The 129,587-nt window shown below is 45.5% G+C and overlaps 2 protein-coding genes across 4 annotated transcripts in view; both read right to left on the bottom strand.

Annotated features, from left to right (window-relative positions):
- Window positions 1-21,003: 21,003 nt before the first annotated feature.
- Window positions 21,004-78,467, bottom strand: LAYN (layilin). Of its 3 annotated transcripts, none has more exons than XM_073657140.1 (7): window positions 76,204-78,467; window positions 69,216-69,513; window positions 50,783-50,925; window positions 49,591-49,635; window positions 24,267-24,341; window positions 23,177-23,273; window positions 21,004-21,796 (listed from the first exon to the last, which is right to left on the bottom strand). In XM_073657140.1, the coding sequence occupies exons 1-7, from the start codon at window positions 76,280-76,282 to the stop codon at window positions 21,433-21,435; spliced, it is 1,101 nt and encodes a 366-aa protein (XP_073513241.1). In that variant the 5' UTR covers window positions 76,283-78,467; the 3' UTR covers window positions 21,004-21,432. The 3 variants fall into 3 exon arrangements, with proteins under 3 accessions (XP_073513241.1, XP_073513240.1, XP_073513239.1); XM_073657139.1 differs by having other exon boundaries at window positions 21,005-21,796; window positions 49,591-49,632; window positions 50,768-50,925; XM_073657138.1 differs by having other exon boundaries at window positions 21,008-21,796; window positions 50,768-50,925; window positions 76,204-78,465.
- A 20,789-nt stretch (window positions 78,468-99,256) lies between these two features.
- HOATZ (HOATZ cilia and flagella associated protein) overlaps window positions 99,257-129,587 on the bottom strand; it is a 41,901-nt gene continuing 11,570 nt past the window's right edge. Inside the window, exons 4-6 of the mRNA XM_073655292.1 lie at window positions 111,322-111,381; window positions 105,922-105,974; window positions 99,257-99,954 (exon numbers count right to left, since the gene is read on the bottom strand). Of these exons, the coding sequence (XP_073511393.1) occupies window positions 99,894-99,954; window positions 105,922-105,974; window positions 111,322-111,381 (174 nt within the window). The 3' untranslated portion in view covers window positions 99,257-99,893. The remainder of the gene's footprint in view (window positions 99,955-105,921; window positions 105,975-111,321; window positions 111,382-129,587) is intronic.

Raw genomic sequence — 129,587 nt, forward strand, 5'->3', positions numbered from 1 at the left:
CTGTTCCAGCTCTGCACAATGTGTACTTTAGTCTGCAGCTGATCAGTGAGGGTGCCGATTGTCGGACATTGTTCAATAACTACACAGTGTGCGGAGCTGCGCTGTTCCTGCTGTTCCAGCTCTGCACAATTTGTTCTTTAGTCTGCAGCTGATCAGTGGGGGTGCCGATTGTCGGACATTGGTCAATCACTACACAGTGTGCGGAGCTGCGCTGTTCCTGCTGTTCCAGCTCCATAGACTGTCAGCATCTAGCGGCCACAGAACTTGTTGATTGTGTGTGTGGGGGGGGGGGGTTTGCAGGGTCCTACGGATTACATTTGCATAGAATTTTTCACATATTATTTTTATTTTGTCACTGGTGAAATTGATGATGATCCAAACATTTTGCACGTTAATGAAATTTCATTAGAGGAGAATTCAGCATCAGATTTAGAGCTGACAAGGCAGAGTGAAATTCCTGAAGCCAAAGGCAATGACGATTTCATTTTGACAGATGGTCAAAGAAATGTTTTTCAAAATATTTAGAAGGCAAATTCGTTTTTTTACGCCCATTGGTGCAGTTTTTCATGCAGTGTTTAGAGCTTATACTAGAAGCAGATCCAGCAAGAAGGAGGAATGGAAGTCTTTCCTTTATGTTTCTCTTTCCTTTATGTTTCTTGTTCCTTGTGAATCCACTTTTGGCTTTGACTAAAAAAAAACTGGATTAAAATTGCCAGGAAATCTGCAAGAGTAATTCCAGCCTTATAGATTCCTGATGGAATATTTTTACCCCTTTCAATGCTGTTGGTGTGTCACTAAGAGGTTTATTAAAGGGGTTGTTCCATCATAGCAAGCTGTCTCATCTATCCACTGCATAGGTGATAACTTTTGCCTCCTGAACCCATCATTCACTTTGAAGAACAGCCAAGCCAGGCTGTCAGCTCAATGAGGGATCAGATTACAGCTGCCTTGATGTCTAAAGAGAAGGAAGGGTAGAGCATAGTAAAGGCCTCGTCACACTTAAGCCCCCGTCTCACATAGCGAGATCACTAGCGAGATCGCTGCTGTGTCACGGTTTTGGTGACGCAACAGCGACCTCACCAGCGATGTCGCTATGTGTGACACTTTGCAACGATCAGGCCCCTGCTGTGAGGTCGCTGATCGCTGAAAAGTGTCCTGGACCATTTTTTGGTCGTTGCTCTCCCACTGGTCAGCACACATCGCTGTGTGTGACCAGCGGGAGCAGCGATCAGGCTGGTAACCATGATAAACATCGGGTTACTAGGGGCACACGCGCACCTAGTAACCCGTTGTTTATCATGGTTATGAGCCTGCTAAAGTTAGTGGTAACCTCCCGTTCACTGTAGCAGAGTGGTAACCATGATAAACAACGGGTTACTAGGGGCACGTGTGCCCCTAGTAACCCGCTGTTTATCATGGTTACCAGCCTGATCGCTGGTCCCGCTGGTCACACACAGCGATGTGTGCTGACCAGCGGGAGGGCAAAGACCAAAAAATGGTCCAGGACATTTTGCAGCGATCAGCGACCTCACAGCAGGGGCCTGATCACTGCAAAGTGTCACACATAGCGACATCGCTGGTGAGGTCGCTGTTGCGTCACCAAAACCGTGACTCAGCAGCGATCTCGCTAGTGATCTCGCTATGTGAGACGGGGGCTTTAGAGAAGAAGCAGAAGGACACATACATAGGTTGTGATGTTGCTTTCTTGTGTTTACCTTATTGCAAAGCTGAATTCACAGCTACACTGCTCAATACTGTTATGTTATGTTCTCCATGTTGCTGTTTTCTAGTAAGGGGTTTATCTCTCCCCAGAGCTGGATTCACAGCTACACTGTTCCACACTTTTTCATTATGTTTGCCATGCTGCTGCTTTTTAGAAAGGGTTTATCTCACCCAGTGTTGGATTCACAGCTACACTGTTCAGTATTGCTGTATTATGTTCTCCATGTTGCTGTTGCTTCTGAACATGGAGCCAGGATTCCCTCATTTCTGTGTGTGCTGTGTAAGGGAAACATAATTGCAGCTAACCTCCACCCACAGGCTATAGTGATGATTTCTAGCAAGAGTTTATCTTACCACAGAGCTGAATTCACAGCTACACTGCTGAGTACTGCTATGTAATGTTCTCCATGCTGTTGCTTTCTAGTAAGGGTTTTATGTTACCCAGAGTTGGATTCAAAGCTACACTGTTCAGTATTGCTGTATAATGTTCTCCATGTTGCTGCTGCTTCTAAACATGGAGACAGGAATTCCTAATTTCTGTGTAAGGGAGACATCTTTGCAGCTAGGCTTCACCCCCAGGCTGTACTGCTACTTTCTGGTAAGAGTTTATCTTACAACAAAGCTGAATTCACAGTTACACTGCTCAATATTGCCGAAAAATGATCTCCATGCAGCTTCTTTCTTGTAAGTGGTTTATCTCACCGCAAAGCTGGATTCACAGTTAAACTGCTCAGTACTGTTTTATTATGTTCCCCATGCTGCTGCTTTCTAGTAAGGGTTTCATTTCACCCAGAGTTGGATTCACTGCTACACTGGTTAGCACTGCTGAATTATATCCCCCATGCTGCTGTTGCTTCTGAATATGTGCTACATAAGAGACAGAAGAGCAGGAATCCCTCTTGTCTGTGTATGCTGTATATGGAAGACATCATAGCAGGTAGTCTCCACCCACTAGCTGAGAGACAACTGAAAATTATAGATAGAGCCTGCAATGGGGAAAACTGGTGAGAAATACAAGATACGAGTCATATAATGGCAAGGAATTATGTTATTTCTCATGTCCATATATGACAACTTACGACAGGTACGATTTATCACCAAAGATGTGCAAATCGCTAGCAGAAAAAGTAACGGGCAATTATATACATTGCAGCTACAATGAGTAAGAATTAGAAGCCTATACCAGATACATGCAGTTATATAGCGAAGCCACACGCATGGCAGGAAACAATACATATTATATGGTAAATATCACAGGAAATAACAAGAGCTTTACTTTGGGCTGTGCAAGAAGTGAAGCAGAAGTGGCAAAACACCAACACATGAGAACATGGTGTGAAATCAGCCAAATGCAGGAAATGATATAGTAATGGCACACGCTCGTCATAGTAACAACGACACAGACACAAACAAAGCTAAAAATGAAGACAATTGTCCTCAATATCATAGTGAAGAAGAATATACCGAACATCTGCTTCCACCACAAACGCCATTATGGAAAAATCAAACTCTGAGGACAAACTAGTCATCACCAATTACAGAATTCAAAGAGGCGTAATCAGCAGAGGAAAGAAGGTTAACAAGCTAATGGCGAGGAGAGGCCGGCGCTTTATTATTTCACAATGATAACTGCGAGACAAGCTGGATATCAGAGATGCCAGGATATCGAAATCATTTCCAGGGATGCTTGTTTGCTAAGCCGGCGCGTTTCTGCCCATTGAGGGCCATTCTCTTATTTTTGTTGAGAGGCTGGGTGTGCAATAACGTTTTAGATACTTATCTTCAAGAAGTAAATGAAATGTGTAAGCCGGTGATTTTTCTATCTCGGATGTGAATTTTACTTATCTTCTCATCTGATAGAATTTGTCTTGCGGGATTCCACTTCTATTAAACATAATTTGATAGGATATTAAAGGGATCCTACAGCCTTTATAAAACGATGGCCTATTCTTAGGATGGCCTATTCTTAGGATTGGTCATCAAGATTGGATAGGTGGTCGTGTGACCCTCGGCACCCCTGCTCATCAGCGGTCTGCACACTCAGCTGTGCTGTTCCACATCCATGGTGCCTTCCTGCACACTCAGATCTGCCATCGCACATTCTGGAGCCCTCTGTCATCTCCGGCTCAGCTGCTCCTTGCTGCATCAACACCTCCAGTCCATGCCGAGCATCTTGGATTCTCTATAGGAAGTGGGGGCGTGTCTTTATCTCTCTACAGGAAGTGGAGGCGTGTTTTTATCTCTCTACAGGAAGTGGGGGCGGGTCTTTATATCTCTGCAGAAAGTGGAGGTGTGTCTTTATCTCTCTATAGGAAGTGGGGGCGTGTCTTTGTCTCTCTACATGAAGTGCGGGCGGGTCTTTTTCTCTCTACAGGAAGTGGGGGGGTCTTTGTCTCTCTACAGGAAGTGGGGGCGGGTCTTTTTCTCTCTACAGGAAGTGGAGGCACGTCTTTATCTACAGGAAATGGGGCGAGTCCATGTCTCTCAACAAGTGGGGGTGTGTCTTTGTCTCTCTACAGGAAGTGGGGGCGGGTCTTTGTCTCTACAAGAAGTGGGGGTGTGTCTTAGTCTCTCTACAGGAAGTGGGGGCGGGTCTTTGTCTTTACAGGAAGTGGGGTGGGTTTTTGTTTCTCTGCAAGAAGTGGGGGCAGGTTTTTTTTCTCTACAGGAAGTGGGGGCGTGTCTTTATCTCTCTACAGGAAGTGGGGGCGTGTCTTTGTCTCTCAACAAGAAGTGAGGATGTGTCTTTCTCTCTCTACATTAAGTGGGGGTGGGTATTCTCTCTACAGGAACTGGAGGCGTGTCCTTATCTACAGGAAGTGGGTCGTGTCCTTATCTCTCAACAAGAAGTGGGGGCGTGTCTTTGTCTCTCTACAGGAAGTGGGGGCGGGTCTTTGTCTCTACAGGAAGTGGGGGCGGGTCTTTGTCTCTACAGGAAGTGGATGCGGGTCTTTGTCTCTCTTTCCAGGAAGCGGGGGCGTGTGTTTGTCACTAGAGGAAGTGGGGGCGTGTCCTTGTCTCTCAACAGGAAGTGAGGGCGGATCTTTTTCTTTCTACAGGAAGTGGAGGCATGTCTTTATCTACAGGAAGTGGGGCGTGTCGTTGTCTCTCAACAAGAAGTGGAGGCGTGTCTTTATCTACAAGAAGTGGGGGCGGGTCTTTATCTACAGGAAGTGGGGGTGTCCTTGTCTCTCAACAAGAAGTGGGGGCGGGTCTTTGTCTCTCTACAGGAAGTGGGGCGGGTTTTTGTCTCTACAGGAAGTGGGGGCATGTTTTTTTCTCACTACAGGGAGTGGGGCGTGTCTTTGTCTCTCTACAGGAAGTGAGGGCAGATCTTTTTCTCTCTACAGGAAGTGGGGGCATGTCTTTGTCTCTCTACAGGAAGTGGGGGTGGGTCTTTTTCTTTCTACAGGAAGTGGAGGAAGTGTCTTTATTGCTCTACAGGAAGTGGAGGCGTGTATTTGTCTCTACAGGAAGTAGAGGCGTGTCCTTGTCTCTCAACAGGAAGTGAGGGGGGATCTTTTTCTATCTACAGGAAGTGGAGGCGTGTCTTTATCTCCAGGAAGTGGAGGCATGTCTTTATCTACAGGAAGTGGGGCGTGTCCTTGTCTCTCAACAGGAAGTGAGGGCGGATCTTTTTCTATCTACAGGAAGTGGAGGCGTGTCTTTATCTCCAGGAAGTGGAGGCATGTCTTTATCTACAGGAAGTGGGGCGTGTCCTTGTCTCTCAACAATAAATGGAGGCGTTTCTTTATCTACAGGAAGTGGGGGCAGGTCTTTATCTACAGGAAGTGGGGCGTGTCCTTGTCTCTCTACAGGAAGTGAGGGCGGATCTTTTTCTCTCTACAGGAAGTGGGGGCATGTCTTTGTCTCTCTACAGGAAGTGGGGCGGGTCTTTGTCTCTACAGGAAGTGGGGGCGTGTCTTTTTCTCGCTACAGGAAGTGGGGGCGTATCTGTCTCTCTACAGGAAGTGAGGGCGGATCTTTTTCTCTCTACAGGAAGTGGGGGCATGTCTTTGTCTCTCTACAGGAAGTGGGGGTGGGTCTTTTTATTTCTACAGGAAGTGGAGGAAGTGTCTTTATCACTCTACAGGAAGTGGAGGCGTGTATTTGTCTCTACAGGAAGTGGAGGCGTGTCTTTGTCTCAACAGGAAGTGAGGGCAGATCTTTTTCTATCTGCAGGAAGTGGAGGCGTGTCTTTATCTCCAGGAAGTGGAGGCATGTCTTTATCTACAGGAAGTGGGGCGTGTCCTTGTCTCTCAACAAGAAGTGGAGGCGTGTCTTTATCTACAGGAAGTGGGGCGTGTCCTTGTCTCTCAACAAGAAGTGGGGGCGGGTCCTTGTCTCTTTACAGGAAGTGGGGCGGGTCTTTGTCTCTACAGGAAGTGGGGGCGTGTCTTTTTCTCTCTACAGGAAGTGTGGGCGTGTCTTTTTCTCTCTACAGGAAGTGGGGGTGGGTCTTTTTTTCTACAGGAAGTGGAGGAAGTGTCTTTATCTCTCTACAGGAAGTGGAGGCGTGTATTTGTCTCTGCAGGGAGTGGAGGCGTGTCTTTATCTACAGGAAGTGGGGCGTGTCCTTGTCTCGCAACAAGAAGTGAGGGCGTGTCTTTGTCTCTCTACAGGAAGTGGGGTGTGTGGCTTTGTCTCTCTACTCCTGTTCTCCTGTCTGTCAAAATGCATACAGGCATAACAAAAAAGACCAACTTTAAGTTCAGGAAAGGAAAACCATTTAACAGTTATAAGAACAATGCATGCTGGAACATGAGTGCAAATTGTTAGCACCTATAGTGCTGGCAGAATGCTGATCAAAAAAAGTGGATGGCAAGTTACAGAGCCTGAAAATCAGGACATTTTAGACTGGTATGTGAGCCAAAAGCAGTTTTTACTCATGGGTGATGAGGGCAGTAAGACCAGGCTTTTCTTCAGACCATGTATGAAACGACAGGTACACATCACAGCACAAAAATGTACAGTAACTGCAGATCAGGTTCTCCTTTTTCCACCCCACCTTGCTTTGACTCAGAGGGACTGTCAATTTATGAAATTGCATAGCAAGTTACATACACCGTGTACTGCACCTTGTCTAGTCATGCGGTATTAATTGAGCTTGGCTGAATCGCCCTATTCATTTCAGTAGATGACAGATATCTATCCTGTTATCTTTTGATTCCGACTGATCAAGAATGGAACAGGAAACATCGTGAGGACTGTCATGGTAAATTCCTAAACTCATAATCTGGCGCCTGATCCATCGATGAGGTCAGATACCTGCCCAAACTTTGTTATGGAGAACTTCTATACTCTGTCCTGAAGAACGAGCTCAGCGACGGCGGCTGCACTGGTCCCTTGATATGTGCATGATTTGGTACCATTGTATATACTGGTGTCAGTTATACCGTCCTTGTAATGCTTATAGCTATAGTGTCCCTATCATTTCAGCCAAAGTAGCAATAAAATAGCAGGCTCCAGGCTGCCATGGCCACCCATCGGCTGCCCGCAATCTCGTTGCTGGGTCAATGAGCGATGGAAAGATTGCGCCATGGAAATGAACTAGCTCTGGTCATTGATGTATAGACAGAGAAGGAGGCTGGTTTAGCTTTTGGGGAAAAAAACAGTCAGCCAGCCTCATTGAAAAACATTCTTCACTAAGCCAGACCCTTTCTCTCTCAGTAGATCAGCAAAGGTTGCTAGTTTGGGATTGAGAATGCAATAATCTATATGTCACTGATTTAAAGACCGAGAAGGGGGCTGGCTTGGGATTGAGAATGCAATAATCTATATGTCGCTGATTTAGAGACAGAGAAGGGGGCTAGCTTGGGAATGAGAATACTACAACCTACATAAAACATGCTATTTAGGACTTTAGGACAATAAATAGATGTTACAGTGTGATTTCGCTCACTGGGTATGATTTTTTCGGTGTCGGCCCCAGACTGGTTTTGAGGGTGCCATAGATTGATTGCTTCCAGGTTTCATCTATGAATTTCCAGTTCGTATTTTTTTCCCTTTTGCTCCCATTGCCGTCACTGTGATTTTGATTTAAGTGCATTTGTGTCCTGAAACAAACCTCTCTGTGTCCAGATGACCAAATATTTCTATATATTTGCTTTTTCACACACGCGATAAACCAAATATTTATCTCTATTTACTTTTTAACAGTTTCCACGTAGATGACTTTTGCCTAGGACGTGTGTAAATGGTTCCTGCGCTGACGTTTCATGCGGATCAGAGATATATATCGCTGTTGTGCCTAATGGCCCAGGTCAAAAATAAGCGCTGCGAACGACTCATGAAACACACAAGAAAGTTACAAAAGTGCTGCTTTCGGGATGATTTTGGGAGACTTTTGCACCTTCTGGGAGATCTGCCATCCCATCTGGAGTCTGTGAAGTTTCTAATTTTCCCCAAAGTCTCCCAAATGTTCTAGGAGAGTTGGCAATTATTGTCATGGGCATCTCTGCATGGATGATGTGGACACCTCTCTTCTATTAATAGTTGGTGGTCTTAGAAGTTTGACATGCTCCCCTCACACCAAAATATTTTGGACAATAGAGAGTTAATCTAGTGCACTTTTCTGACAAACGTGTCGCTGTTCTTAGAATTTTATGATCAGGAAGCTCATTCAGATACTTCCCTAATCCAATGTTCTCTGAATCAGATTATCTATCATCCATTATTAATATATTGCTGAAATATTTCCCAGCGCTGTACAATGAGCGTATTCACTGAGATTTGCCTACATTCCAGTAGAGCTGACACTCTAAAATTTCCCCCATATCTCAAACACTGTAGTCTTTTGAAGCCACTAAATATCACTTATAATGCAATTTATAGCATTGGTTTTCTTAAGTGGCGGAGGAACCACTGGGACACCACAAAAGCAAGTTCCCATAAGTAACTTCTGCCTTTAGACCTTAAACCCCTAACATGGAACATGGTGTTGTGTCCCTGCACATAAATCATTCTTACAGACCCTTTATAATGCGTACAATAATATCCCACCATAGGGGATACTACAGAAAGTGAACTGGGATAATGTACAGTGATAACCGTATAACAGGGATAATATTGGTAGTGACATCACAACATACAAATAAAGTACGAGTACCGCAGTAATAGTAAAAGTAATGTCACAATCAAGGGCAGCTAGAGATATCAAAGTCAGGGGTGTAACTATTGTGTTTGCAGGGGTTGCTGTTGCACCCATTGCAGTCCCTTTGAACATATGGAAAAACTAATATAGACCCCCTAATAGCTCTTGGAGATCTTGCATTGGGGCCTACATGCTTCAAGTTATGTCACTGATCTGAGGGACACCGTGCAAGAACAGTATGTGTCTCCCTTGCTCTCAGGTAATAAGCTATGAAATGAATTAGTTCAGTTACTTACAAGCAACCTAATACAAAGTAGGGTGGCAGTGGCCCAATTCATTTTCTGGTCCCTTAGGTTGTGAATATGGTTTATCCACCATTGGTCACAATGTGCCAACTTTTCATGTTTGTCATCCAGGAAAGGAATAGTATGTAGTGCAAGAAGCGCGGGTAGAAATTTTTAGCCATAGCAATGGCCTCTTTTTGCGGCCACCCTCATTCCACATCCCTTTTGAATAAAGATGTTCTGTGAAAACCCGACTATGGAGCTTCCTCTTCCATGATCTATGAATAATAGATTATATTGTTACAAAATCCAGCTTGCCATAGTGTCGAGAGTCTGAACTACCTTTACTCTTTGCCTGAAGCTAAACATTAGGGCCACCATCAAGGCACTGAAAGTGGGACTGCTGTTGGGGGCTTAAAAATGAATATAAGGCTCTCTCTACATCTTTTTTTAACCCCTTTCCTGTTGCAGCCAATTTTCTTTTTTGCGCTTTTGTTTTTACCTCCCCTTCTCCCGAGACCCATAACTTGAACTTTTCTGTCCACATAACTGTACAAGGGCTTGTTTTCTGCAGGACAAGTTATAGTTTAGCTTCACAACTTTCATTATTACAATATAATGTGAAAAAATTCCAAGTTCAATAAAGTATTGAAAAAAAACCCTCAATTACGATATTTTTAAAAGGTGTTCGGTGTACTTTAAAAATGCTTTGGCAGCATGATTCTCCTGGTGAAAAAGCAAATTTTTAATTTTTTTTTTCTGCTTTTCGACATTTATCATATGGGATAATTTTATATTTATAATTTTTTTTTTATAATTTATTTGATATTTTTTTAATTTAGAATTTTTATAATTTATTTTAAGAATTTATTTTTTTTTACTATTGGGAAAAGGGAGATTATGCAAACTTTTATTTTCAGTTTTTATTTTTACAATTTTTTTTCAAAACTTTCCTTTTTTTTTTGTCCTTTTAGGGGACTTGAACCAGCAATCATTTGCTAGCTCGTACTGTATACTTCAGATGTTGGGAAGGGGTTAATCATTGTTATGCTATACTGAGTAAGTCTCAGTGGCTCTAATCATTGGATTGTCTTGGACCCCTTTATTCCAAATAGTAGTCCTGCTAAGAAAACGCAAGAAGGGAAACATCTGTAAAGTGTAAAGAATACCTACTAACCCCCTCCTAGAAGGAAAAAATACTGCTTTGCTATGAGTAGCCGCCCTGAAAGTCAAAGTCTATCCCTTTAATGAGTCTTGCAATATAGGAATATTAGCCAATAAAAGATGTTTTCTTTCCTACCAAGGAGAGCGCTAATTTAAATTTTTTTCCCATGGTGCATTGCCAGAAACGACTGCTTAATCAGCTGCTCTCCTCAACCAAAGACGACCCTTTCCCCTCTCAACCCTCAAAGTATGGAAAAATAGAGAATAGACTAGATTTGTTCTGTTCCGGACACATTTAGAAGAGTAATGATCATGTTTCTTTCAATTCTAAAGTATAAAAAAAAAAATAATAATAATTTATTATATTCAATATTATTATTAATTTTTATTTATTTTTATATAAGAAAAAAAATGATAATAGTGGAATTTTTAGGATATGAATTCAATAAATCTCTATACATTTCAGTATCAACTTCAAGTCACTTTTTTCACGGAATTCCGAATTGTTTCCATAGAAACCGGAATTAGGCCGACATGTTTACTCATTTTCACTGCACAGTAAGAAAGAAAAAAAAGAAAACGATAAAATCGAAAAAAAAAAAACAGTTCCTGGTATGAAATAGAAGCGGCCATTATTACATGTACAGAAATACTGGATGGAATACTTGTACGTGCCTTATCTATTGTCATCTGCTCCACTGAAACACAAGTGCTCCCTCTGCTGGTCCTATATTTTATAACAGTGAAGAACGGAGTGTAAGGACGGGGTCAGATCATTGTCATGTAAGCTCGGTGTGCAAGCTGAACAGGTCCATCAGGTTACAGCAGCCAGGAGAGGTCAAAAGATTATCATTGTGGCCTACGTGTACGATTGCATCGGTACTTTTTTTTCTCACCATGGGAACCCATGAGTGATGGACACTACATCCCTCCATATATATTAAAGAGGACCTTTTTTTCGCTCTTATATTATCCCCTCTGTTTCCCTGAGTATTCTAGTTATTATTTTTTTTTTTTATCCACCACTTTTTTATTTACTGTAAATTTTTATGGTCTTTACCAAGGGGGCGATGCTAACATCTAACTTATGCAGAGAAGCCTAAATACACTCCTCCAATGAATCCTATGAACCACACCTCCTTGGTTATTATTATTAACGGCCTTCAGCTTGATCTCCAGCCATGGAGACTTGATGGATGAATGCTCTGTAGGAAGATGGATCTTGTGTAAGCCTAGATAGGTCCACCAGGGTCTTCTCCACCATTATCTTGATAGTATCAAGCCATCAAGTTGCTGGTCTTCCTCTTCGTCTTGTTCCTTCTATTCTTCTGACCATGATGTCCTTCTCCAGTGATTGCTCTCTTCGTATGATGTGTCCAAAGTAGGCAAGTCGTAGCTTGGTGATCCTTGCTTCCAGTGACTTGATTTGTTCCAAAATTGTTTTGTTGGTTCTTCTTGCCATCCATGATATTGATAACATCCTTCTCCAGCTCCACATTTTGAAGGCTTTGATTCTTCTTCTGTCTTGTTTCTTTATCGTCTAGGTTTCTCATCCGTATGTTACTACAGAAAAGACCGGACTATGTACGAGTCGTGTCTTCATGGCCAGTGAAATGTTCCTCCTTGTCCAGTGACTTTATTGTTGATTTGCCCATAACTATTCTCCTTTGGACTTCTGGTGTCATCGCTGATCTGGAGAGACGCCAGAGCATAATAAACATAAGGATTAAAGAAAAAAAAAGAAAAAACAATGAATACCTCACCTCTCGCAGTCCTCAGCGCCTATTCTTACCAAAACTGTGTGCTGAAACCCCAAACATCTTTACACCAGGCTGGGACTTCCGGTTGTGACTTGGTCTGGGACGTTCCTGCGCATGCCTACCCAATAATTGTGGGGCGGGGGGCAGGTGTCAGACCCCCATTAATCTGATAATGATGACCTATCCCAGGTATAATTTATTTTAAGGGTCTCGGGTATTTTTGAGGAGTTTTGCAGTCACTCAGATAGAATAATTTGATATTGACAAAACGGTATCTAGATCACATCAGAGATCATTTATCAAGCATTGTGCTGACAGATAAAAGACGGTACAAAGGAATAAAAAAGACATGGCATCAATATGTCTGGGGTTAGTGGTAAAAACCATCCACCACCAGCCGGGAATCGATCGGTATGTACCTTGAAGGGGATGAAATATGATTGGAATTCTGAGTCGCTTCTTGTGCAACACGGCTGACGCCAGCAGAGGAGGACTATGGCCGGGGAGATTCCTCTGCGGGGACCACACAAAGACCGGTATTCGGTGTGAGAGCAGACTGACTGAGCTGTGACACTGCGTTACAGACATTGTGTGAGCTGCATGATGGCGATGAGCTCAGAGTCCGCTGCTAACATGGAGAGACACCTACAGTGGCACCATGGAGGCTGGTGGTGGTGGAGCAATCAGTAAAGCGTACCTGTCATTCCTGGTGACTTTTCAACAGAAGCTGCTATGTGTGCGTACATGAGGAATAACACTATTTCTGGTCATCATTTGGCTTTTATCATTCATTTTTCACCATTTTATCTTATTTCCAGTTGTCTCTGAGCTGGTGGGTGCAGAATAGCTGATATGATGTCTCCCATACACAGCACACATAGGCATGAGGGATTCCTGCTCTCCTGTCTCTATGTAGAACATGTTCAGAAGCAGCAGGAGCAGCATGGGAGATAATATACAGCAGTACTGAGCAGTGTAGCTGTGAATCCAGAGGTGAGATAAACAATTACTAGAAAGCAATAACAGCATGGAGTAACAGCCATACTGAGCAGTGTATGACTCACAATCTCCTTGTTGGATGGGGTTGAAGTCAGGGCTCTGTGCAGCCAGTAAAGCTCTTTTGCACCAAGCCCACCCAACCATGCCCTTATGGACCTTGCTGGAACAGAATAGAGCCGTCCCGTGAAAAAGAAGCCCGTAGTATTATCCCTCCTCCACCATCTGTACAATGCAGTCGCGGGGTAACATCCTCCTGGAATCACCAAATCAGATGCAGATAGAGAAGTGCAATCCATCACTGCACAGAACACGTCTCCTCCAGAGTCCAGAGGTGGCAGCTTTACACCACTCCGTCCGACCCATGGCATTGTGCTTAGTGATGTACGGCTGCATGCAGCTGCTCGGCCATGAAGCTACCGGCGGGGGCGCAGTGTTTGTGCTGATACCAGAGGTCTGGACTCTGCAGTTATGGGGTCAGCAGAACGGTAGTGACTTTTCTGCCCTTTACTCCTCAGCACTCAGCCCCCCCCCCACTCTGTAATGTTACGGGGTCTCCACTTCGTGGCTGAGTTGCTGCGGTTACTTCCACTTCTCTACAATATCACTCACAGGTGATGGGGGAAGATTCTGGAGGGAAGAAATTTCATGGACGGACTTGTTACCCCGGTGGCTCCTATTACAGGACCGCGCCGATATCAGGGAGCTCTGCACCACCGGATGTTCTGTCACATGTTAATAAAGGCAGCCGGAGGGGGGGGGGGGTATACCCAAGGGAGACAATGGGGCCTGATGTTATACACCAGGGACAATGGGGCTGGAGGTTATACACCGGGGGTGACAGGCCGGATGTTATACACTCGGGGGACAATGGGGCTAGAAGTTATACACCGGGTAAATGGGGCCAGATGTTATACACTGGGAGGGGGCAACAGGGTTGGATGTTATACACCGGTGGAAACATGTTGTTGTGCTTCACCTTGGTCACTTCGCCCGGACGGCTCAGTACGCACACTGCAGACATGTTGACTTTCCGCCCGTTGTCATCATCCACCTCTCTGAAGTGCAGTAATATCCCGGGCGGACGCTGATGATGTGCAGAGACTCATTACTATGATGGGTCCAGACCTGCCCTGCTACTTTCTGCTCTGGAGTCTTGGCCAGACAGTAATGGACGATGTGTCTGTACTCCGGGTAGGGGATTAGGAAGTCGTTCTTTGAAGTGTTCATGGAAAATCCATACAGGTGTATCCTCTGCTGGAAGAAAATATTCCCAGGATTTCGCCCAGACTCCAAAACTAACTGCAGATAAACAGCCGACTGCCATCATCAGCCTGGCAGCCTGGAGAAGTCATCCACTGCCCTAAATCTAGGGTACATTCACACAGGCATCCACATCCCCTGCGTGAAAGAGATTTGCAACTGCGGCCCCCGACAACCAACTGCGTCTCCCTCGTATGGTCTGATTGTAAGGGTCAATGGCGACATGGAGCCATGTTCTCCCAACCGGAGGGACCATCAGTTCAATAGTTGCAATTGATGGGAATGCGGCTTCGGGCAGGACATTGTGAAACAATGATTGATCAATAATCATACATACATACATAATCTGCCATCTAATCATTTTTGATAGGACTAAAGTTCCCGATTTATTAAAACGTATCAGTTCTACATGCAATACCACCACCAGCCATGTGGAGTGCTGTGTAGGGAGCACTTTGATTGAGATCACAGTATTAGAGCGCTCTCTTGCGCCATATAGTGGCAGAAATAGGTTCTGCGCTGGAAAACAAACAAAAGATGACGCCAATTGAGGTTTTGGTCCATTGTACATGCATATATTTATTTGGGAATAGTAGAGCAAGGTCTATCTAGAATGTTTTATCTTGAAAGATATATTTTTATGTTATGGAATAGTCATTAAGATTTAGCGTGTGTCTGAAGCGGGCTGAGTTAATGTGTTCAGGCAGAGATGTCAGGAGGAATACATCAGGAATGTGCGCTCGCAGCAGAATGTTTGTGCACTTGGTGATCGCACGGAACATTCCATTGTTCGTAGATTATCTTTGTACGAGAGGTTTCCTTTGAGTCACATGCCAATAAAGAGGAGAAGGCTGAACTAATAAGCCATTGAAGTGCGCGCACAATGGAACGCTTCTCATGGAATAATATTCTGTATGACATCTAGTACTTTTCAGTATTGATTACATATCCTTCAATCACTGATCAGCTGATGACGCACAAGAACTGGCACAGCGCCATACATAGTGTAGTGGTCAGGGATGGTACTGCAAGATCTCTCCCATACAAATGGGCTTGTAGTACTATTCATGACCACTACACAATGTATGGCGCTGTGCCACATTTATTTAATTGATTGTTGGGGGTCTCTAGAGACGGACTCTCACCGATCTCATATTAATAACCTGATTTGCACTATAGTCATGGGATTCTTAATGGAAACGTGTTTTAAACCATTTTGTATCAGATCCAAGTGTATTGACTTATAATTGTTATTCAGGCTCCTGTTGCCATCTGTAATCCTTCAGCTTTCACTATGTCTCCTGTTGTATTTATTAGGGGAGAGGTTTCTAAATCTGTATGCAGTGAGCTCCCCCTGGTGGCAGCTAAAGACACTCAGAATTTTTTCAATTATTTAACATTTGATGAGGGTCTCTGCAGTAAGACCCCCACCAAATGGAATTAATATGCCAGGGAAGTCTAGTAATGACCATGTTCCCTTAATTAATGGTGTGTGGTCCAGAGCTGGGGTTAAAGGGAATCTGTACGCAAGTTTTTGCTATTTAATCTGAGAGCAGCGTCATGTAGGGGCAGAGGGCTTGATTTCAGTGATGTGTCACTTACTGGACTGTGTGCTGTAGTTTCAATACAATCAGTATTTTATCAGAAGGAAATTATCACTGCAGGACTAGGTGTCACATGCCAGGCAGTCAAGATAAGCTGTGTAACTCCGCCCCCACTTCTGATTGGCAGTTTGCTGACAGTGTACACAGGAAGCTGCCAATCAGTGGTGTGGGCGGGATTCTGATACTGCTACATCTACAGCAGAGAAAACAGGGATTCTATCAAAACTGCACCAAGCAGCCCAGTAAGTGACGCATCGCTGGAATCAGGGTCTCTGCACCTACATTATGCTGCTCTCAAATTTCATGGCAAAAAATGCTGACAGATTCCCTTTAAGGCTCCTGCTTCCATCTTATGAATATCCCGAAAAAGAAAAAAAGGATAATAGTAAAAGAAAAAAAAACATTTTAAGCCAAAAGTTCAAGATTGCCCCCCTTCTCTGAGCATTGTGCAACTCAAATGACAAGATCCAATTTGGAAACCCAATTTAATACTTTTTTTGTAGTGTAAATTTGCAAATGTATATATATATATATATATATATATATATATATATACAGTACAGACCAAAAGTTTGGACACACCTTCCCATTTAAAGATTTTTCTGTATTTTCATGACTATGAAAATTGTACATTTACACTGAAGGCATCAAAACTATGAATTAACACATGTGGAATTATATACTTAACAAAAAAGTGTGAAACAACTGAAAATATGTCTTATATTCTAGGTTCTTCAAAGTAGCCACCTTTTGCTTTGATGACTGCTTTGCACACTCTTGGCATTCTCTTGATGAGCTTTAAGAGGTAGTCACCGGAAATGGTCTTCCAACAATCTTAAAGGAGTTCCCACAGATGCTTAGCACTTGTTGGCCCTTTTGCCTTCACTCTGCGGTCCAGCTCACCCCAAACCATCTCGATTGGGTTTAGGTCTGGTGACTGTGGAGGCCAGGTCATCTGGCGTAGCACCCCATCACTCTCTTTCTTGGTCAAATAGCCCTTACACAGCCTGAAGGTGTGTTTGGGGTCATTGTCCTGTTCAAAAATAAATGATGGTCCAACTAAACACAAACCGCATGGAATAGCATGCCGCTGCAAGATGCTGTGGTAGCCATGCTGGTTCAGTATGCCTTCAATTTTGAATAAATCCCCAACAGTGTCACCAGCAAAGCACCCCCACACCATCACACCTCCTCCTCCATGCTTCACGGTGGGAACCAGGCATGTAGAGTCCATCCGTTCACCTTTTCTGCGTCGCACAAAGACACGGTGGTTGGAACCAAAGATCTCAAATTTGGACTTATCAGACCAAAGCACAGATTTCCACTGGTCTAATGTCGATTCCTTGTATTCTTTAGCCCAAACAAGTCTCTTCTGCTCGTTGCCTGTCCTTAGTGGTTTCCTAGCAGCTATTTTACCATGAAGGCCTGCTGCACAAAGTCTCCTCTTAACAGTTGTTGAAGAGATGTGTCTGCTGCTAGAACTCTGTGTGGCATTGACCTGGTCTCTAATCTGAGCTGCTGTTAACCTGCGATTTCTGAGGCTGGTGACTCGGATAAACTGATCCTCAGAAGCAGAGGTGACTCTTGGTCTTCCTTTCCTGTGGCGGTCCTCATGTGAGCCAGTTTCTTTGTAGCGCTTGATGGTTTTTGCAACTGCACTTGGGGATACTTTCAAAGTTTGCCCAATTTTTCGCACTGACTGACCTTCATTTCTTAAAGTAATGATGGCCACTCGTTTTTCTTTACTTAGCTGCTTTTTTCTTGCCATAATACAAATTATAACAGTCTATTCAGTAGGACTATCAGCTGTGTATCCACCTGACTTCTGCACAACAAAACTGATGGTCCCAACCCCATTTATAAGGCAAGAAATTCCACAGGGCACACCTGTGAAGTGAAAACCATTTCCGGTGACTACCTCTTGAAGCTCATCAAGAAAATGCCAAGAGTGTGCAAAGCAGTCATCAAAGCAAAAGGTGGCTACTTTGAAGAACCTAGAATATAAGACATATTTTCAGTTGTTTCACACTTTTTTGTTAAGTATATAATTCCACATGTGTTAATTCATAGTTTTGATGCCTTCAGTGTGAATGTACAATTTTCAAAGTCATGAAAATACAGAAAAATCTTTAAATGAGAAGGTGTGTCCAAACTTTTGGTCTGTACTGTATATATATATTATATGAACTATAAAGATATATATTTATTTTAATTTGTGTACAATTTACACCTAAAAAAAAGAAAATTTCTATAATGGGTCCTCAAACCATCTAGGACTGAGCAGCGTCTGGTCATTAAGGTCCCAAACACTTATTATATTCATTCCATAATCACATCTCCCCCTTTTTTTAGCTTGAGTACACTTTATGAGGCGCACCGGGTTCCTAATAAAGGGGTTTTCCATTAAAAAATAACTTTAAAAAAAAAAGGACTCAGATCAAAAAAACAAATCAGCTACTGGACCCTGGCCGCTTCTTCGTACTGCCGACAGTGTCCCCCGCCGGTCTCTTGGTTTCCGGTGATCACTGCAGCCAATCAGTCTCCTTGGACAAAGCAGCTGATTGGCTGCAGTGGTCAGCTAACACAACTGTCGGAAGAGGATGTGAGCAGACCAACAGGAGCACTGCCCCACCAGCACTGTATAGAAGTACTGGAGTTAGCAGAGCCGGGCTTCCGTCTGATATTTTCCATCAGATCCAGACAGGAGGCATCTGTCTCATCGTTGCAGACGCTGCCTTTTGAGAGCTTTCCGTACATTCTGCTTTAGGCATTTGAAAAGTTCTGTAGAAATGAGTGTTAGAAACTTGTAAAGCGTCACGTTGTTGTAGATGATCAGGGTAATAGTCTCCTGACATCTACAGCTATGCCGGAGGACATGTTTTCTTGCTAGAATACCAGATGAATCTGCCGCCGTTCTGTACTGAACATATCAGCTGAGAATGGGGATTTGAACAATTGGTCATATCATAGAATATTATCGCCCCCCCCCCCCCCGAAAAGTATCTGTGTCTCTGAATCATTAGGTGATGCCCCCATAGTTCAGAAGTAATTATTTTTCATTTCCATTGTCTTGCCAGAGTCTGTGCTGCACCTTTGTTTTGATGCCACCACAACGTGCTACAAGTGGGATTACTAATATTATAGATGACCGTCCCCCATGATTACTCTTATTTCTCACAGATATTACCTCTTTTCCTAGCTTTCTGCATTGCCCTTTATTACAATTTGTAATGCTCTGATTACTCCTTATCTGCTCTGCTTTTCTTTTGCTTACTGTCTCTGCATTATTTGCTGCCCAGCATGTGAAACAGGATCCCTCCAAAAACAGGAAAGGAAGGCGAAAGCTACAAGTGGATGTAAGAGACAGGTAATGTGTTATGTTCTGTATTACAGTGACGGTGAGAGGTGAAATAACCAAGTGTTCAGTGTACGGGACATCACACATGTAGGAGATAAACACCAGGGGAACGGCACAAAACACGGACATATGTAGGTATGGAAACTACATTAGGAAGTGACAAATTTCACAGTTTTTAAACTATTCATTATTAATTCTCAAAGACTCTGAACCTTTTAATATCTTTGAGCAAAGTTGGACTTTGTATATCAGATCATGATAAGGATTTATCTGCAGTTAGACAGGTCCTAACATTTCGCTGACCAGTTTTGGGAGGTTTCCGCTGCTGTCAGTTGTCTTACATAGAACACAAGTGTTAATTTCCTTCACTTCACTGGTTTTCATTTTTGGTTGGAGGGCACATACACTTAGTTAAAAGCGATGGACTTTCACTTTATTTTCCTCCTTGGACTGAATTTTAGAAAGTGGGAGAGGTGTCACGGGTGTGTCCGGTGTGACATACAGTCGCTCTGGATCCGGCTGTAGACGGTCACTGTGCTTGGCACTGCAGACGCCTTCTCGATTCCCTAATCTCTGTAGTATAGTTTTATCTTTCTTTCTTTAGAACCCAGCAGCGACCTCCACCTTCTGCTGCTGATTGACATACCCTTGCTGGGTAGTTAAATAGTCACAGTTTCTCCAGAGAGGCGCCGGTGATAGTTCTATGTACCTCTGTGTTGGCTTGGAGCACTAGCAGTCAGCTAGTGTCTTCTTGAACTTCCCTTGGAGGACAGTTGGCGTTCTCTCTCTGGTGTCTGCTCAAGGTAAGTGTATCCCCTTTGTTTGTCTACCTTGTTGTCTTTAGTTTGTAGTGGGGCCTGACTAGTGCTCACCCAGTCCCCTCCCTATCCAGGGCCAAGCTCTAGGGACATTTAGGGCTTAGGTTCCTGCTCGGCGATAGAGGTGGAACCTATATAGGGACAATAGGTTAGACAGGGTGATATTAGATCTGCTTAGGGGTCTCCATTCCCCCTTTCCCTCGTGTTTGGGCTTCCTCCCCGTCTTCCCTTCGTATTGCACTTAGTCTTTCCCTCACCTTGCGTGACAAGAGGCTTCTGCTGTAGCACCAAGCCTTACAACCAGACATAAGATTGTAAGAAGGAGGAAGTAGGGTGGCCGGGGAATTGATGATCTCCTGAGACACAATAGGAACTTTTAGGCAGCGTATATGCTCTCATCTGGCCGATTATGATAATCACTCTCTAATCAGAGCGTGATTATAGTGCAATCTGATTTTCTTGGATGAGAAGATGGAGAAAAAAAAATGTCTACATCTTCTCCGTTCTGAAATTCGGACCACACTAAATAGATGCAGCTGACATTCACATTGTGAAGGGGTTCAAATCAATTAAAAATGAAAAGAGGGTTATGCAAAAAGAATCTGTATGTGTGGAGTCCCACCCTTATTTCTCCTAGAGGGCGGGAGCAAGAGTCACGCCCCCGAGGAACTGCATTCTTGACAAGTCCATCACTCGTAGAAAGGCCATGGATAGGGAAACATACATAAAGACCCTATTATCCTGGATTGCAAAACCTGGCACCAAAAAGAGGGGCCCGTTCCAAAATCAATAAATGGTAAAGATCTACTCCTGGAGGCAATCGGAGAGGTGAATGATTACCAGGATGAAGCTGCATACATACATGATAACCAGGCACAAAGAAAACATTATGATCAACCTTATTGGCAGATAGGAAAATGCATATTTATATTTCCATCATACAGAAGGATACATACACTTGTGTTAGCAAATTGCTATATTAACCAGAAAAACAAAAATATGTCAGGGCTTGCGCAATTTTGCCATGTCTGGGGATTTCATTTGAGGTAGTTTGGATCAGCTCTCCGAGGGGAAAACGTGCAAAAAAAAAGAGAATAAAAACAATTTGCTAGAAAAAAAAAGTTGATTTTTTTTCCTGTGTCAACGCCGCCATCTAGTGGTGAGATGAGTAATTGCATAGAAATTCGCAAATCGAGAAAATAAATCAAAATCGCATCATCATAATTTTTTTAAGGGTTTGAAAGTCCATTGTATAATGTAAATTTTATCTGCATCATGTACTTATTCCACCACAGGCAATCTTCCGAATTGTATTTATATGTAAACCTTCCTTACAAATACGATTTCCTCAGTCCAGTTGAGTATTTGATTTAATAGCCGTAGATTTCATTCTCTACCCAGCCGGACTCTGTGCTTCTGCCATATCTGTCATGGCTGAGCTCGTAGAGTTCATTGGTGACAAAGCCGCTTTCGGTGCTGGCCAGAGTTACGAATCCGCTCTCCGAATGATGTCCTGCGATATTATCGTAATCGCCCGAGAGGTTGTCCGGAGGAGACGTTTCCCCGGAGGGTCCTCGGAAGGACGTGTTTTGGATATCTGGTCTCGTGCCTGCTAAGTCGGCGTCCGTCTGCTTCTTAATGACGTTGTAGATTTCCAGGTTTGGACTGTTCCGCCTGTTTGGAGATAACCAGAAAGTCGGCTCTTTCACTGACGCTTCACTTCTGTGTTGTTTCCTTCAAGAAAATCAAATAATTGGTAATTAATCCTACTGCAAATAAATCTGTACAAAAACCTGTCCATGTACAAATGTCTCCCAACAAGCAGATGAGGTTAGCTAAAATTGAGCTGGTCGTGTACTATGTTGTGTATTTCCTTTCATGTAAATCTCAATCAAATTCAGCAGGGAGAGAACATGTACTAAAATAAAATATAACTTTTAATGATATCACTTAAAAAAGCCTAGAATAAAAAGCCATATGATGACCAAAAAATACCATAACAATGTGATAAACAGCTAGTGCTCAAGACGATAAAGTGCTAGTGCTCAGGATAAACCAGTCCTCAAGTAGAAAATGGTTTGATATCACCAATCTTCATGATCACTCTACCATCAGCAGACTTGTAAAGCAGGAGAAGGAGGAGGAAATGCTTAGTGAGGCAATACATTCACTTGTGGGTACTACCTAAAACAGATTTACACTTGGGGACTGCCCTTATTAGGGCAGGAGCAATGCAGGTGCACAGCAGGGGATTGTAGAACTGCTCCCTCTCTACGTTTTTTCTCTGCTCCTGCTTTACAAGTCTGCAGATGGTAGAGTGATCATGAAGATTGGTGATGTCAAACCATTTTCTACTTGAGCACTGGTTTATCCTGAGCACTAGCACTTTACCATCTTAAGCACTAGCACTTTATCACATTGTTATGGTATTTTTTGGTCGTCATATGGCTTTTTATTCTAGGCTTTTTTAAGTGATATCATTAAAAGTTATATTTTACTTTAGTACATGTTCTCTCCCTGCTGAATTTGACTGTTGTCACTGAGAGGTTTTGTATAGGTCGGTTACATTTACCGGACCACTGCTGATCTTCTGAAGTAAATATCTGTGAGCATAGCCCCAGATTGCCTTCAGATGAGAGCATGAAAAATCATCCAATTTTCATCCAAAAATGTGTCTGTATTATCATTCGTCTTCCAGCCGTGTGTCCCTTTTCCTACATCCGTGTGTCCCCTTTCTTTTATGTCTGTGTGCCATTCTTATTTATGCATCAACAGTTTAAAATGGACACGATCAAATACAATTTCCAAGGTGAATAATTGCAATGTATCAGTAAAAACCAGCTGCAAGGAGGAGGCGCATGCTCAGATTAACCTTGAGGTCTCCAGGAAAATGGCGCCACTGGTGGAGCATGTGCAAATCAAGATCTCGTCTTTGAGCCGAGACCCCAATCTGCACATGCGCAGACACCGATGCCACAAAATCAGCAGCTCCAAATCCTGCAGATCTTACTACTGAAAAAGGTGCCCGTTTGATGGAGGTTTTTCTTGGCATTGCAAATATTCTTAGAATCTATATTCACATGAACATAAATGTGAAAAATCAGTACATGTCACCTTCTCTCTATGATGCAGCAGCACAAAACCCCGAGGAATATCATCAGCAGCGTCAGCACCGGGATAGTTGCAATTAGGACGAAATGCAGATTGGTCTCTAAAATAAAAAAACAAGTTATTCTATATGAGTGCCCCCTGAATTCATCACTGGCAACAAGTTCAACTTGAAGCATTGTGGCCCCTATCACCCAGAGACCCCCCCCTTCTGGGAACTGTAAACAGCTATTTTTCCCGACCTTCTTCCCCGTAAACGCTCGGCTCGTGCCTTAATGCTGACAGACCCTTGTCGGCGATTTATCTTCAGAGAGAGCAGAGGATCAGGCATGTTGACGTCTAACATGTCCAACCCTTCCAAAATTGAAGATGTCATGCGGTTTTATTATGTATAACACACTTCGACAGGTTTCTTCCTGAAGAAGAAGTGCGTTATTCTTCGAAATGTGTCGAACAAAACCTCATGACAAATATCTTCAATTTTCAGCAGCGAGGAAAAACTTCACTAAACCTTTTTTTAATATATATTTGAGACCCTTAGATGTCCAGATCCTAAGACCCCTGCTGATCCCTCAAACCACCAGGACAAAGGGCCCAATTCCTGCACTCGCACAGTGGTGCCCTGTGACTTTCTCTTAAGCCTGTACATTGCTGTGAGCGAGCTCGTGCAGGAGATGGGCGCATCAGCCCAGTGGTTTCAGCGATTGGGGGGGTCTAATGACCCGGACCCCCTGCTGATCTACATTTAAGGGGCTGCATTATAACTCCCAACCATCCTGGATTTGGGAAGCTATCCCGCTGTCCAGGGAAGTTGGTAGCATGTCCCAATATCAGCTGCGAAGCAGAAAGCCTGAGCCGCCTGAATTCTGGCGCAGCAGGTGCGGTGATGATGGGGGGCACGGTGGCGACATCATGCAGTAAGGAGGGTCTTGAAAAGGGTATCGTACTGTTTGAGAACTTTCAATGTCTTCACTAGGGGCACTATATCTGTGTGGGTGCACAGAAAAGGACTGGACGGGAGTGGGGCTGCGTTATATTAAAAAAGTTATAAAAGTTTAGTTACACTTTGTCCTATTTATTGACGATCTTTGCTCACCTTCAGCATCTTTGGCCGTCTGATTGACATTCTTAATGGAAACATCCGGCGGTCGGCTGGCCACTGCTTCTACATCTTAAAAATAATGGAATAAAAATAATAAAAATGTAATAATAATCTAGCAGCGATCAGTTCTCAGAGATGTCTACAGTAAGAGCAGCGAGGAGAGGATCCCGGAGTGCGGCATTGCCCAGTCACACCCGACACAAGCGGAACACCGTTTATTAGTTGTCCTTTAATTAGACAAACCCTAAGTTTTCTAGTAATGAACTCTGGCCCACGACACCAGAACCGCCACCCCAATGTGGGCCCATTATTCTGTATGGAGGACTATGTGGGCCCATTATTCTGTATGGAGGACTATATGGGGCCATTATTCTGTATGGAGGACTATGTGGGCCCAATATTCTGCATGGAGGACTTTGTGGGACCCATTATACTGTATGGAGAACTATGTGGGGCCCATTATACTGTATGGAGGACTATGTGGGGCCCATTATTCTGTATGGAGGACTATGTGGGCCCATTATTCTGTATGGAGGACTATGTGGGGCCCATTATACTGTATGGAGGACTATGTGGGGCCCATTATTCTGTATGGAGGACTATGTGGTGCCCATTATACTATATGGAGGACTATGTGGGGCCCATTATACTGTATGGAGGACTATGTGGGGCCCATTATACTGTATGGAGGACTATGTGGGCCCATTATTCTGTATGGAGGACTATGTGGGCCCATTATTCTGTATGGAGGACTATGTGGGGCCCATTATACTGTATGGAGGACTATGTGGGGCCCATTATTCTGTATGGAGGACTATGTGGGGCCCATTATACTGTATGGAGGACTATGTGGGGCCCATTATACTGTATGGAGGACTATGTGGGGCCCATTATACTGTATGGAGGACTATGTGGGCCCATTATGCTGTATGGAGGACTATGTGGGCCCATTATTCTGTATGGAGGACTATGTGGGGCCCATTATACTGTATGGAGGACTATGTGGGGCCCATTATACTGTATGGAGGACTATGTGGGGCCCATTATACTGTATGGAGGACTATGTGGGGCCCATTATTCTGTATGGAGGACTATGTGGGCCCATTATACTGTATGGAGGACTATGTGGGGCCCATTATACTGTATGGAGGACTATGTGGGGCCCATTATACTGTATGGAGGACTATGTGGGGCCCATTATTCTGTATGGAGGACTATGTGGGCCCATTATACTGTATGGAGGACTATGTGGGGCCCATTATACTGTATGGAGGACTATGTGGGGCCCATTATACTGTATGGAGGACTATGTGGGGCCCATTATTCTGTATGGAGGACTATGTGGGCCCATTATACTGTATGGAGGACTATGTGGGGCACATTATACTGTATGGGGGACTATGTGGTGCCCATTATACTGTATGGAGGACTATGTGGGGCCCATTATACAGTATGGAAGACTGTGAGGGGCCCATTGTACTGTATGGAGCACTATGTGGGGCCATTATACTGTATGGAGGACTATGTGGGGCCCATTATTCTGTATGGGGGACTATGTGGGGCCCATTATTCTGTATGGAAGACTATGTGGGGCCCATCATACTGTATGGAGGACTATGTGGGGCCCATTATACTGTATGGAAGACTATGAGGGGCCCATTATTCTGTATGGAGTACTATGTGGGGCCCATTATACTGTATGGAGGACAATGTGCGCCCATTATTCTGTATGGAGGACTATGTGGGGCCCATTATTCTGTATGGAGGACTATGTGGGGCCCATTATTCTGTATGGAGGACTATGTGGGGCCCATTATACTGTATGGAGGACTATGTGGGGCCCATTATTCTGTATGGAGGACTATGTGGGGCCCATTATACAGTATGGAGTACTATGTGGGGCCCATTATACTGTATGGAAGACTATGAGGGGCCCATTGTACTGTATGGAGCATTATGTGGGGCCATTATACTGTATGGAGCACTATGTGGGGCCAATTATTCTGTATGGAGGACTATGTGGGACCCATTATTCTGTATGGAGGACCATGTTGGGCCCATTATACTGTATGGAGGACTATGTGGGGCCCATTATTCTGTATAGAGGACTATGTGGGGCCCATTATACAGTATGGAGGACTAAGTGGGGTCCATTATACTGTATGGAGGACAGGGCCGGCTCCAGGTTTTTCTGGGCCCCGGGCGAAAGAGTCTCAGTGGGCCCCTTTAACACATACCACGATTCATGATGCAGAGATACGGCGGAGAATATATATATATATATATATATATATATATATATATATATATATATATATATATATATATATATATATATATATATAGTACAATGCAAAGATTTCACTTCTTACATTACATGAGTGATATCTATTGTAAATTCCACAATAGCTCAGAAACCGGTGAATCGCTCCACACAGAATACTGGCCCCCATATAAGGCTTCATACGGAATACTGGCCCCCATATAACGCTTCATACGGAATACTGGCCCCCATATAAGGCCCCATACGGAATACTGGCCCCCATATAAGGCCCCATAAGGAATACTGGCCCCCATATAAGGCCCCATACGGAATACTGGCCCCCATATAAGGCTTCATGCGGAATACTGACCCCCATATAAGGCTCCATGCAGAATACTGGCCCCCATATAAGGCTCCATACAGAATACTGGCCCCCATATAAGGCTCCATACGGAATACTGGCCCCCATATAAGGCTCCATACGGAATACTGGCCCCCATATAAGGCTCCATACGGAATACTGGCCCCCATATAAGGCTCCATACGGAATACTGGCCCCCATATAAGGCCCCATACGGAATACTGGCCCCCATATAAGGCTCCATACGGAATACTGGCCTCCATATAAGGCTCCATACGGAATACTGGCCCCCATATAAGGCTCCATACAGGATACTGGTCCCCTTATAAAGCTCCATACAGGATACTGGCCCCCATATAACGCTCCATACAGGATACTGGTCCCCTTATAAAACTCCATACAGGATACTGGCCCCCATATAACGCTCCATACAGGATACCGGTCCCCTTATAACGCTCCATACAGGATACCGGTCCCCTTATAACGCTCCATACAGGATACTGGCCCCCATATAATGCTGCATGCAGGCTGTTACCCCCCACATAATGCCCCATACAGGCTGTCCCCCCCTTATAATGCTCCATGCAGGCTGTTACCCCCCACATAATGCCCCATACAGGCCCCCCCCCCTTTTAATGCTCCATGCAGGCTGTTACCCCCCACATAATGCCCCATACAGGCTGCCCCCCCCCTTATAATGCTCCATGCAGGCTGTTCCCCCCCACATAATGCACTATGCAGGCTGCCCCCCCCCCCTTTATAATGCCCCATGCAGGCTGTTCCCCACCTTATAATGCCCCATGCAGGATATCACCCCCCCTCTTTATAATGCCCCATGCAGGATGTCCCCCCCTCTCTTTATAATGCCCCATGCAGGATGCCCCACCCCCCTCTCTTTATAATGCTCCATGGAGGATGCCACCCCCCTCTCTTTATAATGCTCCATGGAGGATGCCACCCCCCCTTCTCTTTATACTGCCCCATGCAGGATGCCCCCCCCCTTCTCTTTATACTGCCCCATGCCTCCATACATTAAAAAAAAAAAAAAATCAAATACTCACCTCCCTTCTTCTCACCTGCTACCTGCTGCCCGCTGCCCGCGGCTCGGGTCCGAACTCCAGCGTTGTCGGCGTCTTCCAGTTCAGCGCTCCCTGTGACGGCTCAGGGGAGGGCGCGGTGTAAAGACGTCACCGCGCCCTCTGACCTGAGACGTCACAGGGAGCGCAGAGCAGGAAGACAGCTGATCTGCGGAAGCACGGGGAGAGGTAATTATCCGGCTGCCGGGGCCCTGAGCAAGCGGCGGAGAAGGGCGGGCGCTGACACCGCTCTCCTCTGCCCATAGCCCAGCGGGGTGCGCGACCGCGAGTGGGCCCCTCTGCCTGCTCAGGGCCCCTGCATTTGCCCGGGTGCGCCGGGTGCTGACGCCGGCCCTGATGGAGGACAATGTGAGGGCCATTATACAGTATGGGGGACTATGTGGGGCTATTATTCTGTATGGAGGACTATGTGGGGCCCATTATTCTGTACGGAGGACTATGAGGGCCCATTATTCTGTATGGAAGACTATGTGGGGCCCATTATTCTGTATGGAGGACTATGTTCGCCCATTATTCTGTATGGAGGACTTTGTGGGACCCATTATACTGTATGGAGAACTATGTGGGGCCCATTATACTGTATGGAGGACTATGTGGGGCCCATTATTCTGTATGGAGGACTATGTGGGCCCATTATACTGTATGGAGTACTATGTGGGGCCCATTATACTGTATGGAGGACTATGTGGGGCTATTATTCTGTATGGAGGACTATGTGGGGCCCATTATTCTGTATGGAGGACTATGAGGGCCCATTATTCTGTATGGAAGACTATATGGGACCCATTATTCTGTATGGAGGACTATGTGGGCCCATTATACTGTATGGAGAACTATGTGGGGCCCATTATACTGTATGGAGGACTATGTGGGGCCCATTATTCTGTATGGAGGACTATGTGGGCCCATTATACTGTATGGAGGACTATGTGGGGCCCATTATACTGTATGGAGGACTATGTGGGCCCATTATACTGTATGGAGGACTATGTGGGCCCATTATTCTGTATGGAGGACTATGTGGGGCCCATTATTCTGTATGGAGGACTATGTGGGACCCATCATTCTGTATGGAGGACTATGTGGGGCCCATTATACTGTATGGAGGACTACGTGGGGCCCATTATACTGTATGGAGGACTGTGTGGTGCCCATTGGACTGTATGGAGGACTATGTGGGGCCCATTATACTGTATGGAAGACTGTGAGGGGCCCATTGTACTGTATGGAGGGCTATGTGGGGCCATTATACTGTATGGAGGACTATGTGGGGCCCATTATTCTGTATGGAGTACTATGTGGGGCCCATTATACTGTATGGAGGACTATGTGTGCCCATCATTCTGTATGGAGGACTATGTGGGGCCCATTATTCTGTATGGAGGACTATGTGGGGCCCATTATTCTGTATGGAGGACTATGTGGGACCCATCATTCTGTATGGAGGACTATGTGGGGCCCATTATTCTGTATGGAGGACTATGTGGGGCCCATTATACTATATGGAAGACTGTGAGGGGCCCATTGTACTGAATGGAGGGCTATGTGGGGCCATTATACTGTATGGAGGACTATGTGGTGCCCATTATACTGTATGGAGGACAATGTGGGGCCCATTATACTGTATGGAAGACTGTGAGGGGACCATTGTACTGTATGGAGCACTATGTGGGGCCATTATACCGTATGGAGGACTATGTGGGGCCCATTATTCTGTATGGAGCACTATGTGGGGCCCATTATTCTGTATGGAGGACTATGTGGGGCCCATTATTCTGTATGGAGGACTATGTGGGGCCCATTATTCTGTGTGGAAGACTATGTGGGGCCCATTATACTGTATGGAGGACTATGTGGGGCCCATTATACTGTATGGAAGACTACGAGGGGTCCATTATTCTGTATGGAGTACTATGTGGGGCCCATTATACTGTATGGAGGACTATGTGCGCCCATCATTCTGTATGGAGGACTATGTGGGGCCCATTATTCTGTATGGAGGACTATGTGGGGCCCATTATTCTGTATGGAGGACTATGTGGGGCCCATTATACTGTATGGAGGACTATGTGGGGCCCATTATTCTGTATGGAGGACTATGTGGGGCCCATTATACAGTATGGAGGACTATGTGGGGCCCATTATACAGTATGGAAGACTATGAGGGGCCCCATTGTACTGTATGGAGCATTATGTGGGGCCATTATACTGTATGGAGCACTATATGGGGCCAATTATTCTGTATGGAGGACTATGTGGGGCCCATTATTCTGTATGGAGGACCATGTTGGGCCCATTATATTGTATGGACGACTATGTAGGGCCCATTATTCTGTATAGAGGACTATGTGGGGCCCATTATACAGTATGGAGGACTAAGTGGGGCCCATTATACTGTATGGAGGACTATGTGAGGCCCATTATACTGTATGGAAGACTATGAGGGGCCCATTATTCTGTATGGAGGACTATGTGGGGCCCATTATACTGTATGGAGGACTATGTGGGACCATTGTACTGTATGGAGGACTATGTGGGGCTATTATTCTGTATGGAGGACTATGTGGGGCCCATTATTCTGTATGGAGGACTATGAGGGCCCATTATTCTGTATGGAGGACTATGGGGGCCCATTATACTGTATGGAGAACTATGTGGGGCCCATTATACTGTATGGAGGACTATGTGGGGCCCATTATTCTGTATGGAGGACTATGTGGGCCCATTATACTGTATGGAGGACTATGTGGGGCCCATTATACTGTATGGAGGACTATGTGGGCCCATTATACTGTATGGAGGACTATGTGGGCCCATTATTCTGTATGGAGGACTATGTGGGGCCCATTATTCTGTATGGAGGACTATGTGGGACCCATCATTCTGTATGGAGGACTATGTGGGGCCCATTATACTGTATGGAGGACTATGTGGGGCCCATTATACTGTATGGAGGACTGTGTGGTGCCCATTGGACTGTATGGAGGACTATGTGGGGCCCATTATACTGTATGGAAGACTGTGAGGGGCCCATTGTACTGTATGGAGGGCTATGTGGGGCCATTATACTGTATGGAGGACTATGTGGTGCCCATTATACTGTATGGAGGACTATGTGGGGCCCATTATTCTGTATGGAGGACTATGTGGGACCCATCATTCTGTATGGAGGACTATGTGGGGCCCATTTTTCTGTATGGAGGACTATGTGGGGCCCATTATACTATATGGAAGACTGTGAGGGGCCCATTGTACTGAATGGAGGGCTATATGGGGCCATTATACTGTATGGAGGACTATGTGGTGCCCATTATACTGTATGGAGGACAATGTGGGGCCCATTATACTGTATGGAAGACTGTGAGGGGACCATTGTACTGTATGGAGCACTATGTGGGGCCATTATACCGTATGGAGGACTATGTGGGGCCCATTATTCTGTATGGAGCACTATGTGGGGCCCATTGTTCTGTATGGAGGACTATGTGGGGCCCATTATTCTGTATGGAGGACTATGTGGGGCCCATTATTCTGTGTGGAAGACTATGTGGGGCCCATTATACTGTATGAAGGACTATGTGGGGCCCATTATACTGTATGGAAGACTACGAGGGGTCCATTATTCTGTATGGAGTACTATGTGGGGCCCATTATACTGTATGGAGGACTATGTGCGCCCATCATTCTGTATGGAGGACTATGTGGGGCCCATTATTCTGTATGGAGGACTATGTGGGGCCCATTATTCTGTATGGAGGACTATGTGGGGCCCATTATACTGTATGGAGGACTATGTGGGGCCCATTATTCTGTATGGAGGACTATGTGGGGCCCATTATACAGTATGGAGGACTATGTGGGGCCCATTATACTGTATGGAAGACTATGAGGGGCCCATTGTACTGTATGGAGCATTATGTGGGGCCATTATACTGTATGGAGCACTATATGGGGCCAATTATTCTGTATGGAGGACTATGTGGGGCCCATTATTCTGTATGGAGGACCATGTTGGGCCCATTATATTGTATGGAGGACTATGTAGGGCCCATTATTCTGTATAGAGGACTATGTGGGGCCCATTATACAGTATGGAGGACTAAGTGGGGCCCATTATACTGTATGGAGGACTATGTGAGGCCCATTATACTGTATGGAAGACTATGAGGGGCCCATTATTCTGTATGGAGGACTATGTGGGGCCCATTATACTGTATGGAGGACTATGTGGGACCATTGTACTGTATGGAGGACTATGTGGGGCCCATTATTCTGTATGAAGCACTATGTGGGGCCCATTATGCTGTATGGAGGACTAGGTGGGGCCCATTATACTGTATGGAGGACTATGTGGGGCCCATTATACTGTATGGAGGACTAGGTGGGGCCCATTATACTGTATGGAAGACTATGAGAGGCCCATTATTCTGTATGGAGTACTATGTGGGGCCCATTATACTGTATGGAGGACTATGTGCGCCCATTATTCTGTATGGAGGACTATGGGGGGCCCATTATTCTGTATGGAGGACTATGTGGGACCCATTATTCTGTATGGAGGACTATGTGGGGCCCATTATACTGTATGGAGGACTATGTGGGGCCCATTATTCTGTATGAAGGACTATGTGGGGCCCATTATACAGTATGGAGGACTATGTGGGGCCCATTATACTGTATGGAAGACTATGAGGGGCCCATTGTACTGTATGGAGCATTATGTGGGGCCATTATACTGTATGGAGCACTATGTGGGGCCAATTATTCTGTGTGGAGGACTATGTGGGACCCATTATTCTGTATGGAGGACCATGCTGGGCCCATTATACTGTATGGAGGACTATGTGGGCTCATTATTCTGTATAGAGGACCATGTGGGGCCCATTATACAGTATGTAGGACTAAGTGGGGACCATTATACTGTATGGAGGACTATGTGAGGGCCATTATACAGTATGGGGGACTATGTGGGGCTATTATTCTGTATGGAGGACTATGTGGGGCCCATTATTCTGTATGGAGGACTATGTGGGCCCATTATTCTGTATGGAGGACTATGTGGGGCCCATTATTCTGTATGGGGGACTATGTTCGGCCATTATTCTGTATGGAGGACTTTGTGGGACCCATTATACTGTATGGAGAACTATGTGGGGCCCATTATACTGTATGGAGGACTATGTGGGGCCCATTATTCTGTATGGAGGACTATGTGGGCCCATTATACAGTATGGAGGACTATGTGGGGCCCATTATACAGTATGGAGGACTATGTGGGGCCCATTATACTGTATGGAGGACTATGTGGGCCCATTATTCTGTAAGGAGGACTATGTGGGGCCCATTATACTGTATGGAGGACTATGTGGGCCCATTATACTGTATGGAGGACTATGTGGGCCCATTATTCTGTATGGAGGACTATGTGGGGCCCATTATACTGTATGGAGGACTATGTGGGGCCCATTATACTGTATGGAGGACTATGTGGGGCCTATTATACTGTATGGAGGACTATGTGTGGCCCATTATTCTGTATGGAGGACTATGTGGGCCCATTATTCTGTATGGAGGACTATGTGGGGCCCATTATACTGTATGGAGGACTATGTGGGCCCATTATACTGTATTGAGGACTATGTGGTGCCCATTATACTGTATGGAGGACTATGTGGGGCCCATTATACTGTATGGAAGACTGTGAGGGGCCCCATTGTACTGTATGGAGGGCTATGTGGGGCCATTATACTGTATGGAGGACTATGTTGTGCCCATTATACTGTATGGAGGACTATGTGGGGCCCATTATACTGTATGGAAGACTGTGAGGGGCCCATTGTACTGTATGGAGCACTATGTGGGGCCATTATACTATATGGAGGACTATGTGGGACCCATTATTCTATATGGAGCACTATGTGGGGCCCATTATTCTGTATGGAGGACTATGTGGGGCCCATTATTCTGTATGGAGGACTATGTGGGGCCCATTATTCTGTGTGGAAGACTATGTGGGGCCCATTATACTGTATGGAGTACTATGTGGGGCCCATTATACTGTATGGAAGACTATGAGGGGCTCATTATTCTGTATGGAGTACTATGTGGGGCCCATTATACTGTATAGAGGACTATGTGCGCCCATCATTCTGTATGGAGGACTATGTGGGGCCCATTATTCTGTATGGAGGACTATGTGGGGCCCATTATTCTGTATAGAGGGCTATGTGGGGCCCATTATACTGTATGGACGACTATGTGGGGCCCATTATTCTGTATGGAGGACTATGTGGGGCCCATTATACAGTATGGAGGACTATGTGGGGCCCATTATACTGTATGGAAGACTATGAGGGGCCCATTGTACTGTATGGAGCATTATGTGGGGCCATTATACTGCATGGAGCACTATGTGGGGCCAATTATTCTGTATGGAGGACCAAGTGGGGCCCATTACTCTTTATGGAGGACCATGTTGGGCCCATTATACTGTATGGAGGACCATGTGGGGCCCATTATTCTGTATAGAGGACTATGTGGGGCCCATTATACAGTATGGAGGACTAAGTGGGGCCCATTATACTGTATGGAGGACTATGTGAGGCCCATTATACTGTATGGAAGACTATAAGGGGCCCATTATTCTCTATGGAGGACTATGTGGGCCCAATATTCTGTATGGAGGATTATGTGGGCCCATTATTCTGTATGGAGGACTATGTTCACCCATTATTCTGTATGGAGGACTTTGTGGGACCCATTATACTGTATGGAGAACTATGTGGGGCCCATTATACTGTAAGGAGGACTATGTGGGGCCCATTATTCTGTATGGAGGACTATGTGGGCCCATTATACAGTATGGAGGACTATGTGGGGCCCATTATACAGTATGGAGGACTATGTGGGCCCTTTATACTGTATGGAGGACTATGTGGGCCCATTATACTGTATGGAGGACTATGTGGGCCCATTATTCTGTATGGAGGACTATGTGGGGCCCATTATACTGTATGGAGGACTGTGTGGGCCCATTATACTGTATGGAGGACTATGTGGACCCATTATTCTGTTTGGAGGACTATGTGGGGCCCATTATACTGTATGGAGGACTATGTGGGGCCCATTATTCTGTATGGAGGACTATGTGGGCCCATTATTCTGTATGGAGGACTATGTGGGGCCCATTATACTGTATGGAGGACTATGTGGGGCCCATTATACTGTATGGAGGACTATGTGGTGCCCATTATGCTGTATGGAGGACTATGTGGGGCCCATTATACTGTATGGAAGACTGTGATGGGCCCATTGTACTGTATGGAGGGCTATGTGGGGCCATTATACTGTATGGAGGACTATGTGGTGCCCAATTTACTGTATGGAGGACTATTTGGGGCCCATTATACTGTATGTAAGACTGTGAGGGGCCCATTGTACTGTATGGAGCACTATGTGGGGCCCATTATTCTGTATGGAGGACTATGTGGGGCCCATTATTCTGTATGGAGGACTATGTGGGGCCCATTATTCTTTGTGGAAGACTATGTGGGGCCCATTATACTGTATGGAAGACTATGAGGGGCTCATTATTCTGTATGGAGTACTATGTGGGGCCCATTATACTGTATAGAGGACTATGTGCGCCCATCATTCTGTAAGGAGGACTATGTGGGGCCCATTATTCTGTATGGAGGACTATGTGGGGCCCATTATTCTGTATGGAGGACTATGTGGGGCCCATTATACTGTATGGACGACTATGTGGGGCCCATTATTCTGTATGGAGGACTATGTGGGGCCCATTATACAGTATGGAGGACTATGTGGGGCCCATTATACTGTATGGAAGACTATGAGGGGCCCATTGTACTGTATGGAGCATTATGTGGGGCCATTATACTGCATGGAGCACTATGTGGGGCCAATTATTCTGTATGGAGGACCAAGTGGGGCCCATTATTCTTTATGGAGGACCATGTTGGGCCCATTATACTGTATGGAGGACTATGTGGGGCCCATTATTCTGTATAGAGGACTATGTGGGGCTCATTATACAGTATGGAGGACTAAGTGGGGCCCATTATACTGTATGGGAGGACTATGTGAGGCCCATTATACTGTATGGAAGACTATAAGGGGCCCATTATTCTGTATGGAGGACTATGTGGGCCCATTATTCTGTATGGAGGATTATGTGGGGCCCATTATTCTGTATGGAGGACTATGTTCACCCATTATTCTGTATGGAGGACTTTGTGGGACCCATTATACTGTATGGAGAACTATGTGGGGCCCATTATACTGTATGGAGGACTATGTGGGGCCCATTATTCTGTATGGAGGACTATGTGGGCCCATTATACAGTATGGAGGACTATGTGGGGCCCATTATACAGTATGGAGGACTATGTGGGCCCATTATACTGTATGGAGGACTATGTGGGCCCATTATTCTGTATGGAGGACTATGTGGGGCCCATTATACTGTATGGAGGACTATGTGGGCCCATTGTACTGTATGGAGGACTATGTGGACCCACTATTCTGTTTGGAGGACTATGTGGGGCCCATTATACTGTATGGAGGACTATGTGGGGCCCATTATACTGTATGGAGGACTATGTGGGGCCCATTATACTGTATGGAGGACTATGTGGGGCCCATTATTCTGTATGGAGGACTATGTGGGCCCATTATTCTGTATGGAGGACTATGTGGGGCCCATTATACTGTATGGAGGACTATGTGGTGCCCATTATACTGTATGGAAGACTGTGATGGGCCCATTGTACTGTATGGAGGGCTATGTGGGGCCATTATACTGTATGGAGGACTATGTGGTGCCCATTATACTGTATGGAGGACTATTTGGGGCCCATTATACTGTATGTAAGACTGTGAGGGGCCCATTGTACTGTATGGAGCACTATGTGGGGCCATTATACAGTATGGAGGACTATGTGGGGCCCATTATTCTGTATGGAGCACTATGTGGGGCCCATTATTCTGTATGGAGGACTATGTGGGGCCCATTATTCTGTATGGAGGACTATGTGGGGCCCATTATTCTGTGTGGAAGACTATGTGGGGCCCATTATACTGTCTGGAGGACTATGTGGGGCCCATTATACTGTATGGAAGACTATGAGGGGCCCAATATTCTGTATGGAGTACTATGTGGGGCCCATTATACTGTATGGAGGACTATGTGCGCCCATCATTCTGTATGGAGGACTATGTGGGGCCCATTATTCTGTATGGAGGACTATGTGGGGCCCATTATTCTGTATGGAGGACTATGTGGGGCCCATTATACTGTATGGACGACTATGTGGGGCCCATTATTCTGTATGGAGGACTATGTGGGGCCCATTATACAGTATGTAGGACTATGTGGGGCCCATTATACTATATGGAAGACTATGAGGGGCCCATAGTACTGTATGGAGCATTATGTGGGGCCATTGTACTGTATGGAGCACTATGTGGGGCCAATTATTCTGTATGGAGGACTATGTGGGGCCCATTATTCTGTATGGAGGACCATGTTGGGCCCATTATACTGTATGGAGGACTATGTGGGGCCCATTATTCTGTATAGAGGACTATGTGGGGCCCATTATACAGTATGGAGGACTATGTGAGGCCCATTATACTGTATGGAAGACTATAAGGGGCCCATTATTCTGTATGGAGGACTATGTGGGACCATCATACTGTATGGAGGACTATGTGGGGCCCATTATTCTGTATGAAGCACTATGTGGGGCCCATTATGCTGTATGGAGGACTAGGTGGGGCCCATTATACTGTATGGAGGACTATGTGGGGCCCATTATTCTGTATAGAGGACTATGTGGGGCCCATTATACAGTATGGAGGACTAAGTGGGGCCCATTATACTGTATGGAGGACTATGTGAGGCCCATTATACTGTATGGAAGACTATGAGGGGCCCATTATTCTGTATGGAGGACTATGTGGGGCCCATTATACTGTATGGAGGACTATGTGGGACCATTGTACTGTATGGAGGACTATGTGGGGCTATTATTCTGTATGGAGGACTATGTGGGGCCCATTATTCTGTATGGAGGACTATGAGGGCCCATTATTCTGTATGGAGGACTATGGGGGCCCATTATACTGTATGGAGAACTATGTGGGGCCCATTATACTGTATGGAGGACTATGTGGGGCCCATTATTCTGTATGGAGGACTATGTGGGCCCATTATACTGTATGGAGGACTATGTGGGGCCCATTATACTGTATGGAGGACTATGTGGGCCCATTATACTGTATGGAGGACTATGTGGGCCCATTATTCTGTATGGAGGACTATGTGGGGCCCATTATTCTGTATGGAGGACTATGTGGGACCCATCATTCTGTATGGAGGACTATGTGGGGCCCATTATACTGTATGGAGGACTATGTGGGGCCCATTATACTGTATGGAGGACTGTGTGGTGCCCATTGGACTGTATGGAGGACTATGTGGGGCCCATTATACTGTATGGAAGACTGTGAGGGGCCCATTGTACTGTATGGAGGGCTATGTGGGGCCATTATACTGTATGGAGGACTATGTGGTGCCCATTATACTGTATGGAGGACTATGTGGGGCCCATTATTCTGTATGGAGGACTATGTGGGACCCATCATTCTGTATGGAGGACTATGTGGGGCCCATTTTTCTGTATGGAGGACTATGTGGGGCCCATTATACTATATGGAAGACTGTGAGGGGCCCATTGTACTGAATGGAGGGCTATATGGGGCCATTATACTGTATGGAGGACTATGTGGTGCCCATTATACTGTATGGAGGACAATGTGGGGCCCATTATACTGTATGGAAGACTGTGAGGGGACCATTGTACTGTATGGAGCACTATGTGGGGCCATTATACCGTATGGAGGACTATGTGGGGCCCATTATTCTGTATGGAGCACTATGTGGGGCCCATTGTTCTGTATGGAGGACTATGTGGGGCCCATTATTCTGTATGGAGGACTATGTGGGGCCCATTATTCTGTGTGGAAGACTATGTGGGGCCCATTATACTGTATGAAGGACTATGTGGGGCCCATTATACTGTATGGAAGACTACGAGGGGTCCATTATTCTGTATGGAGTACTATGTGGGGCCCATTATACTGTATGGAGGACTATGTGCGCCCATCATTCTGTATGGAGGACTATGTGGGGCCCATTATTCTGTATGGAGGACTATGTGGGGCCCATTATTCTGTATGGAGGACTATGTGGGGCCCATTATACTGTATGGAGGACTATGTGGGGCCCATTATTCTGTATGGAGGACTATGTGGGGCCCATTATACAGTATGGAGGACTATGTGGGGCCCATTATACTGTATGGAAGACTATGAGGGGCCCATTGTACTGTATGGAGCATTATGTGGGGCCATTATACTGTATGGAGCACTATATGGGGCCAATTATTCTGTAAGGAGGACTATGTGGGGCCCATTATTCTGTATGGAGGACCATGTTGGGCCCATTATATTGTATGGAGGACTATGTAGGGCCCATTATTCTGTATAGAGGACTATGTGGGGCCCATTATACAGTATGGAGGACTAAGTGGGGCCCATTATACTGTATGGAGGACTATGTGAGGCCCATTATACTGTATGGAAGACTATGAGGGGCCCATTATTCTGTATGGAGGACTATGTGGGGCCCATTATACTGTATGGAGGACTATGTGGGACCATTGTACTGTATGGAGGACTATGTGGGGCCCATTATTTTGTATGAAGCACTATGTGGGGCCCATTATGCTGTATGGAGGACTAGGTGGGGCCCATTATACTGTATGGAGGACTATGTGGGGCCCATTATACTGTATGGAGGACTAGGTGGGGCCCATTATACTGTATGGAAGACTATGAGAGGCCCATTATTCTGTATGGAGTACTATGTGGGGCCCATTATACTGTATGGAGGACTATGTGCGCCCATTATTCTGTATGGAGGACTATGGGGGGCCCATTATTCTGTATGGAGGACTATGTGGGACCCATTATTCTGTATGGAGGACTATGTGGGGCCCATTATACTGTATGGAGGACTATGTGGGGCCCATTATTCTGTATGAAGGACTATGTGGGGCCCATTATACAGTATGGAGGACTATGTGGGGCCCATTATACTGTATGGAAGACTATGAGGGGCCCATTGTACTGTATGGAGCATTATGTGGGGCCATTATACTGTATGGAGCACTATGTGGGGCCAATTATTCTGTGTGGAGGACTATGTGGGACCCATTATTCTGTATGGAGGACCATGCTGGGCCCATTATACTGTATGGAGGACTATGTGGGCTCATTATTCTGTATAGAGGACCATGTGGGGCCCATTATACAGTATGTAGGACTAAGTGGGGACCATTATACTGTATGGAGGACTATGTGAGGGCCATTATACAGTATGGGGGACTATGTGGGGCTATTATTCTGTATGGAGGACTATGTGGGGCCCATTATTCTGTATGGAGGACTATGTGGGCCCATTATTCTGTATGGAGGACTATGTGGGGCCCATTATTCTGTATGGGGGACTATGTTCGGCCATTATTCTGTATGGAGGACTTTGTGGGACCCATTATACTGTATGGAGAACTATGTGGGGCCCATTATACTGTATGGAGGACTATGTGGGGCCCATTATTCTGTATGGAGGACTATGTGGGCCCATTATACAGTATGGAGGACTATGTGGGGCCCATTATACAGTATGGAGGACTATGTGGGGCCCATTATACTGTATGGAGGACTATGTGGGCCCATTATTCTGTAAGGAGGACTATGTGGGGCCCATTATACTGTATGGAGGACTATGTGGGCCCATTATACTGTATGGAGGACTATGTGGGCCCATTATTCTGTATGGAGGACTATGTGGGGCCCATTATACTGTATGGAGGACTATGTGGGGCCCATTATACTGTATGGAGGACTATGTGGGGCCTATTATACTGTATGGAGGACTATGTGTGGCCCATTATTCTGTATGGAGGACTATGTGGGCCCATTATTCTGTATGGAGGACTATGTGGGGCCCATTATACTGTATGGAGGACTATGTGGGCCCATTATACTGTATTGAGGACTATGTGGTGCCCATTATACTGTATGGAGGACTATGTGGGGCCCATTATACTGTATGGAAGACTGTGAGGGGCCCCATTGTACTGTATGGAGGGCTATGTGGGGCCATTATACTGTATGGAGGACTATGTTGTGCCCATTATACTGTATGGAGGACTATGTGGGGCCCATTATACTGTATGGAAGACTGTGAGGGGCCCATTGTACTGTATGGAGCACTATGTGGGGCCATTATACTATATGGAGGACTATGTGGGACCCATTATTCTATATGGAGCACTATGTGGGGCCCATTATTCTGTATGGAGGACTATGTGGGGCCCATTATTCTGTATGGAGGACTATGTGGGGCCCATTATTCTGTGTGGAAGACTATGTGGGGCCCATTATACTGTATGGAGTACTATGTGGGGCCCATTATACTGTATGGAAGACTATGAGGGGCTCATTATTCTGTATGGAGTACTATGTGGGGCCCATTATACTGTATAGAGGACTATGTGCGCCCATCATTCTGTATGGAGGACTATGTGGGGCCCATTATTCTGTATGGAGGACTATGTGGGGCCCATTATTCTGTATAGAGGGCTATGTGGGGCCCATTATACTGTATGGACGACTATGTGGGGCCCATTATTCTGTATGGAGGACTATGTGGGGCCCATTATACAGTATGGAGGACTATGTGGGGCCCATTATACTGTATGGAAGACTATGAGGGGCCCATTGTACTGTATGGAGCATTATGTGGGGCCATTATACTGCATGGAGCACTATGTGGGGCCAATTATTCTGTATGGAGGACCAAGTGGGGCCCATTACTCTTTATGGAGGACCATGTTGGGCCCATTATACTGTATGGAGGACCATGTGGGGCCCATTATTCTGTATAGAGGACTATGTGGGGCCCATTATACAGTATGGAGGACTAAGTGGGGCCCATTATACTGTATGGAGGACTATGTGAGGCCCATTATACTGTATGGAAGACTATAAGGGGCCCATTATTCTCTATGGAGGACTATGTGGGCCCAATATTCTGTATGGAGGATTATGTGGGGCCCATTATTCTGTATGGAGGACTATGTTCACCCATTATTCTGTATGGAGGACTTTGTGGGACCCATTATACTGTATGGAGAACTATGTGGGGCCCATTATACTGTAAGGAGGACTATGTGGGGCCCATTATTCTGTATGGAGGACTATGTGGGCCCATTATACAGTATGGAGGACTATGTGGGGCCCATTATACAGTATGGAGGACTATGTGGGCCCTTTATACTGTATGGAGGACTATGTGGGCCCATTATACTGTATGGAGGACTATGTGGGCCCATTATTCTGTATGGAGGACTATGTGGGGCCCATTATACTGTATGGAGGACTGTGTGGGCCCATTATACTGTATGGAGGACTATGTGGACCCATTATTCTGTTTGGAGGACTATGTGGGGCCCATTATACTGTATGGAGGACTATGTGGGGCCCATTATTCTGTATGGAGGACTATGTGGGCCCATTATTCTGTATGGAGGACTATGTGGGGCCCATTATACTGTATGGAGGACTATGTGGGGCCCATTATACTGTATGGAGGACTATGTGGTGCCCATTATGCTGTATGGAGGACTATGTGGGGCCCATTATACTGTATGGAAGACTGTGATGGGCCCATTGTACTGTATGGAGGGCTATGTGGGGCCATTATACTGTATGGAGGACTATGTGGTGCCCAATTTACTGTATGGAGGACTATTTGGGGCCCATTATACTGTATGTAAGACTGTGAGGGGCCCATTGTACTGTATGGAGCACTATGTGGGGCCCATTATTCTGTATGGAGGACTATGTGGGGCCCATTATTCTGTATGGAGGACTATGTGGGGCCCATTATTCTTTGTGGAAGACTATGTGGGGCCCATTATACTGTATGGAAGACTATGAGGGGCTCATTATTCTGTATGGAGTACTATGTGGGGCCCATTATACTGTATAGAGGACTATGTGCGCCCATCATTCTGTAAGGAGGACTATGTGGGGCCCATTATTCTGTATGGAGGACTATGTGGGGCCCATTATTCTGTATGGAGGACTATGTGGGGCCCATTATACTGTATGGACGACTATGTGGGGCCCATTATTCTGTATGGAGGACTATGTGGGGCCCATTATACAGTATGGAGGACTATGTGGGGCCCATTATACTGTATGGAAGACTATGAGGGGCCCATTGTACTGTATGGAGCATTATGTGGGGCCATTATACTGCATGGAGCACTATGTGGGGCCAATTATTCTGTATGGAGGACCAAGTGGGGCCCATTATTCTTTATGGAGGACCATGTTGGGCCCATTATACTGTATGGAGGACTATGTGGGGCCCATTATTCTGTATAGAGGACTATGTGGGGCTCATTATACAGTATGGAGGACTAAGTGGGGCCCATTATACTGTATGGGAGGACTATGTGAGGCCCATTATACTGTATGGAAGACTATAAGGGGCCCATTATTCTGTATGGAGGACTATGTGGGCCCATTATTCTGTATGGAGGATTATGTGGGGCCCATTATTCTGTATGGAGGACTATGTTCACCCATTATTCTGTATGGAGGACTTTGTGGGACCCATTATACTGTATGGAGAACTATGTGGGGCCCATTATACTGTATGGAGGACTATGTGGGGCCCATTATTCTGTATGGAGGACTATGTGGGCCCATTATACAGTATGGAGGACTATGTGGGGCCCATTATACAGTATGGAGGACTATGTGGGCCCATTATACTGTATGGAGGACTATGTGGGCCCATTATACTGTATGGAGGACTATGTGGGCCCATTATTCTGTATGGAGGACTATGTGGGGCCCATTATACTGTATGGAGGACTATGTGGGCCCATTGTACTGTATGGAGGACTATGTGGACCCATTATTCTGTTTGGAGGACTATGTGGGGCCCATTATACTGTATGGAGGACTATGTGGGGCCCATTATACTGTATGGAGGACTATGTGGGGCCCATTATACTGTATGGAGGACTATGTGGGGCCCATTATTCTGTATGGAGGACTATGTGGGCCCATTATTCTGTATGGAGGACTATGTGGGGCCCATTATACTGTATGGAGGACTATGTGGGGCCCATTATACTGTATGGAGGACTATGTGGTGCCCATTATACTGTATGGAAGACTGTGATGGGCCCATTGTACTGTATGGAGGGCTATGTGGGGCCATTATACTGTATGGAGGACTATGTGGTGCCCATTATACTGTATGGAGGACTATGTGCGCCCATCATTCTGTATGGAGGACTATGTGGGGCCCATTATTCTGTATGGAGGACTATGTGGGGCCCATTATTCTGTATGGAGGACTATGTGGGGCCCATTATACTGTATGGACGACTATGTGGGGCCCATTATTCTGTATGGAGGACTATGTGGGGCCCATTATACAGTATGTAGGACTATGTGGGGCCCATTATACTATATGGAAGACTATGAGGGGCCCATAGTACTGTATGGAGCATTATGTGGGGCCATTGTACTGTATGGAGCACTATGTGGGGCCAATTATTCTGTATGGAGGACTATGTGGGGCCCATTATTCTGTATGGAGGACCATGTTGGGCCCATTATACTGTATGGAGGACTATGTGGGGCCCATTATTCTGTATAGAGGACTATGTGGGGCCCATTATACAGTATGGAGGACTATGTGAGGCCCATTATACTGTATGGAAGACTATAAGGGGCCCATTATTCTGTATGGAGGACTATGTGGGACCATCATACTGTATGGAGGACTATGTGGGGCCCATTATTCTGTATGAAGCACTATGTGGGGCCCATTATGCTGTATGGAGGACTAGGTGGGGCCCATTATACTGTATGGAGTACTATGTGGGGCCCATTATATTGTATGGAGGACTATGTGGGGCCCATTATACCGTATGGAGGACTACGTGGGATCCATTATACTGTATGGAGGACTTTGTGGGGCCCATTATACCGTATGGAGGACTACGTGGGACCCATTATACCGTATGGAGGACTACGTGGGGCCCATTATACTGTATGGAGAGCTATGTGGGGCCCATTATACTGTATGGAAGACTACATGGGACCCATTATTCTGTATGGAAGACTATGTGGGACCCATTATTCTGTATGGAGGACTATGTGAGGCCATTATACTGTATGGAGGACTCTGTTGGGCCCATTATTCTGTATGGAGGAGTATGTGGGGCCATCATACTATATGGAGGACTATGTGGGGCCATTATACTGTATGGAGGACTATGTGGGGCCCATTATACTATATGGAGGACTATGTGGGGCCATTATTCTGTATGGAGGAGTATGTGAGGCCATTATACTGTATGTATGACTATGTGGGGCCATTATACTGTATGGAGGACTATGTGGGGCCCATTATACTATATGGAGGACTATGTGAGCCCATTATTCTGTATGGAGGACTATGTGAGGACCATGATATTGTGGAGGACTTTGTGGGGCCCATTATACTGTATCCAGGACTATGTGCGGCCCATTATTCTGTATAGAGGACTATGTGGGGCCCATTATACTGTATGGAGCATTATGTGAGGCCCATTATACTGTATGGAAGACTATGATGGTCCCATTGTACTGTATGGAGCACTATGTGGGGCCATTATACTGTATGGAGGACTATGTGGGGCCCATTAAACTGTATGGAGGACTATGCGGGGCCCATTATACTTTATGGAGGACTATGTGGTGCCATTGTACTGTATGGAGTACTATTTGTGGCCATTATACTGTATGGAGGACTATGTGGGCCCATTATACTGTATAGAGGACTATGTGGTGCCATTGTACTGTATGGAGGACTATGTGGGGCCATTATACTGTATAGAGGACTATGTGGGCCCATTTTACTGTATAGAGGACTATGTGGGGCCATTGTACTGTATGGAGCACTATATGGGGCCATTATACTGTATGGAGGACTATGTGGGGCCATTATACTGTATGGAGGACTATGTGGGGCCATTATACTGTATGGAGGACTATGTGGTGCCATTATACTGTATGGAGGACTGTGTGGGGTCCATTATACTGTATGGAAGACTATGAGGGTCTCATTGTACTGTATGGAGCACTATGTGAGGCCATTATACTGTATGGAGGACTATGCGGGGACCATTATACTGTATGGAGGACTATGCGGGGCCCATTATCCTGTATGGTGGACTATGTGGTGCTATTGTACTGTATGGAGCACTATGTGGGGCCATTATACTGTATGTAGGACTATGTGGGGCCCATTATACTGTAGGAAGGACAATGTGGGGCCCATTATACTGTATGGAGGACTATGTGGGGCCCATTATACTGTATGGAGGACTATGTGGGGCAAATTATTCTGTATGGAGGACTATGTGAGGCCCTTTATTATGCATGGAGCACTATGTGGGGCCCATTATTCGGTACTGAGCACTATGTGAGGTCATTATTTTGTATGGAGGACTATGTAGCACCCATTATTCTGTATGGAGCACTATGTGGGGTCATTATTCTGTATGGAAGACTATGTAGGGCCCATTATACTGTATGGAGGAGTACACTCCCTGACAGAAGTTATGTCGCTTATCCATGTTATGTAAATAAAAGCTTATAACCTGACGTTAAATTCATCCATTGGTTTTATAAATTACTCTTTTGAAAGCTGAAACCCTCCCAAATTTGGTATAGGTTAAGAAAATAAATTGGCATCAATGCTGAAATATTGATCATTTAATGAACATAGAATGGTCAGATTTTGGCAAGACAAAAGTTTTGTCGCCTGGTCATATAATGCACCCAATCCTAGTTTACATCCTCACCAGTGCTCAGTAAATGATCGGTTAATTAGTGGGTGTGTATAAAAAGAAACCCAGCACCCCAGACCTTCACTTGAACTACAACTTGAGCTCTGACAACATGCCAAAAATCCACCCTGCGACCAAATCCTTGATTATCAAGAGGCTGAAGACCAGATCCACTGCAGAGGTGGCTGGCACCTTTAATGTGTCTCAGCGTCAAGTACAAAGAATTAAAAAAAGATTTGAAGAGACTGGAGATGTGTTTGACAAGCCCAGGTCCGACAGACCACGCAAGACAACTGCTCAGGAGGAACGTTTGTTGGTTAGAAAATCCAAAGCAAGCCCCTCTTCCACTGCAGCAGAGCTCCAACAGGCCTGGTCACCTCAAGGCCCTGTGTCAACTAGAACAGTTTGTAGGATTCAGTCTCGAAATGGCCTCCATGGTCGAATCAGTGCCCAGAAGCCAGCACTAAACAAAAGGCAAATACAAAACATTTGCAAAGTCCCACAGCCTGCTAAACAGATGGACGCTGGAAAAGTGGCAGTAGGTGGATTTCTCTGATGAATCTTCAGTAGAATTACACCACAGCCGCCGCAAATACTGCAGGAGACCTACTGGAGCCCATATGGATCCAAAATACACCCAGAAAACAGTTAAATTTGGTGGTGGCAAGATCATGGTCTGGGGTTACATTCAGTATGGGGGTGTGCGAAACATTTGCAAGGTGGAAGGCAATATCAATAGCCTAAAATATCAAGAAGTAAGAGCTACCTCTTACATTCCAACTCATAAAAGGGGTCAAATTCTGCAGCAGGATGGTGCTCCATCTCATACATCCATCTCTACAACAAAGGTCCTCCAGGCAAAAAAGATCAAGATGCTCAAGGACTGGCCGGCCCAGTCACCAGACATGAACTTCATTGAGCATGTTTGGGGTAGGATGAAAGAGGAAGCTTGGAAGACAAAACCAAAGAATCTAGATGAACTCTGGGAGACATGTAAGACTGCATTCTTTGCTATTCCTGATGACTTCATTAATAAATTGTATGAATCATTGTTGAACCGCATGGATGCAGTCCTTCAAGCTCATGGAAGTCACACAAAATATTAAATATGACTCTAATAGCACCACAACTTCATTCACCAATGTTATGCAACATATATTTGTATTTTAAGATAATTATTTGTTTGAATATCACATTACTTTCTGTGGGCGACAAAACTTTTGTCTTGCTAAAATCTGACCATTCTGTGTTTATTAAATGATCAATATTTCAGCATTGATGCCAATTTATTTTCTTAACCTAAACCAAATTTGGGAGGGTTTCAGCTTTCAAAAGAGTAATTTATAAAACCAATGGATAAATTTAACGTCAGGTTATAAGCTTTTATTTACATAGCATGGATAAGCAACATAACTTTTGTCAGGGAGTGTATGTGGGGCCCATTATACTGTATGGAGGACTATGTTGGTCCCATTATTCTGCATGGAAGACTATGAGGGGCCCATTATACTGTATGGAGGACTATGTGGGGCCCATTATTCTGTATGGAGGACTATGTGGGACCATTATTCTGTATGGAGGACTATGTGGGGTCCATTATTGCATACGGAGGACTATGTGGGGCCCATTATTCCGTATGGAGGAATATGTGAGGCCATTATACTGTATGGAGGACTATGTGGGGCCATTATTCTGTATGGAGGAGTATGTGGGCCCATTATACTGTATGGAGGACTATGTGGGCCCATTATTCTGTATGGAGGACTATGTGGACCCATTACACTGTATGGAGGACTATGTGGGGCCCATTATACTGTATGGAGGACTATGTTGGTCCCATTATTCTGCATGGAAGACTATGTGGGACCATTATTCTGTATGGAGGACTATGTGGGGCCCATTATTCTGTGTGGCGGACTCTGAGGGGCCCATTATACTGTATGGAGGACTATGTGGGCCCATTATACTGTATGGAGGACTATGTGGGCCCATTATATTGTATGGAGCACTATGTGGGCCCATTATACTGTATGGAGGACTATGAGGGGCCCATTATTCTGTATGGAGCACTATGTGGGCCCATTATACTGTATGGAGGACTATGTGGGGCCCGCTATTCGGTATGGACTATGTGGGGCCCATTATTCTGTATGGAGCACTATGTGTGCCCATTATACTGTATGGAAGACTATGAGGGGCCCATTATACTGTATGGAGGTCTATGTGGGGCCATTATACTGTATGGAGCACTATGTTGGGTCCGCTATTTGGTATGGATGACTATGTGGGGCCCATTTTTCTGTATGGAGGACTATGTGGGGTCCATTATTCTGTAAGGAGCACAATGTGGAGCCCATTATTCTATATGAACGACAATGTGGGGCCCATTATTCTTTATGGAGGACTATGTGGGGCCCATTAAACTGTATACTGGTTGGCCCGCGACTTTGTCCAAGTTTTTCACTTTGGCTGTCTGAGGGTGTGAGTTTGACATCTCTGCTCCAAAGCAAATACGTATCTAATCTATAGGTTCCCATATACCCAGGAGACGTTTTGCAGCTGACGTGACATTATTACTTACCGGTGTGAGACCCGTTTCGAGTTGGGGGACGCGTTGACTTCACTGCTAAGTAAAAGAAAAATGTTAAAGTCAGATCTAATGTAATGATATGACTCTATAAGTACTAAGCATAACTTAATAGTGAAATGGTAGCAAATGGCTATTCCCATCTTAAATATGGTGACGTGTTCAGTAGAAGCTCAAACCGATCCTTTTTTTTTTTCTCTTGTATGACAAGAGATGAGCGAATCCCCCAAAATTTCTTTCAGGCAGGAATGCTCAAACTTTAGTCTGAATCGAAAGTGCCCCGATTGCCACAAAAAAGGAGTTTGTTATGTTCTGAAGTCTTTCCAGACCCCAACGTATAATCAACAGAGGGGTATAAAAGAGTTAACAAGAGTAAAACCGCATACTACTCACCTGTCCATGGCCCTCCCTTGACACCTTTCGCCGATAAAGCTCCCCGGTCCTCCACATCTGTCTTGGGTTCTTCCCTTCGGTCTTGGGTTCTTCCCATGGAGGAACCCAAAACCCGTGTGGACGACCAGGGAGATGTGACATCATAAGGAGTCAAGAGAGGTAGTAGGACATGACAGTAAAATGTATTTTTGTTTGTTTTTAACCCCTTCCCAGCCCTCAAAAGAATTCAGCAAAATGGCAGCCGACTGACGTTAGTGCGAACCAAGTCACGAAAATTTCAGGATTGATCAGAATCGAAAATTTCCAGGAAATTCGTAATGAATTCCAGTTATGGATTAATTTGCTCATCCAGAAATATCACCTTTGGTTCTCCATTTCTCGTGAACTTTCCACTGGACCTACATCTTTCTTCCCTGGTCACAGGACCACAGCCAAGAGCAGCTGAATGCTCGGGCGTCCTGCCGCTCCATGAATGTCCGTGACCCTTATGAAGATGGCCAAATGCAGAGCAGCGCTCAGCTACCTTCGGGTGTCACCCGGGTCATAGACCTGACCGGCCAGTCACCAACTCTGCGACCGAGGTGGAACCAGGGTAGAATGGGTCCACTTTTCTGGTGGTGGGTTCAGTGGATAGGCAATGGCTTGGTTAGGCTGGAAAACCCCTTTAATTCACAGCTAAATTGGTAAGTCTGTATGGAATTCTGGGAGTTATAGTTTCCATAACATATAGAAGGAGACTCATTGATCTAAGAATTGGTGTAGAGATGAAAGCCCCGACCTTCTGAATATTTACAGATGAAATTGTTCTTCATGTTGCATTGGTCGTCATTCCACTGGAACATGTACCGTCCGCCAACACCGGGGGAAGCAAATGGCTGGTAGTACATGACCACGCACACCTCGCTGCCGCACGAGGGCTCGTCCGCGTACCAGTTCCTGCCAAACGAGATGTTAAAAATCCTTACAAAGAGCAATAATGGTGCCAGAGAAGCAACAATCCCCTCAGCAGAGGAGCACACGGATCGTACACAGACTAGGCCTTCAAAACCGTCCATTGTGATTGTTGTCCATAGCAACCAATCAGGGCTCAGGTTTCATTTTTCAAACAGCTCTGGTAAAAGGAAAGCTGCGCTATGATTGGTTGCTATGGGCAACATGGTGGCCATCATTTTACTGGAAAAAAATGGTAATATGAAGAAATTTATAGCAAAGCTCCAAATGTAGAGGATACTCTCTTAAAAAATGAGTTACCATTATTATGAGTAAGGCCTTGGCGGTATGATTTAGTAGGACAGTCAACAGGACCAGCTCTAGCACCTGGTGAACTCGGGCAAGTGCCGGGACCGAGCAGCATCTGGCGAGTCGACCCTGTCCTGGGGCTGAAGAGCAGCTATAAAAAGCGCGGGTGCCGGCTTTAACCCCTCAGATGCTTCTGTTAATTGTGAGACAGGCATTTAAGAGGTTGGAAATGAGGGGCCTACTAAAGGGCCCCTAGTCTGCCTTGACTGTACACTTAAAAGGGTATTCCCATCTCCAAAATGCAATCCCAATAAGTAGTAGGTGGAATAATTATAATATTAGCAAATACCTCCAATTAGAAATGAAGTATAGTTCCTCTGAGCTATGTCACTTACCCCATGTGCAGGGCATTGCAGTGGCTTAGGTAGCCATGGTTACAATCACTCATATAGTGACAGTTAGTTGTTAGTGGTCATAACCATGGGTTCCTAAGCTACTGCAAGGCCGCACTGCACATGGGGTAAGCGGCAAAGAGAATCAGATGAACAATTTGGAAGTTTTGGAAGGGTCCGTCAAGAGGTTCCAATGTAACAAAAATGTTTTTTTCTTTAGGAAAAATACAACAAATTGTCACTTCCACTCTGTTTCCAGGATTCTTCAATACGGTTTATTAAAGATAAAAACACAACACGTTTCGCTGGGTCAGCCTTCATCAGGTTCTTCAATACGATTTATTAAAATGCAAAGATAAAAACACAACGCGTTTCGGCTGGGCCAGCCTTCATCAGGTGATTCACCTGACGAAGGCTGACTTAGCAGAAATGCATTTTGTTTTTATCTTTGCATTTTAATAAACCATATTGAAGCATCCTGGAAACAGAGTGGAAGCTCCAATTTTTGGTATTTTTCCTAAAAAAACATTTTTGTTACGTTGGAATCTCTTATAGGACCCTCCACAGTTTAACAAGGTGTCAGCAGACCGCTAAAAAGGATTTATACGGAATACACGTTATCTTAGAGTTGTGCCTTTATGTACAATCATATAAGGTGAACAAAAGCTTTCATTTGCTACCAATGATATAATCTAATACTATGCTTAGATGGCGCTTCCTTGTAATCTAGGTTACACCCTGCAACTATTTGTAGATATTTGCTATTATTATTACACCTACTGCATTTTGGGATAGGATCTTGGAGATGGGAATACTCCTTTAAACTGTAACTCGGCTTCATAGGAGACTTGTAATTTTACAATAGACGACAATATTATGCTGTTGCATTGTATTATACAAGCGATCGTAGGTTTAAGTCCCCTAGAGGGGACTAATAAAAAATGTAAGAAAAAAAAATATGCATATAAAAGATCAAATCACCCTACTTTACTGGGAATGTTATTAAAATCTAAAAGAGAAAAAACATTTACATATTTGGTATCACCGTGTACGTAACTGTCTAAAGCGAATAAAATATTATAATATTCATCCAAGAACAATGTTTGGATTAATATTGATTCTGTACGGTTGACTGTCCGGTTCCAGAACATGGAGTCCAGGAGCTTCTGCTAAGATGATGAATTATAATTGCTGACTCCATTGTAGAACGTTATCATTTAGGGGATTCAGAAATCACAAAAAGACAAGAAAGCTGAAGAAGTGTCCTTGAGTTATCAGGCAACTAGGACAATGTCTTTAGGAGGAAGATAGTCCAAAATCAGACTAGCTGATTAAGAGGGAAGAATGGCCCTGAGATCCTGCATGACATGTGCATGGGTTGTCTGGGTAAAGCATGGGCATACTGAGTGGTGTTCAATAGCAAGAGCAGCCCCCATACTGACTCTTCTTTGAGAGGACCACCTTTAGGAGAGCACTTTTCAATGTTAAGTTTAGGTCGTCTCAAAGACGTTTCACTTTATTTTAAACCTTGTGGTTGGGAAACGGAATTATTCCGTATTCATCCTATGCCAAGCCACTAAATGAAAAAAAAGAGAATCTACTCAATTTTAAGTCTACAGACCACAGCCGGGAACTAAGGGCCATCAATCCCCAACAAGGTGAACAAGGCGGTAGGATAATATCAATTCTTAAAAATTGGACCCTATTACCAAATTGATAGGCTCTAAAGTTGGCTCCTCGGGACTTATTTTATCAAGGCCTGAGCCTACAAGAAATGTTCTAGTACTCAGGTGGGCCAGCATGGCCCTCGTGACATCACTCAATATCTACAGGATCATGGAGATCAAAAGGAATCACTCTTTGGTCAACCACCTTAAGTTATTGGCAGACGTCTTATCTATTTGAAATTCTTGATAGCTCTTTAGGACCGGTTTGACACATCTGAGTATGGACCTTGATGCTGCACACAAACTGGCCGCGGGTCTCCTGACCCAAACTCTACAGCTGCATAGGTGTTTATGAGGCTGTCAAGTTCGCGTTGAGAGTTAAGAGACCCGCTGCTGGTTTATATATTATGGTCAGTATTGGAACCGAAAAACATGGATGTGTCCAACTAATCTTAGGAACATGGATGTGTCCAACTTGCCTTAAGAACATGAATGTGTCCAACTTGCCTTAGGAACGTGAATGTGTCCAACTGGCCTTAGGAACAAGTTCACCTATGTCAAAATCCACGTAAATCCACCATGTCTTGCAAGGTGGACAACTTTCTTGAGGAGACAAATGCCCCAAAAGAATGTGAGTTAATAGATATCCACATTAAATATGGCCACAACTTGTCCACTTCGCCAGTCAGAAGCACAGACAGAGGCCACAGGTTTGACCCGGCACTAAGATGACTGAACACGTTTTACACCCCAAGCAATTATTGTTACACAGAGTAGAAGACATCATTTTCCAGTTTTCACACAATCTGTATCCAGCATGAACAGAGATCACAGCTGTATACACGCTACACTCACAGGTCATCATTCGTAGTGCCGAGCCGGCATGCACTCACACGGGACCCCGCTTCATTATCAGACACATGTGGAATGTCCCGCCGTTGGTTTCTATGTCTGTGGTATCAGCCAAACAGTTCAAGTCTGGAGTTCACCGTCATCTGCCAGGTGCGATATGTGGTGTGCAAACGTCAAAGTGCAGAGAGGCGAGAGGAATGGGGTCATCAAGGTTTGAGGGGAATTCAGCCTCGTGACTTGGAATTTACCAGATGGATCCCAGTGGTTTTATATGAAGAATATTTTACCATTGTATAGATTTACTGTAGATCTTGGAGGGGTCACTGGTTCTCCTTGTGGGGACCACCGAGCTGGTGTAGGCACCATTATAGGCCAGGCAATGGTCCCTGAGAAAGGGGCATGAACATGAGCTCTGCTCCAGGAGGAAGAGAGTGGGCTCTCTACTGCCACCAATTGAAGGTAGCCATCTTGTAAGTCAATGTCTCACCCTTTAAGAAGCCTTGTCACATGACCTGGGGTAGTTAGCCAAATTAAAGTGGTTTTCTGAGGTTATATATTAACGGACTATTCTCAAAATGGGTCATCAATACATAATCAGGCGTGTCACGTTCTTGCCTGCAGTTCTGCTCCTCTCTGCTGCCTTACTGCTGTTGTCCTGCTGGGAAGGAGCACTGTTCCTGTCTCTAGGTCACACGTACACTCCTGGGCTCTTAAAGGGCCAGCACACAAAAAAGCCCTTCATCATCAGCAATTATATATTCCCCTATGCCTCTTTAGGATCCCCATGCCCATTTCTCTTGTCCTGAGCTATGGGGTTCCAGTATAGTACAAAGGTGTTATTTTTTACTCTGTTACTTACATGGTTTCCTTCCTGACCTCACCTTTCTCCTGCCTTTGCCTGTTCACCAATGAGGCAGAATTCCACCTGCCCTGACTGTGACTGTCTTGAGGGACAACTCCGCCTCCCATGACTGTGACTGTCTTGAGGGACCACTCCGCCTGCCCTGACTGTGACTGTCTTGAGGGACAACTCCGCCTGCCCTGACTGTGACTGTCTTGAGGGACAACTCCGCCTGCCCTGACTGTGACTGTCTTGAGGGACAACTCCGCCTGCCCTGACTGTGACTGTCTTGAGGGACAACTCCACCTGCCCTGACTGTGACTGTCTTGAGGGACAACTCTGCCTGCCCTTACCGTGGCTATTTAACTACACTTTCCATCTTCTGCTTTGATCCTGCACATTGGGATAATCTGGTTAAAACCTGGAAATTCCTTAGTCTCCACTCCTCAGATTAGGCCCAAATCAAGTCCAAAAAAGATCTAAATCCTCTCAAGAAGGCTTTGTGTCAGGTGTGTTTTGAATCCCACTTTGGCAGAACACATCCAGACACTGTGGCCACCACATTCACCTGACTGTTACTGAGTGGAAAAGCCCTAAAATCTTTTTGAGTCCTTAACTGAGGAACTAAGATTTAGCCAAGGGGGTGTAACAGTCTACGTGACCGACAATATACAGGGCAGAAGGGGGTAGGCTCCTGCTGGAGACAAAATGAGATGAAAGGGAAGAGATTAGAGAAGGGACAGCTCAGCTGGGATTCATTTTTTGCACATTTTCTGTTTAGAGTCTTGTTAGAACTTTGTGTATGTGAGATGTACAGTATATCTGTACTTATGTGTATATGGCATGTGATGTATATATTTATTTATTTTACTCACTTATATAGCGCTATTAATTCCACATCGCTTTGCAGACTTCATCATTACTGTCCCCATTGGGGCTCACAATCTAGATTCCTTATCAGTATGTCTTTGGGGTGTGGGAGGAAACTGGAGAACCTATGTGTAATGTGTATCTGTGTGTACATAGTATGTGTGATGTACAGTATATATTTGTGCGATGTGTAAAAATGTGGTATGTGTTTACATGTATGTATGAATGATGTGTGCTGTACATTATATGTCTGCTATGCGTATATGTGTTTGTGCATGCATGTACAGTTAGGTCCATATATATTTGGACAGAGACAATATTTTTCTAATTTTGGTTCTAGACATTACCACAATGAATTTTAAACAAAACAATTCAGATGCAGTAGAAGTTCAGACTTTCAGCTTTCATTTGAGGGTATCCACATTAAAATTGGATGAAGGGTTTAGGAGTTTCAGCTCCTTAACATGTGCCACCCTGTTTTTAAAGGGACCAAAAGTCATTGGACAGATTAAATAATTATAAATAAAATGTTCATTTCTAGTACTTGGTTGAAAACCCTTTGTTGGCAATGACTGCCTGAAGTCTTGAACTCATGGACATCACCAGACGCTGTGTTTCCTCCTTTTTGATGCTCTGCCTGGCCTTCACTGCGGTGGTTTTCAGTTGCTGTTTGTTTGTGGGCCTTTCTGTCTGAAGTTTAGTCTTTAACAAGTGAAATGCATGCTCAATTGGGTTCAGATCAGGCGACTGACTTGGCCATTCAAGAATATTCCACTTCTTTGCTTTAATAAACTCCTGGGTTGCTTTGGCTTTATGTTTTGGGTCATTGTCCATCTGTAGTATGAAACGATGACCAATCAGTTTGGATGCATTTGGCTGGATCTGAGCACACATTATGGCTCTGAATACATCAGAATTCATTTGGCTGCTTCCGTCCTGTGACACATCATCAATAAACACTAGTGACCCAGTGCCACTGGCAGCCATGCATGCCCAAGCCATCACACTGCCTCTGCCGTGTTTTGCAGATGATGTGGTATGCTTTGGATCATGAGCTGTACCACGCCTTCACCATACTTTTCTCTTTCCATCATTCTGGTAGAGGTTGATTCTTGGTTTCATCTGTCCATAGAATGTTCTTCCAGAACTGTGCTGGCTTTTTTAGATGCTTTTTAGCAAAGTCCAGTCTAGCCTTTTTATTCTTGATGCTAATGAGTGGCTTGCACCGTGCAGTGAACCCTCTGTATTTACTTTCATGAAGTCTTCTCTTTATGGTAGATTTGGATATTGATACGCCTACCTCCTGGAGAGTGTTGTTCACTTGGTTGGCTGTTGTGAAGGGGTTTCTCTTCACCATGGAGATTATTCTGCGATCATCCACCACTGTTGTCTTCCGTGGGCGCCCAGGTCTTTTTGCATTGATGAGTTCACCAGTGCTTTCTTTCTTTCTCAGGATGTACCAAACTGTAGATTTTGCCACTCCTAATATTGTAGCAATTTCTCGGATGTTTTTTTTCTGTTTTTGCAGCTTAAGGATGGCTTGTTTCACCTGTATGGAGAGCTCCTTTGACCGCATGTTTACTTCACAGCAAAACCTTCCAAATGCAAGCACCCCACCTCAAATCAACTCCAGGCCTTTTATCTGCTTAATTGAGAATGACATAACGAAGGGATTGCCCACACCTGTCCATGAAATAGCCTTGGAATCAATTGGCCAATTACTTTTGGTCCCTTTAAAAACAGGGTGGCACATGTTAAGAAGCTGAAACTCCTAAACCCTTCATCCAATTTTAATGTGGATACCCTCAAATGAAAGCTGAAAGTCTGAACTTCAACTGCATCTGAATTGTTTTGTTTAAAATTCATTGTGGTAATGTCTAGAACCAAAATAAGAAAAATGTTGTCTCTGTCCAAATATATATGGACCTAACTGTATGTGTGTGATATGTATATGTATGATGCACAGCATATGTGTGCATATGTGTATGTGGCGTGTGATGTGTATTTGTATATGTGTGCATGTATGAGTGTATGGTGTGGTGTGTATATATATGATGTGTGCTGTACAGTAAATGCTTATGCGATGTGTACATGTGTGCTATATATATATGTGTGGTGTGTGATGTACTTGTGTGTGTGATGTGTATGTATGTATGAATGATGTGTGCTGTCTGTTTTTTTTTTAAATTTATATAGCGCCAACGTATTCTGTAGCGCTTTACAATTCAGACAATTTTACAGACATTATCGGCACTGTCTTTGGAGTGTGGGAGGAAGCCGGAGAACCCGGAGGAAACCCATGCAACATACAAACGCCTTGCAGATGTTGTCCCTGATGGGATTTGAAAACAGGACTCCAGCATGCTGCCCTATGTGTATATACGGTATATGTCTGTGCATCCATGTATGGTGTGTGATATGTATATCTGTACATACAGGTACATCTCACTAAATTAGAATATCATCAAAAAGTTTATTTATTCTTCAATACAAAAAGTGAAACTCCTATATTATATAGAGTCATTACACACAGAGTGATCTATTTCAAGTGTTTATTTCTGTTAATGTTGATGATTATGGATTACAGCCAATGAAAACATAAAAGTCATTATCTCAGTAAATTAGAATACTTTATAACAACTTGAAAAATGTTTTTAAAATCCGAAATGTTGTCCTACTGAAATGTATGTTCAGTAAATGCCCTCAATACTTGGTCGGGCTCCTTTTGCATCAATTACTGCAGCAATGCGGTGTGACATGGAGGCGATCATCCTGTTCCACTGCTGAGGGGTTATGGAAGCCCAGGTGGCTTTGATAGCAGCCTTCAGCTCGTCTGCATTGTTGTGTCTGGGGTCTCTCATCTTCCTCTTGACAATACCCCATAGATTCTCTATAATAGATTCTCTATGGGGTTAAGGTCAGGCGAGTTTGCTGCCAATCAAGCACAGTGATACTGTTGTGTGTAAACCAGGTATTGGTACTTCTGGCAGTGTGGACAGAGGCCAAATACTGCTGGAGAATGACATTTCCATCTCCAAAAAGCTTGTCGGCAGAGGGAAGCATGAAGTGCTCTAAAATGTCCTGGTAGACGGCTGCGCTGACTTTGGTCTTGATAAAACACAGTGGACCTACACCAGCAGATGACATGGCTCCCCAAACCATCACCGATTGTGGAAACTTCACACTAGACCTCAAGCAGCTTGGATTGTGGCCTCTCCACTCTTCCTCCAGACTCTGGGACCTTGTGGAGTGCGTCAATGACTGCCTTCTGGACATCTGTCAAGTCAGCAGTCTTCCCCATGATTGTGGAGCCTACTGAAACTGACTAAACCTTTTTAAACGCTTAGGCTATGTGCCCACAATGCAGAAATGCTCCGGATTTTTTCCTGAGCGTTTCTGCATCTCCCTGGCAGAAAAAAAGCATGCGGATTGTACATGCGGATTGTACATGCGTTTTTCCTGCCAGGGACATGCGGATGTGAAGCGTTCTTCACTTGCATTTCCGCATGCGGGTTGACAAGCGCTTTCCAAGCGATTTTAGCATCACTTGGAAAGTGCTTGCAAACTTGGTCACACTATATAAATCCATGCAAACGGTATAGATTTATATAGTGTGACCGTAAAGAATGGTAAAAAATAAAAAAATAAATCTATACTTGCCTTCCGATGGCCCCTGGAGTCTAGCTTCGCTCCGTCCTGGCTGCCGGCAGCTCGCGGTACACTGCACTGAAGGACCTGCCGTCACATGACTATGACGTCAGCGCAGGTCCTTCAGTCCACCGCAATCTGCCGGCAAGTGAAGACGAGCGCAGCGGGGGCCATCAGAAGGTAAGTATAATATTTATCTTTTATTTTATTCTTTTTTTTACAGGTTCTATGGTACCCGGGTCCGGAGGAGAGTCTCCTGTCCTCCAAACCCGGGTACCATCCGCACATTGAAACGCATGTAATCCGCATGTATACAGATCCAGTGATGCGGATATTGAGCGTTCCAATGCAAGTCAATGGCGGCGAAAACGCAGCGCTTCCGCAAAATAATTGGTAGTGCTGCGTTTTTTTCCGCAATGATAATCCGCAGCAGAAATTTCCGCAGCATGTGCACAGCACATGTGGATTATCATTGGGGAACATGGCAGACCTTCTACCAAGCGTTTTTTAACCGTTTCTGCAGCGTTTTTGCCGCTGCGGAATAGCTTAAAAAACGCATCGTGAGCACACAGCCTTAAGAAGCCTTTGCAGGTGTTTTGTGTTAATTATTCTAATTTACTGAGATAATGACTTGTGTGTTTTCATTGGCTGTAAGCCATAATCATCAACATTAACAGAAATAAACACTTGAAAAAGACCACTCTGTGTGTAATGACTCTATATAATATAGGAGCTTCACTTTTTGCATTGAAGAACTGAAATAAATTAACTTTTTGATGATATTCTAATTTAGTGAGGTGCATCTGTATGTGTGTACGGTGTGTAATGTATATATGTGTGCATGTGTGTTATATGGCGTGTGAGGTGTATTTGTATGCGTGTGTGCTTGTATGAGCGTATGCTGTGGTGTGTGTATAATGTGTGCTGCACAGTATATGTTTGTGCGTGCATGTACAGTACAGACCAAAAGTTTGGACACACCTTCTCATTTAAAGATTTTTCTGTATTTTCATGACTTTGAAAATTGTACATTCACACTGAAGGCATCAAAACTATGAATTAACACATGTGGAATTATATACTTAACAAAAAAGTGTGAAACAACTGAAAATATGTCTTATATTCTAGGTTCTTCAAAGTAGCCACCTTTTGCTTTGATGACTGCTTTGCACACTCTTGGCATTCTCTTGATGAGCTTCAAGAGGTAGTCACCGGAAATGGTTTTCGCTTTACAGGTGTGCCCTGTCAGGTTTAATAAGTGGGATTTCTTACCTTATAAATGGGGTTGGGACCATCAGTTGTGTTGTGCAGAAGTCTGGTGGATACACAGCTGATAGTCCTACTGAATAGACTATTAGAATTTGTATTATGGCAAGAAAAAAGCAGCTAAGTAAAGAAAAACAAGTGGCCATCATTACTTTAAGAAATGAAGGTCAGTCAGTCCGAAAAATTGGGCAAACTTTGAAAGTGTCCCCAAGTGCAGTTACAAAAAACATCAAGCGCTACAAAGAAACTGGCTCACATGAGGACCGCTCCAGGAAAGGAAGACCAAGAGTCACCTCTGCTTCTGAGGATAAGTTTATCCAAGTCACCAGCCTCAGAAATAGCAGGTTAACAGCAGCTCAGATTAGAGACTAGGTTAATGTCACACAAAGTTCTAGCAGCAGACACATCTCTACAACAACTGTTAAGAGGAGACTTTGTGCAGCAGGCCTTCATGGTAAAATAGCTGCTAGGAAACCACTGCTAAGGACAGGCAACAAGCAGAAGAGACTTGTTTGGGCTAAAGAACACAAGGAATGGACATTAGACCAGTGGAAATCTGTGCTTTGGTCTGATGAGTCCAAATTTGAGATCTTTGGTTCCAACCACCGTGTCTTTGTGCGACGCAGAAAAGGTGAACGGATGGACTCTACATGCCTGGTTCCCACCGTGAAGCATGGAGGAGGAGGTGTGATGGTGTGGGGGTGCTTTGCTGGTGACACTGTTGGGGATTTATTCAAAATTGAAGGCATACTGAACCAGCATGGCTACCGCAGCATCTTGCAGCGGCATGCTATTCCATCCGGTTTGCGTTTAGTTGCACCATCATTTATTTTTCAACAGGACAATGACCCCAAACACACCTCCAGGCTGTGTAAGGGCTATTTGTCCAAGAATGAGAGTGATGGGGTGCTACGACAGATGACCTGGCCTCCACAGTCACCAGACCTGAACCCAATCGAGATGGTTTGGGGTGAGGTGGACCGCAGAGCGAAGGCAAAAGGGCCAACAAGTGCTAAGCATCTCTGGGAACTCCTTCAAGATTGTTGGAAGGCCATTTCCGGTGACTACCTCTTGAAGCTCATCAAGAGAATGCCAAGAGTGTGCAAAGCAGTCATCAAAGCAAAAGCTGGCTACTTTGAAGAACCTAGAATATAAGACATATTTTCATTTGTTTCACACTTTTTTGTTAAGTATATAATTCCACATGTGTTAATTCATAGTTTTGATGCCTTCAGTGTGAATGTGACACGCCCCCAGAGCAGTGGGGTACTCGGCAGCCGGGCCTATGGATGCCGGTATGGGGGAATATCACGGTGGCTGGCCCGGTCCATGGCCCACGGCGGTCACCAAAAAGGGGAATTATTTATAGGGGATTTGTAAAGTGTTTGTGATGCCACCTGTGGAATGCGGCTAAAGGGAGCCGCCGCTGCGGAGCAGTCCTCTGAAGCTGATGTTACTGCAGCAGGGATGGTGTGGCTCTCCACAGGAAGAGCTAGCTCCAGGGCAGTGTAGGGGTTGTTGGTTGCGCTGGGCGTTGTAGTGCAGGGGGGAAGATAACGCAGGTGAAATAATGGACGGAGGCAGTGCGGTGCAGTCATCCGAGTCTTTACTCACACTTGTTAAGTTCCTCAGGTTGCACTGTCCAGCTAACAGCCTCCTACGTCACGCTGCGTTCACCAGAACGAGGGTTCAGCTCTTCCTCAGGGAGTTTAGGAGCACCTGACAGAACCCCGCTTTCTTGTGTTCCTCTTGTAATGCAGCGGCTTGCGGCATTACTGTAATGGTCCAGGGTGTGTTTTGGCCGACCATGTACCCCCCCCTCAGGTGACTGGTCACATGACTGTGACATAGCACTGGCCCTGTGCACACAGAAGGTCTGATCACATGACTGTGACATCAGCACAGGTCCTGTGTGCATTGGAAGATATATAAACCCTGGCAGTTTTGAAACAGGTGTGTAAGGCGTGAGGCCTGTTCCCGTGTGGGACACCGTTAGCCTGGAGAGGCTTAGTAGGGCCTAGTGAAGCCTGGTGAAGCCTGAAAGGCAGAGGCTGGATCCTTAGGTGTAAGCGATCCCAGTAGCCTTGGAGGGCCAGAGGCTTGGAAGGCAAGAGTCCTGGAAGGCTGAGGCTGGATGTGAGGTGACGACTACATACCAGTAGCCTTTGAAGGAACGAGGGCTGGAGACCCCATCTGGGAAGCCGTAAAGCCACAGTGGTGGCAGAACAAGTCTGAAGCAGCTAAAACCCGGCAAAGGTAAAACACTGCTTGATGTGAACATTTCTATAAGTGACTTTGCTGGAGGCTATAACTGGAGCCAAGTGGGCCTGTCTGCCACTTGAAAGGCTCCTGGACATTATATGTAATATGTCGGCGAGCCACTGAGTTGGACTCGGTTATAGCAGTTATGAAGTAAAATAAACTGCTGGAGTGTGAAAAATGGAAAACGTGGCTGGTGTGCTTTAATTGACCCGGTGCAGCGAGTGTCCCCCAGCATGATGACTAGCGCTGCCTTACATGTGGTTAGAGAATGCGGGCAACGGCAGCCCGGTTGCTAGGGGCAACTGCACAGGACGACGAGTGTGGATACAAGCATCTTGCTGTGGCTCGGCGGGGTCACGAAGATTAAAACATCTTGCTGTAACTCGGCGGGGTTACGAAAATTGTCTTCGCACTCAAACCTGGTTTGCTGTGGCTCGGCGGGGTCACGAAAATGAAAGCATCTGGCTGTAACTCGGCGGGGTTACTAAAATTGTCCTCGCACTCAAACCTGGTTTGCTGTAACTTGGCGGGGTTACGAAAATTGTCCTCGCACTCAAACCTGGTTTGCTGTGGCTCGGCGGGGCCACGAAAATTTTTCCGGGGAAAGCGGTGAAGTGTCTAGTGTGAATAGTATACCGCGATGGCTGTGAACGGAGCAGCAAAAGAAAATGAAGCTATTGAGCGATTAAAGTGCCAGTTAAAACCGCAGCAGGTATTTGAGAAACGTCTACAGGACATGGTGCAGGAACGGCAGGAGCTGTGGGCACCGTATAGAATGGCTGCAGTGGACCATTCTGTGAACTCTCCGGGGGCGCCAGTATTGTCCCAGAGTGCCAGGGGAGATGGTAAGAGATGTTGTGAACTGAGTCCTAAGACTATTGCTGATTTTTTTTGTAAAAATCCCCCTACAGGTGTGGGTGTCCAAAAGGGGGCGGAGTCTCAAAAGGGGGCAGATTTTCACAAGAGCGTGGAGTATAGAAAACCAAAATTTGTTACTGGTTGTGGGTTGGTACCGCCTAAAAATGACGAATTTACCGTTGATAACGGGGTAGCTCCAGTAGAAGGGGTTGACGTCAAAGTGGGAGGTGACATGTTAGTCCACAAAACCATGGGGAGTGACACAGACCCCGTAGCTAATGGTGACACTATGAAAGTAGAAAGAGAGGTCAGTCAGGAGGGGCTAGACGAGGGGAGAGAGTCCCCCTCTTGTCGACAACGGCGCAAGGGCCACAAAAAGGTTGCTCCTGTAGTCTTTGCTGCAAGTGAAAATAAAGAAAATTTAGTACTGTGTGCCTTTGTTTCAAGTGTGGATTCTCCTTTAGAGGCAGAAGAGGAGGTGACGTTGCCAGTAGCAACCTCCGGTACAGTACTGAGACAGAAGGATCAGGATCTGACAGCCCTGAAAGAGGAGGTGGCCAGCCATGACCAAGAGCTGGAGCCTGTCAGGCTGCAGTGTCAGAGTGACGTGCAGCAACTATGGGAAAACCTGGAGGACGTGTCCTCAGACCAGCGGAACCTGGAGTCTGAACGGCAGAAAATATACCAGGTTGTGAGGAACTTACAGCGAGACTTGGAGGGAAGCAACGAGGAAATTAACCAATGGAAGGAAATGTTCCAGGAAATTAAGGAGAACCGCCGCAAAACCAAGGAGGAGGTTTTGCAGTTGAAGCTTGAGAAGGAGGCGCTGCAGGATGAAGTTTCAGGGTGTGAACAAAACCTAGAACGACTGCGCGAACAGTTCAACCGTGAGCTGTGTGAATCCAAGAAGGAATATGGTGAACGCAGTGGGGAACTGCAACAAATTAAGAGAGACTATGAGGATCTCCTCAGGTTTAAAGAAAAACTAGAGGATGATAAGGTGGATGCAGAGCACATGCGCCAAGTGGTTGAGACCACTCTGCAGGACACCCGTGATGAAAATGATGATCTTCGCAGAAAGACCCTAGGTCTGGAAGCTCAGGTGAAGGAGCTGCAGACGTTCTGTGATAATCTCCAGAGGGCAGAGACGTGCCTTAAGGAAAGAATCAGCAAGATGGAAGCTGAGCGGAAAAAGATGGAGGAGTCTATCGGAGAAGCCATAGACCAGGGCCAGGAGTTGGCCACTGGAGATGGGAGGTATGAAACAAATACCTACTCGAATAATGCGAGCTCGGATGATTCGGTGGAAGTAGGAGCCGAGATCAAGGAGCTTAAGGAGTCGCTACAAGCCCATTTGAAGCAAGAGAAGCTTGAGAGACTGGCTGTTGAGAGCCGAGTGGGCACATTGGAGACAGAGAGGTCTGAGAGAACTCTACTGTTAAAGGAGCAGTTGAAGCAGGAAGAGCTTCAGAGATGGGCTGCTGAAAGGCAAGTAGCTGAGCTAGAGGAAGAAGTTTTCGAGCTCAAAGGTCGCCTGGCAAAGTATCACTCAGTGAACGAGGCCTCCTTGGAGAAGGAAAAGGGCAAACAACTTGCACTCACTCCCTTATACCATGAGAAGGTGGACCTGAGGAGAGCTAAGAGAGTGTTAACAGAAGATAAATATGAAATGGAAGTGGTCAAGACGAAAATTCGTGAATTTGTAGCTGTGAGTCAGCTCAGGGGAAGCATACAGGGTGAAGAAGCTGAAAGTCAGTTGCCCCTGAAACCCGAGCCAGATGATCGTTTGGAGACCACTGGTGAGACAGAAACCTCTCGGTACAAGTGCCTCATAGATGTACCTGAGGATTTGAGAGAAGAATGCACCAGTGAGTCCGTGCATGAAGAGTTTAAGAAGGCCGTGGGAGCCTGTGAGGTGTACTCGACCTCAGAAGCTAAACAGCTCGTGGTCTTGTCCATGACCGAAGTCACAGTGAAGAGGGTGGCGATCCTAAGTGACATGCACTGGCGATGTATTCGCACGAAGCAGTTTCTCCGGTTGAAGATGGAACAAGCCGTTAGACAACTGGAGCTTATGAGAAAAACCTGCAGTCTGCGGGAAGAGGTCATCCGGGTGCCTCATGTTCTCGTGAGAAAGCTCATTGGGAGAAACGGCCGAGCCATGCAGATGATGGTAAAGAAGTCTGGTGTGGAGAAAGTAAGCAGTCCACGTGATCGTCAGGACTGGATACCAGATGAAGACGGCATGGTGTCATTCTCCGCTGTAGGAACGGAAGAAAGTCGTCTTGCATATGTACGCATGCTGATGGAGTACTGAGTGACCTACCTGCGAGTGGAAAGACAGCATCATCTGAGCAGCAGAAGATGGCAGCCGTCTAGAAATTGTGAGACCAGACAGAGAAAGGGCCCCCTAAATAACAGAACAGCTACAGCTGAAGTTAGGGACCTTTCAAGATGTCCTGAGAGTAGTGGGCGTGGGTTTAGAGGTAGTGAGACCTCCAGTAACTCAGGTTTGAGAGGCCCATACAAATGACCCAATAGAGTACGGGACAGTACGGAGTCTAACCGGACCTTAGATACCAGGGCGTGTGAGTCACACTGCTGTATGGACCGCTGGGAGCGGGGGAGGTCTGACAAGGTTACGACCTGGAAAGGTGACTTGACGAAGTCAGTGACAATGACAGATGGTAGGTCCATAAGGAATGGGTTAATGTCGATGACTAATGTTCCAGGGGCTGAGCAGCGCAATTGTCAAGTACCTGGTCTCTGTATGAACTGTGGGTTATAATGTGATTGTGTATATCATGTGTTCAACCACACAAGTTTGAACAGAGGGGGGGGGATATGTAATGCTGCGGCTTGCAGCATTACTGTAATGGTCCAGGGTGTGTTTTGGCCGACCATGTACCTCCCCCTCAGGTGACTGGTCACATGACTGTGACATAGCACAGGTCCTGTGCACACAGAAGGTCTGATCACATGACTGTGACATCAGCACAGGTCCTGTGTGCATTGGAAGATATATAAATCCTGCTAGTTTTGAAACAGGTGTGTAAGGCGTGAGGCCTGTTCCCATGTGGGACACCGTTAGCCTGGAGAGGCTTAGTGGGGCCTAGTGAAGCCTGGTGAAGCCTGAAAGGCAGAGGCTGGATCCTTAGGTGTAAGCGATCCCAATAGCCTTGGAGGGCCAGAGGCTTGGAAGGCTAGAGTCCTGGAAGGCAGAGGCTGGATGTGAGGTGAGACCACATACCAGTAGCCTTTGAAGGAACGAGGGCTGGAGACCCCATCTGGGAAGCCGTAAAGCCACAGTGGTGGCAGAACAAGTCTGAAGCAGCTAAAACCCGGCAAGGGTAAAACACTGCTTGATGTGGACATTTCTATAAGTGACTTTGCTGGAGGCTGTAACTGGAGCCAAGTGGGCCTGTCTGTCACTTGAAAGGCTCCTGGACATTATATGTAATATGTCGGCGAGCCACTGAGTTGGACTCGGTTATAGCAGTTATGAAGTAAAATAAACTGCTGGTTTGTGAAATACTGGAAAACGTGATTGGTGTGCTCTAATTGACCCGGTGCAGCGAGTGTCCCCCAGCATGATGACTAGCGCTGCCTTACACTCTCTAGACCGTCTTCACGCTGGGTCGTCTCCCTCCTGCCCTGCGCTTCCCCACTCTCAATCCCGCTCAGGTTCTCTGAGGTCCCTCCTGTCTTACTGGAGTTCCTGGACCTGCTTGACTCTCACGGGGATTAGAATGAGGCTTTGGCAACTGAACTATATAAGCCAGAAGTCTCCGGTTTTTCCAGCCGAGACTTGAAGTTACACGACTGGTCCAGAGGCCGGTCCCCTTCTTGCGGCCTACGATCCCTCTGTCTTCTGACAGATTCGGGGCGTACGGGTGCCGTCCTGCACTCGCTGTACCGCCTGGGATCCCTTTTACTAGAACGGAGCCTACTCCTCTGCTCCCCTCCTGGGCCTCTATGACTGGGGCCTACTTATGGAGCAGAGCTCCTAACGAGACTCTGCTCCCTGACTGACTTCTCTCACTCCACTCCACTGACTCTCCTGCCACCCTAAGATGGCTTCCCTTTATATACCTACTACTATGGTGCTCCTCTAAACTGCTTCCTCCACCCACACCCACTACTGCTTCCCCCTACCTTTGGGTTCCCCCCACTCCAGCCAGGGACAGGGCTCAGCAGCTGCGCACATGCATGTCGCAGTGTAGTGTTGAATGCGGGAGTTGGGGTTCCGGGCAGCACTCCCTCCTTACCTGAGAGAAGGGGACACCACACCTCTGGTTGAGGTGCAGTACCTCTGTGGCGACTGAACCCTCAGGGGCGCCACAAATGTACAATTTTCATAGTCATGAAAATACAGAAAAATCTTTAAATAAGAAGGTGTGTCCAAACTTTTGGTCTGTACTGTATGTGTGTATGGTGTGTGATTTGGATAGGTGTGTGTATAGTGTATGATGTATGATGCATGTATGGTTTGTAATATGTGTGTGTATATGTGTTAATGGTGTGTTCTATGTGTATGGTGTGGGATGCATGTGTGTATGATGTGTATATGTGTGTATGGATTTAGTGTGTGTGATGTTATTATACATAACATATTTTTGGCTGACAATAGAGTGTATTTTATTAAGCAGTAAATGTTAATTTTGACTATTTTACATGTATAATGTCGCTCGACAGTCCGCAGTCTTGTAGAGATTCCTATGAGGGTTTCTTAGAGATATTTCGACACGATGCTCGCAACCAGTTCCAGTAATAGCAATGCAGCTGTGGTCTGGCACTAATCCTAAACACATGCGGCCCGGCATTTACTTCTAGTGTTACCTTGTGTTAGAAAGTGTGCAGAAACCACACGGCAAAAACAGCACGTTCCTCATGGTTGGTTTTTATTTTTACTTTATATTACACCGTTCATGTTAATACTATATAATGTGCTGGAAAATAAGAGAAAGAAATTCCAACTGGAGCAAAATAATAAAAAAAAACAATTCAGCCATTGTTTTTTTTTGGTGTTCATTGTGCGGAAAAAAATATATTTTTATATTTTAGTGGCTTAAAAATTCAGAAGTTTGTAGAAGAAAAATAATTGTGGTGTTTATGGCGCCATTTTCTGAGACCCGTAAATTTTTTAATTTTTGGTTGCTGGAGCTGTTTGGGGGCTTGGTTTTATGTGTGACGTGCCTCCAGGTCACTGCCAGGTGCCCTCCACAGGTTTAGTACTTTCCTGTAGTTTAGGACTTTGCAAAAAAATGTCATTGAGTCCAATTACTACAAAAATTTCAGAAATGAGGATGGACGTCGGATATTTAGACTTACCAAAATGTTGGTTTGCTGCCATCCACCCAGGAGTAAAGACTCTGACAGTCGCTCGAACTCGGGGATTCCTCCTCGATTCTCCGCAGGCCGAGCCAGAAGTCCCCGTCAGAAGCAGTGAGACTCTGGATGAGAATCTGGATGAACTTCTGCTCGGCCTCGGACTTTATAGTCATCAGGTCGCCCCCATCTCGTCTACATTCGTCCTGAGCTTCCTGGAAGGACAACCGTCTTGACGTATCATGGAAGTAAATGATTTTATAGCACGGCTTCTGTGTGCCTTGCTTGCAGACAATTTGCCCTATAACAGATAGAGAATTCATTTTTATGCTCGGTGCTGCTGTATCTTTAAACATTTTTGGCAATGTTTTTTTTTTATCACGCTCTTTATTAAAAACCAAATATAATCTTTTAATTTTTCCACTGGCCACTGGTTTTGTTTTCAGACTCATATTTCCTGTTTTTTTCAGGAAGAGTTTTCAGCAGGCTCCTTATCATCAGAGACAGAAATACAATGACAGGTAACAAGTCTATACACCTAATAGCAAAGGATTCACCATTCGCAATAGGTGATGTCACAGCTCACCTCCTCCTCTTCCTGTACAATGACTGATAACCCCTCTATATTCAGTAAAAAACACAGGATCCACCATTCACAATAGGTGATGTCACAGCTCACCTCCTCCTCCTGTACAATGCCTGATAAAACCTTGATATACAGTAGATAACACAGGATTCACCATTCACAATACGTTATGTCACAGCTCACCTCCTTCTCCTCCTTCTGTACAATGACTGATAACACCTCTATATACAGTAGATAGCACAGGATCCACCGTTCACAATAGGTGATGTCACAGCTCACCTCCTCCTCCTGTACACTGACTGATAACACCTCTATATACAGTAGATAACACAGGATCCACCATTCACAATAGGTGATGTCACAGCTCACCTCCTCCTCCTGTACAATGACTGATAACACCTCTAAATACAGTAGATAATACAGGATTCACCATTCACAATAGGTGATGTCACAGCTCACCTCCTTTTCCTCCTGTACAATGGCTGATAACACCTCTATATACAGTAGATAACACAGGATCCACCATTCGCAATAGGTGGTGTCACAGCTCACCTCCTCCTCCTGTACAATGACTGATAACACCTCTATATACAGTAGATAATACAGGACTCACCATTCACAATAGGTGATGTCACAGCTCACCTCCTCTTCCTTCTGTACAATGACTGATAACACCTCTATATATAGTAGATAACACAGGATCCACCATTCACAATAGGTGATGTCACAGCTCACCTCCTCCTCCTCCTGTACAATGACTGATAACACCTCTATATACAGTAGCTAACACAGGATCCACCATTCACAATTAGTGATGTCACAGCTCACCTCCTCCTATATACAGTAGATAACACAGGATCCACCATTCACAATAGGTGATGTCACAGCTCGCCTCCTCCTCCTGTACAATGACTGATAACACCTCTATATACTGTAGATAGCACAGGATCCAGCATTCACAATAGATGTCACAGCTTACCTCCTCCTCCTCCTGTACAATGACTGACAGCACCTCTATATACAGTAGATAATACAGGATCCACCATTCACAATAGGTGATGTCACAGCTAACCTCCTCCCCCTCCTGTACAATGACTGATAACACCTCTATAAACAGTAGATAACACAGGATCCTCCATTCACAATAGGTGATGTCACAGCTCACCTCCTCCTCCTGTACAATGACTGAGAACACCTCTTTATACAGCAGATAACACAGGATCCACCATTCACAATAGGTGATGTCACAGCTCACCCCCTCCCTCTCCCTTCACATTGACTTTTGCACAGATTTTTCATTACTAAAGATAGGGCCAGGGTCTGTTCATTGCTGCTAATGTACATGTGTTGTTTCCTGAAACAAAAGGAAGTTAGAGTCCAAAAAAGCCGTAGTTCTCGGTGCGGAAACTGCAAGATTTCTCATGTTTAAACAGATCGTGACATGAAAAAAAATGTAGGAAATTAAAAAATAAAAAAATTTAACACAAAAACCAGATCAAAACAATAAGTCATTTTCTGATGATGATTTTCCTTTAATGCGATTTCACCGGCAGATTTTGGTCCATAAAGAACATCAATCACCGATATCCAAAGAGCAAATGCAGACTGTAGGGGGCAATCACTCATTAATGCAATTGGTTGGTGCTCGTACACATTACATATTCTCGGCAGCACTATTTATGTGGATATATGAGCTGCCGACCACCACCGCACCCGACGTACACTGTACATGGAAGTAGTTAAAGGGCTGGTCTCATACATCTCCCACTCAGGATTCCCTCTATAAGCCACAATGACTCTGCACAACCAGATCCCATTCTGGCAAACTCAAGCCGCACTTTTATTACACAATCATCATTTTCTGCCCCCGGTGGTCAGAGCGACCACATTTTTAAAAGAATTGTGTCTGATGAGGCATCTCCTTTAAGAAATAGATTGTGAAACTTCTCTTCAAATATTTTATCACTAGAAGAGATCGAGCAAAATTACAAAACATAAAAGTAAATAGAAAAAAGAAATAAAAAAAACTGAAACAAGCCACCTACCTGGTTTATGTGTCATATCCACTGATGGAAAGCAATAAGACAGAGAACGGAAGACATTAGTATCAATAGTCATTCCCATATGTCACAAACTAGTGGCGTTAGGGGGTGCTATTGGTGGTAAAGCTACTCTATCTGGTCAGTGAGATTTGCACCAGTCACTGATACGTCCGTCAGATGCAGATCGAGAAGTGCGATTCGTCACTAAACAGAACAAGAACACGTCTCTTCCAGTGGTAGCAGCTTTACACCACTCCATGCGACGCTCGGCATTGTGCTTGGTGATGTACGGCTGCATGCAGCTGTTCGGCCATTTGTGCTGATACCAGAGGAGGTCCAGACTCTGCAGTTATGGGGTCAGCAGAGCGGTGGTGACTTTTCTGCCCTCAGCTCCTCAGCTCGGCCGCCCACGCTGTAAAGATCTTAGGTTTGTACCCACAGCTCCTTTGCAGACCCTTGTCTCCATGGAAACAGACAACACTTAAACTCTGTGTAGTCTGATCCTGAAATCATGCTGCCCAGTTTCTGTTCGTAAATTCTCGCCAGTCTGCTTAACAGTAAAGTAGGGGTCAGACACAAAGCAGGATCAGACAGTGATAGAAAAGTAGGGGTCAGACACAAGGCAGGATCAGAAACAGTAATAGTAAAGAAGGGGTCAGACACAAGGCAGGATCAAAAACAGTAATAGTAAAGTAGGGGTCGGACACAAGGCAGGATCACACACAGTAATAGTAAAGTAGGGGTCAGACACAAGGCAGGATCAGACACAGTAATAGTAAAGTAGGGGTCAGACACAATGCAGGATCAGAAACAGTAATAGTAAAGTAAGGGTCAGACACAAGGCAGGATCAGACAGTAATAGTAAAGTAGGGGTCAGACACAAGGCAGGATCATAAACAGTAATAGTAAAGTAGGGGTCATAAACAAGGCAGGATCATACACAGTGATAGTAAAGTAGGGGTCAGACACAAGGCAGGATCAGACACAGTAATAGTAAAGTAGGGGTCAGACACAAGGCAGGATCAGACACAGTAACAGTAAAGTAGGGGTCAAACACAAGGCAGGATCAGACACAGTAATAGTAAAGTAGGGGTCAGACACAAGGCAGGATCAGACACAGTAATAGTAAAGTAGGGTCAAACACAAGGCAGGATCAGACAGTAATAGTAAAGTAGGGTCAGACACAAGGTAGGATCAGACACAGTAATAGCAATGTAGGGGTCACACACAAGGCAGGATCAGACACAGTAATAGTAAGGTAGGGGTCACACATGAGGCAGGATCACACACAGTAATAGTAATGTAGGGGTCACACACAAGGCAGGATCAGACAGTAATAGTAAAGTAGGGGTCAGACACAAGGCAGGATCAGACACAGTAATAGTAAAGTAGGGGTCAGAAACAAGGCAGGATCAGACAGTAATAGTAAAGCAGGGGTCAGACACAAGGCAGGATCAGACACAGTAATAGTAAAGTAGGGGTCAGACAAGAGGCAGGATCAGACACAGTAATACTAAAGTAGGGGTCAGACACAAGGCAGGATCAGACACAGTAATAGTAAAGTAGGGGTTAGACACAAGGCAGGACAACTCCAGGATCATACACAGGCACAGGATCTGTGAGTGTGCATGTGTTCGACACAGTATGGGGTACACTGATGCCAAACACCACTGGTGTCAGCTAATCTCCAGGGAGAACAAAGGATCATGCATTGAAAATCCTTCCTTTTCCGCCATCATCATTACCATTGGGTGAAATTTAGGAGATATCCACAGTGGATTCCACTGAAATCGATGGGTCTGGCTTACTTTAATCTATTGTGCATAAGGACCTTATAGGGGTTGCCCAAGTGACTTTTTTTTAAGGCAATGAATATTACAAAATAAAGAAGCAATACTCACCAGTTCTAACCCCCATTGCTCGGGTGCGATCTCCCCAGTGGTCTCCGCTGGGACCATGAGTGATGATGTCGCATTCTTCAGGAAACTGGAAGGGGCCATCATTAGATGTGAATCTGTTGATGTCCCATTCAGGTCACCAGGTGGCCAATCACAGGGTCAGAGATCCACCGGGGCTATAGGAGTTATAGTTATAGCTTCTGTAACCAACAATATAGGGCAGACATCTCCTATCTCCAGAATACCCATACAGCTAAGGTTGGGGACCACTGGTGTAAGGATTACTGATCCCTACCCTGAAGGACATCTGGTCTGCAGACCCCAGGAAGGGCACCAATCACGGCAGGGCACTTTTCAGCAGCCTCTTCCCGATTGCTCGGTCTGTGCAGGCGCCTGTTCTCTGCTGGTGTCAATGTCGCTATTCTACACCATCAGATGTTTAGCTCCTTTGTGACCGGATGGACGATCTTCCCGTATAAAGACCCTGAAGACATTTTTCCGAAAATTGACGATTTTTCAGACCATGAAGCAGGAAGCAGATTTTATTATTACATTTTTTCCAAGGACAAGAGTTCAGCGTGCGAATAAAAGATCCTTTTCACAAGAGGCCACGGCCTGAATATAATGTGCCGGGATGTGAGGATTTCACTGTCCTGTCTGGTTAGGGTGACACGGTGTAGACTGGGGGCTCTGGAGACACAGATTGTCAGGGTCCCGCAGCAAATATCTAATATTACATGGGAAACTGCTATAAACTCCATGATTCATATATGAGTGCTGAGGCGTGAGGCATCGCTTACCTCGCAGGGGGATTAGAGGGATTTCTATGGATGATGACAGCCCCCCCCCCGGGAAAGAGATGCACTATACTGGTAATTACAGGGGGATCCCAAGCTGGGGGTCTCTACTCTGTGCAGTGTCTAATAATGATAAAGGCAAGGAGTGTTCTGTACCGACCATGTAAATTACTGAAACAGATGTTGATAGACAGATAGATAGATATTAGATAGATGATGGATAGATAGCTAATAGATAAATATTAGATAGATAGATAATAGATAGATGATAAATGATAGATAGATGATAGATAATAGATAGATGATAGATAGATAATAGATAGATGATAGATAGATGATAGATAATAGATCATAGATAGATAATAGATAGATAATATATGATAGATAGATAGATAATAGATAATAGATAGATGATAGATAATAGATAGATAGATAATAGATAGATAGATAATAGATAGATGATAAATGATAGATAGATGATAGATAATAGATAGATGATAGATAGATGATAGATAATAGATCATAGATAGATAATAGATAGATAATATATGATAGATAGATAATAGATAATAGATAGATGATAGATGATAGATAGATAATAGATAGATAATAGATAGATAGATAATAGATAGATAGATGATAGATAATAGATAGATAGATAATAGATAGATAATAGATAGATAGATAATAGATAGATGATAGATAATAGATAGATAATAGATAGATAGATAATAGATAGATAGATAGATGATAGATAATAGATAGATAATAGATAATAGATAGATAGATAATAGATAGATGATAGATAATAGATAGATTATAGATAATATATAGATAATAGATAGATGATAGATAGATGATAGATAATAGATAGAAAGATAGATAGATAATAGATAGATAATATATAGATAGATAATAGATGATAGATAATAAATAATAGATAGATTATAGATAATAGATAGATAATAGATAGATAATAGATATGGGATAGATAATAGATAGATAATAGATAGATAGATAATAGATATGGGATAGATAGATAATAGATAGATAGATAATAGATAGATGATAGATAGATAATAGATAGATAGATAGATAATAGATAGATAATAAATAATAGATAGATTATAGATAATAGATAATAGATAGATAGATAGATTATAGATAATAGATAGATGATAGATAATATATAGATAATAGATAGATGATAGATAGATGATAGATAATAGATAGAAAGATAGATAGATAATAGATAGATAATATATAGATAGATAATAGATGATAGATAATAAATAATAGATAGATTATAGATAATAGATAGATAATAGATAGATAATAGATAGATGATAGATAATAGATAGATAATAGATAGATAATAGATGATAGATAATAGATAGAAGATAGATAATAGATAGATAGATAGATAGATAGATAGATAATAGATGATAGATAATAAATAATAGTTAGATTATAGATAATAGATAGATAAATAATATACATAATAGATAGATGATAGATAGATAATAGATAGATGATAGATGATAGATAGATAATAGATAGATGATAGATAATAGATATATAATAAATAATAGATAGATAGATAGATAATAGATAGATAATAGATGGATGAGACCCCTCAGTCTGCTGTCCATATTACTTTGCACTCACCGCTCTGCAGCCTGGTTCCTGTACAGTAGTGGAAATAGACCCAGACAATGGTGGTGAGCGCTCGGAGCAGATCCATCATGTTACTGGTCCCTTGTACGAGGTGTCCTGTGTATAAAGTGTCCAGAAGAAGCAGGTGGAGAGCGCCGGTGTTCACACAGTCCAGCTGTGGAGTGCAGGCAGCTCATGCTCTATCTCTCCTGGTATTGATGCAGTGATCTGCAGGGCAGTGTGCACACCAGCCCCAGCACCGAATAAAGAGAGCGCCACTGTAGGGTGATCAATACTAGTCTATGTGACACATTGCTGGAGGGGCAGGATCCATCCTCGGCCAAACCAATCCGGGCAGCAGGTTGGTTTCTGCTTCATTAGAGTAAGAACTTGTCAGGAGTCTCACCGCCGAGCGCTGTCATTTTAATTACTTGAAAGCAGCGACTTCTTAAAACCGGATTGATTCCTCCGAGCAGCAGCCTGGAGGAGTCGCTGACATGCACTATATATCCAGATTGCTCTGCTCACATCAACGTACAGGTGATTTCTGGTTATTGGACGATGATCCTCCTTTGTATAGGGGTAGTGAAAATCCGCGTCCTGCTCATTAACCCTATTCCGTGATGGAAATCTATTGATCACATTGCGCTTATCAATGGTCAGACTATCGATTACACCTTAAATCTGGAGACGTTACTGGAAATTAGGCCAGGAGATATTGAACAAAACATAAATTGATCCATAAAATGGAGCTGGAATCGAACACTCTGAATTCTTATCTAAAATGTTCTTGAAAAGATGAGCTGGTATAGCAGAGCCAAGTATGTTTTTAGTTGCTGTTGAAAGATGAGCCAGTGTAGCAGAGTCAAGTTTGTTTTTGTCGTTCTCAAAAAATTACCTAAGTTAGCATAGCCAAGTTTAATTCTGTTGAGGTAGCAGAGCCAAGCTTGTTTTTGCTGTTCTCGAAAGATGACACAGTGTAGTCGAGCCAAGCTTCCACTGGTTCTCGAAAAATAAGTTAATGTACCAGAGCCAAGTTTGATTTTGTTGATGTAGCAGAGCCAAGCTTACTTTTGTTGTTCTCAAAAGATGAACCAGTGTAGTAGAGCCAAGCTTGCACCTGTTGTTCTTGAAAGATGAGCTGATGTAGCAGAGCCAAATTTTATTTTTTTTGTGTAGCAGAGCCAAGCTTTCTTTTGCTGTTCTCGAAAAATGAACCACTGTAGCAAAGCTAAGGTTTCATTTGTTGTTCTCAAAAGATGAGCTGATGTAGCAGAGCCAAGTTTGATTTTGTTGGTATAGTAGAGCCAAGCTTGCTTTTGTTGTTCTCAAAAGATGAACCAGTGTAACAGAGCCAAGTTTGTTTTTGTTGTTCATGAAAAATTAGTCAAGGTATCCGAACCAAGTTTGATTTTGTTGGGTGTAGCAGAGCCAAGCTTACTTTTGTTGTTCTCGAAAGATGAACCAGTGTAGCAGAGCCAAGCTTGCACTTGTTGTTCTCGAAAGATAAGCTGATATAGCAGAGCTAAGCTTGCACTTGTTCGCAAAAGATGAGCTGATGTAATAGAGCCAAGTGTGATTTTGTTGGTGGAGCAAAGCCAAGCTTGTTTTTGTTGTTCTCGAAAGATGAGACTATGTAGCAGAACCAGGTTTGATTTTGTTGTTCTCAAAAATGATCCGGTGTAGCAGAGCTAAGTTTGATTTTGGTGTCCTACCTGCTACATCTGCAGGTCTGAATGGTTGCTACAGAACAGGAGTTTCTAAGAAGATGCAGCAGATGCAGAATGATCTTCCCTTCTAACTAGATAAGCACCTAATCATTAAATCATCACATCCTTGGGCTAGAAGGAATAAATCTTGAGGTGGCTGCTCCGGGATTAGGACAGATATTGATCCTTCAGTCCTCCTTAGCATTTACAAAAAATGGCCATTTTTCTTTCCGCACTGGGCTTTGTCAGCAGAAAGCCACAGTGCACACACAGGCCGTTAACTTTTCTCTATGGCAAACTTACTCAGCAAAAATGTCCACGATCCCGAAGCTTCTGGGGGGTGAGAGAAGCCCTGAAATCCCAAGAAAGAGAGACGTTAAGAGCTCGGCTCTGGAGATCTCATGCAGAGTGCGGTAGGAAGCTGGAGGACCCGCCGAATGTCTCCGCACCCTGCAATCCTCTCTTTTTCTATCTTTGGCTGAGCGTATTCATAAGCTGGAACACTATTTCCTTTTTCCCCTGCTGCAGAGAGATGACTGCGGAGTGAAGCCAGAAAACAGAGTGAGTGCAGATGATCCTGCTGTTTATAAAGTGGCGGGGATGGGAGCGTGAAAGGAGCTATTCATGGAGTCCGTTCAAAAGACTTCAAAAAGTTTTTAACTGTCAGAATTTATTAAAGCAAAACTTCCAACTAGTTTAGGTAAAGGAGTTCTCCAACTTCTGAGAAAAAAATAAATAAAAACAGCCTCAAATATTGTAAAAAAAAAAAAAAATAGACACCACTCACCTCATTTTTTTGGCGATGATGCTAAGGTGGTCCTCCTTATCTTTGAAGAGAGGGAAACTGACGGCACAACCACTCAAAATACAAAAACTTGGCTTCTTTATTAGAAATCCATTAAAAGGTGTAGCAAAGCCAGGTAGGCTCGGGTTAAATCCTAGCTATACAGGTTTTGATTAGCTGCACCTGGCTAGCTCTGAATATATCCAGGCTTGGTGTTCATCTTAGCCAGTCAGCCTGGGGAAGCTGACCTGAGTGGATTGCAATGGAACTGGAGAGAGAGACAAGCCAAATCTCTCTATGAGAAGAGACTACACAGGGCCATGTGCACAAAACTGCAAGTATCAGTGGTTGCTATAGACAATAGCTGTTTTATTTGACCAAACTGGGACTAGCTCAGTTGTGTATAAGTAGCCAGGGTCTATTTTGTTTAGTTAGCGCCTGGACAAGGCTAGGGATTTTGTGTTTATTGTTTTGTTTTTCGGTGCTGTGCAACCTGTGAAATAAACGTCACATTGTTTTGACACAAGAATCCAGTGCCTGGGTGAATGCCGCCTACTACTGAGCGTGAATCCCCTACAATTGGTGTAGTATGCGGGCACAGTCCCAAAGAGCATGGGTGATTACTAGTGTTGAGCATTCCGATACTGTAATATCGGGTATCGGCCGATATTCGCGGTATCGGAATTCCGATACTTAATTCCGATACTTTTACAATATCGGATACCGGAATCGGAAGTTCCCATAATGCCTGCGCTCTGCAGTGTCTGTGAAGGATGACAAGTTGGATGGCAGCGCGATCCAGCCTGTCATCAGAATGCCATCCCAGCGGGGGAGAATTCTCCTGATTGTTTAAAAGCCGGCGGGCGGTATAAAGCCGCCGGCTTTTAAACAATCACACAGCCCCATACTACTTCCCCGCAGCCTCCCACCCCGATCCTCCGCTCCCCTCGCCACCTCCCATCCCGATCGTAAGTTAGGACCGGGCGGGGAGCGCAGCTCCAAGGAGCGGGGAGTGAAGGACCCGGGCGGGGAAGCCGGCAGTGAAAAGACTTCACCGCCGGCTTTCCCGTTCTGTGCTGCGCTTTCCCGCCGGTTATTTCAAATGAACAGCTGAGGTATCAGCTGATGCCGATCAGCTGTTCATTTGAAGTCGCCGCGTTGCCCTCAGAGGGTTCATGTGAGTTCATGCTTGACTGCATGAACTCACATGAACTTTCCCACGGCCGCACAGGTCAGCCTCACCTCCCAGACCATCAGCCCGTCATGATTAGTGTGTGTGCGGGGTGTGTGTGCGGGGTGTGTGCGCGATGTTTGTGCGGGTGTGCGCGGTGTCTGTGCGGTGTGTGTGCGGGTGTGTGCGTGCAGGCAGACATAGGCCGATGTGACACTACTACTCCCATCGGCCTATGTCTGTCCCCCGTCCACTCCTGCCAGCAGGATCAGCTCGATGGGAGCAGTAGTTCCCATCAGACTGATCCTGCTATTTAAATTGCCCTACTGTGTCCCCAATAAATGTTAAATACATGTCATTGGTGGCCAGTGGTTACCTAAAAGAAATTAGTTCATACATTACCTGTCCCCGCCGATCGCCACCTAAAATAAAGTAAAAAATAAAAAACGACACCTATACTCACCTAGACACCTAATTCCCCGAAGCCATCGATCTCCTGTAATAAAATATAAAATAATAAACCACAACCTTATCCTTACCCCTCCGTAGCAGTCCACGAGTGTCCCACGAAGATCTCCAGTTCAGAGCAGCCACATAGAATGTGACCGCTCTGAACCGCTGCCGCCGCTAGAATGACGGGGCCGTAAGGGTTCACCGGAGTTCAGGCAGCGCTGCTCCGGTTAGCTCCTTTACGGCCCTGCTGTATCGTGAGAAATTCCCACGGTACAGCAGTGCCGTAAAGGAGGTCTCCGGAGCTGCGCTGCGCTGCCTGAATGCACTCCGGTGACCTCAGTCAGTGGCTCCCGCTGCGTGAGCTTACAGCAGCCATGCACAGCTGTCACCATCTCCAGATGTGACAGCTGTGCATGGGAGATCAGCGCAGGAACGTGGACAGGTAACTATTATTTTTAGTAAACTAAGAATGCCGTCACAGCCAGACACTGAGGAGTGGAAGTATGCCTGCGCTTCTCAGTGTCTGCGGGATGACAGGCTGGATGGCAGCGTTCTGCTGCGGTCCAGCCTGTCATCTCGATGTAGCAGAGCTGAAGCTGTCGTGGGAACCATGGAAAGGTAAGGATGAGGTTGCTTTATTATTTTACTTTTATTGTAGGAGATCGTTGGCTTCAGCTGGAATGGGCGTGATGGTAAGTATGGTTTAATTTAGAACAATAAAGAATTGTGTCTTTATTTCAATTAAAGGACTTTATTCTGGGTGTTTGTGTTTTCTTTTAACTTTGACTATGGGGTTAGTAATGGGGGTGTCTTATAGACGCCTCTCCATTACTAACCTGGGCTTGATGTCAGCTGGCATTATAAGCTGACATCAACCCCAGCCCTATTACCCCACTGCCACCGCACCAGGGCAGCGTGGAAGAGCGAGGCTAAGTGCCAGAATTGGCGCATCCTATGGATGCGCCATTTCTGGGGCGGCTGACGGCTGGTGTTTCTAGCCTGGGAGGGGGCCAATATTCATGGCACCCTTCCTGGGCTATTAATATCAGCCCCCAGCTGTCTGCCTAGCCTGTGCTAGCTATTAAATTAGGGGGGACCCCACGTTATTTTTTTGGGGGGGGTTCCCCCATTTTAATAGCTAGTAAAGGCTAGGTATTCAGCTGGGGGCTGATATTAGTAGCCTGGGAAGCTCCGTGGGTATTACCCCCTTCCCAGGCTTCAAACATTTGCCCCAGCTGTCTGCTTAACCTCCGCTAGAGCCTAAAATTAAGGGGAACCCCACGCCAATTTTTTTTTAAATAAATCCTTTATTTTAACACTAAATGACAAGTACAGTAATCAACACTGTCACTGTACTTCATATATATGTGACTGACATGTTTCTATCTATCTAATCTATGTGTGATTCTCTATTCTTTCTATTCTAAATTGTCGGGTACAGATGCTGAATTGCCGGCCGGCTTTCTTAAAGAGACGGTGCATGAAAACACTATTATTTTTTTAAATAAATCCTTTACACTAAATGACAAGTACAGTAAGCAACACTGTCACTGTACTTCATATATATGTGACTGACATGTTTCTATCTATCTAATCTATGTGTGAAGCTCTATTCTGTCTGTTATAAATTGTCGGGTACCGCTGCTGAATTGCCGGCCGGCTTTTTTAAAGAGACGGTGCACGAAAACACTAATATTTTTTTTAATAAATCCTTTACACTAAATGACAAGTACAGTAAGCAACACTGTCACTGTACTTCATATATATGTGACTGACTTGTTTCTATCTATCTAATCTATGTGTGATTCTCTATTCTTTCTATTCTAAATTGTCGGGTACAGATGCTGAATTGCCGGCCGGCTTTCTTAAAGAGACGGTGCATGAAAACGCTATTATTTTTTTAAATAAATCCTTTACACTAAATGACAAGTACAGTAAGCAACACTGTCACTGTACTTCTTATATATGTGGCTGACATGTTTCTATCTATCTAATCTATGTGTGAAGCTTTATTCTGTCTGTTATAAATTGTCGGGTACCGCTGCTGAATTGCCGGCCGGCTTTTTTAAAGAGACGGTGCACGAAAACACTAATATTTTTTTTAATAAATCCTTTACACTAAATGACAAGTACAGTAAGCAACACTGTCACTGTACTTCATATATATGTGACTGACATGTTTCTATCTATCTAATCTATGTGTGAAGCTCTATTCTTTCTGTTGTAAATTGTCGGGTACCGGTGTATGCCGCTGATGAATTGCCGGCTTTTCATGTCATTCTACATTATTCTTAGTTGTTTTCCTTCATGTAGAATTAACCTACAAGGAAAGAAAGGGTTTATTTTCATTCCGATATTTGTGTCCCATTGACTTGCATTGGTTTCCGGTATCGGAATCGGCGATATCCGATACTTTTTGGGTATCGGCCCGATCCAATCCGATACGATATTTCCTGATATCGGAAGGTATCGCTCAACACTAGTGATTACAGTGTAAAAATTGAATGTCCTGGGTAAAGGCAGCTACAACATTGAAAACACAGTCTGAAAGCATGGAGGAGCTTGTTAAGCAATTGGTTCAAGTGCAGCAGCAGTTACAGCTGCAGCAGCATCAGATGGCTATCCTGACAGAAGCTGTCCGGGCCAGGGAGATGGCACTTTCCGCTAGCCAAAGTGATGGTATCCATGTGAAGAGAACAGCATAAAATATGTAAATCATGATTGGTTACAGACTTACCTTATCTTTGTTTACTTGCGGCCAGTATGGGACCACTGCAGCCAATCAGTAGACACAGTTGCCATGTGCCATACTTTGTTGGCACCACTGCCCAGTGCAGAGCCATTACCTATGAAGCATGGACCTACGAAGAAGCAGGCTTCCCCCTTTTTGTTGAACTCTATCAAAATATCATCAAGATTTACTAATTCTTGTGGTTAAGTCTCCGCAGATCGAGCTCTTCTATCTCCACTGCTCCAGAAGTTGTTGACAAGTAGGAAGATGAATTCTGCCCAGGTCATAGGATGTGTTCCCTTATAGATGCCCCCTAATATTATACATTTCTCTAGCTAAATGTAGAACCTACTATGAGCATGAAAGAGTCAATACACAGTTTCTACAAGAAACTTAAAGGAAACGATTTTACTAATCAAACTACTGGTATGACAGTATAGATTATAGAATAACAATAAAAATGATACCTGTCATGTAGTAATCCGATGTGCCAGCACTGAGAAATCAAGCTTAGAAGCCATAAACAAGTTTACCAGGAAGTGCATTGTCAAAAGACTCTGAGTACACAGACACGCCCCCAATGCATTCCCAGGCTAATTTGCATGTAACTTTAAACCGAAATTCTCAGCGCTGGCACATCTGATTACAACAAGAAAGGTATCATTATTATTGCTATTCTACAACCTATACTTCCATATCTGTAGTTGGATTAGTAAAATCGCTGTGAAAGGTTCCCTTTAAATTTCTTGGAGAAACTGTTTCCTCTTTTACTCTGATAGAAGGTTCTTCATTTAGTGACGGAAATGTAAAATAATACAAGATATCTGTAATCTGGGCTGAATTCATATCAACCAGTGAAAAACTTTTGGACTAATGGTGCCCAAATACATAACTGTGAAAACTAGTACATCTCAATGTCAATCTGGTGGCTTTGTCATAAAAAGGACAAAGACAGCCTAGGTCATGGTTTTGCAGTAGTAGTACCAATAAAGTACAGCACATGATCACTGGGGCTACTGATTAGCACTGCGATCACATGCTGGAAGTGTATTGGGGGCATGTCAAACGTGAGTACATCGAAACGCCCCCAGTGCATAGTAACATAGTAACATAGTTTGTAAAGCCGAATAAAGACTTGCGTCCATCACATCCAGGCTAATCTGCCTTTGGCTTCAACGCTCGATTTCTCAGCACTGGAAAATCAGATTACGACAGGACAGGTATAATTTTTAGTGTTATTGTATGACCTATGAAACTCTACCGCTAGTTTGATTAGTACAAGTATCCTGACAGATTGACTTTAAAAGGAATTCCAAAATAGATGAGACCTTTGTGAAGTTCTATTAAAATGGCAACGAAAACGAAGAACAGTTGTGGATTTTCCCATTAGTGATTTCTTGCCAAAATCAATCCAAAGACTTGATGATAAGTCAACCAGGAAGTTGCAAAATCCCCGGAGAAGATTAAAAAAAAAAGATGGGCCTTGCTCATATCAGCGACTGTACAATGAGAAACAGGTCGGGTATAAATGTGATTCATGGTGGAGTAGGAAGGGAGAAACCACTGCCAAGAGTAACATTCACTTCACACTGGTGAATGTAACACGACATCCACCGAGAATACAGAAGTCAAAATCTAAATGGCTGAGATGAAGTAGAGGGATCTGTGACTTGCTTCCCTCATCCTGGTCTGCAAGACTCTGTTGTGCTCCACGTTGGGTTTTACAGATGGTTTGGCGTGATCCCCTGGGAGCATCTGCCTGGGACTATATAAGGCTCACCAAGACACACACCTGTGTCTTGCTATTAAGACTTCAGGGTTTCTAGACTCTGGCTTGGTCTACACATCTTGACCTGTTCAGCTGCTGTCCACAGTCTTCTCGGTGTCTGCCGCTTGCCCACCTGCGGTCTCCGGGACGTCTCCCGCTTGCCTGCGATCTCCTGGACGTCTCCCACTTGCTTGCATGTGACCTCATTGACATCTCCCACCTGCCAGTGGTTTCCAGCATGCCACTTGCCTGTGGTCTTATGGATGTTGCCCATCTGTCTGCAGTTTGTCATCCCACCTACCTGCAGGTTTCCTTGACGTCTTCCACCTGCCTGCGATTTTATTCATACATCTCACCTACCTGACTGCGGTCTTCTGTTCCTCAGCTGCTTGTATCCTCGCCTATCTGTGGCACCAATGCCTGTGTGGTCACCCGTGCCTTAGGATCCACCCCACCTGGTAATTCTAACACTAAAATTTTTTGGATTGGTCTTGTCAAAACTTTGCCTTGAACGCAATAAAGATGCTAGGTTAGAACCTAAAACCAATCCACATACGATTACTTACATGATATGCGGTTCTCTATGATCTGAACATTGAAAAGATTTTCCGGTAATTTACATTTATGTATAGCCTATCCTACCCCACCCTCTGGGACCACGACTGATCAACAGAAGGAAGAGATAGCAGTGGTAACGCGCACAGCCACATATATGGTTGTTATTCTGCCCGATACTGCAGGAAACGTGAGCAGATTGTCAGCTGATCAATGCAGGTCCTAGCAGTGGGACTTATACATCACATACTGGCTACTTAAAGAATGGATCATATAGCCTGATGTACCCATCCTTCACCTACAAGTCACAAGCTTGTTTTGGTCCTAGAGCTCTATCTACTGTTTGTTCCATCTGCAAGTGACCCAAGTGGCAGGAAGTTGGCCCTTAACTAAACAGGGTCAGGACTATGGTGCGTGTCTACGCTACTCCTAACAAATACGTACGTATCTGCCCAGTCTTTAAGCAAATTACTAAACACCCTACAACTTGGCTTGACAATTGGCATACCAGCTGAGGCAGTGCACATGCCCGAGTCTTCTGGCTGGGAGTCTTGCTTCTCTGGGCGTGCGCCATCTTCAACTGTATTGGCTGTGGTAGAGCAGGATCATAGGCTACAGGCAGCTGTAGGACAACTTACAAGACGTCACTGCATGTGCCGGTGCGGTCTGTGTGCATGCAGGGAACAAGAGGACTGGATTGCATAGATTAGGGGAGTATAAACTTTTATTTTTATTTGTTGTCAGTAGCACAAAAGGTATTATTGCTTGTAGAGGAGACCCTTTCAGACGGCATCATTACTTTTTAAATGTGCAGTCAGGAGGCATTATTTGTTTCAACAGGGCACTTAGTGGGCATTATTGCCGAGTTGGGGGGGATGCAATAATTTTTTTGCCCTGCTACTGACAGTTCGTTGTCAGCCTCCATAGACACTTGGATAAAATAAGCTCTAGATTTCGCACAGATCCCGTAGATCCAGTTATGTTTTTACAAACCATATTGGGTTAAATATGCCCCATAATAGATTTCTGACTCTCAGCCGTGCTTTCATTTCTGTGTGGTGAAGAAAGACTGATGCTCACAATTTCCTGACCACTGTCCAGTTGGTTTACTCTTCCAAATGGCTTGACGTGAAAGGAAATCCTGCGCTGGAGGCTTCTTTATGTGAAATGGACAATAGGAAACTGAATGAAAACAAACAATAAATACTATTTAAAGAGTGAAAAGTAAACCATGTTCATATTTTGGGTATGTGTGGAAGCTATAAATGTGAGATGTGCTTGTTTCTTATACTGTAAGTGTTTGATAACAAAGCAATACACGCAATAGACCAGCACTGGAGAAGAGATACACCTCTAGGAAACTATTAACCTGTCACCGGTTTACCGTGATAGCGAGTGGCCAGAAGATCGCAGTGTCTGATTTCACGTACTACTGCACTTAAAAGCATTTCTCCCTCGTATTAAACGGTGCAGGTTTCCGTTAGTGGTGCAGGGGTTAATCTGTTCAGCTTGGAGTCTCTGAAGCTTTCCTGCTTAAATGATCTCAGCTGTTCAGTATTGGCCACTCCCCTCACCTATATATGCTCTCCACTGGCAATCTGGATTGCCAGTGTTAGCCTTATACTGCCTGGTGTGGAGAGGAGGTGTCAGTTGTTGGTAGAGGAGTTTGAAGAGTTGATATGCTACTGTTGCTTGATTTGTCTGTGTGCAAATCCTCATTCTCTCCTATTTGGTTTTCCTCCCTTTTCTTCCGGTGTTTCCCTCTGTTGTCTGTGAGTGAATATTTGTATGATTGGTATTTTCATTTTCTTTTGTGTATATACATACACCATTCCTCCCCACTTCCCTGGGTGGAGGAAGGGGACAGATAAGGGCTGATTCAGAAGTTCATTAAGGTATGTGGCCCTGGTGTCTTCACCATCAGAAGTAATCCGGGGAGCAGGGATAGCTAGGGCGCCTCTAGCGTTAGGGACAGGGAAGGAGACCCTGGCCCCGGGTAATCTGAAAACAGAGTTGCGACATAACCGCTATGGGCAAAAACTGAAAGTAGGGCCATGACAGATTCCATGCAAGTTCTAGTCGATAACTTCTGGAAACAATAGTGATTGGTCATGTGAAGATATACACACTGGGCACAGACAGCCACTGAGGTCTTTTTTTTCTGCTAATCAGTGTGATTGTCTGCTTGTACTGCATCAGGGGTTAAGGATCCCATTGGCTTTAGATGAAAGGAAGACAAACCTATTTTGTCAAATCTGGCTGACCATATCACTATTCCCCGACAAATGATTAGAAGGATCAGGAAGGTGGAATTTCAATGGCCAATCTTTTTCTGCTTTTAGGAAAGATAAGCCGCTGCTAGAGATGCATCTTGAACCGGCATAATGAATGTTTAAAATCGATAGCAATGACCCTCTGATGTTTTGTTGCATGCAGCATCTTCAGGGCATATAGAGACATTTGATCCGGACTCTGCCTTATTATATACCAGCTATTGAACCCGTTCTATGCCCGGGTGGCAAGAATTGTTATTGGTATATGCTCCCCCATCCTGTTATGTGCTGCCCCCATCCTGTTATGTGCAGCCTCCATCCTGTTATGTGCAGCCCCCATCCTCTTTTGTGCTGCCCCCATTTGGAGGCCGGGGGAGGAGTGTGGCGCCGGAGTATGCGTGGCCCATACTGCGCTGTCCGGCGCCAATTTGTCTTCACTAAAATGGTGCCTGATAGCACGCTATGCGCAATACGCCGATTCCGACGCCACACTCCTCCCCCTGACTCCGGCCAAAACAGAGGTGCCGCGACAAAATTCCTTCAGGTCAGGTATGTACTTTTGGCGCCTGAACTCACGGTATGCATTCAATGTCTACCCATACAGAGATCTCCGGCGCCATATACTTCTCTTACCTTCTTATCTGTAATGGCTGGATGCGTTCTTCTGTCTGGAGCCAGACTGCGCAGGCACGTCGCACTTGCGCAGTCTATAGTGGTTTCGGACAGAAGGACACATCCCTGGTTATATTATAGATGTCCCCCAGTACTGTTAATATCGCCCATCCTGGTATATATGACCCCCCCTTCCTATTATATGTGGCCCCCATCCCCGGATGCATGGCACCCCCTGATCTCCATCCTGGGATGCATGGCACCTCCTGATCTCCATCCAGAGATGCATGGCACCCCATGATCTCCATCCAGAGATGCATGGCACCCCATGATCTCCATCCCGGTATGCATGGCACCCTTCAACCTTATATGCAAGGCCCCCATCATCCCTATCCTGGTATGCATGGCACCCCTCATCCCTATCCTGGTATGCATGGCACCCCTCATTCCCAATCCTGGCATGCATGGCACCCCTCATTCTTATCCTGGTCAGCATGGTACCCCTCATCGCCCGATCCTGGTATGCATGGCCCCTCATCCCCATCACGCTGCACACACAAAAAAAGATAAACACTTCTACTCACCTTTCTTCCCTGTGCTCCAGAGCTGTGTCCAGTTCTGCTGGAATAGTCCTCCGGAGGCCGGGGGAGGAGTGTGGCGCCGGAGTACGCGCGTGCCCATACCACGCTGTCCGGCGCCATTTTGTTGAAGACACACTGCAAATGTGTCTTCAGTAAAATGAGGCCGGATAGCGCGCTATGCAAATGCGCCGATTCAGACGCTGCAGTCCACCCCCGGCCTCCGGCCAGAACAGAGGAGCCGCGGCAACACTCCTCCCGGTCAGGTATGTCCTTATGGCGCCAGAGATCACGGTATGCGTTCAGTGCCAATGCGATCTCCGGCGCCATACATTCCTCTTACCTGTAACGGCTGGATGCCTTCTACTGTCAGGAGCCAGACTGCGCAGGCACATCGCGCGGTTTATAGAGGCTTCGGACAGGACACATCTCCCGTTATATTATAGATACCCTGATGCCTGATTCATTTTGGGCTTGGTGTTGCCAGTTAAAAGGCTTTTGGGGTATAAATCTATGAACTTGTACCTGCATTATGTAACCCCTGTAGCGTTTCGGCTCTATCCTGTGATGTTCATTAGAATCTGGGAGTATATCGGGTACTCCATAAGGTTTGGCTTTACATGGAGCTCCATTATGAGTCTACTGCTAAACTCGGGATTGCCTTTATGTCTTTCTGTTGGTGGATCATAAAGGGGATGTCCACTACTTCGATACTGATAATCCTTAGGAAGGGTCATCAGCATCATATCGGTGGGAGATAGACATCCGGCACCTTCACTGGTCAGGCTGTTCTGTGGCACTGCAGCTCAGCTCCCATTGACTGGGTGTTCATACTGTACCCCATAACCTGTTGCCTTACCAGAGTTCTAATGAGACCCCTCTGGAGTATTGCCTGGTGGTCGTCCCAGTGCATGTTCCTGAGATGCAGACTCTGTTCTACTGTCGGTAATACAGATGAAAATCCTACACTTTATAACATGTATCCAGTACCCCGTATAGGAGTATGTAATAAACTCTGCATTGCTTTATTAGACTACACTCACCTCTGCTATTCCGGGACACACTGATTCTGTACTTTCTGTTATTGTGTTTCCTGAACCTTGTATCCAAGCCAAACCCCAGATTTCACAGATATCCAAAATTCTGCATTCTGTGTCCGAAGTGCAGGTAGAATATAAAGCTGGATACACACATGCAGTTTTTGATGCAGTTCATAGTGCAGGTTTTTATAGTTTTTTTATTTTCTTTTTGCATCCATTCCCAAGTACAGCTTTAAAAAATGCACACCACAAATTGCACTGACAGCCTTATAGTTATGGCCAGTGAAAGATGAAGGCGAGAAGATACAATATGAGGAAGCCCTGCAAAAGTTCAGCCAGGCAGCGAGGAGCTGAAAAGTCAATAACCCAGGGACAGAGAGAGGCGAGGGATTGAAGAAGCTGCCGAAACCAGAGAGAAAATAAATCATTGTGCGGAAACAAATCCTCAGAAGAGAGAAAGTCACAAAAGGACATATATGAAGGACGGAGATCAGGAAACAAAAAGAGGCTGAGCGATGGCCAGGAGCCGCAGATGATATTTCGGTTAGCAGCCATTTACACGACTCTGGATCCGCAATTAAATTCATCAGATTGGATTTCATAAATGCGTCGCCTATATAACACATCACCGATGGCTCTGAGTCTTACACACCAACTTAGTAGGAATTTATAGGAAATATTTCTTAATGTGGGAGACGGAGAAGCAACGTCATCAGAAACCCTTTTAAACCATTTTAAGGGGGAGTTCCAACTGGATGATCATTATTCAATAGAAAGTTAGGGTGAGCAGAGTAGAAGTTGAGAGCAAAATTGAGTGGAAACAGACCACCCCTTAGTCGCACCCAGTCACTTACTGGGGAAGTGTGAGACCTCTGTCTATACACATGGGAGGCACAATTTTGGTGGTCACCAGATGGAGAATTTCCTTTGCTTCTGGATGGTTCATGACAAAGCTGCTGCGATATCATGTAGTCATGGTCCGATAGACAGTATCTCAGACTTCAACTATCACCCAGCAGAGCTCAGGTTATGAGCAGGCGTTTCAGGTCTTTGCAGTGGTCCATCCATTTCCAACTACTGAGGAGACAAAGAATCTGCAATTTTAAAAGTTGAAGGAGTAGATGTTAAACACAGAAAATGTGTCTTCTTTCTGGACCCTGTTTTTTTTTTTCTTTAAAAGACAAAAGCCTCAAATTCTTCAGGCACCTTGGCAGTGTCCATCTACATCTGACTAGTGAGGAGAGGAAGAATCTGCTGAAGTGCAATTTTAGAAATCAAAGAGTAGATCTTAAACAAAGAAAATACTTTTAGTTATTCTTTCTAGACCCAGTTTTTTTTTTAAGACAAAAGTCTCAAAATCTTTAAAAAAGGTCTGGTGTCTTAATATCCAGCTAGGACTCCAATCAGTGATTGTTCGTTAGAGCAACATTGCCCCTCTAAAATCTCTTTTTTGCGGTGGCTGACACAAGGGTCTCCTGGATCTTCTAAGCAAACTCCTGGCCGAAATGAAAAGTTCCTTAACTGGTGGTGGCATGGCGACATGAATTCATCCACCTGAAAGAAAATGATACTAATTGATACTAAATTACCAATTTCTTGATTCTGAGGTCCAGAAAGAAGCCACAGAAATGTCTTGGAGTTATTTTTTACTCCTGTTTCATTTGTTCTGAGCTCTGCAGCCGATCAGTGGCTCAGCGGTCAAATCTCTTCTGATCTGTTGGAGACCAATGGAGCTGGAGAAAACGGACAGATTCCGAGGCCAAGTATGGCTTATGTATTGATTTATTATGCTTATTTTATATATCGTCATGAGATTCGACTTATCCTTGCAATAGATGAGTCCCTGCACACTTGGTGCAACCCTCGACAAGGTTGTAGCAATACAAAGAAATCCAGGAACCAAGGCACCAGACGTCCTCCTTTGGTAACTTTATTGGTACAGAAAAATCACAATGTTTCAGCCGCGTACAGCCTTTATCAAGCTATAGAAAAAAGATATGCATATCTCTCTTTTTTATGGCTTGATAAAGGTCACACGAGGCCAAAACGTTGTGATTTTTCTTTACCAGTAAAGTTACCAAGGACGTCTGGTGCCTTGGTTCCTGGATTTCTCCATCAGATTCCCCAGCGCTTTACAGTCACCATCATCGCTGTCCCCATTGGGGCTCACAATCTAGATTCCCTATCAATTTGTCTTTGGAGTGTGTGAGATAATCGGAGAACCCGAAGGAAACTCACATAAACATGGAGAGAACATACAAATCCCTTGCAGGTTCTTTTATTAGGACTGCATCCGAATGGTAATTTGTAATAAAGAGTGGGAAAACCCATTTACTGTAGTGGCAAATTGTGCTATATAAACTCTGCCAAAAAGAGACAGACATATCCCTTCCCAGCCTGACCCCGATCTTCTAAACTGATTTACAGTCATGGCCGAAAATGTTGGCACCCTTGAAATTGTTCCAGAACATGAAGTATTTCTCCCAGAAAATGATTGGAATCGCACATGTTTTGTTACACACGTTTACTTCCTTTGTGGGTATTGGAACAGAAAAAATAAACTGAGGAAAAAAGGCAAATTGGACATAATTTCACACAAAAAAACCGCACAAATGGTCGAGATCAAATGGTCAGCACCATTCCAAAATTGTGGGTAAACTAATTTGTTTCAAGCATGGAACTGTAGCAAATCTCCCTGGACATGGACGGCAGAGAAAAATTGATGAAAGGTTGCATCGCAGGATAGTCCAATGGTGGATAAGCAGCCCCAATCAAATTCCAAAGAAATCCAAGCTGTCCTGCAGGCTCAGGGTGCATCAGTGTCAGAGCTTTTTGGTAAAGCACATCATTCTACTGTTTAACGAAAACGGAATGATGCCTACAAAGAAAAGAACACTTTACCTATAGTCAAATATGGTGGAGGTTCAAAGATGTATTGGGGTTGTTTCGCTGCCTCTGGCACTGGGTGCCTTGACTGTGCAAGGCATCATGAAATCTGAAGATTACTAAAGGATTTTGGGTCGCAATGTAGTGGCCAGTGTCAGAAAGCTCGGATTGCGTCCTAGGTCATGGGTCTTCCAGAAGGACAATGACCCCAAACATACTTCAAGAATCATCCAAAAATGGATGGAAACAAAGCATTGGAGAGTTCTGAAGAGGCAGCAATGACTCCAGATCTAAGTCCTATTGATCACCTGTGGAGAGATCTTAAAATTGCTGTTGGGAGAAGGCACCCTTCAAATATGAGAGACCAGGAGCAGTTTGTAAAAAAATAGTGGTCCAAAATTCCATTTGAGAGGTGTAAGAAACTTGATGGTTATAGGAAGCGATTCATTGCGGTTATTTATTCCAAATAACCAAATATTAAGTTGAGGGTGCCAACAATTTTGTCCAAATTGGACCCAAAATTCTATGCATTTATGTAATAAAAAAATATTGAAAAGATGTCCATTTTCTTTAGGAATACAGACTTGGAATCGCACTACGGAATTTGCTTTTTCAGGTTTGAGCCAATACTCCAGCCACTATTTATAAGTAAGGGATGGGTATTTGGCAAGACAAACTATAAAGAAATTAACCAGTTTTTGCATCAAGACACTTTATATTGCATCTCCACACAAAATTTACTTGCTAACTTGCCAACTCATATATTATTGAGAGGGAAAGAGCCTTCTGCTGAAAAACATTAAAAATGTAATGATCTTTCAAAAATTCTGCTCTAAGACTTGCAACAAACTACGAGCAGGATCCACATCATTTGTTTATGCGTTTGAGGCAGAAATTGACATTATGCAGAAGCACTTTATATATGGATAGAAATGGCCACAATTGGTACAACCAGTGGACGCTATGTACACTCAGTGTGTGGTCCCTTATTCTTCAGCAATGGGGGGCTGTAAACTAGTATTGCACACTTGCTAAAGTTTTTGGTTAGGTGAGGATATTCCTGCCAATATATGGACTGCACGCAAAATCTGCATCTTTGTGAAGTCTCCCAGGACAGATGATTGCCCTAGAACTGAGTAATGGGGGCATGAATATCATAGAAAATGGGGGGGCATTAGCAAAAATATTTTGACCCCAGCAGTCAATGGTGCCCACATTCAATTTGAAATTATTTTTCATTTTTCTTTTTATACAGTCATGGCTGAAAGTGTTGGCACCCTTGAAATTGTTCCAGAAAATGAAGTATTTCTCCCAGAAAAATTATTGCAATCATAGTCAAGGCACCCAGAGCCAGAGGCAGCAAAACAACCCCAAACATCTTTCAACCTCCACCATATTTGACTGTAGGTGCTATGTTCTTTTCTTTGTAGGCCTCATTCCAATTTTGGAAAACAGTAGAATGATGTCCTTTACCATAAGGCCATGTGCCCACGATGCAGAAATGCTGCATATTTTTTCCGCTTCTCCCTGGCAGGAAAAACGCATGCGGATTTTACATGCGTTTTTCCCGCCAGGTAGAAACGTTTGTCAAGCGTTTTTGCATGCATTTCTGCATGCGGGTTATCAAGCGCTTTTCCAAGCGTTTTTAGCATCACTTGGAAAAGTGCTTGACAACTTGTTCACACTATATAAATCCATGCAACCGGCATGTATTTATATAGTGTGACCAAGTAATTAAAAAAAAAAAAGAATAAGAATGGTAAAAAATAAAGATTATACTCACCTTCCGATGTCCTCCCGGTGTTTTCTCTGCTGCGTCCGGTGTCTTGGGCGGCTCGCGGTGGTGTGAAGGACCTGCGGTGACGTCATTGGGTCATGTGACAGGTCACATGACTCAATGACGTCATGGCAGGTCCTTCATAACACCGCGACCCATACAGCAGACCAGACGGAGGGGAGAAAACACCGGGAGGACATTGGAAGGTAAGTATAATCTTTTTTTCTTATTTTAAATTCTTTTTTTTTAACAGGTTCTATGGTACCCAGGTCTGGATGAGAGTCTCCTCTTCTCCAGACCTGGGTACCATCCGCACATTGAACAATGTGATATCTGCATGTACAGATGCAGTGATGCGGATGTCACACGGTCCAAAGCAAGTCAAAGGGGGCGATTATGCAGCGTCTCCGCAAAATTAATGGACATGCCGTATATTTTTCCGCAATGATAATCTGCAGCGGAAATTTCCGCAGCATGTGCACAGCACATGCGGATTATCATTGGGGAACATGGGGCACGTACTACCAAGCATTTTTTAAGCATTTTCGCTGTGGAAATTCCGCGGCAAAAACACTTGAAAAAAGCATAGTGGGCACGCAGCCTAAAGCTCTATCTTGGTCTTATCTGTCCACAAGACACTTTGCCAGAAGGATTTTGGCTTACCCACGTACATTTTGGGAAACTGCAGTCTAGCTTTTTTATGCCTTTGTGTCAGCAGTAGGGTCCTTCTGGGTCTCCTGCCATAGCGTTTCATTTCATTCACATGTGGATGGATAGTTCACGCTGACACTGATGCACCCTGAGCCTGCAGGACAGCTTGGATTTCTTTGGAACTTGATTGGGGCTGCTTATCCACCATCCGAACTATCCTGCATTGCAACGTTTCATCAATTGTTTTCTGTGATCCACGGCCAGGGAGATTAGCTACAGTGCCATGGGCTGTAAGCATCTTGATTATGTTGCGCACTGTGGACAAAGGAACATCAAGATCTCTGGAGATGGACTTGTAACCTTGAGATTGTTGATATTTTTCAATAATTTTGGTTCTCAAGTCCTCAGACAGTTCTTTTCTCTTCTTTCTGTTCTCCATGCTTAGTGTGGCACACACAGACACACAATGCAAAGGGTGAGTCAGGTTGAGTCAACTTCTCCCCTTTTTATCTGGTTTCAGGTGTGATTTTCATATTGCCCACACCTGTTACTTGCCATAGGTGAGTTTGAACAATCATCGCATGCTTGAAACAAAGTAGGTTACCCGGCATTTTCGAAAGCTATGGACAATTTTGTCAAGACCATTTTTTGTGGTTTTGTGTGAAATTATGTTCAATTTGCCTTTTTTCTGTTTTTTTCTCTTCCAATACACACAAAAGGAAATAAACATGTGTATAACAAAACATGTGCAATAATTTTCTGGGAGAAATACTTCATTTTCTGGAACAATTTCAAGGGTGCCAACACTTTTGGCCATCACTGTATATTGGACACCTGTGAAGACAACATCCTCATGCACGTTGTCACAAACTACTAAAGTGATGAAAAGATGAGCCAGGAAAGACCCCTTTACAATTTGTACACCCATGAACGAAGCAAATAAGCTTTTTTCATACACAGCCAGGCACGTGCTGCAATGGCCAGGAATGGCACCAACTCGGAGCAGCGTAAATTAACAAATCAGATGCTTTGGTCAATAGCGACCGAGGCCTCTAAACAGTATGACACAGAGAGAAAGACTACTCCCTCCATGACCCCATTGCCCCCACACACAATATGGTTTCAGAGGGCTGATGGATTGTCATGGCAGCTGGGGGCCTAATAAATGAGGGCATGAAAAAAATGAAAAAGATGGCAATAACAAAAAAAAGAAGTCACTGCAGCAACAAGGGGTTAAAAAGGTTTTCCAGACTTAGTGCAACATACTTTGAGTACAAGCAGTTGAATCAACCAAAAATCTGTAAGTTATTACATATTATAGGAAAGATGTCATTACTTAACTAAACAAAAAAAAATTAAAGTGTGCCTGTCATTCAGCCAAAACCAGAGTGTGAGCATTTCATGATTGTTCTCTTCTCTCTTTCACCCAAAACTTGTACAAAAGCACGGTGTTGCTGCCCACATACCTCTCAACAAGGTAGTGGATGTAACTTGCCATCCACTTTATCAAAAAGCAACTACACGTCTTCATCATTCTGTCGGCACTATAGGTGCTGTAATTTCATTTCCCTTAAGCATGCTTTGCTCCAGACATGTTCCGCCCACACTTCATGTAGAAAGACAGAGATCTGCCCATACTTCCTGAGGACATGGCCCACCCCCACTTTCTGTACAGTAACAAAGACCTGGCCCCAGTTCCTGTAGAGAGAATGACCCATGCCAATTCCTGTAGAGACAAATACCCTCCCCACTTTCTGTAGAGCAGGAGTCTCAAACTTGGCTGGGTATATGGGCAGCACATGAAAAAAAATTTAATTTGAAGGGCCGTATTATTTGCAGGACGAGATGACATTTTTAGTGATACCCAACGTGCCCCTGACGAAGCTTGGGTGAAACGTGCGTTGGGGCATATAGGACCACAGGTTACACTAGGTCTTTGTAATGTAAGTACTCTCTTGAATTTGTTTTTGCTCTGCCATTATGGTTAAACAGTCTGATATTGAAGGGCATCATTTTGAGTCGAGCTTAATAGTAATAACAAAACATTTCTAGCATATGCAATAACCAATAGCAACATCAAGTTATACTTTATGTGGTTCTCCATATGATTACTCTGTTCCAGTATTCATGCCAATATTTTTTTATTCAAATCAATAAAAGTTATATTTTATGAGACTCCATGCACCTTTTGGTCTTTCTTGTCAGTATTCTCTGGTCCCTATCTTATAGTAATGTCCCATCCTGATCATCTTGTAGTAATGAACCCATCCTGGTCCCCATCTTGTAGTAATGTCCCCCATCCTGTAATGACCCTATCCTGGTCCTCATCTTGTAGTAATGATCCCATCCGGTAATGACCCTATACTGCTCCTCATCTTGTAGTAATGACCCCAACCTGATTCCCATCTTGCAGTAGTGGCCACATCCTGGTCCTTAACTCTTCACATACACATAAAAAAAAGAAAAAGAAAAGATCTTTCTCACCAAACGTCGCTCTCTCAGCGAACAGCGTCCTCTTCCACAGCCGGGGCACATCGTCATGGAGAGCACCGATGCCTGCGGGCCACATGAAGCAGCCTCAGGGGCCACATGCGGCTCACATGTTTGAGACCCCTGCTGTAGAGAGACAATGATAAATCCCCACTACCTGCTGGGAGACAAAGACCCGCTCCCACTTCCTGTAGAGAGAAAATGACCTGCCTCCACTTACTGTAGAGATAAAGACCGGCCCCCGCTTCCTGTAGAGATAAGACCGGCCCCCGCTTCCTGTAGAGATAAGACCGGCTCCCGCTTCCTGTAGAGAGATAAGACCGGCCCCCGCTTCCTGTAGAGAGATAAGACCGGCCCCGACTTCCTGTAGAGATAAGACCGGCCCCCGCTTCCTGTAGAGAGATAAGACCGGCCCCCACTTCCTGTAGAGATAAGACCGGCCCCCGCTTCCTGTAGAGATAAGACCGGCCCCCGCTTCCTGTAGAGATAAGACCGGCCCCCGCTTCCTGTAGAAATAAGACCGGCCCCCGCTTCCTGTAGAGATAAGACCGGCCCCCGCTTCCTGTAGAGATAAGACCGGCTCCCGCTTCCTGTAGAGAGATAAGACCGGCCCCGACTTCCTGTAGAGAGATAAGACCGGCCCCCGCTTCCTGTAGAGAGATAAGACCGGCCCCCGCTTCCTGTAGAGAGATAAGACTGGCCCCCGCTTCCTGTAGAGATAAGACCGGCCCCCACTTCCTGTAGAGATAAGACCGGCCCCCGCTTCCTGTAGAGATAAGACCGGCCCCCGCTTCTTGTAGAAATAAGACCGGCCCCCGCTTCCTATAGAGATAAGACCGGCCCCCGCTTCCTGTAGAGATGAGACCGGCCCCCACTTCCTGTAGAGATGAGACCGGCCCCCGCTTCCTGTAGAGATGAGACCGGCCCCCGCTTCCTGTAGAGATAAGACCGGCTCCCGCTTCCTGTAGAGAGATAAGACCGGCCCCGACTTCCTGTAGAGAGATAAGACCGGCCCCCGCTTCCTGTAGAGAGATAAGACCGGCCCCCACTTCCTGTAGAGAGATAAGACCGGCCCCCACTTCCTGTAGAGATAAGACCGGCCCCCGCTTCCTTTAGAGATAAGACCGGCCCCCGCTTCCTGTAGAGATAAGACCGGCCCCCACTTCCTGTAGAGATAAGACCGGCCCCCAATTCCTGTAGAGATAAGACCGGCCCCCAATTCCTGTAGAGATAAGACCGGCCTCCGCTTCCTGTAGAGATGAGACTGGCCCCCAATTCCTGTAGAGATAAGACCGGCCCCCCGCTTCCTGTAGAGATGAGACCGGCCCCCGCTTCCTGTAGAGATAAGACCGGCCCCCAATTCCTGTAGAGATGAGACCGGCCCCCGCTTCCTGTAGAGATGAGACCGGCCCCCGCTTCCTGTAGAGATGAGACCGGCCCCCGCTTCCTGTAGAGATGAGACCGGCCCCCGCTTCCTGTAGAGATGAGACCGGCCCTTTTTAATACATCTGTGTGTCGGCTGCTAGAAACAGATTACACTTCACAACAGTCAGTGGACAGTAAGTCACTCACAATGGAGACGCACAGTGACCATGTAAGCGATTTATTCATCATAGTAATGAAAGACAATAGATTTAATGAAATATCAAACTACATTATTACTGATATACAAAGTTACTTATATAACACAGGCCTGTATCCAGGATAAAGCAATCACTGCACTACTCTATAACATTTCATATTTCATTATATATTCGCAAATGCAATTCACTGAATAAAATAAGGGTTACGGTGCGACAGGCGGACATCGAGGCAGATTTCTGCCTTTTTAACTGGTTGATGACTTGGCAGCTCCATTCTAGATTGAGACATTGAAGAGGTGATCCGACTTTTAAAAAACAATCCTATACGTTCAGATAAAATACCTGCTATTTAGCTCTTCTTTCTGCAACCAATGCAGCATTTCTGCCATAAACTATGTTCAACTTAACCATATTTGTGTTTCTCTTTTGACGCCAAAATGTGGTGGAAAATTCTGCTCTTTTTGGCTCAAATCAATAACAAATTTGTCTAAATTGATTTGTTCCACAAAGAGGAAAACCAGACCAAAATCGATGTTCATGCAGAATAATAAATCTGCTTTGTTGCGGAATTGGATCATGTAAACTAACAAGTGTCCCAGAGACCAGCACTGGTCAGACGTGTCCCGTTATTGAGGTTACAGCTATACAAGCTGCGTCACGGCCTTTATATCTTCCAACTCTTCTATGTCCGGTGTGGGTGGCCTACAAAAAAAGAAACATGAAATGCTGCAATATATGTCCGTGATATAGCGTTAAGCAGACTTTCTTTTTAAGAACTGATTGCAAAGAAAATTAAAGGCTGTGTACAGGTTTGTACGGAATAGTAACTTTCTAAATAGTCTTCATTAAAAGTTTTCTACCATTTTGCTAATCGAGTCTCCAATTCTTTTATCTAGCTGAATGATCTGCAAAAATGTTACAAATCAGACACAGCTCCTGCACCATTCTGACTTCCTCCTCTCCTCCCACCTCTTCTCTCAGTGTTAGGAATTGCAGCAGGGAGGGGTTGTACACAGATCTGTAGTGTTGGAGAGAAGAGAAAATATCTACAGCCTCAAGGAGAGCAGAGAAAAGAAGCTGTAGATAAAGAGGAAAGCACAGTAAGAGGAAATGAGTGCAGGATAGAAGCTGTGTTCATACTGGATATGAGCTAATAAAGATATGAGCACTATGGATATGCACAGCATTCACATAAAGCCTGTGAGGGATGCACAGAGCTCACTCCAGCCTTTATTCCAATGAAAGACAATGAGAGCTCACATCCAGCCAACATTACTAGCAGACATGCAGAACTCACATCTAAACTATATTAAGGGGAGGGACACAGCTAACATCCAGCCTATATTACCGGGAAGGACACACAGAGCTCATATCCAGCCTATGTTAATGGGAAAGTCACACAGACCTCACATCTATTTTATATTACCAGGAGAGACACAAAGAGCTCACACCCAGCCTCCCTTATTGGTAGAAACTCACACCTTACATTCAGCCTATATTACTGGTAAAAACACACACCTCGCATCCAGCCTATATTACTGGGAGACACACAGACCTCACATCCAGCCTATATTACTGATAGTTACACTCATACCCCATATCCAGCCTATATTACTGGGAAAGACACACAGACCTCACATTCAGACAATATTAATACCACAGACATGCAGAACTCACATCCAACCTATATTAAGGGGAGGGACACACAGATCTCAAATGCAGCCTATATTACTGGGAGAGACACACAGACCTCACATCCTGCCTATATTAATGGGAGAGACACACAGACCTCACATCCAGCCTATATCACTGGGAGAGACACACAGACCTCACATCCAGCCTATATCACTGGGAGAGACACACAGACCTCACATCCAGCCTATATCACTGGGAGAGACACACAGACCTCACATCCAGCCTATATTACTGGGAGACACACACATACCTCACATTCAGCCTATATTACTGGGAGAGACACATAGAGCTCACATCCAGCCTATATTACTGGGAGAGACACACAGACCTCAAATGCTGCCTATATTACTGGGAGAGACACACAGACCTCACATCCAGCCTACATTACTGGGAGAGACACACAGTTCTCACATCCAGCCTATATTACTGGGAGAGACACACAGACCTCACATCCACCCTATATTGGTGGGAGAGACACACAGAGCTCACATCCAGCCTATGTTACTGGGAGTGACACACAGTGCTCACATCCAGCCTATATTACTGGGAGAGACACACAGTGCTCACATCCAGCCTATATTACTGGGAGAGACACACAGTGCTCACATCCAGCCTATATTACTGGGAGAGACACACAGTGCTCACATTCAGCCTATATTAGTGGGAGAGACACATAGCTCTCATTCAGCCTATATTACTGGGAGAAAAGAAAAAAAGACGTTGAAGCTGGTAGTAAGAAGCGCTAGGATGTCAAAATGAGGGGCAAACAGTCCATGAGCTAAAATTAAAAAGTAACCCAAAGCAGCTCACCAGTAACCCCAAAGGGGGGAAATGTGGAAAATGAAAAAGGTAAAAGCTGGTGATAAAAAGCGCTAAGACATATAAAATTCAGCAATTACTACCTTTATTAAAGTCCTTGTAAAAACACAACGCGTTTCCACGGCATGCAAGCCGTCTTCATCAGGTGATTATCACGTGATGAAGATGGCTTGCACGCCGTCGAAACGAGTTGTGTTTTTACAAGGACTTTAATAAAGGTAGTAATTGCTGAATGTTATATGCCTTAGCGCTTTTTATCACCAGCTTTTACCTTTTGCATTTTCTATATTACTGGGAAAGACACAGAGCTCACATTCAGCCTTTATTACTGGGAGAGAAATACAGACCTCACATCCAGCCTATATCACTGGGAGAGACACAGAGACCTCACATCCAGCCTATATCACTGGGAGAGACACACATAGCTCACATCCAGCCTATATTACTGGGAGAGACACACAGAGCTCACATCCAGCCTATATTACTGGGAGAGACACACAGACTGTAGATCCAGCAAATATTACTGGGGAGGGACAATACCAGGGGTTCCCAGCACATTTGCGTGGCTGGGAGTTATGCTGCAGCCTGTCTCATTTGCTATACTACCTTGAACAGACACTGTACAGGGAACCATAATGCAGGGAGAACAGCACTAAGCTACCAATGCATCCCCTCCATTCTCAGGATCATCACACAAGTCTGACCCTCAAAATCATAAAGTGAGGGTATACGTATACCCTGGTGTAGATGGGAAAACCTTTTTTAATGGGAGGCAGAATTTTGCACTGCCACATTTGTTTGCCTTCAGCTGCACAGCAACCAATGATCCGACATTATACATATTCACCAATAAATTATAATGTTTTCTGACGTTTGCTGTAAATATTGTATTCATTGGTGGATATGTACAGTTGTTCTGACTGGTTGCAGGGGATTTAAGTAGAAGGCTCGGGCACTGCAGTATTAGCTTGCCTTGTGTTAGGGTTTGCAATGTTGCTGTCGTTTCAGTCTTCGTGGTGCCACCATAAAGAACGTAGATCATCATTGTATTACACGAGGCGGACGCAGCTCTGGATACCGCCATAAATGATACATTGCGCTTTGTAATCCTTTCCTTGTTATGTGATGTTATTAACATTGACCAAGACACCTAGAACAGCAGCAACGTTGGTAAATCTTTGCCTCGATGTTGATTAAATGGCTGCGGGATCAATACCGAGGTCTTGTCCTGCTCACACAGACATAAAGCTGCGCGGCACGTAAACCTCAGACTGTTCACACTGACAAGGTGCGAAATGCAACCGGTTCACTGATAAAATCATGAAAAATTAGAAATTATTAAGAGTTTATAAAAGCCATATAATATTGATATATGCTGTTACCTTCAGGGTAATGCATTCTTATTAATCAGAGGTTCTGAGCGTTAGACTGGGTTCACACATTGCAATTTTATTTATTTTTACTATAAGCTGTTTTATTCTTAATTTGCCCCCAATGTAAAAGTGAAAAATTTACTTCTTACAAATCAGAATCTGTGGATTTTCTAATTGTGTCTGGTAAGCCAGCAGAATTTGGAAGAAGGGAGAAGGTAAAAGCGAAAACGTCGATCAGGTAAATTTTTAGCCATTGTTAATGACGCGCCCCCTGGGCTGTGGGGCACCCGAAGCAGGGCCTTGTAGATGCTGGGGGTTGTAGTCACCGTGGCGGCGACCCGGTCCGTGACCCAGGGCGGTCAAACCAGGGTAGTCTATGTGTATAGGTTTATATAGTCCGACTACGCCACCTGTGGAATGCGGTTATTGGTAACCGCCGCTGCGGAGCAGTCCGCTGAAGCTGGTGGTGTGCGCAGCAAGGTGATGTAACTCCCCACAGGAAGAGTGGAGCTTCAGGGCAGCGTGTATGGATGACGGTGGTGATGGTGCAAGGCGTCGCGGTGCAAGAATAATCACAGAGTCCAAACGATGCAGTCCCAGATCCTTTACTCACGGTGGAAGCAGTTCCAGTTACAGGGCCAGTGTAAGAGCCCATGGCGTCCTGTGTTCACGCAGTGAGGGGCTCGGATGACCCTCAGATATCTCCAGAGTATTTATCAGGACCCCCTTCTGTGTGTCCTCTCTGGCCTTCTCCCTGCACCTCACACCTAGTAGCACTCCTGTCCGGTGTCCTCGGGCCTTGGTGGGCGACGTGTGTTCTGTTCCCTGGGTCCTATGCGGCTACCTTCTTAGTACTCTGGTATGGACTTATGGTCTGCGGTATTAGAAATGCTGCAGCCTCCGGTTCTCTAGTTAGGCCTTGTAGCTCTTGGCTAGTTAAGGGACCAGTTCCCTTTCTCCGGCCTGACCCTCCTACCTCCTGGCAGCGGCGGGCGTATGGGTGGCTTGCTGCACGGCCCGTACCCCTGGGGTCCCTTCTCTTCTCGTCCTGGAGCTTCTCCTGCTCCCCTTCTCTTTCCTCTCTCCTTCAGGCTCAGGCCTCCTGGCTAGGCCCGCCTCTGGAGCAGAGCTCGTACGGAGCCCCTGCTCCTGCACTCTAAGACTCCTTTCTCTCCCCGAACCAAGATGGTTCCTTACTTTTATATCTCCTACTCCAGTGCTCCCAGGATCTATGTCCTCCACCCATCCACTACATAGTTCCCCCTCTCTAAATGGTTCCTCCCCACTCCAGCCAGGGATCAGGGACTGTGCTCTCCCGTAGGAGCAATCTCGCCCTGTCCCCCGGAAATGTGGTGTAGTGGATGTAGTGTTAAGGAAAGAGTATGGCTCAGGACCCTACCTGAGAGTGAGATACCACACCTCTGGATGAGATGCAATACCTCTGTGGCGACCAAACCCTCAGGGGCGCCACACAAACATGATTTCCTGGCATTATATGACTTGTATCCTGCATTTATCATCAATCTCGATCTCTTCATGTCACCTGTCCCTGAGACGAGCTGCTATGATGTCTGGCGTACACAGCACACACAGAGAAGAGACGATCCTGCTCTCTTGTTTCTATCTTACACATACGAAGAAGCAGGAGCGGCATCATGGAGGACATTATGCAATAGTGCTGAGCAGTGTAGCTGTGAAGCCAGGACTATTATACAATAGTACTGAGCAGTGTAGCTGTGAAGCCAGGACTATTGTACAACAGTACTGAGCAGTGTAGCTGTGAAGCCCGGACTTGGGGACCAATAGTAAAAAAATGTACTAGAAGAAGCAGTATACATTTAAAAAAGCAGCAGCAGCAAGGAGAACATTATATAGCAGTACTGAGCAGTGTAGCTGTGAAGCCAGGATTTGGGGCAAATGGTAGAAATGTACTAGAAGAAGGAATACATATACAAAGTAGCAGAAGCAGCTCGGAGATTATACAACAGTAATGAGCAGTGTATCTGTGAAGCCAGGACTTGGGGCAGATGGTAAAAAATGTACTAGAAGAAGCAGTAGCAGCATGAAGGAAATTATACAACCGTACTGAGCAGTGTAGCTGTGAATCCAGGATTTGGGGGCAGATGGTAAAAATGTACTAGAAGAAGCAGTACACATACAAAGAAGCAGCAGCAGCATGGAGGACATTATACAACAGTTCTGAGCAGTGTAGCTGTGAATCCAGGACTTGTGGCCAGAAGAAATGGAATAGAAGAAGCAGTTATGTCTGTGGCTCTCACTCTCTGCAGCTCCTCCCTCCTCCTCTCTATAGACTTCTATAGGCAGCAGCTATAACTTGATCTCTACATGAGCAGACAATATGCTCTGAAGACAAACTTTACTAGTGAACTGAGAGTGAAGGATCGTTGCAAGAGGCGAGGAGTCCGAGTGAGGAAAGACTTTCTTATCTGTGCATGTACTTCTGATCTGTGAAATTAAAGTGATCATTGGACAAAGAAATGAAGAGATAATCAATATACTATGTAGATTCAAATGACCAAAGACAATTCTATCATATCAACAGGATGGACCATATATGTCTGGTAGGTGGAGGGGCATCATTGGGAGTTCTGCCTATTAGGAGGGACACCTGATCCGCAAGATGGGGCAGCTGCTGGTCTCTAAATCACGGCGGAGCTGCGCATGTTCATGGGTCTCTCCGCTCAAAAGTCAGCCGATCGGTGGGGGTGGGGTCCTCACTTATCACGCATTTATGGATAAGTGATGAAAGGTACCAACTTACCTTCGCTCTTCTATGTGGATATTTGGTTTATGCCCAAAAGACACGAGTTCTTTCTAAATGGAGGAAAGTGATACAAAGTGAAATCAACAGGCAACGTTGTAATAAAGCATTAGGTCTTAGTATTGTGAACAAATCCCTTTCCCCATGATTGATCGGGAACCATCGGTCGGATCCCACCATTGATCACACACTATCCTCTGGATCGAGGAATATTCTGGATGTCACCGGTCTATAAAGAAGGGGCGTAACTAGACTAAGTGCACGGGTTGCAATCGCACCCGGACCCTGGAGCCTAAAAGGTCCCTTTGGCCCATAGAAAAGACCATTACTATTAATGGTTTACAATAATTGGGGGGTCTCGTTGGAACTTTTGCATTGGGGCCCATGAGCTTCGAGTTACGCCGCTGCCCAGAACTACAGTCAGGAGATCCTATAATGCTATTAGAAATGATCCTACATAGTGAAGACGAGCCAGTGATGAAATGCAGACAGGAAAGCGAGCGGCCCGAGCCGTCTGAACTGCATTTATCTGTCTCGGATCTGAAATTCCGCTGGATTTATATTGCATTTACTGTAACCTCGAGCACCAGAAGAAAGATGCTGAACGTCGCTGACAGGGCGACTGCAAGGAGACGTATAAATGTCACTGGCGTGTGATGGCCCCGTCCCTTTCAGATGAAGAAAACTTTATTTAGAGGGCCACCGCCCATCACTCCTGAGCTAAAAGCCGCAGGAATAAGCCTATAAAGTAAGTGAAACGCTGCCCGGTTGTCTCCTGATCTCTTAAACTACCTGTAGAATGTAAGCCGGCAGGGGCAGGGTCCTCCTCCCTCTGTACCGGGCTATCATTGTTAGTCATTTACTGTAGGTGATATCTGTATTTGGTATGTAACCCCTTCTCATGTACAGCACCATGGAATCAATGGTGCTATATAAATAATAATAATAATTATAATACTAATAATAATACCGGGCAAGTGACCGCTAGGGCACACTGATAGGAGGAGCGCACGGACTACCAGAAGGCGACACAGTACCACTGTGGCATTTTACAGCAAGTCTTAAAAGGGCTGTCCAGAATAGGTAAAAATAAAAAAAACAAATATGATATTCTCACCTTACCAATCCCCTTGCGTCTCTTCCAGCATTGGCACAGGCAGTAGACATGGGTCCTTGTTGCTCTAAAGAAAGGAGGGGCGGGCCTCGGCCCCCTCTACACAAAGCAGGGGCGGGCCTCGGCCCCCTCTGAACAAAGAGGGGGCGGGCCTCGGCCCCTCTACACAAAGCGGGGGCGGGCCTCGGCCCCCTCTACACAAAGCGGGGGCGGGCCTCGGCCCCCTCTGCACAAAGCGGGGGCGGGCCTCGGCCCCCTCTACACAAAGCGAGGGCGGGCCTCGGCCCCTCTACACAAAGCGGGGGCGGGCCTCTGCCCCCTCTACACAAAGCGGGGGCGGGCCGGGCCGCCCCTCTACACAAAGCGGGGGCGGGCCTCTGCCCCCTCTACACAAAGCGGGGGCGGGCCTCTGCCCCCTCTACACAAAGCGGGGGCGGGCCTCTGCCCATCTACACAAAGCGGGGGCGGGCCTCTGCCCATCTACACAAAGCGGGGGCAGGTCTTACAGCATTATGTCTCTACCTGCTTCCTCTTATGCTGTATGGGCCACTGATTGTCTGCAGCAGTGTTCAATGCATCACTGTTGTGGCAAAGATTGGATGCAGAAATCACATGTCTGTATGAAAGTAACAGGATGTATACCGCGGGTCTTTGTATTCTCCGTTTTGTGACTACTGCAGCCAATCACCGATGCATTGGATACTGCTACATCCAGTGATTGGCGGCAGTGGTGATGCATAGTCTTGCCAGAAGAAGTAAGAACAGGGGCAGGGACCCAGGCAGCACTAGAAAAGTAGTGGAAGGAGACTGGTATGTGACTATACTTTATTTTTTTGAATAATAATTTTGGGGTGGAGAGCCCCTTAGGCTAGCCACGTTTTCCTTAAATATAAGGAGCAGTTTGTGGCAGCACTTCTGGCATCAATGTGTCTTCTGGCACCCCACAGGGTCAGACGTGTTGAAGTTGCAGCCAATGGGGACCCCAAACTTTCCAGACCTTTAGAAATCAATTATAAATGTTGTGTGGCCCTGAGGACAAGATAGCAGAAACAACCAGGTCAGAAAAGGTTCTTCAAACTTCTGTGGAGCACTCGGGAACATTACGGAGTTGGCACAGATGTGACCGACATCACCGATAACAAAACCCAAAATGTCGACCACAGCAGAACTTCGCTGGCTACCTGCCCCTTTATATTGCTCCGTCCTGTATAATTCACACAAGCTCTTATTCCAATCATCCTCCCAAGCTTTAGGTGCCATCGTGCCTCTTAAGCACTCTTGTGCGTGCGCCAGTCGGCTCCGTCCGGCCAATGATGCAGTATGTCCTCTGCTGTATCACTACAAACAATAAACATTGATCAACACAAAACCGATCCAGAGAGCAGAGCAGAAGCGGTAATTACAGCTGCGGCCGCCCTGCGAGGGGAGGAGAGCCGACCATGTATTATTAATACCGAAAAAAAGATCAATAAGGATCAGGACGGCAGCAGAAAATGGCAGAGAGATGGCTCCATAAATCATTAGTAGCAGCTGTAGTAACGCTGGCGGGATGATATTCCCCGGCCCACGCCGCCGCGCTGCAGCATCAATCTGTGATGATTGCATTTCCTCGTTAACTATAATGCAAATTGCTTATTACAACTTGTGATAAATCGGCTCGGAGTCAGCACATAATAGTGGATGCCGCACCACGTCGTCCCAGGGAGAAAGCAAATGTGTGCACTCAGCTCCGGGGTGGAAACCCACAAATGCTGCGTGGGATTTACGGTAGTTAAACTGTAATTCTTTGCTAGGGCACCATTTAAGTGAGTATTCCCATCTCGCACCTCTGGGTCCCCCACCCATCTCAACAATAGTGCCCTGTCTCGCGCTGCCAGAAATGGAGAGGTAGCAGCAGATGCAACACAGAGAGGAAATACACTGTGTGCCGAATTATTAGGCAAATGAGTATTTTGATCACATGATACTTTTTATACATGTTGTCCTACTACAAGCTGCACAGGCTTGAGAGCCAACTACCAATTAAGTAAATCTGGTGATGTGCATCTCTGTAATGAGGAGGGGTGTTGACTAGTGACATCTACACCCTATGTAAGGTGTGCTTAATTATTAGGCAACTTCATTTCCTTTGGCAAAATGGGTCAGAAGAGAGATTTGACGAGCTCTGAAAAGTCCAAAATTGTGAGATGTCTTGCAGAGGGATGCAGCAGTCTTGAAATCTCCAAACTTTTGAAGCGTGATCACCAAACAATCAAGCGTTTAATGGCAAATAGCCAACAGGGTCGCAAGAAGCGTGTTGGCCAAAAAAGGCACAAAATAACTGCCCATGAATTGAGGAAAATCAAGCGTGAAGCTGCCAAGATGCCATTCGCCACCAGTTTTGCCATATTTCAGAGCTGCAACGTTACTGGAATATCAAAAAGCACAAGGTGTGCGATACTCAGAGACATGGCCAAGGTAAGGAAGGCTGAAAAACGACCACCTTTGAACAAGAAACATAAGATAAAATGTCAAGAATGGGCCAAGAAATATCTTAAGACTGATTTTTCAAAGGTTTTATGGACTGATGAAATGAGAGTGACTCTGGATGGGCCAGATGGATGGGTCAGAGGCTGGATCAGTAAAGGGCAGAGAGCTCCACAACGACTCAGACGCCAGCAAGGTGGAGGTGGGGTACTGGTATGGGCTGGTATCATCAAAGATGAACTTGTGGGACCTTTTCGGGTTGAGGATGGAGTGAAGCTCAACTCCCAGACCTACTGCTAGTTCCTGGAAGACAACTTCTTCAAGCAGTGGTACAGGAAGAAGTCGGTATCGTTCAAGAAAAACATGATTTTCATGCAGGACAATGCTCCATCACATACATCCAACTACTCCACAGCGTGGCTGGCCAGTAAAGGTCTAAACGAAGAAAAAATAATGACATGGCCCCCTTGTTCACCTGATCTGAGCCCCATATAGAACCTGTGGTCCATCATAAAATGTGAGATCTACAGGGAGGGAAAACAGTACACCTCTCGGAACAGTGTCTGGGAGGCTGTGGTGGCTGCTGTACGCAATGTTGATCGAAAACAGATCAAGCAACTGACAGAATCTATGGATAGAAGGCTGTTGAGTGTCATCGTAAAGAAAGGTGGCTATATTGATCACTAATTTTTTTAGTTTTTGTTTTTGCATGTCAGAAATGTTTATTTCTAAATTTTGTGCACTGATATTGGTTTACCTGGTGAAAATAAACAAGTGAGATGGGATTATATTTTTATTAAGTTGCCTAATAATTCTGCACAGTAATAGTTACCTGCACAAACAGATATCCTCCTAAGATAGCCAAATCTAAAAAAAAACCACTCTAACTTCCAAAAATATTAAGCTTGGATATTTATGAGTCTTTTGGGTTGTTTGAGAACATATTTGTTGATCAATAATAAAAATAATCCTCTAAAATGCAACTTGCAGTGAAGCCGGAAGAGGATGCGCGGCCCCAAAAGAACATCTCGCTTCTCTGGGTCCCCCACCCATCTCAACAATAGGGCCCCGTCTCGCGCTGCCAGAAATGGAGAGGTAGCAGCAGATGCAACACAGAGAGGAAATAGAAGACTTTTCTGTTTGAGAGTGAAGCCAGAAGAGGATGCGCGGCCCCCAGAGGAGGATGCGCGGCCCCCAGAAGAGAATGCGCGGCCCCCAGAAGAGAATGCGCGGCCCCCAGAAGAGAATGCGCGGCCCCCAGAAGAGAATGCGCGGCCCCCAGAAGAGAATGCGCGGCCCCCAGAAGAGAATGCGCGGCCTCCAGAAGAGAATGCGCGGCCTCCAGAAGAGAATGCGCGGCCTCCAGAAGAGAATGCGCGGCCTCCAGAAGAGAATGCGCGGCCTCCAGAAGAGAATGCGCGGCCTCCAGAAGAGAATGCGCGGCCCCCAGAAGAGAATGCGCGGCCCCCAGAAGAGAATGCGCGGCCCCCAGAAGAGAATGCGCGGCCCCCAGAAGAGAATGCGCGGCCCCCAGAAGAGAATGCGCGGCCCCCAGAAGAGAATGCGCGGCCCCAGAAGTAGATGTGTGGCCCCCATTCTGCTCAATGCCCTACTGGTGGCTACAGACTGAGGAGCAGGCAAGAGATGCTTTGCTATAAAGATTCCATGGCTGTATCAAAACTATTAGGAAAAAGCTTCTTAGCATTTATGGCCTTGGTTACTAAAGGACAGGACAACGGACATACTGTACATGTATGTGGGTCTGAGCAAATAAAAGCATACAGATATTCATTATTTATGGTATTACGTCATAACTGTACCTTAATACGATCTTCTCTTTGCTTTTTCAGCAGGGCGATGATTTCTTCCCTTCTTTTAGCCTTTACAAAACAAATAGAGCAAAACTGTTACCTTCATACAAACTGCACTACTGAACACAGCCAGATGTGGTGCTGTTTTTGGAATAAAAAAAAAACTCCAGTGATCCTATTTTCTGCTTTTGGACAAACCCTTTAAACAATCACAAAGGAGAAAAAGGAGCCCTATCTGTGTGCATGTATACACAGCCCCCTCCATGATCTGGTAGGTCTGTGAGTGGCTGTTTGCATCGGTATTTTGCACCTGTGCTGCCCTCGCCCTTATCATGGGGGTCTGCTGTATCCTGCTGGTGCATTGGTAATCTGACCCGGCGTTTCTAAGGCTGATTTTTATTTCCTTTGTGATGTTTTTTGAATTTATGTCCTGTAGTTAAACCCTTTACATCTCACAATTTCAGCTAGGTGACCTAAATGGTCTCTGTCGTTTCAAGGCTCATTCTGTGGACAATACAATAAGTACTTTATTTACCCCAAATTACATTTTCAGACAGACAAATTTCTCCAGAGTGCCGGCCATTAGGGGTCTCCTTTCTCTGTGATTTGCTGTTTACTGACTGTTGTCAAGATTAATTTAAAAGGGGTATTCCCATATCCAAGATCCTATCTCAATATGTAGTAGGTGTAATAATGATAATAATATTAGCAAATACCTCCAATTAGAAATGTAGTATAGTTCTTCTGATTCGCTATGTCTCTTTCCTCATGTGCAGACATTGCAAGACCTTAGGTATCCATGGTTACAGCCACTGATATAATGACAGTTAGCTAGTTGCTAGTGGTTGTAGCCATGGATACCTAAGGTCCTGCAATGCCTTCACATGAGGAAAGAGACATAGTGACTCAGAAAAATTATATTACATTTCTAATTAAAGGTATTTGCTAACATTATTATCATTATTACACCTACTACATATTGAGATAGGATCTTGGAGATGGGAATACCCCTTTAACTGTAGCAGCACTGACACCAAAATAGATTACAAGCAGTAGATGCGAGTCTTTGTCACTCTAAAGAAAGCAAGGGAAGGGGTCTTGGTCCCACTACAGAAAGTGAGGGGGGGGGGGGCGGGTCTTGGTCCCTCTACAGAAAGCGAGGGGGTGGGGGGGTGGGTCTTGGTCCCGCTACAGAGAGAAGGGGGGGTTTTGGTCCTGCTACAGAAAGCGAGTGGTGTGGGGGGGTGGGTTTTGGTCCCGCTACAAAAAGAAGGGGGGGATTTTGGTCCTGCTACAGAAAGTGGGGGGGGAGGGTCTTGGTCCCGCTACAGAAAGCAGGGGCAGGTCTTTAACGCTCTGCTCCTACTTTCCTGTCCAACAAACTGCATACAGACATGACAAATAAATGGGCAGGCAAGTTATTGGACAATGGCAAGAACACAACATGCCGGGAGGTGAGAGAAAGGCAGTTTTGCACCTGTAGTACTGGAAGAATGCTGATCACAGAGAATTGCCTACTGAAATGAGTGAATGGCAAGTTAGTAACAGAGCATGAGAATGAGGACAGTTCCCGGACATATTAACCTGGAATGTGCACAAAAAGCAGTTTTACGTTGTTGTGGGAGGTGAGAACAAGACCATGAGCTTCAGGTACTGTATGAAATTGATGGGACACACTGGGAGCTGCACTACAACTGCCAACCACCTATATGACCCAGCACTGAACTGCTTTGAGCCCAACATTGAGCTATATGTGTGTCCCCTTTAATTGCTTTATGTCCGCTCTTGAATTTCATGAACCCTCTTGGTTCTGGTGCCCATGATCATATCGGTGCCCACTGAAGAATTGTCCTGGCATCTGATGGACCAGTCTGACTCTTATTGTCCGGAGCGTAGAAATGACAAATCGCCCCTGAAGAAGGTGATCACTCATTTCATGGATCTCTCTTAGTTTCAGCATTGTTATATGCCATGTAATTACTCGGTGGCCATTTATACCCACATTTCCCAATAATAATCTTCTTATGAACAGCAGAAATGTTTATCTACCTTCTGATTGATGCAATCTGCTAATTATCATCGGGCAAGCGGCAGAGTTCATTAACCTGAGTGATGGGGCAGATCAATGAAGGCCGTAATGTAGTGCCTGGCTCCTTATGCTACAGCATCCTATAAATCCCCCACCAATGCATGAACAACGCAACCAGATCCAGTCCTATAAATCAATTACACCTCGTATGTTACCAACACACAGAGCAACCCAACCAGCTCCAATCCTGTAAATCCCTACAATGTCGTATCCCACCAATACACAGGTGACACAATCAGATCCAATCCCATGAATCACTTCCATCTTGTATCCCACCAATATACGGGGAAACTCAGATCCAATTTTTAAACCCCTTCAATCTTTTGTGCCACAGATACAACAGACCGACCCAATCAGATTTAAGGCCCCGTCACATATAACGAGATCACTAGCGAGATCGTTATTACGTCACGGTTTTGGGATCGCTGGAGAGTCGTTTCGTGATCGCTGGGGAGCTGTCAAACATGCAGAGCTTCCCAACGATTTCGGCCGCCCCAGCGATCTAACTAACGATCTCGGCGGTCGTTGGGACGCTTTCACACAGCAGCTATTTCAACGATCCACACCTTGATAGGGACTGTACTGTGTCACAAAGGCGTGCATAAAATTACGCAAAAGCAGGACTCAGTCGAATGAACGGATATCAACAGCCCGGAGAATTCTTCTAGGATCTGCAATCCAGCACAAGGTCAGAAACAAAGGATGGAATCGCTATTCTGTTGCCTTCTTTATGCACGGCGGAAAATGAGAACGCTGTAGCGACCACCAATCGGGGATGAGGGGCGCGGAAAAGTCCAATTTATGCACGCCTACCTGTCTCAGTTCTGAATCGCTAACGAGGTCGTTGATAAGGTGTCAAATACAGCGATGCACACTGCCCAGCGGGAGCGCAACGACCCAGGAATGGTCCAGGAAGCTTTGTAACGATCAGCGATCTCACAAAAGGGGCCTGATCGTTGCTACCTGTCAGACATAACGAGATCGCTAGCGATATCGCTATTGTGTCAGAAAAACCGTGACGTATCAACGATCTCGCTAGCGATCTCGTTATGTGTGACGGGGCCTTTAGTCTTAAATCATTTCAATCTCATATCCCACCAAGACATAGGTGATCCAAAGAGATCCAATCTTATATCCCGCCAATATGTGAGCAATCAAATCAGATCTAATCCTATATATCACCTCAATTTTGTATACCACTCAACATGCGTAACAACCCAATCACATCCAATCTTATCAATCAATTCAATCTTGTTTACTACCAAGACGATTGATCCAATGGACTGAGCACTCCTATGTTCTCTATGATAAAGTTGCCAAATGATAAAGGCCGGCGGCTTATCTCAGGGGGAACAATGTGATCGTCAGTCCACAATCAACACCTCTCCAGACCACCAATCAGCTGGCGCCCCCCATACACATTAGACAGTTGGCCAATATAGATGGGTTCGACCGAGATATGGCCAACTTTAAGCAAACCAATCAGATCCAATTCTACAGATCACCGAAATCTTGCATCCCACCAATATATGGACAGCACAATCAGATCTAATCCTATATATCCCCTCATTCTTGTATACCCCCAACACATGGAGCGACCCAATTACATGCAAACCTATAAAACCCTTCAATCTTGTATGCCACCAATACATGAGCAACCCGGCCAAATCTAATCCTTTTAAAATCCCTCCATCTGTGTGCCATCAATAGATGGGTGACCCAAGTGGATACAATCCTACAAATCCCTTCGATTTTATTTGCTGCTAATACATAAAGAACAGAAATGGAAAGAAGTGGGGTAACTGCGCTACTGCTGACAACCAATAGAAGAATCTAGGAGATCGGAGAATATTATATGTGGTTTATTACTAATGTGTTTCTAAGTCACCGGACTTCTTCATCAGGATCTCCATCGTGGGCTTGCAGCAGCTGACATTTCACACAACCCTGTAAGGTGAGCACCTTCTCACACCCTATTATCCTCCATCACGGCATTGTTGCACACATGCCTCGGTCATGTGACGCTGAATCACTTCTCATACACAAGCAGTGAGTCAGGGTAGTCCAGGAGTCTGAGGTCAAGAGCCAAAGGCATAGTCACGTAACGGTCATTTGTCAAAATACCAGGTGGATAACAGATCAGAGCAAAGGGGCTAGGCAAAACAGAGGTTCAAAACGAGGTCCAAGGTCAGGCAGCAAAAAGATCCACAAGCAAAGCACAAGGCAGAGAGAGACAAACCACACAGAGCTGAATCTATGTCTGGCAGAGATCTAGGATTGACAGCCCAGCTAAGTAGCTGGTCAATCACCTGGGACAGGGAACACCTGAAGGCAGCCCAGCACCTCCCAGACTCAGATTGGACGGCCGAGCTGTCAATCAAAACATCAACAGCTCAGCATGCCCCTGCACCAGATTGGACGACCGAGCTGTTAGTAACTGCATCCCAGACACACTGAGGGGTGGAATTGTGACAGGTCCATTTGATTTTCCGGGTGCACAACGTCGGGCTTTACAAGTAGCCCAGCGTGATCAATATGCTGTATTTCCAAGGCCTATATAAAGGCTCCTTAGAGACACACCATGTATTGGCATTGCTCTAAGACAGGGGTGGGGAATCTTTTTTCTGCCAAGGGCCATTTGGACATTTAGAATATCCTTCGAGGGCCGTATAAATTGTGCGCTAATTCCACCCACAAAGTACGTCCTGATACTGGCACTGGTGTCAGGACGTAATCTTTCATTGCATGCACCACAGGGTTCAGTAGTGAACACTATGTTCACATGCTCACAGAGTAAGAGAAATTAATGGGCCGGCGGATATCAAAACACAGCAGCCGGGCCAAGTACTGCAGTCCCCAGGAATCTGGCCGGGGGCCGGATAAAAGGTCATCGAGGGCCATAAATGGCCCGCGGGCCTGAGGTTCTCCACATCTGCTCTAAGACTTGTAGTAACGCTCTTAGTTGTCTGCACAGTTCCAGTCCACAGTCATCAGGACGTCTCCTGCTTGTCTGTGGTTTCCAGACCCTGAGTTACTTGTCTGCGCTTTCTAGTAACCTTGCTACCTACCTGCCTGCAGTTTCCAGTATCACTACCTACTCTGTGGACTCCAGGACTTCATTAAACTTCTAGTTTGCATTCTACGTGTCAGAGTTCAGCATGGTCCATCTGACTGCTGCACTGATGCCAGTGAGCCCACCCGGACCTTGGGCTTAGAGGATCCACCTCACCGTGTGAACCCGCTCTCCATAACACAGATAAGACCCTATTGTGCTTTATATTGTTTCTCCAGCTTTTTCCACTAATACACAGACGACCCAGTAAGATTCAGTCCTTCGATCTTACATCCCACCAATACATGGAGCGACCTAACCACATCCCCTTCAATGCAGTATGCCACCAATACATGAGTAGTGGGCTACGACCTGCGGGGGGCTGCAGTGCTCGCCAAGCACCATGGGACCCCTTAAACAGCTGATCAGCTGAATCTGACTCCCATCAATTAGACATTTTATCCACCCTTACATATCACGCCTGTATATAACTACGTATCAGCCAGACATGTGGAAAAATGTGAAATCCCATCAGTCGTAAAGTGGTTAAATCCATCGACAGCAGCAGCGACTCTGCTCCTCTGCTGATCCGATTTGGAAAGAAATGTTTAATGTTTCCTAATGGACTGGGAGCTGCTGCTGCAATTAATTGGAAGCGCAGATTTGCTGACTTGCAGAACGCACCGCGCTGCACAGCTCAGCTTCTTCAGGAGATACGATAAAGATGTGTACGGCTGGAGCGGGGCCCAGAGGCTCCTTTTATATTAAAGAGAAAGAATTTTATTGGAAAAAGAGCAGATTTACCAAGTTCTGGATGATGGGGTGCACGTCGCTGGGCTGGGGTCTTACAGAGTACACATAAAGCAGATGGGATGTGCTGATATTACAGTGCACTCATCTATGCAGGCGTGGTTCCCTGACCCAGTACTGATGGGTGCAAAGATGAAACTCGGCCGAGAATTTGTGTGTTTTCAATAGGGACATGATTGTAAGCAGCTGCCAAGCACCTCCGGCGGCGGCTTGTCTCCTGGCGGCAAAAAAAAATAAAAAAATAAAAAGCAGGCATTGTAATTCCATATGGCTGATGCTTCTCTTTACAACGTCATCCATTGGCGTGGAGAATTGGGAGGTCTCCAGTCACATGTGGCTTCATTCAGACGACTATTTTCATCAACGCAGATCCGGAGCTACGGTCTTGAATACACTCCCGAGCAGCTTTTATAAAGGGTAGGTTCTCATACTATGGATTTGCATGGATTTTGAAGATAATCAGGGTCAGAAATTCACAGCAGAAATTCAGATATCTGCAAATTCTGCCATAGACTGAAATGTGGATCGGCATGTGGATTAGCTGTAAGGATTGACGCGAAGTTCACGAGTCGGGTTTTTTTTGTGTGGATTTAACTGCAGCAAAATCAGCTCTAAAAAGCCGCATATGGATTTTGCTGTGGATTAGTCACAGATTTCATTGCAAAAGGGTCTAAGGGGTAAGGTTTCTCCTTGTGGAGAGTGACAAGCCAAGCATGGCATGTCAGAGTGAGGACAATTATAAGCCATACAATGCTCCTCTAGGAAATTAAATATGCAAATTGTCTCCTCAGAGAGGAAGTGACTTGAACTCTATTGGAAGCAGTAATCCTAAAAGTCAATATCAACCCTTTAACGAGCCTTGCAATGTGACTTGGGATAAAAGTCAAACCTGAATTTCAATTTGCAGATACGGTGTTTTGGGGTGTTGCCCCTCATCAGTGCAAAGTATGAGATCTGATTTGGCTAGGTGAGAGGCTCTGGACTGGGGTCTAAGTGTAACATTTCTCCTTAGGAGAGTGACATAGCAAGCCCGGCATGTCAGAGTGAGGAGACTTATAAGCAAATCTGTGCTGAATTCTGCACAAAGGATTTCAAATTCTGTGCAGATGGTTTCAGCGAAAGTCTCCATTTTCCAGAATTCAAATCATCAATGCTCGGTCCATATATTATAAGAGCAAGGATCGCTGCGTAAGTTCAGCTCCGAAGTCGGTAAAATTGTAAATGCAGCTCTGGACGTGACGCAGAATGTAATTCAGGAAAAGTACGAGAAAGGTATTTATCACGGATCCAGGTTCCATTATCTGCAGGCTACAGACAGAAGGGAGAATCCATCTGAACAATTGCTTATTCCAGATTCAGAGCCGCGACTGATCACTCGGGGAGAATTCATTACACCACATTAGCGCTGCCATGGTAAAAGGATTGCTGGATATCAAACTCATGGTGTGCATTCATAATCTAATAGAGATATTATTATGGGAATTGGGGCCGTCAGTATTAGTTAGGTTAATAATGGAGATAGGACGACATCAGGGAGAGATTTAATTACAGCAGTGGTTTAACCCTGTCCCTGCCAACATCCAGAATACACATACACTGCTGAAAATCACAAAAGGCCCCCCATAACAGGGAAACAGCAACAGGTGCCGTGTTCTCTAACATGAGGTCTACGCTACGTATCAATGGCAGGGTCACTGGGGGTCTCCTTCACTTTCTTGTACTATTCAGATCTAATCGGTCAGTGCAAAAATGAGAACTCTGCAGCCTTTCTGGCTACTACAGAAATCCCTCAGCGGCTAGAGCGAGAGAATCCCATCTTGGCATCCCGGAGGGCTGAAGTTTATAGATTGGGGTCCATGTTTACAGCGGTGTACGAGGCTCTCGGGGGATCTGTTACTATAAGAAGTCATCGCTCCTTGGGGAGTGCGCTTACCTGCAATGTCATCTTCTGGGAAGAGCTGTAAGGTGGCTACACCTGTGGGGGCCCTGGCAATTAAAAATCTCCATGAATGAGCCGTCAATCAGAGAAGTGATCTGCAGACGGGGGAGAAGGAAATACTGCATTCATGATAGAATAATCCATGCCGCACTAATGTCATTGTAGTGATGCATGCTCATGTTACACATCTGCCTCGGCTCGGCAGGGCTTCTCCACCTTCCCATATGGCCGCTGCCCTCTGCTGTGCTCCACGTCAGTTTATACAAGTGGCCCCGCGTGCTGCCTAGGCTTACTTAAGGCCAAGTAAGACAGGTGTGTGTCTTGGTACTGAGACTCCTAGTTGTATTTGTTTTCGGTGCTCATCCATCAGCTCCTCGTCGGCATCAGCCTTGTGACCCTGCAGACCTGTTGCCTTCATTGCTGCAGACTTTCCTGCATCCTCTCTGCACCAGAACTCCTGAGGTCTCCAGTGATCCAAGTTCTCACTCCACACCTACCCTTCTGCCGGCTACACCAACCCCAGGGTCTGTGTGCCCACATGGACCTGTGACTTTGAAGATCCACCTCACATGGAGTATAACTCCAGGCGTCCAGATATAAGGCACAACCCCTAGAATTACTAGATTGTCGGAGTGCCTGAGTCAATTATTCCTTCTAAGGCTCATTAATTTTTTATGGTTTTATGCCTTCATCGTAATGTGAACCCACTAACTGTGTCCATGAGGAATAAGGCCCTACTACCAGAATGAGGTCATAAGATGGTCTTGTTGGTTTCCTACTGGTAGACTGCACTAGTCCATCAAACGCGGTCCTAAACATGGAAGTATATGGCTGACCTGCATCTATTTACCAGATATGTCATAGGCTTTTTGTAATGCACACGCCCGAACTGACTGGTGTGTGCATGTTTATGTAGTGATTCCACTGTGCCATGAACCGGAGAGTGCCTGGAGGGGCATAACTAAATATCTGCCCGATCCGAGCAAGGTCGCACAACGGCATACGACGCCAGTGCACCAGGGAGGAACCGAGCAGAGGAACCAGGGTCTACTCCAGGTCAGACTCCGGACACGGCTGTTGACCCACACCGGAGAATACAGGAACAGGCAGACTAGAGCGTAGGCTGGGTAGGGTCCAGTACAGACTGGGAGACAAATTCGAAACCGCAGATGCGGTGGACAGGGCCGAGCAAAGCGAAAACCGCAGACGCGGTGGACAGGGCCGAGCAAAGCGAAAACCGCAGACGCGGAGGACAGAGCTGAGCAAAGCGAAAACCGCAGACGCGGCGGACAGAGCTGAGCAAAGCGAAAACCGCAGACGCGGCGGACAGAGCTGAGCAAAGCGAAAACCGCAGACGCGGCGGACAGAGCTGAGCAAAGCGAAAACCGCAGACGCGGCAGACAGAGCTGAGCAAAGCGGAAACCGCAGACGCGGCGGACAGAGCTGAGCAAAGCGAAAACCGCAGACGCGGCGGACAGAGCTGAGCAAAGCGAAAACCGCAGACGCGGCGGACAGAGCTGAGCAAAGCGAAAACCGCAGACGCGGCGGACAGAGCTGAGCAAAGCGAAAACCGCAGACGCGGCGGACAGAGCTGAGCAAAGCGAAAACCGCAGACGCGGCGGACAGAGCTGAGCAAAGCGAAAACCGCAGACGCGGCGGACAGAGCTGAGCAAAGCGAAAACCGCAGACGCGGCGGACAGAGCTGAGCAAAGCGAAAACCGCAGACGCGGCGGACAGAGCTGAGCAAAGCGAAAACCGCAGACGCGGCGGACAGAGCTGAGCAAAGCGGAAACCGCAGACGCGGCGGACAGAGCTGAGCAAAGCGAAAACCGCAGACGCGGCGGACAGAGCTGAGCAAAGCGAAAACCGCAGACGCGGCGGACAGAGCTGAGCAAAGCGAAAACCGCAGACGCGGCGGACAGAGCTGAGCAAAGCGAAAACCGCAGACGCGGCGGACAGAGCTGAGCAAAGCGAAAACCGCAGACGCGGCGGACAGAGCTGAGCAAAGCGAAAACCGCAGACGCGGCGGACAGAGCTGAGCAAAGCGAAAACCGCAGACGCGGCGGACAGAGCTGAGCAAAGCGAAAACCGCAGACGCGGCGGACAGAGCTGAGCAAAGCGAAAACCGCAGACGCGGCGGACAGAGCTGAGCAAAGCGAAAACCGCAGACGCGGCGGACAGAGCTGAGCAAAGCGAAAACCACAGACGCGGTGGACAGAGCTGAGCAAAGGAAAACCGCAGACGCGGTGGACAGAGCTGAGCAAAGGAAAACCGCAGACGCGGTGGACAGAGCAGGACTCTGTTCACACGGAACAGACTAGAAGGGAAAGGCAGAACCAGATACCCACAGGGTACTTGCAGAGAAGTAGCGAGTGGACCACAAACTCACAAACGGAAGTACAGTGACAACGAGCAGGAGTTAGGTACGAGTTAAGACTCTGCAGAAAAAGGAAAGGAACGGACATAGAGAAAAAACAGGTAAAAGATAGGAGAGAGTTCAGACTGGAACTGAGTGTACGGAGGAGACCGACACTGCAGCGGGATACAGGAGCGGGTCTGGGAATACGGCCCCCAGAGAGGCGGGACGAACAGGCAAGGAGCGTATTCAGACTGGCCTGGAAATACAGCCTCCAGGAAGGCGGAACAAACAGGCAAGGAACGAGTACAGACTGCAGGTTAAGATACACAGATAGGACACAGTACAGACATGGGAACAGATACTGCAAGACAGGTAACATAGACAGGACCTGGCATGTCAGAGACAAAAGCCAACTGACAGGGCAAGATGCTCAGGCATGGGTTAATTGGAGCCGCTGTTTTAAATACCAGGTGACAGACAGCAATAGGCTGAGGATGCACAAGGGGTGTGCCTGCAGCAGGTACAAAAAGCAGGAAGTGATCGGGCGCCGCCCTTAAGCAGCAGACACAGAGGCAAACAGACAGCATGGAGGGAAGCCAAAGAGACATTCTGTACTGGAGATCAAGTGCGCGCTCTTGCACAGTGGGAGATGGACCACTATGCAAGGACGCCGCCAGGTATGTTACACTTTTCATGCTTGATCCATTAACCTGACGCTCATCGATGGCATCCTTCACCCATGGACTATAATGGCAACTGTTTAACATGCCAGTCAAGTAAAAAAGAGCAGGACATATCTGCCAATAGGATCCCATACTGGTTTAGGGGCGATGGATCCCGCTGTTGGGTTTCTAATAAGGTCCATCATAGATGATCGGCGGTCCTGATACTAGATTGACATCTTGCTAAGAATTAGGTAGAACCTCTTGGGCTCAGGGCTTGGGCAGGACTTATAATTGTTTGCCTATCCCTACGGATAGGTCATCAATGTATGATCGCAGAGGTCCTGCCTCTAAAGGAAGTTTTCAAAAACTTTGGAAATTCATCATGAGATAAATAGGAAAGGATCCACAAACCAAATGAACCTCGACTGTACCGTTGTCTTGCCTAAGTCTCAGGTCATCATCCCGAGATCAGAAGCCCTGAGGGAACATGCAGTGACTCTAGTAAGGAGAAATTTATGGTCTCCAAAACTAAGGCAGGTACATCAGCACCTTGGCCTAAACAATACGTCATACGGATGATAGTCAGTGATTTCTGGGTCCAAACCCCCTCATGTCTGTGTGTGCTGTGTGTGGGAGACATCAAAGCAACTAGTCTCCACCCACTAGCTCAGAGACAACTGAAAATTAGAGACAGAGCCTTCTGAGGAGAAAACTTGATCCCATATAACAGTATTATTCCTAATGTACACATGACTGCTTATTCTGAAAAGTTTTCGGGTCAGTGACACCATGCCCCTTCCGCAAAGTCTCGCCCATTTTATAAAATTGTTGACGCAAACAAAATGAGAAAAAGTTGCCAACTGCGGTAAATCCGTCTATTATTACTACTAACGATGATACATCGATGTGAATGCTTTCATCTGCAGGATTCTTCTCCGGGATCAATGGCTTGGAAATCGTTAAGAAATACATAGCGGGATATTACCAAGCCCCTGTTTAATTACTCCATTCGCTGTACTTAATATATGTCTGACATTTGTCCATTAGAGTCCCGAGCAGACCCTATATCCCTCTGACAATGATCAATCCCACAAGATAAATGCCGGCATCCCGCTTTCGATGTCTAATGATTTTCTTTCCTAGAAGATGAACTACAAATGGGTTTTGCGCAATGAATATTAATGTATAAGGACATGGCTGCCATAAATACAGCGCTGAAACGACGCGACTGGTCCAGAAGGAAGGTCTGCGCAATCAATGAGACGTAAGACCCAACATTAGAGGCTTTTCACGTGTCAGCTGCATTCGGCTGTCCACGGGGCGCTGATCGGATCGGCTGCTGGAATATTTGCGGAAATTACAATATCAGCAAAACAGACGCCGTCCAGATGGCCGAGGGGACGGAAGGACCCCCACGACCAGCCCCCTGATGGCACAATAAGGGGCAAAAGGCACAATAAGGGGCAAAAGGCAGCCAAATGGTCACATTCTCTACTGCACTCTTGTGATGAATGAGTAGTAGGTCATGTGACCCCTCTTGGCCAATCAGCTGAGGGCGACAAACTGCATTAATGGCAAGACCAGACAGTGCAGCTAAACGCACATGGCCAAACCATGCTGGATTCTCATGATCTGTAACTTGCTGTCTGTTCTTCTGTAATGGGCAGCTCCTCTTCATCAGCATTCTGCCAGCACTATAGGTGCAGCAACTTCCTCTCCCTCACATCTGCATGCACTGCTCCTGCAATTGCTCAATGGTTTCCTTGCCATGAACAGAAAGCCCTCGTCTGTATATTCAGTTTGACAGATGGGAACGCAGGACAGAGACAAATACCAGCTCCCATTTACTGCAAAGACAAAAACTTGCTTCTACTTCCTGTAGAGATAAGGACCCACCCCTACTTCCTGTAGAGAAACAAAGAACTGCCCCTACTTCCTATAGAGACAAAGAACTGCCCCTACTTCCGGTAAAGAGGCAAAGACCCGCCCCTACTTCCTGTAAAGAGATAAAGACCAGCCTCTACTTCCTGTAGAGAAACAAAGAACTGCTACTACTTCCTGTAGAGAAACAAAGAACTGCTACTACTTCCTGTTGAGAGACAAAGATCGGCCCCTACGTCCTGTGGAGAAATAAAGACCCGCCCCACTTCCTGTGAAGAAATAAAGACCCGCCCCACTTCCTGTGAAGAAATAAAGACCCGCCCCACTTCCTGTGAAGAAATAAAGACCCGCCCCACTTCCTGTGAAGAAATAAAGACCCGCACCCACTTCCTGTGAAGAAATAAAGACCCGCACCCACTTCCTGAAGAGAAACAAAGATAGGTCCCCACTTTCTGTAGAAAGAAAACACCCACCCCCCCACTGCTTGTACAGAGTAAAGGACCTTCCCCACTTCCTGAATAGAGACGGAGTCCACCCCCACCCCCTGTAATCCGTCTCTGCTGCTCCAGGTGGATTACATTTAAGAACAGGGAGTGGGCAGATAGTTACACAGAGGGGAGGCCCGGCATTTTGGAGGTGATTTTTCAGGGGTTGGACAACTTAATATATAAATAGAGTGATTTGCAGATTGTGTATTCATCCCATCATCTATCACATGAGGATATGAGACCACCTTGTCGGTCAGTACAGGGACCATTTCAGTAGTCGGGGCGGCTGCGGTGCTCACACGCTGCGCGGGGAAGGGGGGATAATGTTGGTCTTGCTGTGTAATACTTGTTTCCCGCACGGAAAGATATAAGAAGCAGGAAAGCAAAGCATTTACTACAACACAAATACACTGAAGGCTTCACAATACGGGGCTTGTTTCAATATTATATAGAAAAGACCCCAGAGGAGATTCACTTACCACTATTACACCTTTCAACAACTGCCCTCCCCTCCTCTTTTAGGCTGACGCTTATAGCTGGAGGAAACCCATGCTGCCCCTCCATCGCTCACTTCCGCTATCTACTGCCGCCATAAATCTGATGTATTAATCAGGCATGTAATAGTCATCCAAATATACTCACTCTTCCTGTGCAAGGAAGGGGCCACAGTTAAAGGGATATTCCCATTTCAGCTAATAGGAGGGCTTCACGTTGACTTTGGCAGCGCAGCCAAATATCACTATGTGCCATTGCTACATCGCAAAGCCGTACAAGTGAATGTGTTCCCAGAAAGTTGCAAAAAAATTGGTCCTGGCTGGACTTTTTGTGACTTGCTTGTTGCGGTACCCGGGGGTTGTAATGTGACCCCATTCACTTGCATTGCACTGCAGCAGCGACACATATCGTTCTTTGGACGTGGGACCTGTGTCGCCGTGTAGCCCCCCGCCTAAAAGACGCCGTCTGATTTCTTGCAATGAACTGATCGTGGGCAGAAACATTTTTGTATTTCCTTGTGATTTACTGCACTATGGTCCTAAGGAGACAGAACATGAGAAATGGCCCTTACCTTCTCCATATAAACGGATCTTTGTTCCATATCTTGCACTCTCTGTGCTTCCAATAAAAAATATTCCGTCTCTAAAAACCACAGAAATCTGATTAACGACATAATCTGGGAGATCCCGTACATGTATTAGTAAATGAAAAATAACTACACAAAATAATAAATATACAGCATATGTATCCATAGGATAGACCTTCAACATCAGACCAGCGGGGGTCCGACATCTGATCGATGAGATGACCCCCAAAAAGATAAAAAAAAAAAAAATTCTGCCATGTTTAATTCTTCTTCACGGCATTAACTCCAAGGGTTAAATATTTTTATATTTTGATAGATTGGATTTATACAAATGGGGTGACACTAAATGTGCTTAATTTTTGATTTTCGGAATGAGAAAAGGGGACGAGTTGAACTTTTAGGGCTTTATTTTTTTCATATTTTGCTAAGTTTCTGCAAGGGACTTGATCCTGCGATCGAGGATGGGGCCGATGATCATGGAAATGCCCCCCATCCAGATCAGCAGAGATCAGAGACAACTTTGATCATCGCATCTTCCTTCTCTTAAAGGGAACCTGTCACCTCGGAGACCGTTATTTACCTGCAGATATAGGGTTAATCTATAGGCAAATAGCGTTACACTGTTGCTGGTCCTCTGTACTGAAGGTGCCTGTCACGCAAGGTGTGGGAAAGACTAAGTGTAACATGAAGGGAAGAGGGGGAGGAAGCCCAAACACTAGGGAAAGGGGGAGTGGAGGCCCCTAGGCAGATCTAATAACACCCTGCCTACCCTATATAGGTTCCACACCTATCGCTGAGCAGAACCCTAAACCCTGGATGACCCTCGAGCTTGGCTCTAGATAGGGAGGGGACAGGGTGAGCACTAGTCAGGCCCCACTACAAACTAAAAAAAACAAGGTGGACAAATAAAGGGGATAAACTTAGCTTGAGCAGACACCAGAGGAGTAACGCCAACTGTCCCCCAAGGGCACCAGAGAAGATGCTAGCCGACTACTAGTGCTCCAAGCCTGTACATAGAAGTATCACCAGAAATTATCTGGAGCAAACTGAGTGTTTTTAACTCCCAGGCAAGGGTGTATCAATCAGCAGCAGGAGGGAGGTCACCGCTGGGTCCTAAAGGCCAAGGATTAAGAAGACGTTTGTAATGCCAAGAGCAGTGGCCTTCTACAGCCAGATCCAGAGCGACTGTCTATTACACCTGACACATGCCTGACAGTGCCACTGCCGGGAGAAAATTAACTTATTCCTCCCGGGAATCATAGGGGTGCAAGGAGCGGCCACAGCTACCACTCTGTAAGCAGAGCGAGCTGTCAATCAAAGTGCTGGGGTGTACGCACAGCCACCGCTTATAGTACAGTATAGTGAGCGATGATTGTAGTCCCCCATGACTGAAGGCTCCTGGGAGGAAATACGTTTATTTTCTCCCAGTAGCCGGACATTCAGTACGGGGGCCAGGCAGCATTGTAACACCATTTACCAGCAGAAGACCCTATATCTGCAGGTAAATAGCATTTTCCCGAGTAGGTTCCCTTTAATAACTGTAATACATCTTGGGCTGTGCCACAAATTAGAGTCTATACCAGCCTGGCATCCATTTCTGCAAAACTTTTATGGTTTGTCGGACCGCAGTCGGCCTCTCCCTCACGGTAAAGCCTTGGAAAAAATTAAAAAAAAGAGTTGCAAACTTTTTTAGCTAATCTGGCTCAAGCAATAAAAGTTTTCTTTGCCAGAAAACAGGCGTCCAGGCATTAATAAATCCCCAGTGATTTCTACTTACTGAGGTCCTCCAGGTCCTGCAGTGGGTGAGTCTTTCCTAAAGTAAAAGGAAAAATCCTAATTAATAAAGATTTCTCCACAAGATGTGAACGCAATAATCCACCATTAACTCGTCCCCCTCCGATATCATCCCTGACGGTGCCCCCACCCCGGCTCCTGTGCCCCATTGTTCATCACCGCGATCTGACTCTGTAATAATTCATTATATGGGATCGGCGAGTAAAAGCAAATGTGTATTGATCCCAATAATGAGGCGTCCTGACAAGGCGCTTTCAGCTCCGGAGTCATCGCAGTGAACCCCCGACCTATGTAATGTAGTGATTAGAGGATTAATGGTGGAGCGGGGAGCACGTGTCGCATGGTGCGGGCAGATGGGTGGATTACTGCCGCGCTGGGAACGGGACCTCAGCTCCATGGTCTGATATTAGACAATGTTTATTGAGGAGCTCAGAGATTGTGATCTGCAGATGTAAAGCTGCCAGAAATCAATATTTACTTATTTTACTCACTTATATCGCGCCATTAATTCCACATGGCTTTACGGACATCATCATCACTGTCCCCATTGGGGCTCACAATCTAAGTTCCCTATCAGTATGTCTTTGGAGGAAACCGGAGAACCCGGAGGAAACCCACGCAAACACGGGGAGAAAATACAAACTCCTTGCAGATGTTGTCCTTGGTGGGACAGGACCCCAGTGCTGCAAAACAACAGTGCTAACCACTGAGCCAATGTGCTGCCCATATTTATATATGTATAGTGCAATTAACCATAAAGAAACCTACTGTGATCACAGGTCTGCGGATTTACCAGCATCTAATGCTGCGGTCTCCTATAGAGGGGCCGTCGCCCTTGCGGTCTCCTATAGAGGGGCCGTCGCCCTTGCGGTCCCTTATAGAGGGGCCGTCGCCCCTGCGGTCCCTTATAGAGGGGCCGTCGCCCCTGCGGTCCCTTATAGAGGGGCCGTCGCCCCTGCGGTCCCTTATAGAGGGGCCGTCGCCCCTGCGGTCCCTTATAGAGCGGCCGTCGCCCCTGCGGTCCCTTATAGAGCGGCCGTCGCCCCCTGCGGTCCCTTAAAGAGCGGCCGTCGCCCCTGCGGTCCCTTATAGAGCGGCCGTCGCCCCTGCGGTCCCTTATAGAGCGGCCGTCGCCCCTGCGGTCCCTTATAGAGCGGCGTCGCCCCTGCGGTCCCCTTATAGAGCGGCAGTCGCCCCTGCGGTCCCTTATAGAGCGGCAGTCGCCCCTGCGGTCCCTTATAGAGCGGCAGTCGCCCCTGCGGTCCCTTATAGAGCGGCAGTCGCCCCTGCGGTCCCTTATAGAGCGGCAGTCGCCCCTGCGGTCCCTTATAGAGCGGCAGTCGCCCCTGCGGTCCCTTATAGAGCGGCAGTCGCCCCTGCGGTCTCTTATAGAGCGGCAGTCGCCCCTGCGGTCTCTTATAGAGCGGCAGTCGCCCTGCGGTCTCTTATAGAGGGGCAGTCGCCCCTGCGGTCTCTTATAGAGCCGGCAGTCGCCCCCTGCGGTCTCTTATAGAGCGGCAGTCGCCCCTGCGGTCTCTTATAGAGCGGCAGTCGCCCCTGCGGTCTCTTATAGAGCGGCAGTCGCCCCTGCGGTCTCTTATAGAGCGGCAGTCGCCCCTGCGGTCTCTTATAGAGCGGCAGTCGCCCCTGCGGTCTCTTATAGAGCGGGCAGTCGCCCCTGCGGTCTCTTATAGAGGGGCAGTCGCCCTGCGGTCTCTTATAGAGGGGCAGTCGCCCCTGCGGTCTCTTATAGAGGGGCAGTCGCCCCTGCGGTCTCTTATAGAGGGGCAGTCGCCCCTGCGGTCTCTTATAGAGGGGCAGTCGCCCCTGCGGTCTCTTATAGAGGGCAGTCGCCCCTGCGGTCTCTTATAGAGCGGCAGTCGCCCCTGCGGTCTCTTATAGAGCGGCAGTCGCCCCTGCGGTCTCTTATAGAGCGGCAGTCGCCCCTGCGGTCTCTTATAGAGCGGCAGTCGCCCCTGCGGTCTCTTATAGAGCGGCAGTCGCCCCTGCGGTCTCTTATAGAGCGGCAGTCGACCCCTGCGGTCTCTTATAGGACGGCAGCCGCCCTGCGGTTTTAGGCGGTTTTAGGGGGGGGGTTCTCTATAGAGCGGCAGTCG

The sequence above is a fragment of the Phyllobates terribilis genome, unplaced genomic scaffold (genome assembly GCF_046119375.1).
Source record: "Phyllobates terribilis strain yellow unplaced genomic scaffold, ASM4611937v1 Scaffold_12__6_contigs__length_324123572, whole genome shotgun sequence".
In the NCBI taxonomy this organism is placed as follows: Eukaryota; Metazoa; Chordata; class Amphibia; order Anura; family Dendrobatidae; genus Phyllobates; species Phyllobates terribilis.

Coding starts and splice junctions, on each gene's coding strand:
- LAYN (XM_073657138.1), bottom strand. CDS start 76,282: ATGATGGATCTGCTCCGAGCGCTCACCACCATTGTCTGGGTCTATTTC. Junction 49,636..50,767: donor CATCTGTAAATATTCAGAAG/GTCGGGGCTTTC, acceptor TCTTTTACTTAG/CAGTGAAGTCAACGCGTCCC. Junction 21,797..23,176: donor TGCTGCATCATAGAGAGAAG/GTGACATGTACT, acceptor ATTTTCTTGAAG/GAAACAACACAGAAGTGAAG.